The sequence below is a fragment of the Bos indicus genome, chromosome 2 (assembly GCF_029378745.1).
Source record: "Bos indicus isolate NIAB-ARS_2022 breed Sahiwal x Tharparkar chromosome 2, NIAB-ARS_B.indTharparkar_mat_pri_1.0, whole genome shotgun sequence".
In the NCBI taxonomy this organism is placed as follows: Eukaryota; Metazoa; Chordata; class Mammalia; order Artiodactyla; family Bovidae; genus Bos; species Bos indicus.
Window position 1 is genome coordinate 135334965 of NC_091761.1, and position 122342 is coordinate 135457306.

Here is a 122342-nt window from a genome sequence, read left to right on the forward strand (position 1 = left end):
GTTCCCCCTGGAAACCCTGTGTCTGAGACATGATCTCATCCCTCAAGGAAGTGAGAGAGTCAGGGAAGACAGCAGAGCAAAGAGACAAAATGATAGACACTTGATAAATACTTGCTGGATGGAGGAATGAAGAAGGCACACAAGCTGTGGAATCACATACACACATACTCACACTCACAGTTATTTCCAGCTGGGGAAGTGACCGAGGGCAGCCCTGACGTTCATCTGAGCTGAATGAGTGAATGTAGGGCGGGAGGACTGGGCAGAGAAGGAAGGGAAGGCCGCCAAGCTGGACAGGAACACAAGGGTGGAGGGGATGAGGTTTAAGAAGCGGTGATCACAGAGCATGGCAGAGATACAGACTGAAGTCACCCTGGAGATACTAGGCTTTGAGCAATGGGAGCCCCCTGAAACTTTGGGGCAGCTGCGGTCACTAGACCGACTCTGTATTCCAGGAAGAATACAGTAACGTATATATCTTCATTGCTATTAAGAAACTTCCTGAGGAATGATCAAACCATTGTACATCCCCACATTTACATATTTTGCAGCACTTAAAATGAGTACTATGCATACTGACAAGGAAAGGGCTCCAAGACAGCACACTTGATGTTGGTATTTAAAAAAAAAAAAAGTCTGGGACTCTCCTGGTGGTCCAGGAGTTGAGAATCCACCTGCCAAAGCAGGGGACGCAGGTTCGATCCCTGGTCTGGAACTAAGGTCCCACGCACTGCGGGGCAGGTAAGCCTGGGCGCCGCAACCACTGAAGCCCACACGACCTGGAGGCTGTGTTCTGCAAAAGAAAAACAGGAACAAAGAAGAAGCCACCGCGATGAGCAGCCCACGCACCGCGACTAGACGGTGGCCCCCCGCTCGCCACATCTGAGAGAGCGCATACACTGCAACGAAGACCGAGCCCAGGCAAAAATAAATACATAGGTATGTTTTTTCAAAGTCAAGCAAAGCCATGATTTCTGTAGAAACATAGATATGTATATACATGAAAGAAAAAGACATGGGAGCAATCCCATGAAACTGACGAGAGTAATCACTTCTGGGAGAAAGAAGTGTGGCAGACGGGATTCAAACTTGATCTATGCTGCTTGAAACTCTTACATACTGAGAATTTAACTACATAGGTGTTTTTAGATATTTCTAAAGCTGCCTAAAAGCCTTGGCATCTTGTTTGTGCTGAAATCTTCCCATCCTGACTAGTGATGTCTTCCCCTAATAATTCACAGCTTAACATTTTTCTGCCCCACAAGCTGGGCTTCCCACCACCGGTTTAAGACTGATGGCTCCTTACTGGTACTAATTCATTTACTCTCCTCCCTGTGAGGAGAGTAGTATTCTTACGTCCATTTTGCACAATAGGAAACGTCTGCACAGAGAGGTTAGGTAACCTGCTGAAGGTCACATAATGATGTCCGACACAACAGGAGCTGAATCTCCCAAAGGCCTTCACATGTAACCATGTCATCAGCTGCCTTCCTGCTTGTCTTGCTTTTTTTTTTTTTCTGGCCACATCGCACAGCATGTGGGCAGTTCCACCACCAGGGATCAAACCCATACTCCCTGCATTTGGAGCAGAGTCTTAACCACTGGACTACCAGGAATTCGCTCAACTTACTTTTAACATTCTGCATTCTTCTGATTTGATTTGCTTTCAGCAAGCCACAGCACACGCATATTCACCACTATCCCTTTTTTTGCGTTTCAATTACTTGGCGCTGTCTCTGTGCCATGTAAGGGGTGTTCAAAATTCAGATTCAGCTGGAAAGGGAGTTTTATCATATACCATGTTTAAAAAGCACACGCCCACACACATCCAGAGGATCAAGTTCACGGCTAATTTGAGAGTATGCAGGTGATGTGGCAGGCAGATGAGAGCGAGACTGAGGTAGCAGAGTAAAGGAGCTCTCATTGTGTGCCTGTGCGTGTGTGTGTGCGCCTGTGCGTGTGTGTGTGCGCCTGTGCACGCGCGCACGTGTGGTGCAGCAGGGCCCAGCAACGTGACAGTCCCCAGAAGCCCTCGGGCCACTTGCTAAGTCCAGCAGCTGAGCTGACTTCAGCTGTGCAAAACACAGCCCCATCTGGAGTGGCGATGGCTCGTGACTTTTGCTCCGGGAGGTCCATAGAGTCTGCTCATGAAACTGGAGAAGTCTGTAGCATATAATTGTCGCCATCCCACTCAGAGAGAATATTTTGAGAAGGCTAATTACACCGTGAGGGTTGAAGGGAAGAGGGCTGAGATGAGCCCTTTCTAAGGGCAGACTGGAAGGGGCTGGGCGTGGGGGCCGGGCGGGGGGGGCGAGGCGGGGGGCAGCCCTGGGCTGGTCTGTGTGACAGGAGCGCCCTCTGCAGGTCAATCAGAGGGCTGCAACCGCTGGGCTCCCGAGGGCCGTGGGGGCAAGTCCACAGCCCACCCAGCTCCCAACAGAAGATGCTCGCCTCCTAGCTGTATGACTCAGGGTGAGTTGGTGACCCTCTCTGGGATTCAGCTGCCTCGACTGTTTAGGACAAAAATTCCTACATCATGATCAAAGAGAGAGAACGCTCCTGACTGCTCTATAAAGGACCTGGGACGCAGCCAAGTCCTCTGCGGCAGCGACGGTCAGCGGCGGCGGCAGCAGCAGCCCCCTCATCGCCGTCCCTGGCATCCTGAGCCGCAGTGAGGATGACCCCTGAATGAGCTGGCGGAGGGGGAAGGGCTCCTCGGAGAGTAAGTGCAGGCAGGCAGGGGCAGGGGCTGGAGATTGGGGCCAGGTGGCCAACAGCATTTTTTTTTTTTTAATGTTAACCATCATTTGAGCCTTCAGTGAATCGTAATCCTTTCTAATTTTATTTTTAAATTTTTATTTGTCTACTTGTCTGCGTTGTCTCCGTTGCGGCACACGGGCTCTTGAGCTGCGGCGCGCAGGCTCAGCAGCTGCATCGCGCAGGCTTAGTTGCTCCGGGCGCATGGGATCTTAGTTCCCCAACAACAGATCGCACCGCACCCCCCGCATTGGAAGCAGGTCCTGAGCCGCTGGATCGCTGGGGAAGTGCCCCCGATAGCATTTGGTTTTCCCTACTATGTCTATTCCACTTCTGGGGGACGACTTTTGCCTCTTCTTCTCCTCAGAGCCCCACAGTGACAAATTAAGCTGCTTCCTGGAAGAAAAAAAGCCCAGGCAGAGCGCTGGGGTATATTTGGAGGAGCCCAGAGGTTTGCAAGTCTCAATGGTGGCAGGCCTGCTGGCCGGGCTCCAGGGGAGGGACCCCTTCCTCAGCTGAAGGGAACGGAGGCAACACTCTCCTACCGTCTCAGCCCCAGCCTCTCTGTAAGGCTGTCCCGCTGGCCCCGGGCACCCAACGGCTCCCTGTAGACGAGACAGCCGGACCAGCTGAAGGCCTGGGCTGTGATCACCACCACCACTTTCTGCCCCCGTTCCTGCCCACCCAGGCCCACTCCTTCCTTCACCCTGGTCCCTGAAAAAGCACCCAACAGCCTTGATGCCTCCTAAAAGTTCTCTGATGCTAACCGCAAGGAAACAAACAGGGGTCGGCAAGACTAAGACACGATGGAGAAGTTACTGAAAATAAGTCGAGAAAGAGTGGTCTCTGGTCTTCACCAGGGCAAAAAGGAACCAGGGTGAATTGCTCCCAGCTCCCTTGACTGACTCAGTTCACTGGTTTTTCTTGAAGAATGCTGTCTGTACTTAAAATGTTGATGTTTCAGTCATGACATTTTTGCATTTTTAATAGTGCATTAAAATATATCATAATGACTGAGTTGTTTTGGTTTTGTTTTTTCTTACCACCTTAAATGCCATGCACTCACTTTGCCCGAGTCCTGGCTCAGAGATGAAATCTGCCTGGGTCTCCAGGGGGCTCCTTCCTCCCCCGGCCACCCACCTCAACCCCAGCCTCCCTTTGCACCTTCTATGAAGAGCAGGGACAGCTCATCCTAAGTTTTTATTTACTCCTTCATTCAGCCAATACTGACTGCATATCTACTGTGTGCTAGGCCCCAAGCCAGGCACTTCAGAAACAAAGACAAATGTGTTCATTCACTGAATGCTCACTGGCCACCATGTGGGTACCAGCCACTGTGCCGGACTCTGGGGACATCACAGTGAACAAGAAAGACGTGGTTCCTGACCCCTGGCATAAGAAGCTGAGATGGTAAATATATTCAAAAGAATCAAAAACAAACTTGCAGATAGCAAGCAGTCCTACAAAGAAAATAAAGTGAATGGTCCAGGCCCTCAGGATGCCCACAGTTTGGGGAGACAGACATGTAAGTGGGTAATTGTGAAACCAGGAGTGATGTGCCTGGATGGCAGATGCAAGGGATGTTTTGACGGGGGTGGTCAAGAGGTGATTTCCTAGAAAGGAGACAGTTGAAGCTGAACATTAAATTGGCCACGTGGAAAAGGAAGAAAGATCTATCTGATCCCAGCATAGAGGTGAGCGAAGGCATGGAGGTGAGGGGCAAGGAAGGGACAGAGCTGGTTTTATCACAGGGATGAGGCAGGAGAGGACAGTCTTGGAGGCCACTGGACCCCAGGTGGAGATGTTTCGAAGATGGCTAGAAACGGGAAAGGGTCCGCCAGACAGACGGAAGACAAAGGCTGATTGGTCAAAGATAAAGAAAACCCTGAATTTTGGATGAGAAGGCCCCTGAGTCCCACCACACGGGTCTATTGGGATGAAGTGAGTTTCTCTCTGAGGCAGATAGATCTCCCAGGCGATAAAATCATCAGGCTTTTCCCCGCTAAATCCAACCTTCCTTAGCCTCTGCCTGGCGGGCTGGGCAGTCAGGTTGTCTGTCCTAAATCACAGGACACTCAAAATACAGTTGAGTATACAAATGACAATTGGTTCTAGGCTTCTTGGTTTAAATTTTTAATTTCCAACCCTTGGAGAAGAAAGAGGTCCTAAAGCAAGATTCACACCCAGGATTGCTCAAGCTTTTTCATTATCCAAAGACTAAAGTCTGTAAAATGGAGTTAGTCATGCCAACCCCAAAGGGTTGTTATGAGGAGTAAGGGAGACTGCTCATGTAAACATATTTGTGAGTGAGAAGATTCAGAATAAGCATAAAGCATCTAGCTGACTGGCAAAAAGCAACACTTCACTAGCTAGACAAGTGGAAACAGGCCAAGAAACTCTGGGTCTTATCACAAAGACACCTTGGGAAGATACGTCAGGAGCAGGCCATGAAAACCTCTCCTGCGGCTGTGCCTTCCTGGAATCCCAAAGTTCAGGGCGGAGGTACAGCTGCCCAGGAATTTATTTCTCCATAAATTTGAGCTCCCCAAATCCCTGTGAAGCCCAGGAATGACGTGACTGCAGGGCACGTGTGCCCACTGGCACCAAGAGCCCCTCCATAAATCAAGGTCTCACGGCCGCCGGCCTCAGACTGCTCTGTCCAAGGTGACCCGGGCAAAGTCAAAGGGTAGTCACTGACCTAGGCGTAGCATCTGCATTCGAGATGAGAGAACCTACAAATGCCTATGGGGTCAGTTCCCTGGAAACATATCCCTAGGAGGCAGAGGTAACTCTTCCTTCATCTCAGAAGGTAAGGCCGCCTGGAGGACTTCACGGGAAAGTGACAATGTTTCCACGATGTCATCCAATTTGCGCAGCCCCTTGGGGCAGACATGGAGGAGCTCTATTTCAATGCTGGGTCAGCCCCAGTGAAAAGCCAAGTGACCTCAGCCCTGTGACCTGCTACCCTGAGGCCAGCCCCTCAAAGCAGCCCTCGAGGCAGCCATGTGACTCACAGAATCCTAAATCAGCTTGCCCAACACGCTGATGGTACAGGCAAGGGAGGCCAGAGATGGGGTGGGAAGACTAGTCCAGGGTCACGCGGCCTCCGGTGGAAGAGTCAAGGTTAGACCAGTCCTGGTTATTCCTTGTGGCCCCACTACACGCCGCCTCTAATGAGGCCGTGTGGTAGTTCCAGCCTGAGCTGCTCTGCCAAGTGGCTTCACTTGTATCCGACTTTTTGCAACCCTCTGGACCACAGCCTGCCAGGCTCCTCTGTCCATGGGATTCTCCAGGCAAGAACAGTGGAATGGATTGCCGCGCCCTTCTCCAGGGGATCTTCCTGACCCAGGGACTGAACCCAGGTCTCTTACATCTCCTGTATTGGCAGGCGAGTTCTTTACCACCAGCACCGCCCGGGAAGCCCAGGACTCCACAAACTAAGCCTCATCCACCAATTCATTTGACCATCTTAATTTCTCCAGTAGCATTTAAATTATGTGAACGTGGAAGCCAAAGACTATAAAATGGTGCCTTTCACAAGGGTAGGGGATTAAGGGGTACAAACTACAAAGTAAAAAAAATAAGATACAAGGATGTGAGCACAACAGAGGGAATACACCCAGTGTTTTGTAATCACTACAAATGACACCTAGCCTTTAGATTTTGTGAATCACTATGTCATACACCCAAAACCTATATAATAAATTATAACTTCGATTTTTTTTTTTCTTTTGGCAGCACCATGCAGCTTGCAGGATCTCAGTTCCCTGACCAGGGGCTGAACCCCAGCCTCTGTGGTGAAAGTGCCAAATCCTGGCTCTAGGCCACCAGGGAACTCCCTCAGGGTTTTAAAAAGTGAAATGTGAAAGTTGTTCAGTCGTGTCCGACTCTTTGCTACCCCATGCACTCTACAGTCCATGGAATTCTCCAGGCCAGAATACTGGAGTGGGTAGCCTTTCCCTTCTCCAAGGGATCGAGCCCAGGTCTCCCGCATTGCAGGCAGATTCTTTACCAGTTGAGCCACAAGGGAAGCCCGTGTTTTAAAAAGGTGGCTTTCATGTGTCAAAAAACAAGTAGGCAGAGAAGGAAGGACATTATTCTGGGAAACACAGGTACCTGTAAAGTTAGCTACACACATAGACTGCCAGAGGTGACTGACGAGACCAAGTGACTTGGAGGACACGGGCCACACTTGGCCAAGGTAATCAAGCCACCAGAGTCGGTACCAACCAGGGTTCTCAGCTCCGTAATCAACAGAAATTGACAAGAGGCCAGACAAGAAATTCAGGCAAGGCTTTACTGAGGATCCTGCGGTAGCAGGCAGAGTGAGATCAAGTGACCCTTGCTCACTCCTGGGGGTGGGGGGAGGGTTAGGAGGGTGGGGGTTGCTGAGCTGCTTCCTTACCTGTGGAGAGGGTGGGGTGTGACCCGGGGTCAGCCTGGAGTGGGGGCTTAGGTGCTTTGCCCACCCTTTTGGCTGTGCTGTGTGCAGGGGGCATGCCTGGAACCCTGCTTTTGCTCCCAATACCCTGATTTTGCTCCTCAGGAGTGGCAGTTGGGTTTTTGGTCTTTTTGTATCATGTTGTCCATAATTTGCTCCAACTGCAGCATGCATGCAGTTATATTTAGTCCCTTATAGTCTCTTTGGGGCTTCCCTGGTAGCTCAGCTGGTAAACAATCTGCCTACAAGGCAGGAGACCCAGCTCCGGATCCCTGAGTCAGGAAGATCCCCTGGAGGAGGAAACAGCAATCCACTCCAGTATTCTTGCCCGGAGAATTCCTTGTATTCTATTGTTCCAGAAGCTATTTGTCTCCACGCAAACACTGCAGCAAAGGGTCCCAGGTCCCAGGTCTGAAGTGGGACAGGGGTCTGGAAAGGCAGCTGAGGCGACTGGAATGGAACTTAGAACACACTCGCACAGCCTATTGTACAGCACAGGGAACTCTGCTCAGTGCTCTGTGGGGACCTAGACAGGAAGGAGATCTGAAACAGTGAGCGCACATATACGTACAGCTGATACACGCTGCTGCACAGCAGAGACTAACAACGTCTGAAGCATCTACACGCCAGTAAAAAGGCTAAAACAAAAATAGATTAAGATGACGGATCACAGTGTATGGTACAGAGCAGGTGTTCAAAAAATGGTTGCTGACACTAGATGTCTAAACCGTGGAGAGCCAGTTTCCCTCTTGGCCCACTTTCACAGAGCAGAGCTGACTGTGCTGCAATTGTCCAGTTACTTGCCGGTTTGAGAGTGAATTCAGTGAGGGCACAACCTCACCTGGCTTGCTCACGCATTGTGGCATCCTAGCGCCTGGCACATAGTAGGCGCTCCATACATATTTTTAAACAAACGACGAAAAAATGAATAATGAGTGAATAAATTACACCTTTGCCCGCCGTCTTTTAAGTCCCCTTGGTTCATTCATCAGCTCTTCTGATTTGCCTGGGACTGCCCCCTGGAGGAGGAAATGGCACCCACTCCAGTGTTCTTGCCTGGAGAATCCCATGGACAGAGGAGCCTGGGGGGCTACAGTCCACAGGGTCGCAAAGAGTCAGACACGACTGAGTGACTTAGCAGGAACGAGGAGTTTCTCGGAACCCAGGAGTGCTGAAACCTGTAAAGTCTCAGGCAAACTGCATTGTGTCTCACAGAAATGACTCTGAGACTGAGTGATATGATTGGTAAATTTTACGGAAAAAAGAACCGCAGTGCTGGAGAAGATTCTTGAGAGTCCCTTGGGCTGCAAGATCCCACCAGTCCATCCTAAAGGAAATCAGTCCTGAATATTCATTGGAAGGACTGATGCTGAAGCTGAAATTCCAATACTTTGGCCACCTGATGCGAAGAACTGACTCATTTGCAAAGACCCTGATGCTGGGAAAGATTGAAAGCAGGAGAAGAAGGGGACAACAGAGGATGAGATGGTTGGATGGCATCACCGACTCGATGGACATGAATTTGAGTAAATTTCAGTTGGTGATGGACAGGGAGGCCTGGCGTGCTGCAGTCCGCGGGGTCGCAAAGAGTTGGACACGACTGAGTGACCGAACTGAAGTGAACAGAAAAAAGGGGTAAAAACCGGGACAGGACTTGGATCGGACGGCCCCGCCCCCTCGCGCACTTAGCCCCGCCCCCTCCTTCGGCCCACCCTCAAACCCCGCCCCCTTCCTCTGGGAAGGTCACCTTCCACCCTGGGAAGCCGAGTGGGCCTGCCCCGGCCCCTGCACTGCGCACGCTCACGTTGGTTCCCCCGCCTTCCCTCCGCCCCCTTGGGGACCGGAAGCCCCGCCCACTCGGCGGCGCCTGCGCCGCTAGCGGGGCCTCTAGGGGCCCTGGCGTGGCGCCGCGGTGCTCGGCGGGACGCCGGCGAAGCGCGACCTCGGGCTCGAGGGGTGGGGCTCGATGTCAGGCGCCAAGATGGCGGCAGTGGTCGCGCTCTCCTTGAGGCGCCGGTTCCCGGCCGCCGCCCTCGGCGGGGCCCGCCTGCAGGTGAGCCGCGGCGCGGGGCGCGGGGCGAGGGCTGGCGTGAAGGTCGCGGAGACGGCCTGCACGTGAGGGGGCGGCGGCGGACGTTGAGGGGCGGCGGGGCGGGTCCCGGAGAGGAGTGCGACCCGCTCCCGCCGCCCGGGGTCCTGAGGCCGGATCGTTACTGCTCCTCTCTGCCACCTGCGAGGTGGTCAGGGCGGAGGGGGACTTTTAGACACGGGGAGAAAAGGGAAGGGAGGGCGCTTGGACCGCCCGAGGTCACATGGCGAGCGGGTGACGACTGACTGGTGGAAGCGGAGCGCGAGTACTAGCGTTTGGACGCCAGGTCCCTGTTCCGCCCGCAAACTGTCACGCTTGGGACGGACAGACCCGCCGGGGCGTGAAGGGCAGGGCCTGGGAGGCGCCCCTGCAGGCGCACGGCTGGCAAGTCGGGCCAGACGGAAAGCACAGGAGAAGGGACTTAGCCCCCAAAACACCGTGGTCTCCCCAGTGTCGTAGAACCGACCTCACAGTTTGGACCCGGATCGGATCCGGAGGTTGGCGCCGCTCTTATTTATATCGTTCAGGGCGCGTTGGTAGTTTTTCTCCACGTCCCTTATATTGTCAGGAAAATGGGAACATGGAGAGGGGGAAGGGAAACTGTCATTGCAGTCTGTGTATATCAAAGACTAGGGTTTTACAAATCCCTTTCAAATCTTTTTCCTCTGGGAAAAAAAATCCCGTGATGTGGGTGAGCAGGAATTCTAACCTCATTTTAGAGATTTGAAAACTGCTGCTGCTGCTAAGTCGCTTCAGTCGTGTCCGACCCTGTGCGACCGCATAGACAGCAGCCCACCAGGCTCCTCTGTCCCTGGGATTCTCCAGGCAGGAACTCTGGAGTGGGTTGCCATTTTCTTCTCCCTTTGAAAACTGAGCCCCACCCCCCACGAAAAGGTTTTTTTTTCACTTGCTCAAAATATCACAGCCAAGAACCAGTTGATCTAGGACCTAAACTCACTGTTTTGAACATAATGTGTGAAAAACTCCATGTGATAGGTGTACAAAATATATTCGTCTCTCTTCTTGCAGTCATGTGAAAATACATCTGGTATTAAGTAATTGCTGTGGTTTTACGGCACAGTGCCTATGGCCCGTCTTCTAATGCTGATTCTTTCAAATATGCTGTCCGTGAACCTGGACAAGTCACTTTACAGTCATTCTGAAAAGCAGGGATGGGAGTGAAGCCTGCCTACCAGAGCCTCAAGCCGGTGCCCTCTGAGCATTAAATTGGTGATTGACGACCTTGTTTACCAGTTCCTTTTATAGTTGCTGAGCAAGCAATCAAGTTGTGACAGCCCCACCAATGAGAGTGAGTTCTAAAGCTCAGGTCCCTCTTCCAAGAATGAATTATAGAGAGGGCTGGTTTCAGAGGTCAGTGTTGTAATCCCCTGTGAGGCCATCCTAGGGCCCTGAGGGCAGAGAAAACAGAAGATTACACCTCCACGCTCACGTTTTCTAGGAATGTGCATTCATACCCTCAAAAGTGGCCTGAACAGTAATGAGCGTGGTGTATTACCTTGGGGCATATTGAGATTCTAGGAGCCTAGAACATGGTGGATTTCTCTTCTGAGCTGCTTTTCCGCTTTAGTTTGCACCAGCGAACCACAGCTCTGCCTGTATTTACTGCGTTGTCGCTTGTGACGTTGCTTCATTCTCTTGTCTAGACTGTATTCCTTGAGGGCAGTTAGCACCTGCTTTCACTTGTGTGTATCTTTGCTCCCAGCACTGGCAGGGTTAGGATATCTGTCTGCCAATCAGAATAATACAGGAACTGATACGGTTGCCAGTATTGAAAAGCAGAAATTATTTTCTGAACAATTCTAGGAGCTTGGCCCTCCACTGAATCCTCTAAGGTAGATGTTAATACCCCCGCCTTCTTACAAAAGAGGAACTAAAATCAGAAAGGTTATGTAATTTGCCAAAGAACGCTCAGCTCTCAGGCGGTGGAGCTTTGCAGCAGTGCCACGCACACGTTTCAGAAGTAAGCCTGGCCTTCTGTTCTCCCCAGGCTCACGCGGCCTCCCTGCCTTCCTCCTCTCCGTCTCTCACCTTTCTGTCCCACCTGCAAACCTGCCTCTCAGTGCAGTTCAGTCGCTCAGTCGTGTCCCACTCTTTGCGACCCCGTGAACTGCAGCACGCCAGGCCTCCCTGTCCATCACCAACTCCCAGAGTCCGCCCAAACCCATGTGCATCGAGTAGGTGATGCCATCCAGCCATCTCATCCTCTGTTGGCCCTTCTCCTCCTGCCCTCAGTCTTTCCCAGCATCAGGGTCAAACCTGTCTCCATCTAGCTCCAAACCTGCCCCTTAAGGCAGCTTTCCCAGAGAACAAACAGGCTGCCTTCGACATAATGGAGAATTCACCCTTCTTATCCTCAGTTCCTTTTCAGTCCAGTTGTTTGATCTCGCTTCTCCCCTTAAATTATAAACTGTGGATCTCATCTAAGATGTCCTACAAAGGTGCGCTCAGCCTTGAACAGTCTTTAGTTTTGTAGATTGAGGTAGAAATGCTTTTGAAGGACCCCTCCCCCCCCCCCCCACTCTTGGGTTTGGAGTATGAATTGCTAGGTAGGCTACCAAAAAAACCCTCAAATATTTGCCCACCTCTTCACATCTGCCCGTATATTGCGCTTTTCTGCCTGGTGCTGTGGAGAGATTGGCAACACTCCTCTGGCTGCCCTTCACTCATGCTCTTGTCCCATCGCTTATTGAAAGATAGCTTTCCAGAAATTGTCCTCACCCGCCCCGCCCCGCAATCAGGTTTTCGTTCTCTGTCAAAACAGCAGCAGCACACAAACGTGGTACAATTTTCCTCATCTCAGAAAAAGCCAGATCCAGCCACCACCCCAGTTCTCCACTCGTCTTTACAGAAGAATTTCCCGAGAGGTGTCTGAACTCACCACCCACAGTCACCTCTCCACATCTTCTCAGGAGCCTATTCCAGCCACACTTCTCACCCTTAGCACTTCACGGAAGACACCCGGGTCAGGGCCACCTGTGACTTCGGCTTTGTTAACCCCAGTGTCATTTGGTGCTTTGCTCCCTGAAGCGTACTGTCAGCGCCCTCCTCGAAACATGGTTTTGGCCTGCCTGCCGGGCTCCAGGTGTTCCTCCTCATGTGCTGGCAGTCCTTCCTTTCTCTCTCCCTTTGCTGATTTCTTCTCGTTGCCCCGAACTCCAGGGACTCTGTCCTTAGGCCTCGTCTTCATAGACACTCCTTCGGGCTTTAGATGCCTCCTAAATTCATGTCTCTAGCCGAGACATCACCCCAAGTCTTCAGACTCAGATGGCCACTCAACCATATTCTCAGAATTTCCACATGGGTATTTAATAAACTTTGCTGGCATAAAACCAAAATCCTGACACACACACACACCAGCCGTCTCCTCCCACCTCAGTTGATGGTAGCTCCATCCTTCACATTGCTTCAGTTCAGTCGCTCAGTCGTGTCCAACTCTTTGCGACCCCATAGACTGCAGCACGCCAGGCCTCCCTGTCCATCACCAACTCCCGGAGCTTACTCAAACTCATGTCCATCGAGTCAGTGATGCCATCCAGCCATCTCATCCTCTGTCGTCCCCTTCTCCTCCTGCCTTCAATCTTTCCCAGCATCAGGGTCTTTTACAGTGAGTTGCCTCTCCGCATCAGGTGGCCAAAGTACTGGAGTTTAAGCTTCAACATCAGTCCTTCCAATGAACACCCAGGACTGATCTCCATTAGGATGGACTGGTTTGATATCTTTGCTGTCCAAGGGACTCTCAAGAGTCTACTCCAACACCACAGTTCAAAAGCATCATTTCTTCGGTGCTCAGCTTTCTTTATAGTCCAACTCTCATATCCATACATGACTACTGAAAAACCATACCTTTGACTAGACGGACCTTTGTTGGCAAAATAATGTCTCTGCTTTTATTATTAATATGCTGTCTAGGTAGGACTTCCCTGTTGGCTCAGCCATTAAAGCATCTGCCTACAATGCGGGAGACCCGGGTTCAGTCCCTGGGTTGGGAAGATCCCCTGGAGAAGGAAGTGGCAAGCCACTCCAATACTTTTGCCTGGAAAATCCCATGGACGGAGAAACCTGGTGGGCTACAGTCCACGCGATCCCAAAGAGTTGGACACGACTGAGCGACTTCACTTTGACTTTTTCACTTTCAGGTTGGTCATAACTTTTCTTCCAAGGAACAAGCATCTTTTAATTTCATGGCTGCAGTCACCATCTGCAGTGATTTTGGAGCCCCCAAAAATAAAGTCTGTCACTGTTGCCACTGTTTCCCCATCTATTTGCCATGAAGTGATGGGACCGGATGCCATGGTCTTAGTTTTCTGAATGTTGAGTTTTAAGCCAACTTTTTCACTCTCTTACTCTTTTATCAAGAGGCTCTTTAGTTCCTCTTCACTTTCTGCCATAAGGGTGGTGTCATCTGCATATCTGAGGTGATTGATATTTCTCCCGGAAATCTTGATTCCAGCTTGTGCTTCTTCCAGCCCAGCGTTTCTCATGATGTACTCTGCATAGAAGTTAAATAAGCAGGGTGACAATATACAGCCTTGATGTACTCCTTACCCGATTTGGAACCAGTCTGTTGTTCCATGTCCAGTTCTAACTGTTGCTTCTTGACCTGCGTACAGATTTCTTGGGTTTTAAAACCAGGGAGTTACAGCTGACAACCGCAAAGTCCCAGGCTTTTTTTAAATTCCAAGGTTTACTAATGTTTTTGAATTTGTAGAAGTTAATTTTTTTAAGACCTTTTGTCCCTCTCCCCCTACTGCCTGACTCAGGCACAGCAGCTCCTACTTTGGAGCACAGTTTATTGAAAGTTAAACATTCTCCTGCCATCTGTTATTGTTGTTCAGTCGCCCAGTCACTTCTGACTCTTTGAGACCCCGTGGACTGCAGCACAGCAGGCCTCCCATCCCTCACCAGCTCCTGCAGTTTGCCCAGATTCATGGCCAGTGCATTGGTGATGCCATCCAACCATCTCATGCAGTGTTTCCCCCTTCTGCCCTCAGTCTTTGCCAGCATCAGCGTCTGTTCACATCAGGTGACCAAAATATTGGAGCTTCAGTTTCACCATTAGGCCTTACAGTGAGTATTCAGGGTTGATTTCCTTTAAAATTGACTGGTTTGATCTCCTTGCTGTCCAAAGGACTGTCAAGAGTCTTCTCCAGCACCACAGTTCGAAGGTATCGATTCTTCAGCGCTCAGCTTCTTTATGTTCCACCTCTGACAACTGCATGTGACCGCTGGGAAGACTGTAGCCTTCCCTGGATGGGCCTTGTTGGCAAGGTGATGTCTTTGCTTTTAATTACACTGTCTAGGTTTGTAGTAGCTTTCCTGCCAAAAAGTGATCGCCTTCTGGTTCCATGACTGCTTCAGTCACCACACTGATTTTAGAGCCCAAGGAAAAGAAATCTGCCACTGCTTCTACCTTTTCCCCCTTGATTTGCCAAGAGGTGATGGGACCAGATGCCATGATCTTAGTTTTTTAAATGTTGAGTTTTAAGCTGGCTTTTCACTCTCCTTCCTCACCCTCATCAAGTAGTTCTTGAGCTCCTCTTCACTTTCTGCCATTAGAGTGGTGTCATCCGTTTATCTGAGATTATTGATGTTTCTCCTGCCGACCTTGACACCGGCTCATAACTCGTCCTGCCCGGCATTTCTCATGATGTGCTCAGCATATAAGTTAAATAAACAGGGTGACAACAAACAGCCTTCTCATACTGCTTTCTGTGTCCTGAACCAGTCCATTGTTCCATGTCCAGTTCTAATTGTTGCTTCTTGACCTGCATACAGGTTTCTCAGGAGGCAGGTAAGGTGGTCTGGTATTCCCATCTCTTTAACAGTTTTCCACAGTTTGTTATGATTGACACAGTCAAAGGCTTTAACGTAGTCGATTAAACAGAGATAGATGTTTTTCTGGAATTCCCTTGCTTTCTGTATGATCCAGTGAATGTTGGCAAATTGATCTCTGGTTCCTCTGCGTTTTCTTAACCCAGCAGGTACACTCCTGGGCATTTACCCCTGAGAAATGGAGACTTAACGTTCACATAGAAATTTATCCACAACTGTTCATTTCAGCTTTATTCATAATGCCTCAAACGTGGAAACAGTCTTCTAGTGGTTGAATGGCTTAAGTGTGGTGCATCGGACCGGGGAACACTACTGGGCAATAAGAAGAAATTTGTTGAGGCGTCTAACGTGGCTGAGTCTCCAGAGAGTTACGCTGAATGAACCGCCCCCACCCCCACCCCCCCGCCAAGTTATAGAAGAGATGATTACATAATACAACTTTTGTTTAATGACAGGCTTATGGAAATGTAACAGGTCAGTGATTCATTGCCGGGGGGTGAAGGAGGGGGTGGCAGGCCTGCAGGGCCTGACTGGGACTGTAGAGAAGCAGGTCCTGTGATGATGGACGCGATGCTCTGCACTCTCGGCCGACCCTGCGGCCCCGTGGACTGCACAGTCCATGGGGTTCTGCAGGCCAGAATACTGGAGTGGGTAGCCGTTCCCTTCTCCAGGGGATCTTTCGAACCCAGGTCTCCCGCATTGCAGACAGATTCTTTACCAGCTGAGCCACAAGGCAAGCCATACCTTGACTATGTCGGGGTTAATATTAATGTACTGTTGTGCTGTAGTGTTGTACATTGGTACCACTGAGGGAAGTCAAGTAAAGGACAGGTGGGAGCTCAGTATTATTTTTATAAATGCGTGGGATTCTACAGTTATTTCCAAATGAAAGGTGTGAACTTAAAGAGCAGCAGTCTATGAGCATACGCAGCAACACGAATGAATCTCAGAAGCATTTTGTGGAGCAGGAGAAGCTAGGCCCACGATGTGTGGTCTCGTGGTATTTGTGTGGAGTCTGTCAGAGGCACATGTGCAGTGATAGAAAGCCAGTCAGTTGCTGGGGCTAGGGAGAGGGCGCTGACTACAGAGAAGCACTAGAGAACTTTCTTAATCAGTCAGTTGCTGGGGCTAGGGAGAGGGCGCTGACTGCAGAGAAGCACTCGAGAGCTTCCTTAATGGAAGTGTTCTGTTGTGACTGTGGTAGTGGTTATACAATTTTATCAAAACTCATCAAACTATACACTTAAAATTGGTGAATTTATTATAATGAATATACCTCATTAAATCTCACCAAAAAGAGTGAAGAAGTGAAGTGAAGTCGCTCAGTCGTGTCCGACTCTTTGCGACCCCATGAACTGTAACCTTCCAGGTTCCTCTGTCCAGGGGATTTTCCAGGCAAGGATACTGGAGTGGGTTGCCATGTCCTTCTCCAGGAGATCTTCCGGACCCAGAGATCGAACCCAGGTCTCCTGCATTGCAGGCTTTACCGTCTGAGCCACCAGGGCAGTCCCCAAAAAGGGTGGGGGTGGGTGTTAAGCAAGCAAAAGCTTGCTGGAGCTAATACCTGCAGCTGGGAATTCTCGGCAGTCTAGTGGTTAGGACGCCCCTTTTCACTGCTGAGGGCAGAGGTTCGGGGCTGCTGAGATCCTGCGCGCTGTCAGGACGACGCGGCCAAAAGTGTCTTCAAGAGTCTGTTCACCTCCTCTTAGTCACCACAAGGTGGCGTTAGCCAAGCATTCCTGACATTTCACAAAATGGAGTCTCTAGTTGGAAAGTGTTCATTTGCAGAAATGACTTTCCTTTTTTTAATGATCTTCACCAGCTTGGTGATTTGATAAAATACAGCTTTCATCTTCACCTTCACTTTCATTTTCTTCATACATTTTCTTCCTGTACTGAGGGTTGATATCTTCAGCTTTATTTAATTTGGGGTGGTTTTTGCCAGCCAGTAATAAACTCCAGGGCATTTCTTGTAATTACTGAGTGAACCTTAGGAGTTTTTGCTTTCTTTAGCAGTTTATGAGAGAATTAGCTGGCCTAGAATGTAGTTTGAATTTTGCCAAGTACTCTTTGGACTGGCGAGAGCCTTCCCCCTCCTCACAGCCACAGGAGAAGCTTGCAGGACTTGTGGTCTCTGCCTTGTTTTGTCTGCCTAAATGCAAAAGGGCTTCAAGGACTAGGGGGTGGCGGCGGCTTAGCATTCGTTGTAGGACAATGCCACAAACAGAGGGGTACTTTTATTTCTTAATGGCTCGATGTAGGTCGTCATGTTCAGCTTTTTAAGGTACATTCAAAATAAACCACATTTTTGCATTATTCTAATGCTCAGTTTTTGCTCTTTTCTTAAATCATTCCTAACCATGGATTGAATTGCTATATGCGGAGGCCTGGACCAGATATGCTGGGAGACGTAAAATATATGTAAAGTATAGGGTTCCATTCTGTTACATGTTCTGTATCAACTTGACTGGGCCCAGATACTTGGTCAAATGTTTTTCTGAGTGTTTCAGTGAGAGTGGTTTTGAATGAGTTTAGCATTTTAATTGATAGATTAACAGAGGAATACAATTATTATATGATATAATTTATATGTGGACTCTTAAAAATACACCAAAATACTGAACAAAAGAAAAAAAGAAGCAGAGTTACAGAGAACAAACATGGTTACGGGGGTCGGGGGGCAGGGGGCCATGGGGGGAGGGGCGGTGCAGGGGGAGGGGGAGGCGCAGTCTGCTGGGCGTAAGATGGGCTAAGGGAGGCAACACGGGGACTATAGCCAGTATTTTGTAATAACTGTAAATGCAAAGTAAGCCTTAAAATTGTATTCGAATATTTGAGGGGATTCTCTGGTGGCCCAGTGGTTAAGACTTAAGGCTTTCACTGCTGAGGACCTGGATTCAGCCCTTGGTTCGGGAACTAAGATCCAACAAGCTGCACAGTGTGGCCAGAAAATATAATTTTTTTTTAAATTGTTAAAAAATTTTTAATTATGTTTCAAAAAATAAGATAGACTGAGTAAAGCATATTGCGCTTTCTAACATGGGTGACCTTATCCCATCGATTGAAGATACGAATAGAACAAAAAACTGGCCCTCCTTCAAATAAGAGGAAGTCCCCCTCTCAGGCTGGGATATGGATTTCTTTTTCTTGCCTTTGGACTTGAAGTAACAACTCTTCCTGGGTCTCGAGCGCTGACATTGGAACTGGGGCTGCATCGGTGGCTCTCCAGCTTGCCAGTTGCGGACCTTGGGAGTTGTTATCCCCATAATCACACGAGCCAGTTCCCCATAGTCACGTGAGCCGATTCTGTGTACTAAATCCCTTTTCACACGTGTGTGTATGTAGGTACACACCGTTGGTTCTGTTTCTCTGGAGAGCCCTGACTAATACACATGCCCTTAAGGAGTTAGGATGTAAAGAGAAGAAAGCAGCACAGAGGAGAGGCCTGAGAAGATCCCCGAGTGAGCAGAATAGTGTTTGGAACGTGGGCCCTGGGCCAGACCTGGGTCCAGTCCTGGCTCCACTCACCAGCTCCTGATCATGGGCCCGTCACTTGATCGCTGAGCCTCATTTGTCTCATCTTTAAAAATGAAGGTCCAGTGGAGTCATTAATACAAAGCATTTAATACAGTGCCTGGCAGTAATAAATAGTGGCTTTGAAGATGAGTATAAATTTAAACAGAAAACTTTGTGAGCAAAGCACCCTTTTTGCAAATACGTTTTTGTGGGGCGGCTGCTCTGTTGGAAGGAGGGCGGGAAGCCGGCCCCCCTTACCATTGTCGTCTCCCAGCAGCCCCTGGCGGCGCTCCAGGGCCCCGTGGCTCGAGCGAGACCGACTGTCACAGACTGTAAGTGCCCGGGAGATGTGTTCAGAGCGCAGGTCTCTGCTGTTTGTTAGTGCCCAGATTTCACCTTGTTTTAAGATACAGTGTGCTTTCTCTTGTTTCCTACACTGCTGTACATAGCTGCCCTGCTGTGGATGGGTTGTTTGTGTTCCCCCAGAACTCATAGCAGAGGCCCTAATCCCCAGTGTGATGATACTTGAACTTGGGGCCTTTGAGAGGGAATTAGGGTTAGATTAGGTCATGAGGGCAGGGCCTGTGTGATGGGCTTCTGCCCTTATAGAGAGAAGGAAAGACCTGAGATCTCCTTGCAGCATGTGAAGGTAGAGCAGGATGCAGCTGTCTGTCCTCACTTAGACACCAAACCAGAGCTGCTGACACCTGGATCTTGGACTTCAGCCTCCAGAACCATGAGAAGTAAATGTTTGTTGTGTTAGCCGCCTAGTCTTTTTTTTTTTTTTTTTTTTTTTACAGTGGCTCAGACTAAAATGCGTGATCGACACCAGCGTCTCGCTTCGGCCACCACAGTCGCTTTCTAGCTGGTTTCCCTAGATGTCATCTGACGAGTCTTCCTTTGTAAGCCAGTGGTGGTCTTCTCAAAAATAAAATGTCATCCACCTGATGAATTTTTGTTAGCTTCTCATTGCTCTTAGGATAAGATCAAAACTTAGAAGTCTTTCTTGCCTCCCTGGAGCCTGCGCCGTCTCATCCCGTCTCAGGTCAGACCCGGCACAGTGGGCGTCTCTCGGTCCTCACAGAGCTCTGTGCTCTCCCACCCAGGCCTCTGCACATGTTCCTTCAGCTTATGATGCCCCTTCTCCTTGCCCTTCACTCCTAGTCATCAAGCCTCAGCTTAAGTTCCTTTATGGAGGCCTTCCTGGCCACTTAGACTAGTGTAAATCTCTGCTGCAGGCTCCCTCGCTGTGTTTTATTAGGAGTATTTCGTTTTTCTTCTTGCTCACTGCACGCTGGTTTCTATGAGGGCAAAGCCTGTGTGTGTTTATTCAGCGCCGTTGCACCAGCCCCCAGTGCCGTCGCTGGCCCATCATCGTTGCTAGTGCTGTGTGTTGGGTCTTGAGTGGCTGTGTTTCTCAGGAAGACTGTGTCAGTTATACACGAGTTTGTATCCAGTATTGCAATTTATAGTTCCAACTAAGTAGAATGATTTATCTTGCATTTTTAATGATTCTTTTTTTCCCCTTCTTGTGAACTTTTTAAATTTCAGGCCTGCCGTGGGGCTCAGACAGCTGCAGCCGCAGCACCCCGAATCAAGAAATTTGCCATCTATCGATGGGACCCGGACAAGACTGGAGACAAACCTCACATGCAAACTTATGAGATTGATTTGAATAAGTGAGTATCTCTGTGAAAGCTAGATATTTGATAAATGAAGGTGAGCTCTTGGTCTGATTCAGGGACACATTTTTCCCATTCTTGGAAGGTTTTAAAACTGAGCGTATCCAGTGGCTCTGGAATTTATCATCTGTTTTTAAAACAAGAATGACATAGATACCTGAATCAAAAAGATAGTACCAGGAGAGAGGCTCAAGAGGAAGGGGACATGTGTATACCCATGGTTAACCCATGCAGATGTAGGGCAGAAACCAACACAACATTGTAATTCTCCTTCAATCCAAATTAAATTAAAAAAAAATAATCTGGGGTTTTAGATTAAAAAACAATAATACCAAGAAGAACAGCTTTTATGAAATTCCTTTTCTTCTTCCAAATCAAAGTGTAACAGTTTCTAGAATACTTCCATCTCAAAGCATAACAGTAGAGATGGTTTTATGCATAGATCTGAAATCATTAACACATTAACAGTTTAAAAACCCTCAGTGTTTTTATGTTAACTTATGAATGTGGGCCTGTGTGTTCTACAGTAACGATGAACACCGTAAACTTGTCCAGAATGGTGGTGGGCCAAGATAGGTGTGGAGGTAAAGTATTAACAGTGATCCAGTCCCGTCTGTTAGCTTTCTGCTTCTGTAGTAATAATTGCTACAGACTTAGTGGCTTAAAACAACATATTTATTCTCTTGGAGTTCTGTAGGTTAGCAGTTCAGTAAAGGTCTCATGACTAATCTCAGGGTGTCCGCAGGCTGCATTCCTTCTGGAGACGAGAGCATCTTTTCTGTCCCTTCACGTTGTTGGCGGAAGCCAGCTGAGGGCCAGTCCCAGCGTTCAGAGGCCAGCGCAGCCCTTGGCTCACAGTCCACCTCTCCAGAGCAGCAGCAGCCGAGTCCCTCGAGTTACATCTCTGAACTGCTCTTCCGTCATCTTTAAAGGCGCTCTGCAGAGAGCCGAGAGGAAAGAGTCTAGCGAGCTGGGCTCTAGCTTCCCACTACCGGCTACCTCTGCCTCCCCAGTAACACCAGCCCTGCTCTGTTTTGTCATCTGTTTTATTTATAAATGAGTATTTCCTTTGAACAAAAGCTTCCATGGCACCAAAAAAAATGTTTGAAAACTACCAATATTCTAAATGCTTTTTTTAAATTCTGTCAACCCATAAACTCTTTTAATAGAGTTAATTGATATATGATCTTCTTAGACAAAATTATCAGATGTTTAGCAACTGAAAATTATTAATAAAATCCAAATAAAGGAAAATTGTATAGAGCACACTTTCTGACCGTAATACAATAAAACTAAAAATTCATATTAAGAGCAAAAAACCATAATTACTTGGAAATTAAAAAGCACTCTTTTAAATAACTACTTGATTAAGGAATAATAAAAATGTTACCACTTAAAAAATAAAAACTTTGCAAATTAAAACTGCAGAATGTGATTAAAACTGGAAGAGTTAAATTTATAACATTTTTAATGATAAAAAAATTTAAAGATCAATTGCATTTACTTCCAGTAATGGCAGAATAGCTTTCATTAGATTGAAAGTGAAATTGAAAGTCGCTCAGTCGTGTCCGACTCTTTGCAACTGCATAGACGTAGCCCGCCAGGCTCCTCTGTCCATGGGATTTTTCAGGCAAGAACACTAGAGTGGGTTGCCATTTCCTTCTCCAGGAGGTCTTTCTGACCCAGGTATCGAACCCGAGTCTCCTGCATTGCAGGCAGACTCTTTACCATCTGAGCGACCAGGGAAGCCCTAACCCTTCCACAAATCATAACTGTACACTCTGGTTTGTAGAATAAGAGGGAACGGGGCTTCCCTGGGGGTCTGCTGGTTAAGGATCTGCCTGCCGACACGGGGGGCACAGGTTTGATCCCTGGTTCAGGAGGAGCCTGCTTGCTGCAAGTGCTGACCCCGTGTGCCTGGAGCCCGTGCCCCACAGCCGGGGAGCCCCTGAGCGAGAAGCCATGCGCTGCAGCCAAGACCCAGCACAGGCAAGACACATAAATCTTCAAAAAAAGGCAGCAGCAGCAGTGACCAGAGGCGCAAGAGAGTAACCAAAGCAGGCAGACACAGAGAGAGTTGGCAGTTGGGGGTATAGAATGTTACTTGCAAAAATAAACTCTCTTTGCATGTTCTTTAACTGAGGGTAAGCCCCCATTGATGTGGGAGTACAAGGGCTAAAACTCAATTAAAAAAACCACAGTCTTACTGTGGTCAGTAGCTTACATAACCAGAGTATGCATTTGGAAGCCAGCACAGTAACCAGAAAATGAGGGGGAAATCCTAGAACGAGGTACAGAGGGGGAGTCCCAAATTCTGTTTATGAACTGCCCAGATCTTGAGATCGGTCACACTGATTGTTGCCTTAACAGCAACACTCACCGCTTTCTGAAGCACAGTGCAGTGCAGCGCTACTGCCTCGTGGTGTGCACACGGCCCAGCATACGAGCCAGAATCACCCACACACAGAAGCAGTGGTGTGCACACGGCCCAGCATACAAGCCAGAATTACCCACACACAGAAGCAGCGCAGCACGGGACACACTCGAGTGAAAAGACTCAACGGAGACCAGCCTTGAAGCAACCCGCTTGTGGGAACCAGCAGAAAGGAGTTTAAGCAATTGTAATTGTGTTCTTAGATAAAGGAAGATACACTCATAGTAGGATAGGAAGTCTCAGCAGAGAGTTTGAAACTTAAAGAACCAACAGAAAATCTGGAACTGAAAAGTACAGTATCGGAAGCGGAGAATTCACTGGGTGGGCTTAGTTTAAGAGCAGGTCGAAACTGACAGTGGGGAACGCTGGTGAACCTGGAAGTAACTAGAAATTTAAAAAAAAAACTAGAAATTGTCTGTTCTTAAGACAAAAAGGAAAGAGAGTTTTTAAAAAAACATTTCATTGATCCACAGAACAACAGTATTAGAAGCTCTAACACACATGTAATTGGAGTCCCAGAAGTGCAATGGAAAAATAGGCAAAAAATAATATTCGAAGAGGTAATGGCCAAGAATTACTCAAGCTTGTGAAAAGCATAATTTACATACTCAAGAATCTTAATGAATCCCAAGCAGGGTAATACATAGAAAACCACCAAGCACATCATGGTCAAGTTACTGAGGATAAAAATACAGAGAAAGTCTTGAAAGCCATGAGAAAACACACATTGCATGCAGAGATGTGAATGATTGTTTACTAATCAGAAATTACAGAAGCTGAAACACGATGGAATGACTTCTGGATTACTAAAAGGAAAGCTCTGTGAACTGGAATTCTGTATTCAGCAAAAAGATCCTTCAAGATGAAGATGAAATTAAGACATTTTCAGATAACAAAAAGGGAAAGAATAGCCAGAGACCTGTGCCACATGGAAGAGGAAGTTTTTCAAGCTGAAGAAAAATAATACCTTGTGGAATCTCACTTGTTAGGAAAATAATGAAAAGCACCAGATACGATAAATATAACTCCTTCTCCTCTTAACTGTTAAAGCAGATGATGGCTTAAAGCAGTCTAACGTGTCACCTGCAGTGTGACTCACACGTGTGCTGCGGGTGGTCGCTGGCGCCTCGTTTCTGGCGGCACGGGGTCTTCTGCAGCCACCGTGGGCAGTGGGCTTCTCATTCCAGTGGCTTCTCTTGCTGCAGAGCTCGGGCTCTGGGCGCACAGGCGTCAGTAGCTGTGGCTCCTGGGCCCTGTAGACAGGCTCTAGGGTTGTGGCACTCGGGCTCAGTGGTTCCACAGCAGGTGGGATCTTCCCAGACTGGGAACTGATCCCACATCCCCTGCACTGGCAGGCGGATTCTTAGCGCTAAACTACCAGGGAAGTCCTGAGAACTGACAACCATCGTAAGAGCTGAGAGCAAGCTCACCTATAAAGTTGCAAGGTGGTTACCTGAAGTGATACAGTATTAACTTTAAATCCATTGAGAAGTTAAGGACATATAATTCTAGAGTAACTGCTTCAAAGCTGAGAAAGGAGTATGACAAGGCTGTTTATTGTCACTCTGTTTATTTAACTTATATGCAGAGTACATCATGCAGAATGCCAGGCTTGGTGAATCACAAGTTGGAATCAAGATTGGCAGGAGAAATATCAACAACCTTAGATATGCAGGTGATACCACTCTAGTGGCAGAAAGTGAAGAAGAACTAAAGGGCCTTTTGATGAGGGTGAAAAAGTGAGGTGAAAGAGGAGAGTGGTAAAGCTGGCTGAAAACTCTGCATTCAGAAAACTAAGGTCATGGCATCTGGTCCCGTCACTTCAAGTAGAAGGGGGAAAAGTGGATGCAGTGACAGATTTTAATTTTCTTGGGCTCCAAAATCAATTCAGACGGTGACTGCAGCCACAAAATTAAAAGCGTATTAAAAAGCAGACTTTGCCGACAAAGGTCTGTATAGTCAAAGCTATGGCTTCCCAGGTGGCGCTAGTGGTAAAGAACCCGCCTGCCAGTGCAGGAGACCCAAGAGACCTGGGTTCGATCCCTGGGTTAGTAAGATCCCCTGGAGGAGGGCATGGCAACCCACTCCAGTATTCTTGCTTGGAGAATCCCATGGCCAGAGGAGCCTGGTGGGCTGTGGTCCATTGGATCCTAAAGAGCCGAACATGACTGAAGCTTCTTGGCACACACATGGTTTTTCCGGTAGTCATGGAGATGTGGGAGTTGGACCACGAAGAAGGCTGAGTGCCAAAGAATCGATGCTTTCAAATTGTGGTGCTGAAGAGGACTATTCAGAGTCCCTTGGATGGCATGAAGATCAAGCCTGTCAATTCTAAAGGAAATGAACCCTGATTATTCATTGGAAAGACTGATGCTGAAGCTCTAATACTTTGGCCACGTGATGCGAAGAGCCAGCTCACTAGAAAAGACCCTGATGCTGGGAAAGGTTGAAGGCAAAAGAAGAAGGGGGCGGCAGAGGATGAGATGGTTGGATAGCATCACCGACTCAATGGACGTAGATCAGAGTAAATTCCCGGAGGTGGTGGTGGAGAGGTAAGCGTGATATACTGCAGTCTAAGAGTCAGACACTGCTTGTTAACTGAACACACACACAGACAACTGTTCTTAATGCAAAGAGACATAGGTAAAATGGAGTTGGAATATATAAATTAAATATATATTAAAATGGAGTTTTTTGAATACTAATGTAAAAATAACTACTTGAAGGCAGAAAAGAGGGCTTCCCAGGTGGCGCTAGTGGTAAAGAACCCGCCTGCCGACACAGGAGACGGAAGGGACCCCGGTTCAGCCTCTGGGCCGGAGGATCCCCTGGAGGAGAGCCTGGCACCCCACTCCAGTAGTCTTGCCCGGAGAATCTCACGGACAGAGGGGCCTGGGGGTGCATCATGTCGCAAGAGTCAGACACGACTGAAATGACTCTGAATGCATGCACACACTTTGAAAATGTTAAGAAATAGAAGAAAACACAAAATATTCATCTGGCCTCAGGAAGGAGCATGGTCTTTTAGACTTAAAAGAGGACAGTATCATAAAAGGAAAAGTGGTCGACTTTTAACAGTGTGAACATTTAAGTTTTTTGCATGTTTTAAAATTTTGTCTTTCAAAATCAGAAGTCAGATAGCCAATTGCTGGTTGAGGGCGGAAGCAGGATTAGCATCAGATTTATTAGATGTGTGATATTGTGGTATATATTTGGTCTTGGGTTTGTGGCTTCTAAAATGCTTGTAATCCCAAAGAACTATAGGGCCATCTTTTGTGGTGATTTGTTTTCGTTCTCAGTTCCTCAGATAGCTTCAGATAAATAACAGAGGTGAAATGGTATCTTTTGTTACAACAAGCTCGTTTCAACCACACCTGGGTTTATATTAAGTGATTTCTTAACAGCCCCTAAATCTACTTGATTAGGGCTGGTTGCTAGGAGAATGTATGAGTTGAGGGCTGGAACTTCCAAGTTTCCCAGGAGGGGTGCGGGGCTAGAGGTTTAATCGCTTATCAGTGACCAGATGTAATCAGTCTTCCCTACATAGTTAAACCTCCATAAAAATCCTTGATTCCAGGGTTCAGAGAGTGTGAATCGATAAAGCCCAGGAGGCGCTAGGAGAGAGTGGCCTCCAGGAGAGAGTGTGAAAGCTCTTCTCCCTCCCCAAATACCTTTACCCGGTGCATCTGTCCATTCGACTGTTGCAGGACTGTATCCTTTTATAATAAACAGTATTCTAGTCAGTAAACTTTTCTCTTTTTAATTCTGTGAGCCACTCTAGCAAACTGGAGGAGGAGGTCTCCAGGACCTCGCGTTGATAGTGTCAGCGTTGAGTTCCACTGTGGGACACCCACTTGCTGTTGCAGAATCACTTGGCGTGGAAACAACACCCACACAGTTGGTGACCGGAAGTGAAGTCCTGGGAGTGAGGAGCACTGGACAAAAACAGAAGAGTTTCTCTTCTAGAAGATGGTAGTTCAGACCTTCAAAAAGAAAATTCCCCAGACTTCAGTAAACAACGAGGCAAGGAACATGGAGAGACTGAGTCCGTAAGATCAGTCCACTAGAGTGAATGCCGCCTGTGGGCAGGAGTTTGTATCTGCTTGGTCCCCTGGTGGATGTCTCACACCTAGAACAGAACCTGGCACAGAGTAGACTTTCGATAAATAATTGATGTGAGGAAAGGTCAGTGAATTTATCACAAATACTCAACCACTGTAGTATTCGAAGATCTCAAAACCGTGACAGTAATAACACGTCTCCATTCTCAGAATACCAGGTTTTTTTAAAAAGGTTACAGTTCGCAGTGTTCGCAGAGGTACAGTGGAAAGGGTATGACATATTGTTGGTAGAAATACATGCAGATAATGCAGCTGTGTTAACTAACCAGCCTTATCATGGCAGTCCTTTCACTATATATCAGATTATCATGTTACACACTTTAAGAAAGGGAAAAAGTGGAAGCTGACAGATTTTATTTTCTTGGACTCCAAAATCATTGCAAGTGGTAACTGCAGCCATGAAATTAAAAGACGCTAACTCCTTGGAAGGAAAGCTATGACAAACCTAGACAGGGTATTAAAAAGCAAAGACGTCACTGCCAACAAAGGTCCATCTACTCAAAGCTATGATTTTTCCAGTAGTCATGTTTGGATATAAGAGTTGAGCCATAGAGAAGGCTGAGCATTGAAGGATTGATGCTTTCAAATTGTCATGTTGGAGAAGACTCTTGAGAGTCCCCTGGACAACAAGGAAGTCAAACCAGTCAATCCTAAAGGAGATCAGTCCTGAATTTTCATTGAAAGGACTGATGCTGAAGCTCCAATAGTTTGGCCACCTGATGCAGAGAACTGACTCCTTGGAAAAGACCCTGATGCTGGGAAAAATGGAAGGCAGAGGAGAAGGGGACGACAGAGGATGAGATGGTCAGAAAGCATCACTGACTCGGTGGACATGAGTTTGTGCAAATTTGGGAGGTGGTGAAGGACAGGAAGCCTGATGTGCTGCAGTCCATGGGGTCGCAAAGAGTCGGACTCGGCTGAGCGACTGAACAGCAGCAGCAGCAGACCCTGAATTCAGTGTTTGTCGGGAGTCTCAGTTGGGTGGGGGAGAGAAGGAGATGGCAGGTAGAAAATTGGGAGGGGCATATTTTTTTAAACCTCACGCATAGAGAAATACTGAGAATAGGGTGGAGGAGTCACCCAGGAGGTCGATGTGCTAAGCGCGCGTCTGTGCCAGGCGCTCTGAAGATGACTTTTTGACGGCAGTGCTGAGTGCTGTGCGGTTGGTTCACAGCGCTGTGTTCGTGTCTGTGGAGCTAAGTGACTCAGTCGCGCTTACCATTTTCATTTCTTCTCCACTGTGCTTTATCACAGGATGTTGAATGTAGTTCAGTAGGACCTTGTTACTATATGTTTTTATTTAATCTTCATAATTTTATGTAAATATTAATTCCATTTTACAGATGAAGAAACTGAGGCTCTGAGAGAATAAGCCATTTTCACTGAATCAAAGTCTCTGCAGTCGTCGTTAGACTGAATGTGTGTGGCAGACACTGCTCTAAGTGTTCCGTTTTTCCTGTGTTGATTCACCTACAGCAGTTCTGTGTGATGTGGACACTGCTCTCTGTGCTTCAGAGCTGAGAAGCTGTTAACTAACCATTTAAAGCTATTTACTGTTTTCATCCAAAAAAATAAAACTGAAATTTTAAATTATTTGGGAAACTTTTCCGGGAGCTTTAGAAGAAGAAACGAGCTGCTAGCGTGTGGAAGTTGTTCCTTAAACACGTCTCCCTTTCTTTACGCTCCGTTTCCTAGACACGTACATGCAGTGTGGTCATCAGAGCAGAGCTCAGTGGTCCTTAACTGTGTAAGAGTGTGTGCACTCTACTCTGTGCACACAGTAAAACCTAGAAAAAGTCTGCAGGTGACCCGAGAGGCCAGATGGGTAAGCAGAGCAGCTAACCTGTGCCGCTGTCTCAGGTTACATCATGGTGACGTGCAGGGAGATCGAGCGTCAACATAAACACAACTGGGTCTGTTATTTCTGTAATTTTTTTTTTTTCCTCTTGGTCAGCTGTGGTCCTATGGTGCTGGATGCTCTAATCAAGATTAAGAATGAAATTGATTCCACCCTGACCTTCCGGAGATCATGCAGAGAAGGTGAGCCTCCGCCTCCCTGTCGCTGGGCTCGGACACTTTTGTCCTGGTTCCCAAAAGAGGCCTGGGCTGGCCAGAGCCGAGTCTGGGGCTACCTGGATGGTGGCTGTAGCGCTTCGCCAGGTAGCCCCGTCACGGGTCACACTTGCTTTTCCTGGGCAGAAGTGCTGGGAGTTTGAATCTGGATACAGGTCCGGGTTTCGGAGTTTATTTCCCTCAAGGAGCTTTCACTTGCGTGGTTACCGTGTCTGGCGGCCCCTGTGAGTGGCTGCACCCTTCAGGGACCGGCTCAGATCCTCTGCCTGAGGCCACAGAGCCCCTTCCCTCGGGGGGTGGTGGGGAATTTCTAGACACTCACCACTTGTCCAGCAGGGGAGTCGCGCATCCCCTGCCAGCTCCCAGCATCACACGTGCACAGAGCAGGTGGTCAGTGGGATGTTCTGGGTGGGAACAGCGATTGCTACATTGCGCTGCTGATTCCAGGCTGTGCTACCGCATTGTTCGCTTTCATAGCTACGTACTAGAAAAATATAATTACTCACAACAGTGGAAGGGTGATAGAAATGATTTTTTAAATAAGAATTTAAGTAAAAGGAGCTGATTTAAAGAAAACTCCTAAGTAATCATCCAGAGAGTTCTCCAGTGTGGGAAAAACCACAGGCGTGCTGTGCCAGCTGATGATCCTGCCGGCTGTGGCGCACAGAGTGTGCGCACTCCACGCTGGGCACTCCGCGCGAGACAGACAGGCGCTGCTGTCATTGACTCTTGGTGGAGGGTCCGGGCTTCCAGAAGGACCTGGAGGTGGTGAGTTGGGAGCCAGGACTCAGGCAGAGCTGTCAGATTCTAGAATTGTTCCCTCGGGCGGTACACGCGCTTAGCCTGGCTTGGAAGCCTGGGATAAACCAGAACAGGGCTGCTGGGGCCAAGACCACAAGCCGTGGCTGACTTTGTCCCTAAAATACCTTCCGTACAAGGAAGGGTCGTCAGGGCTGCTGGCCCACCGCGCTGCACACGTGTCCTGCTGTGGCTCAAGCGTTTAAAGTCCTGCTGCTGAGCCTCTGTTGTGGTTCAGCTAATCTTGCAGGGTTGGATTTAATGTAGCCCATGCTGCTGACACGTACGATAGTTTGGCTGAATCCTGCTGTTGAGGGAACATCCTCCTGTAATCAAACACCAACCTGACGGCACAGGAAATAAAGACGCTTTTCAGTAACCTTTCTGAGCCAAGAACACCAGGTGTGGCCATGTGAGCTAAAAATAAACAAGGCAGAGTGATATTAATTTTGGCTACTTCTGTTTCCCTTGTTTGTAAAGAGAATTTCCCCGCGAGCCCTTTTAAGGGAAGTTTCATTGTTTTTTTTTTTTTAGAGACGTGGTAGTGGTAGCGGGTTAGATCGAGTAGTCATTTGTAACCCTGAAATAACTAAGAAATTCCATACGCAGGAAATGAGTGCAAGCTAAGGAAATCTCATTTCACGGTGCTTGCTCAGCGCCTTCTTTTGCTTACTTTGGTTTGGTTTCACATTAGTTCATCCTCCTTGGGAAGTCGGTGCTAAGGCAACGCGTGTGGGTTTCATATCCACAGTGTAGGCACCAAGCTGCTTTGTGGAGACAGTAGAATCAGAGCAACCTCTGGGTCACCTGTGTCCAGGCCTCGACTTTAAGATGACCAAGACAGGGGTGATCTGATGGGGTCTTAACCTGTTGAGGGTTTGCGTCCGGTGAATTCCGAGGCAGTCCAGTGGTTGGGACTCTTGAGTTTTCGCTGCCAGGGGTCCAGGTTCAGCCCCTGCTTGAGGAACTAAGACCCCAGAAACCATGCAGCATGGCCAAAAAAAAAGTTCAGTAGGAACCAACATGGTGCTGTAAAGCAGTCCTTCAATTAAATAATTTTTTTAAAGTTTTTAAAAATAATTCAAGTAACAGTTACTTTAAAAAGAAACACACAGAAAAGGCTGTTTTTCCTCTCAGCAGACCTGGAGCGAGGAGCTAGGACCTGGGGGCCCTCGAGCGCCAGCAGTGCCCCTGGGCGGGCACCTTCCAGCCTCTGGGCTGCTCCTGGTTTCACAGCAGGGTTTGGGTCTCCAGCCTTCAGCGCCTCCGTTCTAGGAAGCAGGGGAGGGAAAGGCGGCGGGCGCCTCCGCACGGCACTCCAGCAGTGCCATCCTGGGCGGGCACCTTCCAGCCTCAGGGCTGCCCCTGGTTTCACAGCAGGGTTTGGGTCTCCAGCCTTCAGCGCCTCCGTTCTAGGAAGCAGGGGAGGGAAAGGCGGCGGGCGCCTCCGCACGGCTTGTGCGTGTTGGCGCCCCCGCTGCCGCGGGAGCCTGGCAGGGAGCCGACGCGGTGGGTCAGGGCGCCCCTGTTCCCTCTCCAGGCATCTGCGGCTCCTGTGCCATGAACATCAACGGAGGCAACACTCTGGCGTGCACCCGCAGGATCGACACCAACCTCAGCAAAGTTTCCAAAATCTACCCTCTGCCACACATGTATGTGATAAAGGACCTTGTTCCTGTGAGTTCTGTTTTTTAAGTGGGTTGGGAGGTGTGTGGGTTATGCTGTAGTTCTTCAAGGCAGGTTTCTTTCCTGTCATGAGTTTAATTAAGGAATGTGAATGGCAGAAGATAAAAGGCCTAGAAGATCCTCCAGCCACTCCTTTGGTGAGGATTGTTTGGGAGTAACAGGACACAGAATTTTAGACCTGGGAGTTTCAGAAATGAAGAATTTAGCCCTAACACCAAAGAATTCATGTGGAAAATCTCCATTGGGAAAGCTTTAATTTGCACCCCCCGATATCTGACTGCCTTTCCTGTCCCTCACTGGGTGCTTTCAGGGGCATCGGGAGAAAGTACTGCAGGGTGGGAAGGTTTCTCACGTGGCTAGAGGAGAGGTTTCCTGAGCACGCCTACATGCGACCACTTCTCCTTTCACGGATTTGCACGTGTCTGCCAGAGGAAGAGGCTGACTGCCGCCTGTCACGGGGTGGGAGCGCAGGCAGTGTCCAAGAAACGGGGTACATAAGGGCACCGAGCGTGGCGGTGGAATCTGACCCGTTTCTTCCTCTTCCTGTTAACAGGATTTGAGCAACTTCTATGCTCAGTACAAGTCCATCGAGCCTTACTTAAAGAAGAAGGATGAGTCCCAGGGAGGCAAGGAGCAGTATCTGCAGTCCATAGAAGACCGTGAGAAACTGGTCATTAGTCCCCGTTTATTGTCTGACTTGAGGATTTTGTGGCAGAGATGTTTACCCAGGGGGCTGCGGCGGGGGTGGGGAGGCTGGCGGCAGGGGCAGCAGGAGACGATGTGGACCGTTCCGCGTCTTCCGGAAAGGACCTTCAGAACTAACTGTCCAGGGTTGACGCCCAGCCTTTCAGGGCCCGGCGGGTAGTGAGGGCCTGCAGAGGACCGAGGGCTGGAGGGCCCAGCCTGGGGCGGCGCGGCGCTGCCTCGGTGCCAGGGCCTGCAGAGGACTGAGGGCTGCGTCCGTTGCTAACCGTGCAGGCGAATAAAGCCCGTGCTGGCCGTCTGCGGCCCGGCTGCCAGCTCTGGTCACAGACAGGAGTTAGGGGTGACGGCGGAACCAGGACTAGGACCCGCTGCCCCCGACACCACAGGCCTGGTGGCGCAGCGCGGGCTCGCTCCCTCTTGGAGGTCCCACACCTGGGGGCAGGCTGTGGAGTCTGAGAGTGAAGAGGCTATTATCAAGGCTTTAGTCTCTCTCTCTCGCACACTTTTACCTCCTTTAAGAAGTCTCTGGCTTGCACACTCCTCTGGAGAGGCAGAGGTGGGAAGGGGGACCAGAGGAAACAGGTGCCAACATTGCGTCTGCGTGAGGCAGGGACTCACGCTGCCTCGGCCACCGTCTCATTCATTTACGGGGCAGCCCGTCAGCAGGCCGAGTGTGCCTCGGCGGCGGGGCCGCTCCTTGCCCTTTGAGGGTCCCATGGCGTGAGCCGTCTTACTAGCAAATACAGTTGTGTGAGTGAATACATGAATTTTGCCTTTCTAGGTTCTAGGGAATATTTAGCGTGTACTCTCTTCCCTGTTGGAGAAGGAAATGGCAAACCTGCTCCATATTCTTGCCTGGGAAATCCCACCAACAGAGGAGCCTGACAGGCCGCAGTCCATGAGGTCGTGTAGAGTCAGACAGCTGAGCGCGCACTCATGCATACCTCTTCCCCATAAAACATTAAGAAAGGAAAGTCTTTGGGACTTCCCAGTGGTCTAGTGGCTAAGACTCCAAGCTCCCTGCGAGGGGCGTGGGTTCGATCCCTGGTCAGGAAACTGAATTCCATGTGCCACATGGTACAGCTCAAAAAGCAAGTAGAAAGTCATAGTAAGGATGCCCAGCTCTGTCGTCATGGGGATGTTGAGGGTCAGCATGGTGATGTTGCAAGTCAGAGCAAGCAGCCAACTTCTCTTTCAATACTTCCTTATTCTCAGGACGTAGCTCTACCCCTAATTTCTAACTCCAAGGAGTCTCTCATATCAAGGAGACTAAATAATATGACTATTACTAAGGCTTTGACCTTAATAAAAGGTTGTAAAAGCTGTGATCTTATGCCTTCTAGACAGTGGGGCCGGCTTGGACGCTCACCAGCTGAGAACACAGGTTTTGTTGGAGACCTGTGCTCACAGTGGTGACCATCAACTCTGCCATCTGCTTATGGCTGTCACTTCAGATGTCAGCATGCCCTTCTGTTTTGCCACTTGTAAGCAGTTTCTGTTGTTCCGAAAATCAAAGTCAGGTTTGTTAGAACCTGTTGGGCAGGTTGAGTCTGTGAGTGTGGCAGTGTTACAGAGGGATTCCAAAGCAGGCCGCTCCGCCCAGCCTCTGAGCCTCACCTGTAAGATGGGAATCTGATCACACCCCAGGGTCATTGTGCCCCTTAGATGAGGTCATAAGGCGCCCAGTGCTCGGTGTGGGCTGGCTCTTGGGGACAGTGTTCATGTTCCCCCTGGAAACCTTGAGACCCTGCTGCCCCAGGGCAGAGGCTGGTGTAGACTCTGGAGGCCTTGGCACTTGGGGGGGCGTTTAATTTCTGCTAGACTGCATTTGAGGCAGTAAGGTCTTCACCTGTGTGTGTGTGTGTGTGTGTGTGTTTTAAGATAAGTAAGGGATTATTTATTAAAGGATAAGTACATCTGGACTTAAGAACTTTGGGCTCTGATCCAGCACATGTCTGAAGATCAGTTCCAGGATCTTTTTTATGAACCTGGTAAATCTCTGCAAACCACTCCCAGGATTTTGCCAAGAAAACTCACGCAGAGCTCAGTGCACTTTGTCCGTGTGCTGACCCCACACGTCACGTTTAATCAGCTCAGGTCACGACTGTCTCTTGCGTGGTAGGCTCTGACCGCCTCTCTCCCCACGCAGGACGGGCTCTATGAGTGTATCCTCTGCGCCTGCTGCAGCACCAGTTGCCCGAGCTACTGGTGGAACGGAGACAAGTACCTGGGCCCCGCCGTGCTCATGCAGGTGAGGCGCCTTCGTTGTCAGGAGGGACGCTGAGGCTCGGGTTTCCAGGACTCCAGAAGGACAGTGTGCCGGAAACCAGCTGTTGTGAGGGGCGGTGTCCTTCCCGGCACCCGCTACGAACAGAGCAGTTGGTCACACCGCCTTCACTGGCTTCGATGAATCTGGGGCTTCACCTGCAGAAGGCCTCCGTGTAGTGTGGCAAGGGCCACGCCAGGAGCTGGTGGCTGCGGGTTGGCAGGCCGTGCCGTGCAGATGTTTCAGACGTTCTCCTGTGCAGCTGGCTCTTCGCTGCCCACTTGCCCGCTTTCCCTGACTCCATCTGTCAGGAAGCTCCCCACCGCCCTCTCAGGGATTTTCAACATGCAGGCAGGGCAGAGAGAAATTTCACTGAGGGGCAGTTACCTAGTGAAAGGTTGGAGGTTTCCCAGCTGATGAAAGCCTGCAGGGCTGGGTTGAGGGGTTGCTTAGAAAGAACCGCACGCTGCTTTTCATCACCTTTGACTGGGTGTGTAGTTCACAGCCGAGGTCACTGTCTTTGTTCCCAGAAAGCTCATACTTTTTAGATTTGTGGTCAGTGCTTTTCATAGAGCCTTAAGCAACTCGAAAAACAACTTCCTGATTCTCATTTTCCCACAAAAAGAGGAGTTCTGTGGTTCTGTGACCAGTTAGCAGTACTGATCCTGGCCAAGTTAAAGACTGAATAGTGAGGTGTGTCCACACTTGGCACTTAGGCCGGTGTCTGAGTTGGGACGTGCAGAGGGCCTCTCGGCTGCTGCCGGAGCAAGCCTGCTGCTCAGGAGCTGAGTCCGTGTTCAGCTGGCTGAGCTCGGGCTTCCTGGATGGCCACGCTCATTCAAAGAATCAAAAAGTAGATTAAACGTTAAGTCTGTTTACTCAGAGACAGTGAGTAGTGCTGGGAAGGCAGTTAGAGTCAAGCACAGCTTCCCTGCCTTTGCGCTTTCATGATCTAGGGAGGAGGGTAACGAGGGCATGAGATCAGTAGTTGACACGACGCCCCTGGTGCATAATGAGGCACCAGGGACCGGGTGCTGTGGCTCAGAGGTGCGTGGGGATCATTAGTCGAGGTGATCAGAAGATGTTATGAAAGGGTGGGAAGCCGTTCTCTGAAAGAGGACGAGAAGTAAAGGGTGTGGAGATGACCTCTAAGCTGGGTGAGCGCGGTGCTCTGCACGCCAGGAGCCTTCCTGTCAGTCAGAGGGCTGCTCCGGCCGGTCAGGGCACAGCTCGGCTCACCAGTGCCCACTCCCCCAGGCCTATCGCTGGATGATCGACTCCAGAGACGACTTCACGGAGGAGCGCCTGGCCAAGCTGCAGGACCCCTTCTCTCTCTACCGCTGCCACACCATCATGAACTGCACGCAGACCTGCCCCAAGGTACGGCCCGCGGCCCCCGCTGACCTGTGCCCCAGAGGCAGAACACGCGGTCACCTCGGTGTGGGCCCGGGGGTGTCGGCGCGAGGCAGGGTTCCTTCGGGCACGGACGTGGGTTCCTGCTCGGATCCGCTGGGCTCGCTCTGACTGCAGGAACCACGGGATGGAAGCATCTGAGCACAGGCGGCCATGGGGGCTGCGGGCCCGCCGGCCGAGGGCTCCGCCCGCCACTCTCTGCCCTGCGGCAGGCCTGTGCTCGCTGTGTCTGCTCTCGGCTCGGAGCTCTGCTTGCTCAGCTTTCACTCCCTCTTCCTGTTCCTGCTCCTGGGCTCGCCCTGCTGCAGCCTCAGCAGCTGCCTGTCTCCTCATTTCTCGGCTTACGTTCCCCAGAGGGAGGCTCGTGGCCCAGCTCAGCTCTCCTGGCACAGCCCACGTCAGAGCCGGCCAGCAGCTGTGGTCTGGCCCGTGGGCGGGGAGCTGCCAGGACCGCCCTCCGCGCGGGACTGTGGATGGAGCAATTTCGTTTTAGAGGACAGGCAGCAAGATGGAAGACTCACGCCCAGCCAGTTAGCGGCTTAAAAAAGAAAAGGCGGCATATCTCAGCAGACGTGAAATCCAGACTGGGCCACGCCACTGTTGGGACCCCTGGCTCCGGTCTGCCCGGCGGGTGTCGGCGCAGGGATCAGCAGGGTCTGCTGGGTGCTAATGGCCGCAGGCAGCGCTGCCTGCCCTTACCTGGGCTCTGCCCAGTGAGCCGTGCGGCCCGGAGGTGGCTCACGCCGCTGACCTTCTCAGGACAGGGCCTGGCACGGAGTGAGCGCTCAGCACTGAGGCGTTCTGTTATTTAGAACAAGATAGGTCCTGGACCCACTGGAGCCGGTCAGTCAGAAAACAGCCGCTCCAAGGCGGCCTGGCTCGTGTGCTCATGTCTCTCAAGAGTTCCACACAGCCTCCTGAGGCGCCTTCCTGGGCGAGAGCCTGTGCGTTGCAGAGGGCAGCAGACGGGCCAGCCAGGGGCCGACTTGCCATGTCCCGCCCGCCCCTTGGTGAAGAGGGGCGAGCACTGGGCTCTGAGGCTGCACACAGACCCAGGGTGATTGAGCTGGAAGGGGCCCTGAAAACCATCCAGTACACCCCCTTTTACACATGGGGAAGCTGAGCCCACGACGGGTCACGGTCGGGCGGGGGCAGGGCTAGAGGCCCGCCACGCGCCTCCCAGCCCAGGGCTACCCTCCTGCCAGGTCCGCGTCAGGCCCTCTTAACTGCCCGTCCGAGTCTCAACCGTTTCCTGAGCTGCAGCGGGCAGGCGGTGTACGCCGCTCAGTGGGTCAGAGCGGCAGGAGGTCCTCCCCCAGCCCTCCGGGAAGCCGTGCTGGAGCCAGCTTCCTGGGCGCCCTCGGCTGGCGGGGTGGGTGCACACGGCAATTGCGTGCCCTCTGTCAGCGTCTGCCTTGTCTCGTGTTGTGTACTGATAGTCCAGGGAACTTCCTTTTGAAGGATCAGTTCAAAGGGATACACTTCTGATCCCATAAGCTTTCAGGGACCAGTCTTTTGAAGACTGACTTCTCTTTCTCTCTCTCTCTCTGAAGATCTCTTTTTTCCTACACGCTTCAGTTTAAAAGTTAAGAGTTGTCCTAAAATGAGGAGACCGCCACTCGCCTCGGATGAGCGTCTGATTTTACCAAGCACTGGGCTGTCCCCTTGCTGTCTCGGGAGGCTGGCATTCGCTGGGTTTCATTACTGTGCCTCCTGCAGGACAGCTGTCACAGCTGTGGGCCAGGCTGCAGCTCGTCCCAGGGTCACTGCCACTTAACTCATGGAGCTCAGGAAGGGGTAACAGGGTCGTTCCTCCACGTAGTTCTGAGGGCTTATAAAGGCTGGTTTCTGGTGGTGGTGACTTAGTGATAATAGTATGATATGAAGCCTTTAAGAACCTGCCTGCTTCTGACAGTGTGGTCACAGGAGGAGGAGCTCTTCCTGGGCTCTGACCAGCCCCAGGGAGCCTCACTCGCAGGTGTGCAGTGAGACCGGCTCCTGCAGAGAGAGCGGCTGTCTCGGGAGTGGGGATGGGGGGCTCTCCACCCCAGCCAGCCCCGAGGAGTCAGAGGCCGGGGTCTGCAGTCACAGGGCTTGGACCCGGCACCACCAACGGCGGGAGTCTCGCCCAAGGTCATCGGGCTCTTCGTTCAGTTCCACTTAACGTTTCATATCGATGCTCTTCTCCTTTTTTCAAGGGGCTGAATCCTGGGAAAGCTATTGCTGAAATCAAGAAGATGATGGCAACCTATAAAGAGAAGCAGGCTTCTGCTTAACTGCCGTGCTCAGCCTGACTGGAGCCGGCTCAGAATGCAGTTCACCCCTGAGTTCCTTCAGAGGCCGTGACTTCCCACAAACACAGCGTGTACAATAAACACTCTAAGAAATAAGTCAACGTTATTCTAGTTTATTAACAGAAGCAGGCCTGCTCCTTCCACATGCTGCAGCGGGAGGTGCAGCTGCCGTGAGGAGGGGCCCGTCCTTGAAGGGGACCTGGCTCCAGAGCTGAGCCCCCGTGGGGAGTGCGTGGGCACAGGCGCAGAACCGGTGCTGCAGGGCCAGGGCTCGCTCCGGGCTCTGCTGCCCCGTGTGCCCGCCCTGGGGGGCGCCCCTTGGCCCCCAGAGCGCGGTGCCTCCCTCCCTGGGGTGCTCAGCGACCACTGGCCCATGGAGTGCAGCATCCTGGCTTCTGCAGCTCCCAGGATTAGAATTACTTAAAACCACGTCTCTGTCTCATGGAGACGGCGGTACAGAGTCCCCCGGCATAGCTGTGAGCTCCGGTTCCGCAGCGGCACGCCAGAGGCCTGGACCTCAGCGGGAAGCGTGGATTCCCGCCGCGGCCGCCCTGGCTCTGCTGCTGCCCCCAGAGTGGTAACGCTGAGACGACAGTGGCGGCTCGTCAAGTGAAAAACAAGCCCCTCCAGTCCCCAGCTTTCACACCCCTGCTGACCGTTCACGTCATTCCTCCAGAGCCTTGTCATCTCAGACGTGTGAAGTTCTTCATTCCCTTCAAAAATGAGGTACAAAATAGTAGCAAGTTTCTGTTGTTTTTCCTCCTCGTGGTAAAATGCACAAAACTTACCACCTCAGTCGTTTTTCAGTGGACGGATCAGTGGTTTAAGTACATGCGCATTATTGCACAGCCCTGTCTCCAGAACTATTTTCCTCTTGCAAAACTCAAACTCTGCCTGTTGAACACTTAAAACTTCTCCGTCCATAGCGCCTAGCCAGTCACTCTACTTTGTATTTCTGTGACTCCGACTACTGGACCTCACAGAAGTGGAATTAGACGGGATTTGTCTTTTTTGTAACACCTTTCAGTCAGCATAGAGTTCTGCAGGTCACTCCTGTTGCGGCGAGTGTCAGAATCCCCTTTTCCAGGGCTGAAGAACCCCACTGTACACAGCACGTTTTGTTTATCCGATAGTCTGTTACTGTACGCTTTGGTTGCTTCCACGTCTTAGCTACTGTGAGTAACAGCAGCTTTCTACTTTTACCCTTAGGGTATATAAGGTCCACAGTGCTACTAAAGATTTGTGCGTGTGTGAGTGTGTGTGTGTGTGAGAGTGAGATTTACCTTCAGCTTTAGCTTATTTACCCACTGGTTCTCTGCTCTTTGGCAAGGATGTAATTTATTTACCCGTTTCCAATGCACGTTCCAGTGCATTCACTCTGAGGGATACTCCAAGGCTGTTTTTCAAGTTGTAGCACTGAGATTATCCTGGAAACAAAGGCTTCTTGTATCAAGAGGCTAAGAAAAATGTCTGGCTCACTGGGAATGAACCTTAATGGGCATTTTCGGCTTTAATAGACAGTTCGGACTTCGCCGGTGGTCCACTGGTCAATAGTCGGCCAGCCGTGGAACGTCCCTGGTGGTCTGGTGGTTAAGACTCTGCACTCCAATGCAGGGGGCACGGGTTTGATCCCTGGTGAGAAGCTAAGATCCCGCATGTCATGCAAGAAATAAAAAGATCTGCCTGCAGGTGCTGAGAACAGTTTCGATCCCAGGTCCAGGAAGATCCCACAGACCGAGGGGCAGTCACGCTCAGACACCACAACTACTGAGCCTGTGCTCTAGAGCCCGCTCCCCGAGAGCCTGCGCCCCAACCAGGGACGTCACTGCAGGGAGCACCCCCCCCCAACCAGGGACGTCACCGCAGGGAGACCCCAGGCTATTGCAGCTGCCGAGCCCGCTCCCCGAGAGCCTGTGCCCCCAACCAGAGATGCCACCACAGGGAGACCCCAGGCTCCTGCTGCTAGAGGAAGCCTGTGTGCAGCGACGGAGACCAAGCCCGTAAATAAAGGGACAGTCCAAAGGCACTCGTCTGGTACTGCAAGAGGTGAGGGCAAGGCTTGTCCCCTCCTGCCTAGGAGCCAAGGTCACCAAGAAAAAAGGAACAAACATTAAATTACTAGAAATTTAGAAAACAGTCTTCGCCCTTCCATTTGCTGCTATTGTTGAGTCGCTTGTGCCCACATCTGCTCCCCCATGGACTGTGGCCCACCAGGCCCCTCTGTCCTGACTGTCTCCTGGAGCTCGCTCACACTCACGTCCACTGAGTCAGTGACACCATCCCACCACCTCATCCTCTGTCGCCCCGCCCTTACACTGTGTGTGTGTGAGTTGCACAGTCGTGCCCGACTGTGACCCCATGGACGAGTCTCCAGGCAAGAGTACTGGAGTGGGCGGCCATTTTCTTCTCCGGGGGATCTCGCCAACCCAGGGATCGAGCCCTGGTCTGCTGTACTGCAGGCAGATTCTTTACTGTCTGAGCCACCAGGGAAGCCCTAACATTAGCATCTCAGAATTGTTGACCACCTCAGTAAGAACACGCAGTACACAGTCTTCAGATGTTCGAGCTCCAGGTTTGGAAGTGAGAACTGGAAAGGCCTCAGACAGCCCTGCGCACCCCGGGCTGGGCGGCAATTGGGCAAACACCGCCTCGCAGGCCTGTTCACACATAACTGATCCCTGATGGCCTCGGGGGGAGGCCACATTCCTGGGCAATTTGATTTTGCTTCTAATCTCTAGACCTGTAGGGAAAGATGAGTTTTCTCGGGACTAATTTAATGGCTTTAAAGATGAGTTCTGCGCCAGCCAGCTACTGACAAGAAGCAGGGGAGTTGCCTCTTCAAATCAGCTTTGTCAGACGTCAGGTTTGCAACCATAGATCATTCTCTCACCCCATTTAAACTTGAGCTAAATTAGAGTACGTTATCGACTGGTCGTTTAATTTACTGCTTATTTAATCTTCAATTGGACTGCAGGCGAATGTTCTATTTTAAGTCACAAAGACTTTTCTAATAAAACTGCAGACTTGAACAGGGACGGTGTTTCGTCCTTCACGCCACTTCTGTGCCCTAATTGTGTCCAGTTGATGTGCTTCCACTCGCAAAAAGGCATCCTGTGGAATGCTTTGAGTTTCCCTAAGGGCTGAAGCCAGCCACCTCTTCTTACCCCGTCTTTGGGCAAGTTGAACCTCTGAGCCTCTATTTTCCTATCTGTAAAATGGGGATTAAGAGCATTTGCCTCTCAGAATTGTGGGTAAAGTCTCCATAAGAATAAATGGGGGGCTTCCCTGGTGGTCCAGTGGTTAAGAATCTGCTTTGCAATACAAAGGAGGCTGGTTCAGTCCCTGGTCCAGGAAGAGCCCACACGCTGCTGCAGGTCCCTGGGTGCCACGACCAGCCGCTGAGCCTGCGCTCTAGAGCGCATGAGCTGCGGTCACTGCACTGCCCTGGAGCCAGCGCTCCACAGCCAGAGATCCCACTGCAGGGGAAGCCGATGCACCTTAGAGAGCAGCCGCTACTCGCCACAGCCAGAGAAATCCTGGCCCAGCAACAAGACCCAGTACAGCCAAAAACAGATACATAAGCATTTTTTTAAAAAAAGAATATGAGTTGTTACCATCCCCCCAAAAAAGTTTGTGAGGTATGAATGTTAATTGAACTGATGAGGGGAAAACGCCTTCACAGTGTATATCAAACCATCACATCGTACACTTTCAATATCTCACAGTTTTCAGTTACGCTGAAAAAAACTTCAAAAATAAAAACACATATGAGTTTAAAAAACTAATAATGTAAAAAAAGCTTCTAGCTTGCACTTGAGCAGATGCTCTGTAAACGCAAGTAACTGGTTTGTCTCAAATACCTACTGTGTGGAAAACTGAATCACATCCCAAGGTGATCAATTCCCTGGGAACTCCTTGGTGGTTCAGTGGTTTGGACGCCTCTTTCACCGCAGAGGGCCCAGGTTAGATCCCTGGATTCGGGAACTGAGATCCTGCAAGATTTGGGCACCAGCCCTCAGGACTGTCACAACTGGTGTATTTCTAACGTGGCCAGAGTGGGAGGCCCCCTGTGCAGAGGGTGGGCTGTCTGTGCAACACTAATAACGCTCCCTTCTCATCGCCCACGTCGCTCTGACGGCTGGATGCCAGGAGGCTGTGCCGCTGACACCCGACAGTCAGGTGTTCTTCCCGCCTCCTCCCTGCCCAGGAAACTACCAGACTGACTGCTGAAACTCCACCTGATCTGTCTAGACAGCCATCATCTTGTCATGGGGTTTGTCACTAATGAGAAAATCCCTTTTCTTGCAAAGATGTAGTGAAACCAGGGAAACTGAGAAGTTTGGCAACGCTCTAGAGTAAACCAGTCCAAATTAGTGCATCGTCAGGCCTTCTGCCACTTGGCCTGCTACCCGATTAAATATAGATATATATGCCCCAAAGCAGCATCTCCCCAAATAGCAACACTAGGGGAGTTTTAAGCTAGGGGTGCACGCATATTCGTGAAGGGGCTTGGGCAGGCAACAGAGTCCAAGCTTTAGTTGATTGAAGTCACAAGAGTTGGAAAAGGTCGACATCAGGTTCCAGTTGATCTGGTGGTTGAGCGTTGACACAGAAGTTGACATTTACAACTGATGTGTTATCTTTGCAAGTGTTACTTCTCTTGCCTGATAACAATCCTTTATTCTCGTGTTCCCTTAAGATCACTAGTTACTGAGACCTGGTCTAGGGCAAGCATCATGGGCAGGCTTAGATCACAGAATGGCTTGGACCAAAATGGCTTCTGTTATGTCAAGAAAGCCATGCCTGACGTTCTTTCCCCAGGGCTCCCCTACCCTATTTGGTTACAGAACCAGGTATATTATGTCCTTCCTGTGGGTCCCCGAGGAAGCAGCAGCCGCAGCAGGGAACCTCCTCCCTGGGTCCCGGCCCGCAGACCGCCCGGTGACCACAGGGAGAGCCGCTTCCCCAAAGGTGACCCTGGGCAGATGCAGGGCCTCACATATCCTCTGTGGTTTGGAAGGAAGCCTCCTTTGGCCTCCTCCCGTAAAGACCGTGGACCACCTGGCAGCTGTGGCTCCTTCCCAGATGGCTCAGAGGTTGGAGTCTCTTAAATGCCAAGTGAAAATGAACGAGTTAGTGGCTCAGTCGTGTACGGCTCTTTGTGACTCCGTGGACTGTAGCTTGCCAGGCTCCTCTTTCAAGGAATTCTCCAGACGAGAATACTGGAGCGGGTGGCCATTCCTTTCTTCAGGGGATCTTCCCAACCCAGGGGTCATACCTGGGTCTCCTGCATTGCAGGTGGATTCTTTACCATCTGAGCCACCAGGGAAGCCCCAAAGAGCCATACAAAAAATAAGGGACAAATATTGAGATGCAGTCCCCAAGCCCCTGCTTTTAGGAAGCTTTTAGCCCAGCGCCAGGACCTCATGAAAGCTGGCTCCTGCCACCTCGTTTCAAGAGCTTTCATTTCACAGAGGAGGAGAGAGGCTCAGAGAGGGAAAGTGACTTTTTAAAGATCTCACAGTAGACACAGCTGATGCGCATCCAAACCCAGGTCTCCCCAGGGCCAGGCCCAGCCCCTGGCCACTGTACCACGCAGTCTCCTGGTAGGGACATCTGAAGAAGTCATTTATGCAGGAGTGTTGCAGGAACGGGGACCCCTTCCGGGGCCCGAAACTGGGCTCTTGTCTAACACTAGGAAATGAATCGTCCGAGGAGGCACGTGTGCTGACAAAGCAAGAGACTTTATTGGAAAGCGCACCCGGGTGGAGAGCAGGAGGGTAAGGGAACCCAGGAGAACTGCTCTGCCGCGTGGCTCGCAGTCTCGGGTTTATGGTGATGGGATTAGTTTCCGGGTGGTCTTTGGCCAATCATTCTAATTCAGAGTCTTTCCTGGTGGCGCACGCATCGCTCAGCCAAGATGGATGCTAGCGAGAGGGATTCTGGGAAGTGGACGGACACGCGGTGTCTCCTTTCGACCTTTCCCGAACTCTTCCTGTTGGTGGTGGCTTATTAGTTCCGTATTCCTTATCAGGATCTCCTGTCATAAAACAACTCATGCAAGTGGTTACTATGGTGCCTGGCCAGGGTGGGCCATTTCAATCAGTGTGCTTCCCTTAACAAAATCAGCCGTCCAGCCTGCCACCAAAATCAGGGTTCCCTGGTTAAGTGGTCTGCACTGGCACCGAGCTAAATTCTGAGGGAGGAAATGGGGGCTCAGAGGAGTAAGCTGCCCTCCCTGGGGCGTCAGCAGAAGAAACGGGTCTTCTCACCTGAACCGAGGGAAGCTGGCCCCACGCCCCGGCGTCAGCCTGCTCCCCCAGCCCCAGCTGAGCAAACGGCTCCACTGCCCCACCTGCTCAGAGCAAAACTCAGTGAGGAGAGGCACCTTTGATTCCATTCCTGCACCTCTACCTCCCATTCATCAGCAAGTCCTGCCAACACCCTCCCCTTTGTCAAACGGATGGACCGAGTCCCTGGTTTGTATCAGACACTGTCAAAGCCTTCCCTGCCCTTCCCTGGAGTCTCTCCCCACACTGGTACTCCTCATCACAGCTGTCTCCTTGCAGCCCTCTCCACTTTAGGTTACTCTGGAGTTTTCCTCTGCTTGCCCCCGGCTGCTGCCCCTGTCTGTCCACCCTTCTATTCCCAGCTCCGAGAGCCGCTCCCGGCTTTGCAGAAATGCGTAATGATGTGCTGGGCCCAGTTCCAGTCTCTATGTGATCCTTCCTGGTTTGCCCTGGAGCCCGGGGTCTCTAATCCTTTGGAGATCCTTAGTCCAGAAGCCGCTGACCCCCGGGTCAGGGGACACCATCTGTGCCTGTCACTATGGGACGACGTGCTAACGCCACATACAAGCCCGGGGTCCTGGTGCTTTTCGGGGGCCTCCTGTTCCCACCTGTGCGGGCTTGTCTGCAGTCATGCTGTGAGGCTTCTGAGACCCAGGTTATGCCTCTGCTGTTTCTTTATTTTTAAATTCTTACTTATTTATCTTTGGCTGTGCTGGGTCTCTGTGGCTGCGCCCAGGATTTCTCTGGTTGCAGTGAGCGGGGCGCAGGCCTCTCACTGCAGCGGCTCCTCTTGTTGCAGAGCACGGGCTCTAGGCACACGGGTTTCAGCAGTTGCAACATGTAGACTGAGGGGCTGTGTTGCGTGGGTTTAGTTGCTCCAACACATGTGGGATCTTCCTGGACCAGGATCACACCAGTGTCCCCTGCACTGCAAGGCAGATTCTTAACCGCTGGACAGCCAGGGAAGCCCCACCTCTGCCATTTCTCTGGCATTTTAGAAGCATTCTGTACATCACTGCAGAGCCTGCCCGTGGGCACACACACCTCTGTAGGGGTGTTTCTGAGACGGAGTCTCCGGGCAGGTGTGTCTTCTTCCTTTGACATTTATCCAGTGCTGCCAGGCATTGTCCCAAGGGCTTTACGTGCTTTTCTCTTGTAAGCCTCACAGCAGTGTCAAGCAGGTATTGCTCACGTCGTCATCCTCCTAAAGGTCAATAAATGATGCCCAGGGGGACTTCCGTGGAGGTCCAGCGGTTAAGACTTCACCTTTCAACTTGGAGGGGGGCGGCTGCGGGTGTTTCACCCCTGGTCGGGAAGCTAGGCAACATAAAACAGAAGCAATATTGTAGCAAATTCAATAAAGATTTTTAAAATAGTCCTCAACAAAAAAATAAATAAATAAAATGTAACTATGCTTTTAAAAGAAAAGAAACGAGACCCAGGCTCAGTGGCTTTCCGGGGTCACAGAGCCTAGAAGAGGGGGCGCAGCTTGAACCAGCGTGCCTTGTACCTAATGGGGGGCGGGCCGGGCTGGTCTTACCTGTGTGTCTCCTAAGGGTCAGGCTCCCAGGTGTGAGTGCCTTGTGTCTAAGCATCACCTCTCTGTGTGAATCCGAGCTGTGTCTGGGTCCTGGGAGTCCAGCCTGTGTGTGCGAACCCACGTGTGTGTCTGAGGTGGTTGTGTAACAAGGCGGTGCTGCTACCCCGGGGGCCCTGGTGTAGCTGGGGCACACCCCATACGCGAATCTGGGCGGGAGGGCAGGGCTGCGCACTCGCGCTTGCATCTGAGGACTAGATCTCTGAATGCGCCCGTGTTCATGCGTCTGAGGGTCGTCCTGTCGGGTCTCCGTCTTCCCCTCTCTGTGCGCCTCTGCCCCAGGGCTCCCGCTCCTGTCTCCGGGCGCCCAGGCCCGGCGCGCGGCGGGGCCAGCTCGGACTACAAGTCCCGGCGGCCCGCGGGGCGCGCGGACGCAGAGGGCGGGGCTTGGCCCGACGCAGAGGGCGGGGCTTGGCGGGCGCGGGGTGGGGCTCGGGGGGCGCAGACCCGACTGCGGCACCGTGGCTGCCGCTCCCTCCTCCCGGTCCTGCAGGTGCTGCGGGCGGCCTGGCTCTGCCGCGCCCCGCGCCCCCGGCCTTCCGCCTCGGCCCCTACCGCGGGGCCTCGCGACGCCCGTGCCGGCGATGAGCGCGAGGAGCCGCTATGAGCGCAGGTGAGCGCGCCGCCGGGGCAGACGGGACCCGGGCGCGATCCACTTGCCTTTGAGAGACCCCCACCGCGGGAGCGGCCCCCGGACATCCCCCCGCCCCCGACAACTCCGCGCCGGGCACCCTCCCGACTCCGGATCCCAGAGAGGCCGGGAGCCCGGGGTGGCTCCTTCCTAAAGACCCGGCGGCTTAGCGCCCGGCGCCGCCGTGCAGAGGGTTAACCAGGGCGCGGGCCTCCCGGTGCGGAGACCGGCGTCAGATGGGAGAGGCGTGGAGGTCGCCGCGTCCGGGCCTCCGAGCGGGTGTTCCTTTGGGCTGAATGAATGAATGGAGCTGGAGGAGCCAAGGGTTCCTGAATCTCAGGACTGGAGTGCCCTGGGGTACAAATGTCACTCCAGGCCTCCAGAGGAAGCCTCAGTGCCCTGGTCCAGGGACCACACCGTCCCTGTCACCTGTCTCAAGCCGTGTGTCTGGAGGCCACCTAATTTAAATCCCGTCTGTTGCGAAGGGGACCAGTAGACCTCCGGTGTTTAGAGAGGGCTCATTTCTCAGCCAAGGGCCACCAACAGCCGAGCATCCTCTCTGCAGCTTCAGACCCTTCAGGCCCCTCCCTTCTGTCTCCCACCTCACTTCCCCAAACCCGACTCTAGAATGCAGACCGGCTGAGGGACTGTGGCTCTTGGACTCCAGATCCATAGATCAGGGAGCTCCTGGCAGGTTGTCCCTGACTCAGCCTGGCCCCGGAGAGGAGCTCCTGGGCTGCAGGAGAAGCGCGGCAAGGGAGGAGGCTGCCCTGGGCCTCCGCCGGGTCATCAGCAGGAAACCGGCGCTTCCGCAGGAAACAAGAGGTTCCCAAACGGCTTTGACTCCAGTCCCTCGGCTCTGCGATACTCCTCTGCAGTGCTCTTGGCATTGCCCCGGGGCTGTGGAATCAGACTAGGTTCAAGTCTAGTCTTGACCACTCAGAGCTGTGTGACTTTGGACATGTTAATCAACCTCTCTGAGCCTCATTGAAATGGGGATCCTAATCCTTACTTTCTGAGAGGTGGCTGTGAGGGTGAACGGGAGGAATGTGTTCATTCAGACCCACTCATTTCCAGCTTCTCCCCTTTCAAGCTCTATGAGCCTGGGCAAGGGACCTTGAGGCTGTGTTCCTTAGCTTCCCCAACTGTAAAATGGGATAATAGTCCCTCCATCAGAGGGTTACCTGTGAAGATCGGCTGCTGTTATTGAGAAGAGCAATGCCGTCATTTGTGAAAGTCTTCTCAACTCAAGCAGCTAGCAGTCCTGAAGAGATCAGACACTGCCCTGACCTTCCTGTGCCATCCCTGGGGAGCCTTAGATGCGCGTAGATATAAACAAAGCCTTCTGAGTATTTTGACAGGTGTTCTGCAAAAGCAGGCCCTGAGCTTGACCTTGCTGGGAATCTAGAGTGTTCCATAGATGTCACTTCCTCCTTCAAGCTGCCTTCCTCCTTCCCCAGGTTGACTGGGAGAAGTGATGGGCGTGTGACAGACACAAAGAAGTTTCCAGAGGGAACACTGGTTAGACCCTGGGGGAAGCGAGATGGTGAGGGCAGTTCCAGGTGGGCTCTAGCGGGGCCCGTCAAGAAGAGGCTGGTCCCTCGGCACCTGCCAACTGGCCCAGGGCACAAGAGGGACTCAGTGACCCTTGCCCCGTTGCTTCCCTGCCCTGTTATGTCAGTGAGGCAGCCTTCCCTCACTCATTCGTTCATTCAGTAGGTTCCAGGCGCTGTGAGCAGGAGTGGGTGACGCCTGGGCAGGCCTGACATGCTGCTCTCAGCGGAGGTGGGAAGTGGGCAGAGAGGACTTGCAATAATGCCCTTTCCAGTTGTGAGACAAGTTGGTGGGTACCACGCTGCAGCCTGGTCCCCAGCACGGCCGCTGGCCTGGGGGCGTGGAGGCCAGGGAATGGCTGCTGAGCGCACAGCTGTGGGTTTTCAGATGGGGCGATGGGAGCGTGGAAGGGAGCCCAAGAAATGGGTCAGGGCGGAAGCCACACCTCCTTGGCAGAGGAGCCAGTGACGCCCTCCTGCACAGGCCACGCTTCAGGAACTTGCAGGCCACGCTTCAGGAACTTCAAACATCCCCTGGGCCAGCTGCCTCAGGGTTACGATCCTGGGGAGGGGCAAGCCGGAGAGGCTGAGGCCCTTGTGAAAGAACCAGGACCACGGTTACCGATGGGAACAGCAGCGATGGCAGGCATGGAGCTGCGGTTAAGAGCAGGGACCCTACGATCACACCCCCTGGATCACATCCCACCACACGCTGGCTGTGTGCCTTTGGGCGACTTACTCCACCTCTCCGGGCCTCAGTTTCTTAATCTGTAAAATGGGGATAAAAGCAGTCCCCGCTTGACGCTGGTGAGGAATGAGCGAATCCAAGCGTGTCAAACCCTTGAATGTGCCTGGCCTGTGTCAGCCCCCTTTGTGGTGGTGGTTTGGGGTTTTGTTTTTTTGACCTTGCAGCTTGCAGGGGATCTTAGTTCCCCGACCAGGGATCGAACCAGTGCCCTCTGCAGAGGAAGCACAGAGTTCTAACCCCTGGACAGCAGGGAATTCCCCCGTAAGGTGCTTTTCCCCTTAAAGCCGCGGTCAGCCCTAAAGGGGAGAGACCACCCACTCTGCCCCCTTAGGAGGCAGGTCTCTAGGGCTGGCGGGGGCTCTGGTAGGAAGGCCAGCGGGGACTGTGGTCTACGAAGCGAGAACAGGAAAAGGGCTGGGCCTGTCAGGGGCCCAGGCCGGATGGGTCCTGAGCGCCTGGTGTCCTGCCCCAAGGCGAGCTGCCTGCTCCCCACCTGCAGGCACAGACGCACACAGACCCACAGCAGAGAGGAGGGCCGCACACATGCAGAGAGCAGGGGGCTCAGGCCTTTGTCGTCGCGCTGCCATCAGGACGGGCAGGGAATGACGCCCCGACAAGCCTCCCTCAGAAGCCAGGCTGGGCCGGGGCCAGAAAGCAAAAGGGACCACCCCCAGGGGTCTCTGTGAGCCAGGGGAGGCTGACCAGGCCCAGGTGATTGAGAGCTGCAGGCTTCGTGCGTGTGTGTGTGTGTGTGTGTGTGTGAGAGATGATTGAGAGCTGCAGGCTTCGTGTGTGTGTGTGTGTGTGTGTGTGAGATGATTGAGAGCTGCAGGCTTCGTGTTTCTGCGTGTCTTTGTGTGTGTCTCTGTGTGTCTGTGTATATCTGTGTGTGTGTGTGTGTGAGATGATTGAGAGCTGCAGGCTTCGTGCGTGTGTGTGTGTGTGTGTGTGTGTGTGTGTGTGTGAGATGATTGAGAGCTGCAGGCTTCGTTTTTCTGCGTGTCTTTGTGTGTGTCTCTGTGTGTCTGTGTATATCTGTGTGTGTGTGTGTGTGAGATGATTGAGAGCTGCAGGCTTCGTGCGTGTGCGTGTGTGTGTGTGTGTGTGAGATGATTGAGAGCTGCAGGCTTCGTGTGTGTGTGTGTGTGTGTGTGTGTGTGTGTGAGATGATTGAGAGCTGCAGGCTTTGTGTCTCTGTGTGTCTTTGTGTGTGTGTCTGTGTGTCTCTGTGTGTCTGTGTATATCTGTGTGTGTGTGTGTGTGAGATGATTGAGAGCTGCAGGCTTCGTGCGTGTGTGTGTGTGTGTGTGTGTGTGTGTGTGTGAGATGATTGAGAGCTGCAGGCTTTGTGTTTCTGCGTGTCTTTGTGTGTGTGTGTCTCTGTGTGTCTGTGTATATCTGTGTGTGTCTGTGTGTGCGTGTGTGTGTGTGGCTCTCGCTCTCACACGCGCACGCGTGCGCGCGCGCGCTCTCTCTCTCTCTCTCTCTCTCTCTCTCTCTCTCTCTGTATTCCCCAGAGACTAGGCCCTTCCTGGAGCTGGTGGCTGCTCCGTAGCTTTCTGAGCCGCCCAGTGGCCGGGTGGCTTGGCCGTGGTGGAGCCTGGCTGTGTGTGGGTTTTGGGTCGTCTTGCTGAGAGAGGCTTCAGGCGGTCCAGGCGTGTGCCCTGCTCTCCGATGGTGCCCACTGGCCCCCAGAACACAGGATCTGGGCCGTGACTTCAGGGCTGCACCGTTCGCTTGGGGGCCTTTGTGACTCAGCCTCAGTTCCCCCATTCGTACGGACAGGAAAGATAAGAGCTCCTCCTCTTGTTGCTGGGGAATGAAAGGAGCCCATTCCTGTGGCAGGTGTGAGCCACTGTTGTCACCAGGAGGTGCTTAATGGACGTTGGCGGCTCTGGCTCTGATCGTTACCATAGTAATTATGATCACCGTCCGTAGGTGGAGGCGTGGGGGCTGGGACACACAGACAAGCAGACTGGTCTGATCTGATGGGCTTTAAAATCCTACCTAACCTCTCTGAGCCTGACTTTCTTCTGTAAAAAGGGGGTAGTTACTGTGCTCACGTGGCAGGGTCACTGTGTTACCCACATAAGAAGGACCGGGAGCAGAGCCCACACGTTGTGGGTCCTTGGGAAACGCTGACCCTCCTGGCTGCCTCGGGGGTTGGAGCAGCTGCAGGAACCCGAGTGTTTGGGGCCAGAGCCCCTGAGGGACTGGGGGTTGCTACAGGATCAGCTGCCTGGGACACCTTGGGTTTGTTGGGTGGGACCTTTGGCTCAGGCCTCTGCAGGGCTCTGTCTGGGGAGGCGGGGAAGGGAGCCCAGAAACTCAGCAGGTTGCTCCCCACCTACCTGGCTTCCCACCCCCTGCAGCGAGCTCTTCCTGGGAAACTTGCGGCTGCCCAGCACCACAGCCTTCGTGCCCGCAGGTCTGGGAGGGGCTCGGGCATTGTCATGTCTTAACAGCTTCTCCGAGATGTCTGGGGACCGCAGTTGGAAAAACCCTGGGAGAGGCTGGGAGCCGTGAGTCCTACCCGCTCCAGGGCCCCAGATCGCCCCCTGTCTGCCTGCTCTGCTAGGAATGTAGCTCTACAGGAGGGGAAGCAGGAGAAAAAGAATGAGTTCTGCAGTAGAAATGCCCACCGTGCTTCCATGAGCCTCAGTTTACCCATCTTTAAAATGGGCCCCTTCCTCACAGAAGGAAGCTGCCCGCTGTTCCTCTGGGCCCTGGCACGTGGTAGCGTCTCTCCTCCAGCCCTGGGGGCTTGCTCAGCTCATTCCCGCCTCCAGCCCACCCCCAGTGATGGGGTTCTTCCTTCTTCCCCCCTCACTTCACCTCCACAGTGAGGCTGCCCTTACGTTTTATTGGTCCGGATTCTCAGCGTCTCCTCACGGCCAGGCCTGTGCTGGGCAGGAAGGTTAATCAAGGATGAAGAGCCCTGTCCCTGCCCTTGGGGTGGAGACCAGGTGTAAAGTGGGGCACAGAGCTCCCAGGAAGGCAGCAGCTGGGTGTGTGGGTGCTGGCGAAGCCGGGCGGGCCCCGGGCCCCGACTCTGGGCCACAGCCAGTCAGAAATCACCAGGCGCTCAAGGAAACAAGGCGCTGTGAGCGAGAGCCAGCAGGACGTGGGAACAGGGCCAGGAGGACCCAGGAGGACCCAACTTGCCGGGTGCATTAGCTTCAGTCGTGTTTAAGGAAGGAGGCCAAGGGACTCCCCTGGTGGTCCAGTGGCTGAGACCCCTGTGCTCCCAAGGCAGGGGACTCAGGTTCGATCCCTGGTTGGGGAACTAAAATCCCACATGCCACAACTAAGACCCAGCACAGCCAAATAAATAACTAATAAAAAAAAAAAAAAAAAAAAAAAGGAAGGAGGCCAAGCCCTGACCACGGACGCTTCCCCTTCTGCCCACAGACAGCAGCCCGCTCGTGGGCAGCACGCCCGCCGGCTATGGGACCCTGACGATCGAGACATCTACAGATCCCCTCAGCTCCTCAGTTTCATCCGTGGTACGTGGGGGAGGGGCGGGGTGGGGAGGGTCCCGGGCGCAGTGGTTAAGAACCCGCCTGCCGACGCGGGAGACTCGGGAGGCATGGGTTCGATCTCTGGGTCGGGAAGATCCCCCGGAAAGGAACTGGCAGCCCGTCCCAGTGTTCTTGCCTGGGAAGTCCCACAGACAGAGGAGCCTGGTGGGCTGCAGTCGTGACCTGGGGGTTTCAGAGAGTCGGATGTGACTGAACACGCGTGCATGTGGACAGGGAGGGGCGGGTGAGCTCTGAGTGGGGGTGGACCAGCCCACCCAGCTGCCCTGGCCTTGTCCCGCGGTGTAGAGGCTCAGCGGTTACTGTGGCAGTCCATGGAGAGCCATCGGCTATCACGCCGTGGTCTGGATGCTGGCGGGGCTCCCTTTGCTGCTGTTCCGGTGGAAGCCCCTGTGGGGGGTGCGGCTGCGGCTCCGGCCCTGCACCCTGGCCCACGCGGAAACACTCGTCATCGAAACAAGAGACAGAGAGGTGAGCGGGTGGGGGCGGGGAGAGCCTGGAGTGGGAGCGGTGGCAGTGCATCGGGCTCGGGGGTGCAGGAGGCCTGGGTTCCCGGCCCAGCCTGGCTGCTGACATTCTGTGGGGCCTGACGGGCACGTCTCCTCCCCAGACCTCAGCCTTCCCATCTGAGCAGTGGGCAGACAGGGCGTGGCGGGTGGTTCCCGGGAGGTCCCCTGCATCCTTGATCCCTGCCTCCTCCAGCGGGGACCACCTGGCCATGGGGTGGGGCCGGGGAGGGGAAGGATCGCTTCTAGACCGAGTCCACACCTCCGTGTTCCAGGATAGCTCGTGGCAGCTCTGTACGGTCCAAGTGCAGACGGAGGCCATTGGCGCGGACGGGTGAGGCAGCCGTGTCCCCCTTCCCAGGAGCCCTGCTCCCGCTCTCCTCCCATGAAGACGCCGACCCGGGCCTCCTGTCCCAGGGAGCGCGGTGACTGGGGACAGGCGGGTGCTGGGCCGGCCCGGGGTCCACAGTAACCCCAGCCTCTCCGCAGCCTGCAGCCACCCCCACAGATGCGGGCAGAGGACGGCCGGAGCCGGGCGGCTGTGGGGGCAGAGCCGGAGGATGCCTGGAAGGACACCGCGCAGCTCCACAGGCCCGAAGAGCGGGTACGTGGACGGCTGGGCTCCGGACACGCCCTGCCCGTCCCGGGGCCGTTTCACACCCTCTGCGATTAGAGCTGGCCTCCACTGTGCTCCGGGCACCTCTGGTTCTCCTAGGAGGCCAGGATACTGGCTGATCACCTTTTTTATCTTGAATTAATTAGTTTATTTTTTATTCATTTTTAAAAATTAAGGCTGCGCTCGCCCTTAGTTGCAGCACGCAGGCTCTCTTCGTAGTTGCCTGACCAGGGATGGAATCCCACCTCCTGCGTTGAGGGCGAGGGGTCTCGGCCATTGGAGCCCCAGGGAGCCCCTGGTGGGTCACCTCTTTCATTCCCACCCCTCTCCCGGGGCCCCTGCCTGCCGCCTGCCCCCCAGGCACACGCCTCAGCCCGGGCCCCTGTCCGTCGCCCCCACGCGCACACCCTCCTGGGGCCGCCCCCAACGCGCACACCCCTCTCTGTGCCCCCTCCAGCGGAGGCTGCGCTACTATGTCTTCCGGGGCCAGCGCTACGTCTGGATGGAGACCCAGCAGGCCTTCCGCCAAGTCAGGTGGGCACCGCGGCGGCGCTGGGCTGGGCAGAGGGTGTGGCGGGGGGCAGCCCAGGGTGGACTCCGCTCTCAGCTCCGGGCCTCGGCCCCCTGTGACCCCGGGAAGGTCACGGGGCTTGTTAGGGCCTCATGGTTTCTGTTTGTAAATAAGTCGCCAAGGGGATCCTGGCCTCGAGTTCCAGAGTTTTTCTGAGGTTGTTTATTTAGGGCTGTGCTGCATCTTCGCCGCTGGGGGCGCTGTTTCTAGTTGGCGCGCACGGGCTCCTTAGGGCGGAGCCTTCTCTTATTGGCGAGCAGGGGCCTGGTTGCCCTGGGGCACGTGGGGTCTTCCCTGACCAGGGCTCGAACCTGTGCCCTCTGCGTCGACAGGAGGGCTCTCAACCGCTGGGTCACCAAGGAAGCCCCATCCTAGCGCTGTTTGGAATGTAAAGCACACGCTTGAGTGCAAGGCTTGGCCCAGCACCCGGCGGTGGTGGCAGCGCCGCTGTGAGCAGACTGCCCGCCCTGGACGCGGACCTCCTGGCACAGAGCGGGGTCTTTGTAGCTGCTCTGCCACCTATTAAGGGCTTGAGAAACATGACCTCTAACTAAACTTTATGTCTTAGTTTGAGCCCGGAGAAGCAGACCCCAAGACAGGATTCAGGTGCAGGGAAGCTGGAAGGTGACGCCAGGAGACACCGGGGTCGAGGCAGGGAGAAGGCAGCGGAGGGGCTCATCGTGGGCGCCCGGGGTGCAGGCCTTGGGGGCCCCTTTGAGCCAGTGACACACACAATCCCGGGGGTGCCCTCACCCAAGGAGCAAACCAGGGGGCCATACCGGTACTCTCTTGGCTGTTACTGGTCGCGGAGTCCGCTAACTCGGGCACGATTCCGGCCTTCCTGGGTCCTGGGCAGGGCGTGCTCACACAGCCAGGAGGAGCCCTAAAGCCACGACAGGTGGTTGGTAAAAGGCAGCGCCGCCCAGAGGTGAGCGCCCAGCGGGCGTGTGGATGCCCCAGGAGCCTCCGCTGCGAGAGGAGAATAGGAGTCACTGCAGTGTTCGTGGCTCAGTCTGTGCTAGGAGCCATCCAAACGCTGTGCAGAGCTTACCCCATTGACCCCACCCGCAGCCCTGGGAGGTGGTGCTGTCTCCAGCTCCATCCTGCATCTGAACATCTGAGGCCAGAGAGGCTAAGTGACCTATCTAAGGCGGCATCTTTTTTTAATGTAGTTGCTTTAACAAAACTTATGCCAACTTTATCTATATACATATGTATTTCAAAATCAGAGCGGCAGGCACACAACCTGTTAACGCGGGACTGGTAACGATGCTTAAAACGTCTTGTAGCGTGTTGTTTTCCACTCATTCTGGCATTGATGTCAGTAAATAAGCGCGGCACTAAACGTCACTGAACAATAGCAGCTGTTGTCCCTGCTAAGTATTCTCGTCACCTCTCATTGTTTTTCTTGGGTGACAGGGTTTGAGGCCCGATCAGAGGAACAAAAGGGGAAAGTTAGGGCTTCCGTAGTGGCTCAGACAGTAAAGAATCTGACTGCAATGCAAGACACCTGGGTTCGATCCCTGGATCGGGAAGATCCTCTGGAGGAGGGCATGGCAACCCACTCCAGTATTCTTGGACAGAGGAGCCTGGCAGACTGCCGTCCATGAGGTGGCAGAGTCGGACACGACTGAGCGACTGACACGTTCACTTCTTTCAGGCCCAGAGTTAGTGGGGGACGCGCTTTCTCCTGGGGGCTGGGGTGGCAGAGGTGGGCCGGGAGCGGGGACAGAACTCAGCCCCCACCGCCCGCTCCAGCCCCCCTCCGCTCCCACAGCCTGCTGGACCGCAGCCGCACCTGTGATGACCTCCGCCGTGCCAGCGCTGGCCTCGGCCTGCAGGACCACACTGTGAGGTAGGGGCTGCCTGAGGGCCGGGCCTCTGTCTTGCGCCCCAGGGTGTAGCCTGCTGCCAGTCTCCTGCCTTCCCTGGCCTCGGTCTCCCCGGCTGTGAAGTGGGGTGCTCCATCCCTGCTGGAGGGTCCAGCTGCCACTGCCCACCCCGCACCTGACGGCTCTGTCACTCTCTTACAGGAAGGCCGTCTACGGCCCCAACGTGATCAGCGTCCCGGTCAAGTCCTATCCCCAACTGCTGGTGGACGAGGTAGGGCTGTCCCGGCCTCGCCCCAGCTCTGGCCCTGTGTGACCTGGCCTGGGAACCTGCCCTCTCCGGGCCCCTTAGCAGAAGCAGGCCCTGCCTGTCGCCCTCTTCTCCGCAGTGGAGATGACTCAGATCCCGCCCTGGTCGGCTCAGCGAGAGGGATCAGAAGTTCTGGTCTGGGCTGGGCTGAGGCCGAGATACCCCACACGGCCGGGGCTCCCGCTTCACCGAGAGCTGGGCTCCAGCGCCTGGGTCCTTGTGTGCGTTGCCCGCCTTCCTGCTCCAGCAGCCTCGCGGCAGGGACGCGCTTCACATGCGAGGAGCCGGAGCTTCAAAGGGGGGAAGACACGGCCAGGGTCACATGGGGACAAAGGGAAGCCAGTGCCGGACACACTGAGAGTATGAGCTGACACAGCCCTTGAGCTGGGGCGGAAGCCGGAGAGACAGAGGGGAGGCCCGGAGCGCGGCCTGGTGCGGGCCATCAGCCGCACGGGGCGTGGGGCGTCAGGCAGAGACCCCGTGGCACGGTGGAGCTGGCGGCGGCAGCCTGCGGGGCTGCCCTCACCCTCATGTGACAGGCGGACGCTGTGCGTGGGGGGAGCCTGGCCTGCAGACCTGTTTTCCCCTTAGAGCAGAGAGCGGGGCCAAGGGACTCGGGGTGGGACCGACCAGGAGACGGGCCTGGCTTCCGTCCTTGGAGCCGTCGGCCCTCCGCTCCGGGGCTGGTCCCCCCCGGGGGCCCTGGGCCCTGGGCCCTGACGCTGCCTTCCCGCCCCCCCAGGCACTGAACCCCTACTATGGGTTCCAGGCCTTCAGCATCGTGCTGTGGCTGGCCGACCACTACTACTGGTACGCCCTGTGCATCCTGCTCGTCTCTGCAGTCTCCATCTGCCTGTCTGTCTACAGGACCAGAAAGGTGGGTGGGCGGGGCGGCGGGGACGGGGCGGGCGTCCCGGGACCTCCACCCACCCGTGCCCTGCTGTCCGCCTGCCCACAGCAAAGCCAGACCCTGAGGGACATGGTCCAGCTGTCTGTACGGGTGTGCGTCTGCAGGCCCGAGGGAGGTAAGAAGTGCGGGAGGAGGGCGGCCTGGAGAGGGGAGGAGGGCGGCCTGGAGAGGGGAGGAGGCTGGGGGAAGGGAGAGGCTGAGGTGGGGAGGAGCCGGCGGAGGGGAGGAGCCGGTGACCCCCGGCCCCGCCCTGGCCCCTGCTGACCCCCAGCTTGCCCGCAGAGGAGTGGGTGGACTCCAGCGAGCTGGTGCCCGGAGACTGCCTGGTGCTGCCCCAGGAGGGCGGCCTGATGCCCTGTGATGCGGCCCTGGTGGCCGGCGAGTGCGTGGTCAACGAGAGCTCCCTGACAGGTTAGCCCCTGCCCCTGGCGCTGCGCCCCCCCACCCGCTGCCAAGCTCCTCTGCCTTTCAGAACGGTCCTAGCTGGAGCTTTCTTTCCCCTTTGCTCTCAGGTAACCGTCCTGACCTCACCTCTTCCCGCCCCACAGACCCCAGGGGAGGCCGTGTTGCTCTTCACCAGCAGCCGGCTTGGGGCTGGAGTCAATCTCTTTGGTGGTTTGAGTTATAAAAGTAACACAGCTGGTTACAAGTAATCCCAGTGGACAGACAGCAGTGCCTTACCCCGACCCTGACCCCCCAACTTTTCCCGGCTCCCTGGAGAGACGGTTCCTGGACTGAGACCGCCTCACTGTGCCTGGGTCTTCTGCGCGCTCTGGGCCTCAGTGTATCTCTCTGTAAAATGGGGGCAGTGACTCCTTCACACGCAGTTAGAAGAGCTGAATGAGGCCCAGGACTTCCGTACCAGTTCTCTGCTTAGGGCTCGGTCTGGTCGGTGGGGGGGCTGCCTGGGCCTCACACCACGTACCCCCCAGGGGAGAGCATCCCAGTGCTGAAGACGGCCCTGCCCGAGGGCCCGGCGCCCTACCTCCCGGAGACCCACCGGCGGCACACGCTTTTCTGCGGGACCCTCGTCTTGCAGGCCCGGGCCTTTGTGGGGCCCCACGTCCTGGCGGTGGTGACACAGACAGGTGTGAGATGGAGAGCCAAACAGGGATGCCAGGGTCAGCAGCCGGAGGAGGACACAGAGGCGGGCGGGCCGGCTGGGCGCAGCGGGATGCCAGGGTCAGCAGCCGGAGGAGGACATAGAGGCGGGCGGGCCGGCTGGGCGCAGCGGGCGGGACCTTGGCGAGAAGGAAGGAGCCCCCTGAGGGAGGGCAGCCCTGTGCTCCCCAGGAGGCCCCTGCCGCGTGGGAAGGGGACCAGTGTCACCAGATTGGACTTCTTTTCAGCCAAAGCTGCAATCTAGATTTGAAGTAAACCACCCAGCTTGTAGCTGGTGTTACTTACTGATTCTGTGTTGAGTAAACCTGTCGGGCAGGAGCTGTGGGTCCCCAGCTGGGCGATCGCTGACCCCGGAGCTGTGGGTGGTGTGGGGGCAGGCCGCGTGACCCCTCCTGACCCCTGCTTCCCTTCCCAGGGTTCTGCACGGCCAAGGGGGGCCTGGTGAGCTCCATCCTGCACCCCCGGCCACTCAGCTTCAAGTTCTACAAGCACAGCATGAAGTTCGTGGCCGCCCTCTCTGTCGTGGGTGAGTGGCCCCTGCACCCTGCCCTTCGGGGGCACTGAGCCCCGGCCCAGCCCCGCTGAGCCTCTCCTGTCTCCCCAGCTCTGCTCGGCACCGTCTATAGCATCATTATCCTCCTCCACAACCAGGTAAGCCTGGGGGCTGGGGGGGGTTCTGGGGGGGCCCAGGGCCCACGCCGGCTGGCCCTTGGCCCTGACAGCGCCTCCTGCCAGGTGCCCCTGGGCGAGATTGTGATCCGGGCGCTGGACGTGGTGACGGTGGCCGTGCCGCCCGCCCTGCCGGCCGCCATGACCATGTGCGCGCTCTACGCCCAGAGCCGGCTGGAGAGCCAGGGCATCTTCTGCGTCCACCCAGCGCGCATCAACCTGGCAGGCAAGCTCCGGCTGGTGTGTTTCGACAAGGTAGGGGCTGCGGGGACGCCGACATCACAGCCAGGCCCCCCCGCACACACCCACACACCCCTCACCCTGCAGTGCTGACCGAGCGCCTGCTGTCCCCACTGCCAGCCCGTGGGCCCTTCTCTGAGCACCGGCAACCGCCTTGTGTCCTGGGATGGAGACACTCAGAGGTGCCCTCCACCTGTGTCGTGCTCACGGTCTGAAATGCAAAATGTCCGATATCACCTAATTTGTTTGAAGACCACTGAGGGCCTGCTGGGTACCAGTGTGCATGCTAGGTCGCTTCAGTCGTGTCCGACTCTGTGCGACCCCACGGACCGTAGCCTGCCAGGCTCCTCTGTCCGTGGGATTTTCCAGGCAAGAATACTGGAGTGGGTTACCATGCCCTCCTCCAAAGGATCTTCCCGACCCAGGGATTGAACCTGTGTCTCTTCTGGCTCCTGCACTGGCAGGTGGGTTCTTTACCACTAGCGCCACCTGGGAAGCCCCTGGGTACCACAGGGGATCCGGCAGTCAGCCCCTCAGAGATGTGCCCAGCACCAGGATGAGCGAACCAAGGACCTTGGAGAGCTGCAGCTGGCGATGGGCTCTAGGAGGGAAGGGATGGGGTACGTGGGAGGAGGCAGCGGGGGGACGCCCTTAGAGAGAGAGGGCAGTCAAGGCTCCTTGAGTCCCACATGATCTTTGAGGGGTGGCCCCCACCGCAGTGAGAGTGGGGCTGGCCCAGCGGAGGGGATAAGCCGTGTGGCTCCTGGCTCCTTGGAGGAACAGACTGTGGGAAACAGTGAAGAGACGAGACCCGCAGAGCCCTGACTGATCAAAGGCTGGCGGGCCCTGGTGAGCAGGCTGGACATTATCTGCGCAGTTGTTTTTTTGGCTGCGATGAGTCCTTGTGGCTGCGTGCTCTCTCTTGTTGCAGCGAGTGGGCTGCTCTCTCACTGCGGTGCCCAGGCTTCGTCGTGGGGCATTTCCTGCCGCATCGCACGCTCCTGGGCACACTGGCTTCAGTACTTATGCCACACGAGCTTAGCGGCCCACATCATGTAGGACCTTCCCGAGCCTGGGATCCTCGCGCTGGCAGGCGGGTTCTTATCGCTGCAACCCCCAGGGAAGCCCCGGGTGTTATTTAAACTGAAAGAGTGGAGCGTGGTCAGATCGCAGAGCTCCCAGGCCCGTGAAAGGGCCAGTGTGGAACTGAGCCGCTGAAACACGGTGCGGAAAATGCGGGAATCCTTTCACCCCATTCATCCATTCATTCATTCCTTCATCTCCCTGGGAGCCCGGCACAGCCAGGCCCTCTTGGTGCCACAGTGGACAAGTGGCGGGGTAGTATCCCTGGAGGGAATGATGCCAGACAGAGAAGCCCCAGGGCTTGGTGGGGCATCCTGGCTGAGGGGCCTGCTTGATCAAAGGTCTGGAAGCACAGAGACCTCTTCTGGCTCCAGCCCTGCCTCCTGGGGCTCCCAGGGGCCCCCCTCACTGGGGACACGGGCGCCCACCGCCACAGGACCAAGCTCACCTAGGACTTGCCACTGACCCGCCCTCTTGCCCCCTTGCAGACGGGTACCCTCACTGAGGACGGCTTAGACGTGATGGGGGTGGTGCCCCTGAAGGGGCAGGAGTTCCTGCCGCTGGTCTCGGAGCCCCGCCGCCTGCCCATGGGGCCCCTGCTCCGGGCACTGGCCACCTGCCACACCCTCAGCCGGCTGCAGGACACCCCAGTGGGCGACCCCATGGACCTCAAGATGGTGGAGTCGACTGGCTGGGTGAGGAGCCCAAGCAGGTTGTCCCCCTGCCTTTGGGCACCCGGGCCAGAGGGTGAGCCCACCTCGGCTGAGCCCCCTGATCTCCATTTTTGGGACTCCCAGGGCGTCTCTCTCTTACCCACCACCAAGAACAGCAGTGGCCACGGCCCGTGCCAACCCCATGCCAGCGCTCTGCTGCAGGGGCCTCATCTCGTAGTGGGGGCCTAAAAGCTGCCTCACCGGGAGGAAGCGGGGAGATCTGGAGTACCGTGTCCGAGGTCACCAGCCGGCTTGTCAGGGGCAAAGCCGGGGTTTGAACTCGGGTCCTCCCCACTCCAGAGCCCACGTTTGTGACGTCTGTTCCGTCCGGCCTCCCATCAAGGAAGTCCTCCATGCTTCTAACTCGAGTCTCTCCTACTGTCTCTTTCCCGGGGCCAAGGGTTGGCTGCCCCGCCCCTTGATCCCCGCATCCTCTGCCTGCCTCCCAGGTCCTGGAGGAGGGGCCAGTTACAGACTCGACATTTGGGACCCAGGTTTTGGCAGTGATGAAACCCCCGCTCCAGGAGCCCCACCTGCAGGGCATGGTGAGTCGCGGGGGCGCCCGCGGGGCGTGGGGTGTCGGGAGCCCACCGGTCAGCCCTCAGCTGCCCTCCGGTCCCGCAGGAGCCCCCGGCGCCCGTCAGCATCCTCGGCCGCTTCCCCTTCCTGTCGGCGCTGCAGCGCATGAGCGTGGTGGTGGCCTGGCCAGGCGCCGCCCAGCCCGAGGCCTGCGTCAAGGGCTCTCCCGAGCTGGTGGCCAGCCTCTGCGACCCCGCGACAGGTGAAGGGGCCCCCGGGTTCCGGTCGGAGGGCGCCCCCCCGGCCCCGCCCCCTGACCCACCCCTCCCCCGGCAGTGCCCGTGGACTTCGCCCTGAGGCTGCAGAGCTACACGGCCGCGGGTTACCGCGTGGTGGCCCTTGCCGGCAAGCCGCTGCCCGTCACGGCCAGCCTGGAAGCCGCTCAGCAACTGCCCAGGTGGGGACCGAGCGCCCGCCTCGCGCTCGCAGAGCCAGGCCCGGTGCCCTGCGGGGGCTGGGGAGGCGCGTGGCCCACGGCCTCTGACCCGGGCCTGCCCCCCAGGGACGCTGTGGAGCAGGAGCTGAGTCTCCTGGGGCTGCTGGTCATGAGGAACCTACTGAAGCCTCAGACGCCGGGCGTCATCCAGGCTCTGCGCAAGACCCACATCCGCACCGTCATGGTGACAGGTAGGTACTGCCGGCGGGGTGGCCCTGAGAGGGCAGGGTGCCCGGCATCCGCTCTGGGGCGTCTCTGCTGGGCTCCTGCTCCCGGTCTGGTCCTCTTCAGACATTTCAAGTATCGTCAACTCTAAGCAGTAGTTGTCACCCCAGCTGACAGAGGAGGGAGGTGAGGCTGGGCAGGAGTGACAGCCTGGGGCCCACCGGCTGGGTGAGCACCCCTGAGGGCGGAGGGGCAGGTCAGCCCCGAAGGCCTGTTTCACGGAGGAAGGAAGAAAGACTCCAGCCAGGGTGACACGGAAGGACGCAGTGGGTTTGTGTCCTCCCCTGGTCCTCCCAGCCCTACACACACACACACACGTATACACACCCACAAACATACACACACACACATGTGTACAGACATACACACAGAGACAGAAACAGATACACAGACACACATGTACACACACGTGTACACACACACATGTACACACAGAGACACACATGTACACACAGAGACACACACACACTCTCTTCCCAGCAGAGCCCCAGCATCACACGGTGCATGTGGGACTGACCCCGGGCCCCGCCTCTCCTCAGCCCACTTCTACACGTGAGCTGGCTCCCTTCCTGGCTGCGCGTTGTTTCCAGGTCTCGGGTTCAGGCTGTCGCTGGCTGCAGCGAGCAGGGCTGCTCTCTCTGCAGTGCGCGGGCTCCCGTGGCTTCTCTGAAGAGCACACGCTCTGGGTGCCCGAGCTTCAGTGGTGGCAGCGCTGGGCTCAGTGGTCGCAGCTGGCAGGCCCCAGAGCGCGGGCTTCTGTGGCCGTGGCTCGTGGGCTTAGTTGCCCCATGGCGTGTGCGACCTTCCCGGACAAAGGATCAAACCCGTGACCCTGCGTTGGGAGGCAGGTTCTTATCCACTGGACCACTGGGGAAGCCCTCTCCTAGGACCTTTGACACAGTCGTATAGATGAGGAGACCCAGGTTCAGAGACCTTGGTGCCCTGCCTGAGCTCGCTCAGCCGATCGTAGTGGACGGAGTCCGTCCAGCCTCAGTTTTCCCAGCTGTACACGTTAGGGTTAGGATGGCCCCCCAACGGCGGCCGGACCCTGACCCTGCCCCGCACCCCCAGGGGACAACCTGCAGACGGCGGTCACCGTGGCCCAGGGCTGCGGCATGGTGGGCCCCCGGGAGCGCCTGGTTATCGTCCACGCCGTGCCCCCAGAGCAGGGCCAGCGTGCCTCCCTTCAGCTCCAGCCAGTGGAGTCCTTCGCAGCCACGAACGGGGCCCAGGTGAGGCTGACCCCGAGTTCCAGCCACAGCCCCCCACGCCGCCACCCCCATGTCACCTGCCCCAGCCCTAGCTCTCAAGGGGAGCAGGGGGCGCTGAGCTGACCTTCCCGGGCCCCCAGGGTCCTGACCTGGCTGCCAGCTGCACCATGGAGCCAGACCCCCGGTCCAGCCACCTGGCCCTCAGCGGGTCCAGCTTCAGTGTCCTTGTGAAGCACTTCCCCAAGCTGCTGCCCAAGGTAGGCCCCCGGGGTCCCCCGGTCACCCCACCCCCGCCGTGCTCCGCTGCCTCCTCGGGGCCGCCTCAGCCCCTCCCTCCTCCCCGTGCCCCCAGGTGTTGGTCCAGGGCACCATCTTTGCCCGCATGGCGCCTGAGCAGAAGACAGAGCTGGTGTGTGAGCTGCAGAAGCTCCAGTGAGTGCCTGCGGGTAGGCCGAAGGGGGCGGCTGGCCCACGTGTCCCTGCTCCCACCCTGGGCGTTAGGGAGCCCTCAGCTTGGAGAACTCCGCGGGCACCCCTGGGTCTGTCCTGCTAACAGGCACCCCAGCCCTTGGTATCTGCAGAGGAGTGATTCTGAGAGTCCCTGCAGATACCGAAAGCCACAGGTGCTCAAGACCCGTATGTAAAGTGGCCAAGTGCTGTCCGCCCTCTGCGTGCGTGGATTCAGGCCCCACGGCCGTAACCGCACCTGTTCACTGAGCACACAGCGCGCCGTTTCCCGAGCATTTCCCAGGCACCCTGCGAGCAGGGGGTGCAGCCAGCCCCCTCTCTGCCTGCAAACTCCCGGGGTGGGGGGTGGTGTCCCAGCCACAGAGGCCCCTGTGGGCCCAGAGCCGGCGGGTGAGTCGGGCTGCCCACCCTCCCGTCCCCACCAGGTACTGTGTGGGCATGTGTGGGGACGGCGCCAATGACTGCGGGGCCCTGAAGGCGGCGGATGTGGGCATCTCACTCTCCCAGGCCGAGGCCTCAGTGGTCTCCCCCTTCACCTCCAGCGTGGCCAGCATCGAGTGTGTGCCCATGGTCATCAGGTAAGGCAGGCCGAGCGCCGGCGGGGGCTGGGAGGGGCTGGGCGGGGCCTGGACCCCGCACACCCATGCTCGCTCCCCAGGGAAGGCCGTTGTTCCCTGGACACGTCGTTCAGCGTCTTCAAGTACATGGCCCTGTACAGCCTGACCCAGTTCATCTCTGTGCTGATCCTCTACACGGTGAGCGTCTCCTGGGCCCTCAGCCGAGGGGCGAGGAGTCAGCAGGTTCTGGTAGTCGGCATGGCTGCAGATCCTGCTCCAGCCGCGTGGCGTGGGCACTGTGGGTCTCAGCAGCGAGGATTGTCTGAGATGGTGAAAGCGCTGAGCCCCTGGTGCACAGTAGGTCCTCAGAAACCAGAGTAGCTGTCCTGGGCTCGTGTTTTCCCCCCATCCCCTGGGAGACCGAGACAGAGCTCAGGCTGGGGTGAAGGAGGCGGTGGCCTCTCTCCCACGGAGCAACCTTTCCCCACGTGCCCTGACCCAGACCTCAGTTGTGCCCCCTGCATCCTGCCAGCGGGCATCACCCCCTCTCTGCTGGGAGCACACGCTGAACACCCCCTGGAAGCAGGTGACGCCGCGGGCGGCGGAGGCCTTGCGCTGGCTTCTGCCCTGTGTCCACCCGCAGCCTGGGGAGGGCGGAGGGCAGGAGCTGTGAGTCCTCTAGGACCGCCTTCAGGCTAGGCGCTCCCATCAGAATGAGGCCACCCAGGTCAGCGGGCATGCCTTCCCCAGACCCGTGAGGGGCTGCAGAGAGGCAGGGCAGTGTCCGCTCCATCAGACCAGCAGTTCCCAGAGCCGCGAGGGGCTGCGGAGAGGCGGGGCACCAGGACACCTCCCGCAGCAGGGCTTTTCAGGGCAGGGCGGGTCCTCCTGGCAGACTGGAAGCTGTCCTGCCCCCTCTCCGCCGGCAGGTCAACACCAACCTGGGCGACCTGCAGTTCCTGGCTGTGGACCTGGTCATCACCGCCACGGTGGCTGTGCTCATGAGCCGCACGGGGCCGGCACGGGTGCTGGGGCGGGCGCGGCCGCCCGGGTCCCTGCTGAGCGGGCCGGTGCTCGGCAGCCTGCTGCTGCAGGTGGCCCTGGTGGCCGGCGTGCAGCTGGGGGGCTACTTCATGATGGTGGCCCAGCCCTGGTGAGTAGCGGGAGCCGGTCCGCATCCCCCCATGTCCCGTCCCCTCCCCTGGTTCCCTGACCCTGGGCCCTGTGCCCCCAGGTTCGTGCCTCTGAACAGGACCGTGCCCGCACCGGACAACCTGCCCAACTACGAGAACACGGTGGTCTTCTCCCTGTCCAGCTTCCAGTACCTCATCCTGGCGGCCGCTGTGTCCAAGGGAGCGCCCTTCCGCCGGCCTCTGTACAGCAATGGTGATGCGCTGGGGGGATGCGCTGGGCGGGACGCGCAGGACGGCCGGCTGGGGGCTGGTGCCCTCAGGGCCCCTTTACCTGACGGGCTCCCCCCCACCAGTGCCCTTCCTGGTGGCCCTGGTGCTCTTGGGCTCCGTTCTGGTGGGCCTCGTCCTGGCCCCCGGGCCCCTGCAGGGGCCACTGACGCTGAAGAGCATCACCAGCACCCCGTTCAAGCTGCTGCTGCTGGGCTTGGTTGCCTTCAACGTCGTGGCGGCCTTCATGCTGGAGGTGGGGCCCGGCCCGGGCTGGGGTTGGGGGGGCTCTGGGGGGCCTCGGCCTCAGCTGCTCCCGCATCGCCCTGTCCCTGCAGAGCCTGCTGGACCAGTACCTCCCGGGTTGCCTGCGGCAGCTCCGGCCCAAACGGGCCTCCAAGAAGCGCTTCAAGCAGCTGGAACGGGAGCTGGCGGAGCAGCCGTGGCCGCCGCCCCCCGGGCCCGTGAGGTAGCGCCCCCTGCCGGGCCCGTGAAGTAGCGCCGCCAGCCGGGCCGTGAGGCAGCACCCCCTGCCGGGCCCGTGAGATAGCGCGAGATAGCGCCCCCTGGCCGCCACGTGAGGTAGCGCCGCCAGCCGGGCCGTGAGGTGCCGGCCCTGTGAGGCAGCGCCCCCTGCTGGCTCCATCAGGTAGCGCCGCCCGCCGGCCCGCGCCCTGCACACTGGACCTGCTGCCTCTGAGCCTCCGCTGGACCCCAGACCCCCTCCGCCACTCCCCCCGAGGCCGCACCTTCCCGCCTCCCCCCAGGGAGACGCTAGCCATCCACATCCCCCACTCCGGACATTCCATGTAGACGACAGCCACCGCCCCAGGCAGAGCTGCTGTCAATGTAGCAAATAAAGTCCTCCAGTTGTCCCGGCCGTGCCTGTCTCCTGCCTGACACCACAGACCTGGGTCCCCCCGCGTGTGTGCTCCTGGCATCCCCTGAATTTTTCAGATCACGGTGGACCGTGCCCCCTTCTGAGCTTCCGGGTCCTCTGACAGTCTGACAGTAATATTTCTAGGTCACGCGCGTGCCCAGTGCTCATTTAACCCTTACGGCTGGGGAGCACCGTTCCCCCCCTTCCTTCGGGTTTTAGTTTTGGTCATGCCACGCAGTTTGCAGGATTTTAGCTTCCCAAACAGGGATCAAACCCCGCGCCCACAGCAGTGAAAATACCAAGTCTTAATCGCTGGACCATCAGGGAACTCCCGGTCCCCCTTTTACAGACACGGAACCTGAGGCTTAAAGGCCGTGCAGCAGGGAGAGCCGGGACCAGGTCGCTTTGACCCCAGAGTTCACGCTGTTAACCTTCCTACTCTCCTGTGGAGGCAAGAGAGAACAGGGTGTCTCAGACGAGTGCCAGCACCTACGAGGCGTTAACTGGGGCAGCTCCCTGCTTTCCCAGCCGCAGCATCCTGGGCTGTGTTTGTGGTCCGGTCCCTCCCTCAGATGGACTCAGGCTCAGCTAGAACCACGTGCACCGTCCCCCAGGAGAGGGTGGGTGCTCCTGACGTCATCCCAGCGGCAGGCGAGGTGGGGCGCCCTGGCCAAGCCCCGCCCTAGAGATGTGGCCGGTCATCTGTGCTGGGCGGGGGCGACAGGAAAGAAAAGCCCCTCCCCAGCCTTATTACTGGAAGCCATTGTGCACCGCCCCCCCCACCCGCAGCTTGCCCTCGTGGGAGTTTAGTGAATGTTAACTCAAACCGAGAACCAGGGCACGGGGTGTGGAGAGACAACATGTGCCACCAGGGGCACCCACAGACCCTCCACTGGGCGCTGAGTCTCAGTGGCGGTTCAAGTGGCAGATGCTGCTCGGGGGCCAGAGGACACCGCCAGGCCTGGGTGTGAGTCCCTTCTGCCCCTAACTGGTTACTCCTGTGCCGGACAGTCACGTGTCAGGCACAGCGCCACAGTGGCGAACAAAAGACATGAGCTCTGCCTGGGTGCAGTTTATAAGACATGGCGTGAGAGGCGGGCAGGGAAGGGGCAGCTGTCCAAGGAAACGGGGACGAGAGTGCCCTGCCTGCTACCCCGCCCCGAGTGAGCTGCCAGCTGTGTTCGTGTCCTTAAGACAGAGGAGTGTGCAAGCAGTGGAGGGCCTGGGAGTCAAGATCTAGAGGCAGTAGCCTGGGGCTCAGTGTCCCCCTTTGTCAAGCCTGGTGGTGATTTAGTCACTATGTTGTGTCCGACTCTCGGGACCCCATGGACTGTAGCCCGCCAGGCTCCTCTGTCCATGGGATTCTCCAGGCAAGAACACTGCAGTGGGTTGCCACTTCCTTCTCCAGGGGATCTTCCCCACCCAAGGATTGAACCCGGGCCTCCTGCACTGCAGCAGGATTCTTCACCCGCTGAGCCACCAGCCAGAGGGTTCCTTCTACCCTAGTGGGATTGCACCTGGCAGCAGGGAGGGGCTTAGGGAGGGCAGGGAGGGGCTTAGGGAGGGCAGGGAGGGCTGCGCTGGCCGCTGGGCCAGGGACAAAAGTCCCCACTGCTCTGCCATCAGCGGGTGGGGGCACATAGTTATTCATCCATCATTCATTTGACAAACCAGCATCTTGGAACTAATAACCCCTGCAACGGGTTCACTCCCTGCCTGATAGGACTCAGAGTCTAAAGGACAAGCAGCCTAAGGAAAGGAAAGGCGGCCTGAGGACGTCTCGGTCCCCCTCCCAGCCAGGCCTAGACCCCTGTGACCAGGCAGGAGACCTCAACCCCCACACCTGGCTCGTCTCCCAGGAGAATCCACTGTGCATTCGTTTATTCATTCCACAGATGTTTACTGAACAGCTGCTCTGAGCCTGGCGCCGTGCCGAGTGAGCAAAACGGAGGATGAGCTGAAGCCGAGCTTGTCCCGGTCTCCATGCAGTGGACAGGCTCGGGGGGAGAGAGGCCACTGGGGCCACGGCTGGGAACAGGGAGAGGGGTGCCTCCGCTGAGGAAGTGGGGCTTTGACCTGTCATCTGAAGGGGGAGGGACTCATCGGTGTTGCAGGAGGGAGACACAGCTTGGGCAAAGGCCCTGTGGCAGGTAGAGGAAGGGGTTTGATGAGAAACAGCTAAAAAGCCATTGAGGCTATTGGGAGACCAGGCAGAGGGAGCCAGAAGGCAGAGCCGGGCTGTGGTGAAGGTCGGGTCCTTGGGGTCTCCAGGGGAGTTCAGACTTGTTCCCAGGTACCTCGGGACACCAGTGAAAGGCTTCAGGTAGAAGCCTCCCCTGGCCCACCCTGAGTGGGTGAGTGGGTGAGGGCCGTTTGGGAAGGCCTACTGCTGCTGCTTGGCCGCTCAGCCGTGTCCCACTCTCTGTGACCCCGTGGACTGCAGCCCGCCAGGCTCCTCTGTCCCTGGGATTCTCCAGGCAAGAATGCGGGAGTGGGTTGCCATTTCTTCCTCCAGGGGATCTTCCGGACCCAGGGATGGAACCAGCATCTAGGCGGGCAATGGCAACCCCACTCCAATACTCTTGCCTGGAAAATCCCATGGAAGGAGGAGCCTGGTAGGCTGCAGTCCATGGGGTCGCTCAGAGTCCGACACGACTGAGCGACTTCCCTTTCACTTCACTTTCTTTACCACTAGTGCCACGTGGGCAGGCCTAGATGGCAGGTATCCGGGACTCAGGATTAGAGGTGGGGGCTTGGCGGGCTGCGGGTGGGGAGTTAGCTGTGTGAGGGAAGGGTGGTGGGCTCACTCCCTGAAGGGAACACCTTCCGGGGCCGGGGCCGGGGAAGGTCAGGAGGCTGTGATTCTGGACTTAAATCCTCACTGAGTTTGGGGCCCTAGGGACATGGTGGGGCCAGGCCCGGTAGCCTGTGGCCGGTGGGTCCGCAGAAACGCTGGTTATGGAAGCCCGCTGCGGCCGCAAGCTGCCTGGGGAGACGCAGGAGGCCCGGGAGGGCGTCCTGGAAGCCGGGAGAAGCCGGAGCGGAGGGCAGGGCGCGCGGTCCCCTTCGGGAGGCTGGCTCGGTCCTGTGTCCGGCGGAGGCGGTACGCCCGCCTCACCGCGTTGACAGCGGGCCAGGCGGGATGGGGACAGGACGCGGGCGCATCCTGCACGGTGCGAACTTCTGAGAAGACGTGAGGCCGGCCCCGCGCCCCCCGGAGCACGGCGGCCCGGCGGCGCTCGCGTTAGGACCCAGCGGATCCGGGAGGGAGGGCGGCGCCCGCCCCGTCGGGGGCCCGGAGCGGGGCGCGGGGGGCGGAGGGGCGGCTCGGCGGCGCGCGGACTCGGAGCGGCGCGCAGGGACCCGCAGGTAGGCGCGGGCCGGGCAGGGGTGGGGGCCGGGGCTCCGAAGTCGGCAGGCCCCCAGGGGCTGAGGGGCCCGGGTCCGGGGGCCGTCTAAGCAGATGTAAGAGGGCGCCGGGAAGCCTGGGTCCTCTGGAGGGGCGGCTTTTGTCTTCCCGGAGGAGGGAGGTGGCGGCCGGCGGGGGTGTCCGCGGGGCGGCGGGGACGGAGACAAAGGGCAGGGCCGGCCGGGCCCCCGGGGTGCGTCCCCGGCCCGCTGGGCCGCCCCCTCGTCCCTCAGGGTCGGCCCCCCTCCCCGCCCGATCGCCCACCGTCTGGACGCGCTTGCAGACGCGTCTCCTGGAGGGGCCCCCTCTCCGCGCGGACTCTCCTCGGGACGGCCTGGCCAGGGGCCCCTTCTCCCAGCGAGCCTGGGCGCCCCATGCGGGGGCCTTCGAGGCTTAGGAGGTGCTCTGGGGACAGACAGAACCCCCACCAACCACCTCCCCAGCTGCGGCCTTCCAGTGGTGACAGCGCCAACCAGCCTGGGAGCCAGATGGGGGCAGGGAGGACTTGAGGGGCGCTCCAGGCCTTGGGTCCCCGCGCGAGGAGGAGGCCGAGAGTTTTCAGAGTGGACGCCTGGCCTGCGGGGCAGCTGGGTCAAAGGCCTCAGCTTCCCCACCCCTTCCTCACCCCTTCCTCACCCCTTCCCTCCTCAGTAAGGCTTGAGAGGGAGTGAGACGGGGAATGTGTGCGGTGACCGGGTCACAGAAGGAGAGGTACCAGGTCTCTGCCCCGTCCCCCCTCTCCCTTGAGTCCCCGCGGCCTGGAGAGGGCAGGGTTAGGCAGGCAGTTTTCCAGTTACCCGCCTGGAAGAACTCCTCATGTTGTGGGAGGGCGGGCCCCGGTGGGTGAGCTCAGGACTCCCTCCCAGCCCCCCGGCGGAAGGCGGGCAGTCTGGAGGCTGCCCCCCACTGCGCTGGGGCTGGCCGTGAGGACTTTTCGACTCTGCCAAGTCCACCTTGGGGCCAGACTGGAGACGGGACTCACCCAGAGCTTCAAGAGCCTGCCCCCTCCCCCCAAACTATGCTTGTGACACTCGTCACAGTCATACCGTCTCAGGCGGTCCAGAGCCCCTGGGCTGGGGGACTGTGGTCCTCTTGAGCGCTGCCCTCCAGGCTCGGGAGAGACGCTCTTCAGACCCCACCCTGAGTGCTTCCTGCCCAGCAGACAAATAGCCCTCAGTCTCGTGAGTGTGTGATGGAATCAGCCAGGTCCTGGGCGGCCTGGCAGGAGGCGTCTTCGAGGGGCGGGAGCCGGCGGGGCTCATGTGGTTTCCTGCTGAGCAGGATGCCTGGGCCCCCGGGCTAATTGGGAGCAGGTGTCGGTCTGGCTGACTGCTGGGTCTGGGCTGTGAAGTTAGTTGGGCAGGACTGGGGTCCCAAGGATGGGCCTGGGGTTGTGGTCTGGGCACTAGATTCCTGGTTAAGTGCTGAGCAGAGGGTGGGCATTGGTGTGGCGGGGAGAGCAGGGGCAGGGATTAGAAATGTCCGTGGAGTGTGGGCGAGCAGGGTAGGGTCCGTTGTCACAATCGGCTCTGGAGCCGGGGGGAGGCGAGTCCCTCAGGTCCTGAACGCCCAGTGGGCTCTCAGGGACAGATCCCTCCAAAGTGGTTGCTGCCCCCGAGGCCTGCCCTCTGTGACCCTCGTCTGCCTGGCCTCTGTTCTGGGCCCCCCTTCTCCAGGCTGAATTCTGGGAGCAGAAGCGGCCGTGCGGCCCTGGGGAGCAGCTCGCCCCTCCTCTTTCTCCAGCTGTCCCCAGACACCTGCCCAGCGTGCTCACTGAGCAGTCATGAGAGCTGCCTCCCTCTTCCTGCTCTTCCTGCCTGGTAAGTGGCACTGGGCTGGTGGGGCTCCCGCGTGGGTGCAGGCAAGGGGCTGGCCGCCAGCTCTTGTCCTGCGGCCGGAACTGTATCCCGAACCCCAGGGCCTGCTACCTCTTGGACCACAGACTGGACTGGCCAACCCCCCAGAGTCTGGAGGCATCTCCGGGTGCCTCCTCAACCCTCCGCAGCAGCAGGCTCGGCCCAGGCACCAGGAGCCATGCTTTTCCTCTCACTGCCTGGTCCTCCCGGGAGCCGATGTGCAGGAATGGAGGCCCCTAAAAGGGGGTCTGAAGGCCTGGGATTTGCACTCCCTTGGGGCCAGCTCAGCGACAGTCCTGACCTTGGAGAGGCCCCTGGTTGTCACATGAGAGTTGTTAGCGGGGATCACAAAGGGCCTGCCAGGCCTAACATTCGCTCATTTAACAGATACCTGTGGAGCGCCTACTCTGTGCCAGGCGCTGGGATAGGCCCTGGCGATGCAGTGACCAAGCGGCAAACGCCTGCCTTGCGTGCTGGTGCCCTGCCGGCCTAGAGAAGGGCGAGATGATAAACGTCAGGTTGTGCTGGGTGCTGTGATGGAAACAAACAGGAGGACGCGATGGTGCGGGTGGGCGGCCAGCGAAGGCCTCTCTTACTTTTCATATTAATTTCTTTGGCTCTGCTGGGTCTTACAGCACATGGGACCCTCAGGCCTCGTTGTAGCTCGTGGCATCTTTCACAGTGGCCTTAGTCGAGGCATGTGGGCTCCAGTTCCCTGACCAGGGATTGAACCCGGGCCCCGTGCTGGGAGCACAGAATCTCAGCCGCTGTACCGCCCGGGCAGTCCCAGGCGCTCGGTCACTGTCCTGTCCCACTCTTGGTGACCCCGTGGACCATAGCCCACCAGGTTCCTCTGTCCGTGGAATTTTCCAGTGCAAAACACGGGCGTGGGTGGTGTTCGTTTCCCACACCAGGGGATCTTCCCGACCCAGGGATTGAACCTCAGTCCCCGGCATTGAGCCACCTGGGAAGCCCCCAAGCAGAGCAGAAACTTCAGTAGAGACATGAAGGAGGAGAAGTTAACCAGGCTCTCAGGCCCAGGAAGAGTCCAGTGAAAGGCCCTGGGCAGGCAGGAGCGGCCAAGAGCCAGCAAGGGGGAGCTGGTCAGGGAGGCGGCCCAGGACCAGGGCGTGTCAGGCCTTTGTGGACAAGGAAGCCGTTTGCGTCCTGTGAGTCTGAGTCTGCTGGGATCTTACGGGCCCACCCGAGGGGCTTCTGCCGTCCTCAGGGGTCCTCAGGCCCCTGCTGCCCCTCCCTGCTGGCGCCCCCTCAGCTCTGTCTCCCCACAGCAGGCCTGCTGGCTCAGGGCCAGTATGATCTGGACCCCCTGCCTCCGTACCCAGACCACGTGCAGTATACCCACTACAGCGAGCAGATCGGTAAGCCCGCCGCCCACCCCCAGGCCCCCCCAGCCTGCTCCCCAGATCGGCGTGGCTTGGCCGAGGGTCAGGCGGGGCAGTGGGAGACGGGCTTTCAGGGCTGTGGGCCCTGGCTGCAGTGTGCGTGGGGGCTAGCCTGACCCCCGCCAATTCCACATCTTTATTTCCAGAGAATCCGGACTACTATGACTACCCAGGTAAAGGACTGAGCGTAGGGCAGCGCGGGCAGGCAGCAGGGTGGGGAGTCCGTTGAGGCCTACGGCGCCTACGGGAGGGAGCAGACCCCTTTACCGCCTTTCCCGGCAGAGATGACCCCTCGGCCGCCCGAGGAGCAGTTCCAGTTCCAGTCCCAGCAGCAAGTCCAGCAGGAAGTCATCCCTGCCCCCACCTTAGGTAGGCCACCAGCTCCAGCCAAGCCTGGGGGTGCGGAGGGCTGCCCGGGGCTGGAGGAGGCGACCCCACCCTGCCCAGGACCGTCCCAATGGTCTCTGCCTGCCTCTCCCCCAACTCTAGAACCGGGGACTGTGGAGACGGAGCCCACGGAGCCGGGACCTCTGGGTAAGAGAGACAGAGGGAGCCCCAGGAGTTAGGGGGTGGTGAGTTACAGGGTGATGGGGGTCCCAGGAGGTCAGAGACAGAGTGGGGCCCTGGAGTTAGGGGGCGGTGGGGGGCCCAGGAGGTCAAAGACAGAGGGGTCCCTGGGAGTTAGGGGGTGGTGGGAGTTACAGGGTGGTGGGGGTCCCAGGAGGTTGGAGACAGAGGGGGGCCCTGGAGTTAGGGGGTGGTGGGGGGCCCGGGAGGTCAGAGACAGAGGGGGCCCCGGGAGTTCGGAGGCACTGGGGGGCCCAGGAGGTCAGAGGTGGGCCCCGGGAGTTAGGGGGCACTGGGGGGCCCGGGAGGTCAGAGACAGAGGGGGCCCCGGGAGTTCGGGGGCACTGGGGGGCCCGGGAGGTCAGAGGTGGGCCCCGGGAGTTAGGGGGCACTGGGGGGCCCGGGAGGTCAGAGACAGGGGGGGCCCTGGAGTTAGGGGGTGGTGGGGGGCCCAGGAGGTCAGACGCAGCCAGGCCCCTCGCTCTTGCTGGGTAGGTGGTGGGCTGGGGGCCTTGCAGAGGTGCCCCTGCTTGACGTCAGCAGGGACCCTGGCAGCTCCGGAGACCCCTCTGCCCTGCACTGGGCAGGGGGCTGGACTGGCCGTGGCCTTGGGAGGAGCCTCTAGTCCCAGACACAGGGGAGTGGCTGGCAGGAAGCCCCCTAGCGAGTGGTGCTCTGGGGCTTCCCAGGCTCAGCGGGACTGTCCCAGCCAAGAGCCCGCCGGCCTGTGTGTGGGGGCCCCTGGGCCTGTGTGTGGCTGTAGGTTTGTTTGAACTTAAGTCTGTTTGGACATAGGTCTCTTGGTGCGGTTGTGAGTTTGCATGTGTATGAATGTATTGGATAAAACCGGCAGCCTGGGAAGGTCTGGCAGTGCTGTGTGCGTGCATTGGCGTGTGTGTCTTTGTGTGTGTGTTCGTGTGTCTAGGCTGGGCCTTAGGGTGCAGGGGTTCCTGGCCCCGAGAGCCAGTCTCTGTGGGGGTGCGGCTGGAGGCGGCCCCCGGCTGTGAGCCACGAGCTCAGCCCCCTGACCCCACCTGTCACCCAGACTGCCGCGAGGAGCAGTACCCGTGCACCCGCCTCTACTCCATACACAAGCCCTGCAAGCAGTGTCTCAACGAGGTCTGCTTCTACAGGTGAGGGGTGGGGCTCCAGCCAGCCCCGAGGGGCGGGGACAGACCCCCAGGCCGGGGGTGGGTGCGGGGTCCTCCCCCCGGGGCTGAGCCCTCCCGGCCTGTCCCCTCAGCCTCCGCCGCGTCTACGTCGTCAATAAGGAGATCTGCGTCCGGACGGTCTGCGCCCACGAGGAGCTCCTGCGGGGTAGGAAGCCCCCACCCCGCCCCTCCCGCTGCTTATCAAACGTGGGTCGGACGTGGGTCCTGTCTCATCCTCAGACGGCCCCTCACCAGGGCTGGGGCGCGCGGCAGTTCCCTCACCTGGCCGCGCGCTGACCCCAGCTCTTCCCCGCCCTCCCCACAGCTGACCTGTGCCGTGACAAGTTCTCCAAGTGCGGCGTGCTGGCCAGCAGTGGCCTGTGCCAGTCTGTGGCGGCCGCCTGTGCCAGGAGCTGTGGGGGCTGCTAGGGGGAGCTGGCCCCCCGCCAGCCCGGGGCCCCCAGGCTCTGCCTGACCTGGTGCTTTCCCCCCGTCCGACGTTCCTCTCGTCTTGTTAGAGGGCTGCGGGCCTGGGGCCACCCCCGGAGCCTCGAGGGGGCTCCCGAAGGGCTAGTCTCTGCCTCCGGGCGGGGGACGACCCGGGTGCTCTGTGGGACCTGGGCCCCTGCCATGCCTCCCTGTCCCCCTCCAGGACCGTCCCCACCCCCGAGGTAGGCTGTGACCCCCACCCCAGCTGGTCTGCTTGAATCTCCTACAGCCCCTGGGCGGAGACCACCTTTGTTTTATACAAAATTAAAAACAGGTTTTTACGAAAGACGCGGAGTCCCTTTTTCAGCGGGGAGTGCAGAGATGGCCGGGGCCTCCAACCCTGCCATCCTCCCCGAGGCTGCCCGGCCTCCTTGGGGAAGGGCCGGTTCTGGCGACCGTGGCCTTGGCAGTGCCAGCTCAGCTCTGCCCAGAAAGGTGGGCCCTGACAATCGCCCCACCCCGGGCTGTGTGTGTGTTGCCGGAGGCTGTATCAGAAACGGAAGGTTCAGGAACGTGGCCTCCTCACTTTCAGGGCTGTGTGTGGGGTCTGAGTCCCCCGTCACCGGGGAAGGGCCCCGGCAGGGTGGAGGCCGCCTGTGCAGGGGTCTGAGGGTGCTACAAGGTCGGGTCGGGGGGCTCTGGCGTCAAGGGCGTTTGCGGGGAGGGAGGCCCAGTGCATTTCAGGGGGCAGAAGCAGGCCGGCCGTTTGAACAGCGCCCTCTGACAAGCACAGGGAGACGAGGCTCCGTCTGAGGGCTGGCACACAGCCCTCTTTAAGCCTCTAACCAAGCCTGTGTGGCGGGCATGGGTGGCGTTCCCATCTTACAGAGGGGAGACCAAGCCTAGAGTCAGTACTGAACTCCCCACCCGCCGGGGTCCACGGCGGTCGGTCAGTGGCAGGGCAGACCCTGATGCCGCTGGGCTGCGTGGGCTGAGAGGCAGTTCTCCCAGAAAACACAGGCTAAGCACCTGCTGTGTGCTCCCGCATCACCGGCCTGGGAGGCAGTTTCCCACCTTACCGATGAGCACACTGAGGCTGACAGCTGAAGCAGCTGTGCCCAGGATCACCCAGCGGGGCCCGGCGGGATGCCAGGTCCGCCCCCAGGCCTGCCCTCCTTCACCGTGCCGCCTGGAAGGCCTGCTGGTGCTCGGGGGGTGCACCTGTCCTGAGGAGGAGCCAGAGGAAAGGGCGGAAAGCTTCAGTTGGCAAGAGCAGAGCTGGGCCCAGCCCCAAGCCTCGATGGCTCCGTCTGTTAAATGGGTGGATGGCCCAGGACCCTGGAGGCCTCCCCAGCCCGCCGTCCCGTGAGGTTGTTCCTTACCTTTCTGCAGGGGCCTTTCTAAAGTCTCCCCCACGTCCCTGCGCACCCCTCACTAGGGGACCCCAACCCTCTGGCCCCAGGGCCCTCCAGTCTCCCCATCTCCCAGGAGGCACGTTAACAGCAAGAGGACACATCTGTACAAAGCGTTCTTTAAAAAATGGGGTTGTTACAAAAACAACAATTCTGAACAGTTAACATCGTAAAAAGGTATAAAAATACAGCAACTCTGAACTCTGAGGAACCTACTGACAAACACTGAACTAAGATGGACAGACCTCTGAGCAGCCACAGTGCCTGCCCCAGGCCCAACTCTCACGGCCAGCACGCCTGCGCCCAGGCTCAGCCAGGGACGGGTCCCTCCAGCCCAGCCCTCAGGGGGCCCCCAAGGGGGTGGCTCTGACAGGCTGGAGCCCCGTCCTGGCCCTGGCACCCCGCCCCTCGCCCCTCACCCCCACGAGCTCCGGCCCAGGCCCCCTGGACTGCGCTGAGGGCGCCCCTCCCATCTGGCCCTCCCATCAGGGTCCCGTCGCTAGGATGCCAGCGGAGAGGTGCTCACTTCTCTGGGGGCCCGGAGGGCGAGGAGAAGGAGGCTGAGTGCCTTCGAAGCTCCTGCTGCAGCTGCCCCTTCAGCGTGGACACCTGGAAAAGAACAAGGAAAAAGGGCCCACCAGGCCCAGCCTGGGCTCAGAGCCAGGGAGAGGGCAGGGACCCCAGAGGGCCCAGGGAAAAGCCAGGTGTCCTAGCAGCCCAGGAATTCCCTCCCCTTCTTGTTCGGCTCCACAGAGCGGCTGGGCCTCTCTGGACTGCCCGGCCTCTCCTTGGGAGCCCCATCCCCTCTCACCACCAGGACAGGCCTGGTGCTAGCTGGACTCCAGGGCGGACCTGGGCCCCGGCCTGACCCACGGGGCAAGCCTTGCCCTGCAGACGTGATGGGGACGATGGTCACGGTGAGCCTGTGAGCTCAGCTCTCCCAGGAGGAGCGCCCTTCGGACTCCAGCTGTTGCTCTCAGGGAAAACGGCCCCTTGAGCCCCCGGGACTGTGAGTCGCTAGGTTATCCTGAGGCCAGCTGTGCCACTCTCAAGACAGCCTGCCCAGGCACAGAGCTATGGAGAGGGGACTGAGGTCCAGTGACCTCACTCGCGCCCCCGTGTCCAGCCATGGCTGACACCAGCCCAGGTCCACCCCGACCATCTCAGTTATGGACACCCCGGAGCACCTAAGCCCGAAAGGCGCAAGTGGCAGTGAGACCCGCCCTCTCCCGCTCCCGCCCCGCTCCTGGCTCAGCTTCCTGACGGAGAACCCGCGTACCTGCTCCTCCAGCCCCCGCACCCTCTGCCGGTGGGCGCGCTCCCGCGCCTCCAGCGCGCGCTCCGTCCGCACCTGGGCACCGCGCAGGCGCTCCACCTCCTGCTGCAGCTCCGCTGCCTCCAGCCCAGCTGGGCTGTGGTTCTGCTCCAGCGCCGCCACCTGGGCCTGCAGGAGGGGCCGCCGGTCAGGCCTGGGGCCGCAATGCGCACGCACATGTACGCGAGTATGAAGGGACAGGCCCTCTCTGGGTGGAAGCCCAGGGGTCCCTACGGGCAAAGCAGGGCTTGCAGGACCAGAGCTTTGTCTTACCCCACCCAGCCCTCCTGGCCTGCGAATCCTGAGTCAGGTTGCTGAGTGATCCACTCAGGAGCGCGCACGCATACACACACACACAGATGTTCAAATGCAGAGACAAGCCCGTATACATACAGTCATACAAGCAAGCATGTAACAACCTGTGTTCACATGAATGTGCGCATGTGTCCAAAAGCCCAATACTCTCATATACGCACCACACACACGCACGTCCAAGAAGACACCCAGGGCTCCCCGGGGGGCTCAGTAGTGAAGACTCCACCCACCAGGGCAGGAGCCACGGGTTTGATCCCTGGTCCTGGGGGATCCCACACGCCACAGACCAACTGAGCCCCTGCGTCACAACTGCTGAGCCTGGGCTCCAGAGCCCGCGTGCTGCAACTGCTGAGGCCCACACGCCCCAGACCCCGTGCGGCAACCAGGGAGGCCGCTTCAGTGAGAGGTAGGGCGTCACAAATAGAGGGGCCTCTGGACCCAGAGGAAGCCTGCAGCAATGAAGACCCGGCACAGCCACAAATCAAAGTATTCAAAACCGAAGACATCTGTACACAAAGATACACCATGCAGATAACATCCTATACCTAGACATGCCACATACACGCACAAGGTCCACGCTACACGCATGGGAGTCTGCTCGCGTACACTCGTAGCTCTCTTTGGCTACAAGGATGAGCACACGCCCACAAGTGTGAGCACACACCCACAAGTGTGAACACACACAAGCACGACCACACAAGTGTGAGCACACCCGCAAGTGTGAGCACACCCCCAAGCGTGAGCACACGTGCATGTGCGCTGACAGGCCTTTAGCATCTCCGTCTCTCTCCATTTTGGAGAGGACCCCCTCCCTCTGAGGCCTGGCTCTGGGCCACACCCTCAGGACTGTCTGGGCTTGCAGGTTGTAGGGACGGGGAGCTGGGTCCTGGGCTACAGAGGGGCAGAGGGCCAGGGTGTCCAGGGCGGGGTGGGCAGCGCCGAGACCTCCAGCAGCTGGATCTGCCTCTGGGCCTCAGCCAGCTCCAGCTCTGCCCCCGTGAGCGTGCGGTCCAAGCGGCCCTTCTCCACGTTCAGACGCACCGTGTCCTCGTGACTGCAGAGCTTCTCCCTTTCCACCTAGGAGGGGAGGGCAGGGGCATCAGGGTGCCAGGGGAGGAGGGAGGTCCTGGGCGGGGCATCAAAGTGCCCAGGGAAGGAGGGAGGTCCCAGGGAGGGCATCAGGGTGCCCAGGAAAGGAGGGAGGTCCCAGGGTTCTCAGGGAGGGGTGCTGAGTTAGAGGGGGCGGGGCCAGCGGGCAGCAGGGCTGGGACCCAGGGGCAGCCCAGGGAGGGCCCGAGGGGCACGGCCCACCTTGTCCAGCGTGCTCTTAAGGGCTGCCCGCTCCTTCTCCAGACGCAGGGCTGAGCGCTCCGCATCCCGCTTCTCAGCCTCCAGCTGGGCCAGGGCGCGCTGCAGGCTCCCCAGGCGCTCCTGCAGCTGCCGGCGCTCGTCCTGCACCTTCTGGGCCGTGTGCAGAGCCACAGCCTCAGCCTCCTGCCGCTGCCGCAGCGCCTACAGAAAAAGCCAGCAAGCCTCTGACCCCTGGGGCCTCGGGGTGGGCATCCAGAGCCCCATCATGCTGGGGGTGATGAGGCCAGCTGCCCGGCCAACTCACGAGATGAGGCTGTTATTAGGAGGCCCACAGCGGGGAACAGTCCCTGGGACCTCAGTCTGCACCTGAGTAATGGGGACACGGATGAAGGAGCCGCGGTGCCTCCTGGAGGCGCGGCCCAGCCGTGGGAGGAGGTGGAGCTGAGTGGGAAGGGCCCTGGCCCTCACCTCCTGCAGCTGCTGCCGCTGCCCCTCGGCCTCTGCCCGCCGCAGCTCCAGGTCGGCCAGCTCGCCCCGCAAGGTCTGCAGCTGCTCGCCCAGGGAGCTGCTCTGCTTCCGCGCCTCGGATGATGCCTGCCGCGCAGCCTCCAGCCGCTCCTGGGGGAAAGGGGGCGGTGCCAGGCTGCCTGGGGGCCCTGGGCAAAGGGCTCCCCGCTGCCCGGTACCTCCAGGCCAGGCTCAGAGCCCAAAACACGGGCAGTCCTCTCACCTGCATGGTAAGCCAGAGTGCAGGCCTGGCCACGGGCCCCCACAAGGCGGGGAGCCCCCAGACCCCAGCCCTGCTCCTGCGGGCCTGACCCGGGGCCCCACACCCCATCCTGGCCGTCGTGACCACCCCCACCCTCCTCTCACTGGCCAATCTGCGTACTGGGCCAGCACCCCCACAAAGGGCACACCCACAGATGGCTCCCAGGGGCCAGCTCTCCACCACGTCCCCCACAGCTGGGCCCTGGGGCCCCCATACTTGGAGCACTTGGCGGTCATGTTCACAGGCAGTCAAAGCCTTCTGCAGCTGAACGTTCTTGTCCTGGGTGCTGGCAAGGCTGGCACTGCTCTGGGTCAGGGCCTCCGTCAGACCCTGCACCTTGTCCCGCAGGAGGCCCTCACTCTCCTCCACCTTGGCCAGGGCTCCGCTCAGCCGCTCTACCGTCAGCTGCAGAGTGCTTGCCTTCCTCTCGCCGTCTGCCACCTGGGGGAGGACGGATCAGGCGGTCCAGGTGTGCCCAAGCCAAGCCCTGCCACCTCTCTCCAGGCCTTTGTCACAGACACTCCTGGTTCCCAGGCGCTCCCACAGGCTGTGCCAACAGCTGCCTGGCCCGAGGCGCACTGCCAGTTAAGTGCCCTCTTGCAGGGCACCGTCAACCCAGTTGTCCCAGAAGACGCACTGCCAGTTAAGTGCCCTCTTGCAGGGCACCACCAACCCAGTTGTCCCAGGCCCTGTGGTGGTCTCCGCACTGCTATGGAGGAGAAAGGGTAACCACCACCCCCTGACAGTTTGTGTGTTCTTGGCGTAGGCGGGTGATGGCGTAGGGCTAGAAGAGCTGCTGAACATTCCAGTTAGCGCTGAGCTTCCTGGCAGCCAAGGCAAAAACAGAAAAACCAAGCACCTCCCTGCTGGCCCAGAGGCTAAGGTGCCGCACTCCCGATGCAGGAGACGTGGGCTTGATCCCTGGTCAGGGAACTCGACCCCACCTGCTATGACTAAGACTTTGCATGCCACAACGAAACATCCTGCATGGCTCAACCAAGCCAGTGCAGCCAAAATGGATACATATTTAAAGAAAGAAAAGAAAATGAGTGAAGTCTCTGTCTCTCCATACACCTCCTTTCAGAGCAGACTCCATCATCAAACAGTCAAGTCTAGTTTTTGCCCTGCCCCTGCTTAGCTCCGTGATCGCGGGCAGAGACCTCAGGTCTGCGAGCCTCCATGTGCCCATCTGGGAAATGGGGTGATGACGATACACACGCTGCCTCGCAGGGCTGCTGGGAGAGCGGGGCCCCCATGACGCCCTGGCTCGGGGCAGGTCGGGGGGACCCACCTGCCTCTGCAGCAAGTCCGCCCGCTCCTGGAGGGCCTGCACCTGCACCTCCCGGTCGCTCAGGCCCAGGCGGCTGCGCTGCAGTTCCCCCTCGAGTGCGCGCCGCTGCAGCTCCAGCTTGACGCTGCGGCTCTCGGATGCGTCCAGCACCTCCTTCAGACGCCGCTTGTCGCTCTCCAGCTTCGCCTCGTTGGCCTTCATCTTGCTGAGCTTCTCCTGGGGGTGGGGCAGGGTGATGGCAGACCACCCATGCCCCCCACACCCTTCAGGGCCCGTGGAGAAAGCGGGGGGCGGCCTGGAAGGGGCTGGCCCAACCACTCACCATGGGATCAGGGGTCAGCCCCTGACTCTCCTGGGGCCTCAGTGCCCCCCTGTTCACGGGGTTACTCGGGGACCCCAGGGCACTTTCCAGCTCCGCCCAAATCTCACGGGCCATGAGGTCCAGGCTCAGCCTCCCTCCCTGCTCCCTATTGCACATCCAGGGAGCCCACACCTTGGGTGCTCACAGAGCGCTGGGGGGTGGGGTGTAAAAGTGCAGACTCCAGGGCCTCCCTGCTCTGCCCCATGGCGCTCTAGAGGGCAGCCCAGAGCTGCCTGGCGGGTAGGGGCCCAGGGTCCCCCTGGGTTGTAGGGGATGATGGTCCTTCCCACCCCAAGCAGGACGAGCCGGTGAGGGGGCCTGGGGATTGGGGACAGGGCAGGAAGACAGACCAGAGCCCCTTTCTCCTGTCACCATTCCAGAGCTGGGCAGGTCACGGGGCTGCTCTGACCACAGCCCCCCAGGCCTGGCCCCCCGTCCGTGGGCTCGAGCCCCAGCCCTGCCGTGTCTGGGCCCCGCTGCCCCACACTGGCTCCTGCCCAGCTTTGTTCCTGGCCACCTCCCGCGCCCCTGCGGCTGGGCCCACGGCCAGAGCTGGAGCCGCAGACACAACAAGCCAGCTCAAGCTCGGCCCGGAGCCAGAGGCTGGGGGCGGGCTGCGGGGGCAGGCAGGAGGGCCAGGGGAGAGGGGGGATCTGTGCCTGCAAGAAGAGCTCAAGGCTCCAGCAGCCTGACCGTCAGTACCAGGGCCCGTGTGCCTGCCCCAGACACACACACACACACAGGGACACACAGGCATCGCCCAGACACACATAAACCCCCAGAACAGCCCTGGTGTGACTACACAGAGACAAAGGAAACAGGCCCTGTGAGCACCGTCCGTGAGTTCCCAGTGTGCGTGCACGGCCTCCAGGAGAGAATTACTTGTCTCCCCCTTTCATAGATGAGAAAACTGAAAACCACAGGGCGAGGCAAGAACTCAAACCCATGTCTGTCAGCTGTAAGTGCCCAGAGTCTTTCTTCTATAGCCTAATGACCTCAGCGTGAAACCAGACAACAAAATCTGAACGTGCTTTTGGAGAAAGTCACAAGCCAATCACTTCAATGGGTGCTGAGAGACCCACGCAGACAGAACACAGACATGCACGGGAGCACTCACAGGCATCCACGCACAGGAGCACGCATGGGAGCACTCACTGACACACAGGCAGGGAGCACTCACTAACATCCATGCACTGGAATGCTCAGACACCCACGCACGGGAGCACTCAAGGGAGCACTCACAGGTATCCACACACGGGAGCACACAGACACCCATGCATGGGAGCACACAGACACCCACACATGGACATCCTTGTGTGGGAGCACTCACTGACACACAGGCAGGGAGCACTCACAGACACCCATGCACAGGAGCACTCACAGACACCCACACACGGGAGCACTCACAGGTATCCACACATGGGAGCACTCACAGACACACACACACGGGAGCACACAGACACCCATGCATAGGAGCACTCACAGACACCCACACACGGGAGCACTCACAGATATACATGCACAGGAGTAGTCACAGACATCCACTCATGGACAGGAGCACTACAGATACCCACACACGGGAGCACTCACAGGCATCCACTCACGGGAGCACTACAGACACCCCCGCAGGCATATCCAGGCCCCCACCCGCCGCCCTCCCCCTGCCTACCTGGCTGGCCTGGAGCTCGCTCTCGGTGGCCTGCAGGCTTCTCTCCAAGGTGGCCACGCGGTCCAGCACCGCCCGGCGCTCCCGCTCAGCCCGCCGCGCGTTCTCCTCCTGCTGCACCAGCTCGGCCTGCACCCCGCTCAGACGCCCATCCACGCTGCGCCGGGCTGCGGCCCCAACCTGGCCCGTCAGGCTTGGCCGAGACCTGAGCCCTTGGAGCCCTGGGGGTTGGGGGTCTGGACGCGAGGTCTCCCCACAGAAGGGTCCCCTGGAGGAGACCACCTCCCGCCTCCGTGGGAAGAGCCCAAGAGCGAGGTGAGGATGCTAGGGTAGACTCACCTTCCTCACTCTCGACCACGGCCTTCTCCAGCTGCCTGGCCCGCAAGGCCGCGCCGTCCCGTGAGGCCTCCGTCTCAGCCAGCTGCTGTCTCAGGGCGCTCGTCTGGATGCGAAATTCATCCTGCAGCCCGGGGGTCGGGCGGGGAGGAGACCGGGGAGGAGACCCAGCTCTGACTGCGGCTCCCTCCGCAGCCCCTCGCCCCTCACTCGCTAACCCTGGGCCCCCTCCGCAGCCCCTTGCCTCTCATCCGCTCTCTCTGGGCCCCCTCCGCAGCCCCTCGCCCCTCATCTGCTAACCCTGGGCCGCGGCTCCTATGCAGCCCCTTGCCCCTCACCCGCTCTCTCTGGGCGCCCCGCAGCTCCTGCACGAACTCTTGCAGGGCCCCCCGCACTGCTTCCGGGTCCAGGTCTGCAGGTGCTGGGGAGATGGCCGGTCCTGGGGAGGGCGGCTGGGACCCGGGGCTGCGTTCCATGGGGTCGGGGCTACTGAGCCCTTCCACGCTTCCTAGAGGAGGAGACACGCTGGGGGACACAGGAGCCACTGGCCTCTGCTGTCTGCGGGGTGTCTGCACCGTCCCAGCGCATCGTGCCTACTGTGCCCCGCCGCCCCTGTGAGCTCCCCGGGGCACCTGCTGGGTCCACTCAGCCTCTCGCTTCACCTTCGATCAGCACTCACAACCCTCAAAATCACACCCCTGTGCTGGCCACCCCCTGCTGCTTCCCTAGCATCAGTCTCTCTCCTCATAAGCTGGCCAGTTGATACCACCCACAGCCACCGTGCTCTACAACATTCCTCCCTACAAAGGCGCTGGGGTCTGTGCATGTGCTATTCCCTTCTCTCCCCAAGACTTCTCTGGCCCATTCCTTTAGGCCTCAATGTAAAGAACACTCCTCAGAGGCCTCCCTGACCCCAGCCTTGGGTGGGGGTGAGCTCCTTCCCACCTCCTGGGGGTCCAGTGTCTGCCCCCCACCCCCAGACCACAAGCACCATGAAGGCTGCATCCCCAGGGCCCAGTCTGTGGGCAGACACTCCCTCGCTTCATTACCTCCCTGTACTGATGGCTAAGGGCTTCCCTGGTGGCTCAGATGGTAAAGCATCTGCCTACAGTGCAGGAGACCCAGGTTCACTCCCTGGGTCAGGAATATCCCCTGGGGATGGGAATGGCAACCCACTCCAGTATTCATGCCTGGAGAAACCCATGGACAGAGGAGCCTGGAGGGCTACTGCCCATGGGGTCGCAGAGTCGGACATGACTGAGCGACTAACACGCGCTCTGAGAGCTCACAATGTGAGCATCTCCAGATGCTGGACCAGCGCTTTCCATACGCCACCTCTTTCCATCCTCACAGTAATTCCCTGAGAGGTAAGGCCCAATCTTCCCCCTTCACAGGCTGCACAGGCTCAGAGCAGATTCAGTCAGTTCAGTCGCTCAGTCGTGTCCGACTCTTTATGACCCCATGAACCGCAGCACACCAGGCCTTCCTGTCTATCACCAACTCCTGGAGCTTGCTCAAACTCATGTCCATCAAGTAGGTGATGCCATCCAACCATCTCATCCTCTGTCGTCCCCTTCTCCTCCTGCCTTCAATCTTTCCCAGCATCAGGGTCTTTTCCAAGGAGTCAGTTTTTCGCATCAGGTGGCCAAAGTATTGGAGTTTCAGCTTCAACATCAGTCCTTCCAATGAATATTCAGGACTGATTTCCTTTAGAATGGACTGGTTGGATCTCCTTGCAGTCCAAGGGGCTCTCAAGAGTCTTCTCCAACAGCACAGTTCAAAAGCATCAATTCTTCAGCGCTCAGCTTTCTTTGTGGTCCAACTCTCACATCCATACATGACTACTGGAAAAACCATAGCCTTGACTAGACAGACCTTTGTCGGCAAAATAACATCTCTGCTTTTCAATATGCTGTCTAGACTGGTCATAGCTTTTCTTCCAAGGAGTAAGCATCTTTTACTTTCATGGCTGCAGTCACCATCTGCAGTGATTTGGAGCCAAGAAAAGAAAGTCTGCCACTGTTCCCATTACTTCCCCATCTATTTGCCATGCAGTAATGGGACTGGATGCCATGATCTTAATTTTCTGAATGTTGAGTTTTGATCCAACTTTTTCAGTCTCCTCTTTCAGTTTCATCAAGAGGCTCTTCAGGCCCTCTTCGCTTTCTGCCATAAGGGTGCTGTCATCCGCGTATCTGAGGTTATTGATATTTCTCACTTCAATCTTGATTCCAGCTTGTGCTTCACCCAGCCCGGCATTTTGCATGGTGTACTCTGAACATAAGTTAAATAAACAGGGTGACAATATAGAGCCATGACGTACTCCTCTCCCAATATGGAACCAGCCCACTGTTCCATGTCTGGTTCTAACTGTTGTTTCTTGACCTGAATGCAGATTTCTCAGGAGGCAGGTCAGGTGGTCTGGTATTCCCATCTCTCAAAGAATTTTCCAATTTGTTGTGATCCACACAAAGTCTTTGGCATAGTCAATAAAGCAGAAGTAGATGATCTTCTGGAACTCTCTTGCTTTTTCTGATCCAACAGATGTTGGCAATTTGATCTCTGGTTCCTCTGCCTTTTCTAAATCCAGCTTGAACATCTAGAAGTTCACGTATTGCTGAAGCCTGGCTTGGAGAATTTTGAGCATTACTTTACTAGCGTGTGAAATGAAAGCAATTGTGTGGAAGTCTGAACATTCTTTGGCATTGCCTTTCTTTGGGATTGGAATGAAAACTGACCTTTTCCAGTCCTGTGGCCATTGCTGAGTTTCCCAAATTTGCTGGCATATTGAGTGCAACACTTTCACAGCATCATCTTTCAGGATTTGAAATAGCTCAACTGGAACTCCATCATCTCCACTAGCTTTGTTCGTAGTGATGCTTCCTAAGGCCCGCTTGACTTTGCATTCCAGGATGTCTGGCTCTAAGTGAATGATCACACCATCATGGTTATCTGAGTCATGAAGATCTTTTTTGCATAGTTCTGCGTATCCTTTCCACATTTTCTTAAGTGATTTGCCTGGCCTCAAAGCTTGGAAGATCCAGGGCTGAGACTGGAATCCAGGTGCCCCTATTTCCCTGCAGAAAAACAAACTCTGCTTGGGAGATGATGGGCAGTGAAAAGGGGGGGCAGGGCAGTCAGGACGGCAGGACGGCACCTAGAGGTCAACCTGGGAACTGCAGGACGAGGAGTCCGCCTGCCCTTAGCATCCTCTGCCCAGTGACACCCTAACGGCCTCGTAGCTCCGTGAGCACCCAAAGGACCCAGAGCAGGACATGGACTCACTGCCTCATCCGTCACAGTGAAGCCAGCACCTTGTGGGGGCCCGCAAGGTCTGCCTGAGCAGGTCCCGTGGCCGTCACTCCACCCCTCTCCACCTTGCCCACTGCATCCTGGCTGCCCGGTGGCCTCTGTGGGTCGCAGGGCGGGGGACCGCCACTCGGGACCCACCCACTCGCCCGCAGCCTCTTCTCCCTTCTTTCCCTACCGACCACCTCCTCAGTGAGGCTCTCCCTGCCCTCCCACACAAACCCCGAGCCCACAGCGCTGCCTTATCTTTAACAACAAGCATTTTCTTATTTCTTTTGCCACACTGCACAGTTTGCAGGATCTTCATCCCCTGGCCAGAGATCAAACCCCTGCCCCTAGGAGCACAGAGCACTAACCAGTGGGAAGCCAGGGAATTTCCCCAAACACTTTTATTGTGATAAGACAAATATAACGAAACAGGGCTCCCTGACCATCTTTAAGTGGCATTAGTCATATTCACACTGTTTATATGAGCATCACCATCATCTGTTTCTAAATCCTTTCCATCACCCTGTTATGAACTGCATTCCCTCAAAATCCGTATGTTGGAGTCCTAACCACCATGCCTTAGAATTGGACCTTATTTGTCATGAGTTAAGATGAGGAGTCGTGTCTGACTCTCTGCAACCCCATGGACTGTAGCCCACCAGGCTCCTCTGTCCATGGAATTCTCCAGGCAAGAATACTGGAGTGGGTTGCCACTCCCTTCTCCAGAGAATTTTCCAGACCCAGGGATGGAACCCGAATCTCCCACACAGCAGGCAGATTCTGTACTGCCTGAGCCACCAGGGAAGCCCCATACTGGAGAAGGATGGACCCTAATCCAATATGACTGGTATCCTAATAAAAGGGGACATTTGGGGGACTTCACTGGGAGGCCAGTGGCTAAGACTCCATGCTCCCAATTCAGAGGGCCTGGGTTAGATCCCTGGTCAGGGAACTAGATCCCACATGTTGCGACTGAGACCTGGCCCAGCCACAAAGCGGGGCCTGGACACACCCTCAAGGAGAGCTCCAGGTGAAGACGGGGCACGCTCCGCCGCCAAGAAACTCCCACAGGCTTCGAGCCTGGAGCCAACTCTTCCCTCACTCTGCAGAGGAAGGGCCTAGGACTTCTGGCCTCCAGACCCACGAGACACAAATTTCTCTTGTTTAAGCCACTCAGTTTGTGCTGCTGTGTTACAGCAGCCCCAGCAGACAAATACAACTGCAAACTCCATAACCAGTGAGCAGTAATCCTCCCTTCCCCACACCTCTGGCAACCTCTAAATTCTGTCTCCATGAATGTCTATTCTAAATGTTTTCTATAAGTGTAATTATACTATATTTGTCCCTTTTTTTTTCTTTTGGCCATGCCAAATGGCTTACGGGATCTTAGGTCACTCACCAGGGATCGAACACACACCTCCCCATGCAGTGGAAGTGCCGAGTCTTAACAACGGGATCCCAGGGAAGTCCTTATATTTGTCCTTTTGTGACCAGCTTACTTCACCTAATATAACCCTATTAAAGTTCATCCATGTCGCAGCACAGATCGAGATGACCCTCTTTCTTAAGGCTGAATAAACTCCGTTGTATTCAAACACTACCTTAGCAACTCACCTGCTCACGCACACTCTGAGACGGTGTACAATGTCTATCTATTCAAATACTACATTAGCAATTCACCTGCTCATGCACACTTTGAGGCGGTGTACAATGTCTATCTATTCAAACACTACATTAGCAACTCGCCTGCTCACGCGCACTCTGAGGCGGTGTACAACGTCCACCCAGTGCCTCTTTTCAATTCTCTTGCGGATATACCTAGGGGTGGAACTGTGGAGTCATATGGTAATTGGGCTCCAAAATCACCGCAGACAGTGACTGCAGCCACGAAATTAAAAGATGCTTGCTTCTTGGAAGGAAAACTATGACAAACCTAGACACCATTAAAAAGCAGAGACATCACTTTGCCAACAAAGGTCCGCATAGTCAAAGCTACGATTTTTCCAGTATCCATAAACAGATGTGAGAGTTGGACCATAAAGAAGGCTGAGCACTGAAAAATTAATGCTTTTGAATTGTGGTGTTGGAGAAGACTCTTGAGAGTCCCCTGGACTGAAAGAAGATCAAACCAGTCAATGCTAAAGGAAATCAACCCTGAATATTCATTGGAAGGACTGATGCTGAAACTCCAACACTTTGGCCACCTGATTCGAAGAGCTGACTTATTGGAAAAGACTCTCATGCTGGCAAGGATTGAAGGCGGGAGAAGACACCAGAGGATGAGATAGATAGCATCACGAACTCAGTGGACATGAATTTGAGCAAACTCTGGGAGATAATGGAGGACAGAGTCTGGCGTGCTGAAGTCCCCGGGGTCACCAAGAGTCGGACATGACTCAGCAACTGAGCAACAACAACAAAAAATAGTAATTCTAAATTTTAGTTGCTTGAGGAACTGCCAAACTATTCTTTCACAGTGGCTGCATTATTTTACATTCCAACCAACAATATCCCTTGACTTTTCCTTACCTACTTTCTAGCCCTGGAGTCAAGGTGAGCCTGGGGTTAGGCTGAGACAAGATGAGGGCTTCCTGAAAGGCCGCCTCTCCCAGAGTCACCCCCTGGGCCTTGGGAGCAGATGGCAGGTGGGAGGATCTCTTCTGAAGTTCCTGGAGGGCGGTTGGGCTGAGTGTGTATCTTTCTAGGGTAGACATAGTGGCCACAGGCCGGAACAGAGGAGTGGGCAGCCGTGATGGGAGAAGGAAGAGGATGAGGAGCTGATGGAGAGAGGGCAGGAGTCAATCACAGAGGACAGACAGACCCAGGGGAGGTAAGGACGTTAAGATGCAGCACTCTCAGCCACTATGAAAAATAGTATGGAAGGTCTTCAAAAAATTAAAAATAGAGTTGCCATACGATCCAGCAATCCCACTCCTGGGCATATACCCAGACAAAAACATAATTCAAAAAGATACATGCAGACTGTGTTCTCAGTGGCACTGTTTATGTTAAGACATGGAAGCAGCCTAAATGTCCATCAACAGAGGAGTGGATAAAGAAGACGCAGCACATATACACAATGAACTACTGCTCAGTCACAAAAGAGAATAAAATAATGCCATTGGGAGCAACATGGATGTACCTAGAGATTATCACGTTAAGTGAAGTAAGTCAGAAAGAGAAAGACAAATACCATTTGATTTCACTTATATATGCAATCTAAAATACAGCACAGGGACTTCCTTGATGGTCCAGTGGCTAAGACTCTGCACTCCCAATGCAGGGAGCCAGGGTTCAATGCCTGCTCAGGGAACTTGCCCAGTTACCTTAAAATCCAGCACGCCAAAAACGAAGACGGAAGATCCTGCGTGCCGCAACTAAGCCCAAGTACAGCCAAGTGAATAAATAAATATTTTTTTAAATATATGGCACAAATAAACTCTTATGAAACAGAAACAGGGCCACAAAAATGGATAACAAACCTGTGGATGTCAAGGGGGAGATGGTTAGGAGAGTGATGACCTGGGAGTTTGGCGTTATCAGATATGAGCTAGTTTATACAGAATGGATAAACAAGGAACTATATTCAATATTCTGTAATAAACCGTAACAAAAAAGAATATTTTAAAATATACATACATACATAAAGTGAAGTAGAAGTCTCTCAGTGGTGTCTGCCTCTTTGCGACCCCATGGACTATAGCGATCCACAGAGTTCTCCAGGCCAGAATGCTGGAGTGGGTAGCCTTTTCCTTCTCCAGGGATCTTCCCAACCCAGGGATCAATCCCAGGTCTCCCACATTGCAGGCAGATTCTTTACCAGCTGAGCCACCAGGGAAGCCCAAGAATACTGGAGTGGGTAGCCTATCCCTTTTCCAGGGGATCTTCCCAACCCGGGAATGGAACCCAGGTCTCCCGCACTACAGACGGATTCTTTACCAGGTGAGCCACCAGGGAAGCCCAAGAATACTGGAGTGGGTAGCCTTTCCCTTCTCCAGCGGACCTTCCCTACCCAGGAATCGAACTGCTATCTCTTGCATTGCAGATGGATTCTTTACCAACTGAGCCATAGGGGAAGCCCACTTACATAGATATAACTGTATCACGTTACTCTACAAATTTGCAATTTGACATTGCAAATCAACTATGGTTCAATTAAAAAAAAAAAAAAAAAAGGAGCACCTTCCACTTCCTTTAAAAAGCACGTGTGCCCGTTTGCCTCAGTGAGGGGGAGGGGCTGAGATGGGCTCGGGGGCGTGGCCCGGCTCAAGAGGGCGGGGCTGAGATGAGCTCAGGGGGCGTGGCCCCGGCTAAGGGGCCGGAAAGTGACTTGGGCCCCAGGTGGGCGGGCTCTGCGAAGCCACCAGAACCAGCCACAGGGCGGGGTCATCAGAGGAGGGGTGGCCCGGCACCCTGGGCCCAGGGTGCCTCGTGGCGGGACAGAGCTAGGCCTATGGGCGGACGAGGGGCGGAGGCCCCGCAAGGCCCGCCCGCCGACCCCCGCCTCCGTTCTCACCTCCTGCAGGCGTGCCCCGGGCTGGGGAGCCGGCCACCGGCCCCCCGAGCCCCAGGCCCCGGCGCAGGGCCGATCGCAGGCCGGCGAGCTGGGCCTCTGCCGCGCGCCGCTGCGCCTCCACGCGGGCCCGCTCAGCCTCCAGGCCCTGAGCCCGGCCCTCGGCTGCGCTGAGTCGCAGTCCCAGGTCCGCGGCCTCGGCCCGGGCGGCCTCCAGCTTGAGTCCCAGGCTGCGGGCATGGTCCAGCTGCTGGTTCCGGGCGCCGCGCGCCTCCTCCACGGAGCCCAGCAGGTCTCGCTCCCGGGCCCGGAACTCGCTTTCTTGCTCCTGCAGCTTCCGCTGGGCCCCCTGGAGCTGGAGCGGGGACAAAGCCCAGGAGTAGGGGTCAGCAAAGCCACCCCTCAACCGACATCCAGCCTCTCGGCCCACGGGCCCAAAAGTAGGGTACACAGCACCTGTGGTCTCCACCCAAGCAGGAAATGCGCGAACGTCGTGAGAGTACGGAAGGAAACAGCGTTTCTCTCTACCTTCTCTGTAGGTGTCTTGCAGTGTACACCATTTATAAGTAATAAACTAACAGCTAAGGCCTGCACAGATAGGACTTACTAGTGCCAGGCACTAAGTACTTCCCCCCCACCCAGAAAATCAAATCTAATTACCACTATGAATCATCTCCATTTTACAGATGAGGAAACTGAGACACAGGGCAGTTATGTACCGTGCCCAAGGCCACAATGCTAGAAAACTGAGAGCTAGGATTCAAAGTCAAGCACCCTGGCCCCAGAGCCTTTTCTCTTAACCACTAGACCGCAGTGCCTCTCGTGCACATAATTTATCAATGAATCAGAAAATGACAGGAAGCACTAAAAACTCCTTAGGAGCGACATGCCTGACGACACACACGCCTCTGGTTCTGAGAATGAGCCAACCCCTCACTCACTGCCTTAGTTTCACTGAACACCATCCACCCTGGATGCCGAGACCTGCTCAGGGCCTGGTATACACCCCCCATTCTATAACTGCTCTGAGGCACAGAGAGTTCGAGTGACTCAGTCAAGGTCACACAGTAGGTTCAGTGCCAGAAAAGAGTGGAAAGAGTGTCGGCTTTGGAGTCAGACAGACCTGGGTGGCTGTGTGACCTTGGGTAAGTTCCCTTGACCTCTCTGAGCCTCAATATCTGGTTCTCTCTCTAAAATGGGGCTAATTATACCTACCTCATGAGACTGCTGGGAGAATCAAACAACTTTCTGTCTACAAAGCTCTCCCCACCCCTGCTACACAGTTCTTGTCATTATTATTATTATTATACTTGGGGAAGAAAGGAGTGGGGATCAGGGACCAGTCCTAAGGAGTGATCTCTCAGAATGACTCCAGCGCGACTTCCCTGGTGGTCCAGTGTTAAGACTCTGTTTCCACTGCAGGGGTCATGGCTCAATTCCTGGTTGAGGAACTAAGATCCCACATGCCAAGCAGCACGGCCAAAAAGAAGACTCCACTATTGGAGTCCCCAGCCCCTTCTAACTGCCTGCGAGGACCCTCCCGTCCAGGCCGCCTGCCCACCATCTGGTTACCTCCTGCCGAATTGCCTCCAGGTTGGCCTCGCCCTGCAGCAACTTCTGTCGCAGGCCCAGGGCCTCCCGTCTGCCCTCCTTCTCTGCCCGCTCGCCCAGCGCCAGGCGGCCCTGCAGCTCCAGCAGCTCTCGGCCCAGCCTAGCATTCTCGCTGTCCAGCATCTTCATCTGGGAGAGAATGGGCACAGGCAGGACGGAGGACCCTTCTCAGCACCATGCTCCCTTTGAGTCCAGGGTGCCCGTGAGTGCCACAGGCTCCAATGGCAGTCCTTCAGCTCTGCCCCATGACCCTCCCAGTCCAAACCTGGCACTGAGGGAACTCAGGACCCGCTGCTCTGGAGACCACGACCACGTGTGCGTGCTTACTGTCCGACTCTTTGCAGCCCCATGGACTGTAGCCCACCAGGTTTCTCTGTCCATGGAATTATCTGGGCAAGAACACTGGAGTGGGCTGCCATTTTCTCCTCCAAGGGATCTTCCTGACTCAGGGATGGAACCCACATCTCTTACATCTCTTGCATTAGCAGGCAGATTCTTTACCACTGAGCCACCTAGGAAGCTCTAGGGATACATACATTGAACACAACCCTAATCCACTGGAAGCCCGTGCCTGATAACTGCAGCCAGGTCAGACACCTGGGCACCAGTGAGCTCAGTGCACCACCTAATCATAGCTACCTACCACGGAGAGTGGTAGGAGTTCTGCAGGGCAGGGACTCCGGGGCATCTTTCACCTCCACAGTGATGCCTAACTTGTATGGAGTGTCTATCACACGTCTGGGTCATCTTTCGCCTCCACAGTGATGCCTAACTTTTGTGGAGTGTCTATCACATGTCTGGGGCATCTTTCACCTCCACAGTGATGCCTAACTTTTGTGGAGTGTCTATCACATGTCTGGGGCATCTTTCACCTCCACAGTGATGCCTAACTTTTGTGGAGTATCTATCACACGTCTGGGGCATCTTTCGCCTCCACGGTGATGCCTAACTTTTGTGGAGTGTCTATCACACGTCTGGGGCATCTTTCACCTCCACAGTGATGCCTAACTTTTGTGGAGTGTCTATCACACATCTGGGGCATCTTTCACCTCCACAGTGATGCCTAACTTGTATGGAGTGTCTATCACATGCCTAGCCCTATTCTAAGTGCTTTGGTCATGTGAACTCATTAATACAGGATACGTACTGACATCATCCCTCTTTAACAGACAAAAAAATGAAAACTCAGAAAGGTGAAGTGACTTGCCCAGTCACACAGCCCACAAGCACCACACTGGGATTTGATCTCAGACAAATGGAATCAAAGGGATGTTTCTAGCCTCCTATTTCCCCAGGAGCAGGTGGGGCTGAGGCCTACCTACCCTGCAGCACCATAGCAAAGGGAACTTTAAAACGTGCTGTCTCACCCAAAACCCCAGCAAGAGCCTGGCACACGGGTGTGAGCTCCCTTCAGAGAGTCCTGTGGTTTCCCAGGACTTGAGCCTCACAGGAGGGGGCTTGGGTAGAGGGGTGCATTGGTGGAAGGTAGGGGGGATCTGTTATTCAGGCTGTAGTATCTCTGGGGGAGGCAGAGCCTGGGTGCCAAAGGGGGCTGTTTCCTGTCCTGCTGGTCTTCTGGAGTGGGGAAGCCTGAGTCTCAGTGACCAGGGCAGTGCCCAGTATACCGTGGGCACTTGTTAAATGCTTGCTGCTTTTGACGACCTTGGAGATCATCTAATTCAGAGCTCTGCAAACTGCAGGCCAAGATTCCACAGGCCAAATTCCACTAGTCACCTGTTTCTATAAGGGTTTGAGCTAAGGATGGTTTGTGTTTTTAAGTAGTTAGAAATGACTCATTTTTACATGGTTGAAAGAAAAGCAAAAGAAGAATATTTCTGACACGTGTAAAGTATATAAAATGCAAATTTCAATGTCCACAGGCAAAGTTTTAAGGGAACACACTCCACTCACGTAGGTACCATCCAGGCCTGCTTTCTCCCTATGATGGCAGAGTAGAGTAGTCGCGACAGAAACTGTAAGGCCCAGGAACCTGGAAATATTTACTATTGGGAGCTTTTCAAAAAAACGGTTTGCCAGCTCCTGACCTAGTTCATGGGATCTGCACCTCTGGTTGTTCACAGATTCCTTTGAGAACTGGCTAAGAGCTCCGGACCCAATCTTTGGAGATATGTGAACAAATGTGTACACGAAAGTACACACACACGCACAGTTTCATGGTTTGAGGACTCCTCAAAGACCACCCATTAATACCAAGGACAGGTAACAGGCCTTGTTACAGTTCAAGCCCTTGGTTTTGACTACGAGAGGGGCCGCGGCTCCAGGAAGGGGGTGCGGTGGACTTCAGGCGCACAGCGAGTGCTGGTGGGGGGACAGGTGAGGGGACGGGGGTGGGGTGGGTGGGGTACCTGCCGCCGGAGCTCCTGCAGCTCCCGCCGGGCCTCCAGCCGCGAGCGCTCCACCTCCTGCAGCCCGGCCCGCAGCTCCCCGGCCTCCTTGCCCACAGCCACCCGGGCCTCCTCCAAGAGCACCAGCTTCTGCTCCTTGTCCTCTTTGGCAAGCTTCAGGCTGGAGGGGGCAGAGGGCAGAGGGCAGAGGTGGCCCCCGGTACTGGGGAGGGTACCCTGAGTGACCCTGTACAGCAGCCCTTCCCCTGGTTTCTGGAGTGGCTCTGACAGCCTCCTGCCTGCAGGTGCCCATTGCCGCCTGCCAAGCATTCCTCCCCTGGGCCAGGCCCTCCAGGGACGGGGAGCAGACCCTCGGTGGGGAGAGGTGGACAAGAGGGCACACTGGCTTCCAGGGCGATGCCGGTAGGTGGGGCCAGGGTCTGAACAGCCCCCCAACCAGACCGGCCATCACCACTCCCCTTCCTGCAGGGAAGGAAAATCACCTCAAACCAGGCAAGTCTGAGCTTGCTCGGAGGGTAGAGACACCCCACCTGTGCGATTCCCCCAGAACCCTGGGGGTGCAGTTAGTCCCGGGGATGAGGTTCAGGGAAGTGAGGGGCGGAGCTTGGTGAAGGGGCGGGGCTCAGTAAAGGGCCCGCCGGCCGAGACCCCACCTGACCCGCTCGCTCTCTGCCGTCTTCAGGGCCGCGCGCAGCTCCTCGTTGGAGCGTCGCAGGGCCTCAATCTCCCTGACGCCCTCGCTCAGGCTGCGCCGCAGCTCGGCCACCTCCTGGCGCTGGGCCTCGCGGCTGTCCTGGCCCTCCCGCACCTTGCGCTGGGCCTCCAGCAGCTCCCGCCGCAGCCCGCTGCGTGCCTCTTCCAGCAGGCGCAGCTGGGTCCGAAGCTCTTCTGCCTGTGAGGACAGCGGGTGTCCACAGCCGGGGGCCGGGCCCCCTCGGGCTGGGTGCGAGCCTGCCCATTCCCGTCTCTGGGGCCACAGGGCGCCTGCCCCATCCCTCTGCCGCGACTGGGCCTGCAGGTGAGCAGGTTATGATTTGGGGCAAAGCATGCTGGAGTCAGCGGTGCTCTGGCCTGAAAGAATCATCAACCAGGGCTTCCCTGGTGGCTCAGACGGTGAAGAGTCCACCTGCAATGCGCGAGACCCGGTTCAATCCCTGCGTCAAGAAGAGCCCCTGGAGAGCAGAACGGCTACCCACTCCAGTATTCTTGCCTGGAGAATTCCATGGACAGAGGAGCCTGGTGGGCTACAGTCCCTGGGGTCGTGAAGTCAAACACAACTGAGCAACTGACACTACTGCCACCTAATCATCAGCCAAGAGCGCCCTGCAGGGATTCTCGTGGTGGTCCAGTGGTTAGGACTCCACACTTCCCCTGCAGAGGGCACGGGTGTGATCCCTGGCTGGAGAAGTTGCCACATGCTGTGCAACGCAGCCCCCCCAAAAGATCGGTCAACCTAAGGATCAACCTTAACACGTTATTGACCAGAGATGTATTAATACAACTTCTGTTACCTGAACGTGTTGACCAAAGACGTCTCAATATTCACTTACAAATTGCTGGCCACAGGCATCAGTTTCCGCAAAAATCCCTGGTCAATAACGAGTTAAGGCAGGGGCCCCGCCAACCTTTCTGTGAGAGCTCAAGCTCCACATGTACACAGAAGGCCCTTAATAAATGTTTGCTGCTTCCCTCCCTTCCTTCGTTCCCTTACTCTCAAGGGCACCTTCTGGGCCCCCAGCAGCCTCAGCTGTGCTGCGCAGAGGGGCGAGCAGGCAGGCGGGCGGGTGGGCGGCTCACCTCGCGCAGGCAGGACTCCCGCTGGCGGCCCAGGTCTCCGGCCTGCTCCCGCAGCCTCTTCACCTCCTGGGCATGAGCCGCAGCGGCCTCCTCCAGCTGGGCCCGCAGGTCCCGCAGCTCGGACGTCAGGGCGTTCACGGTGCTCTAGGATCGATGGCTCCTCAGACTTGGCGCTGTGGTGTCCGCCCCCGCCCTGCCCCCGCCAGCCCGCCCCTGACTGCTGCTGGGCTAGCAGGGCACTGTCCACTGTCGGCTCCCAGCACGGCCCCGCACGCCGGCCCGTCAGGCCCTCTGTGATCTCCTGACACCCAGCAAGTGCTCTGCACGCAGCTCGTCTTCCCCAGGCTAGGGGTTCACAGGGCCCAGCTGTATCCTCTGCCTCCAGTGGGGACCCCCAAGTAAGGCTGAAGCCTCCTGCACAGCCTGGAAGCTGCCGCAGTGCACAGCCACGCCTCCGTCCCCAAGCCCCGCCCCTGCCCGGGCCACGCCCACCCAGGGGCCACACCTCCGCCACGCCCTGGCCTATGCCCGCCCGCCCAGGCCACACCCCCACCCACCCCGACCCCGCCCGCCCTACCCTGTCCTGCTCCTGGCGGTTCTGGGCGTCCCGCTTCTGTCGCTCCATCTCCAGGGAGACGGCGGCCAGGCTGTGCCGCGTCCCCATCAGCTTCTCGGACAACGCCGTCTTCTCGGACTCCTTTAGGGACAGGGCCTGGGGAGAGGCGGGAGCAAAGGGCTCAGGGCCCTGGGAGGTCCTGGGGGATGCTTGGGCCTTTCCCCACCCTGCCCTGGGAACGGTGCCCCCGGGGGCTTGGGGCCCTGACCGGCCACCGCAGGTGGAGCCAGGGTCAAGGCGCAGCCCCAGGAAAGCGCTGGTGCACTGTTGTTACAACAGCAGTTACAACCTGGACACAGACACAACCTAAGAGATCGCACATCCTGAAGGGCCTTTCATTACTCCCATTTTACAGATGAGGCTACTGAGGCTCAAAGAGGTAAAGTGACCTGCCCTGGGTTACGTGGCGGGTAAGGAGAGATGGGCGAAGCCTGCCCTGTCTCCATTTCGTTACAGAAGGTCAGGAGTTAGTTCTTTCTGAGGAGGGTCAGCTGCTGCACGTGGGCTCCGTGGGGACAGCTCGTAGGCAGTCACGGGGACGCCACACCGGGCCCGGGGTGGAGGAAGGGTGAGCGGAGGGGGTTAGCTTTTCGGGAACAACACTCATGGTGTCAGGATTGTGGTGGTTATGCATTACGCTCCCGCCGTGTGCCAGGCCCACCCGCTGGACATGGGGATCTTGGTGACGCCTCACAAATGCCCCTTGAGTTCCCACTGTGAGGTGAGGAAACTAAGGCCCGGAAAGGACTCCTGGCTGCAAGCCTGGGTGGCGAGCAGGGCCTGGCCCCTCAGGCGGCCGCCGGAGCCCACGCACCTGCTGCTTCTCAGTCTCGGCCAGGAGCAGGCCCTCGTCACGCTCCTGCTGCAAGGCGGCCATCTCCTCACTCAGCTCTTCCTTCTCGGCCTCCAGCCGGGCCAGCAGCTCCTCCCGCTCCCGCTGGAGCTGACCCTGCAGGCGGGCCCGCTCTGCGCCCAGCTCCCGCCACGCCGCCTCCTGAGGGCCAGGCAGAGGTGTGCGTGACCCACGCGGCTGGGCGGGCAGCTGCTCTCCACCCTCGGGGCGGCCGGGCCTCGGGGCAGGTGGGGTAGGTGAGAGGAAGGGTTATGACGGGGACATGCCGGGGCTGTGCAAGCCCCAAGGAGCAGCAGCTAAGTGGGCTGAGAGGATGGGGGCTGAGTGGAGCGGGAGCAGAAAATGTTTCCTGGAGGAAACAAGCAGCAGTCAGTCAGGTAGAGAAAAAAGAAAAAGGACCCTGGGCCAGAGTACAGCCCCAGAGGCAGCTTGGAGGAAGGAGGAAGACGAACAGGGAAACCGTGATGTTTACGGTCCCTGGAGCTCGAATTACAAGGTGGACAGGGTGAAGGCCAGGGCCAGAGCCACACGGAGCAGTCAAGCCAGACCACGCCAGACCAGTGGGCGTTCGGGAGGAGTGATCTGATTCCTAGGGACAGGAGAGTCCTCAGGCAAGGGTGATGAGGGGCAATCTGAAGTTTAGAACAGTGGGTTGCTGTGGGCTTCCCTGGTGCTGCTAGTAGTCAAGAACCAACGTGCCAGTGCAGGAGACATAAGAGACTCGGGTTCGATCTCTGGGTCAGGAAGATCCCCTGGAGGAGGGCATGGCAACCCACCCTGGTCTTCTTGCCTGGAGAATCCCACGGACAGAGGAGCCTGGTGGGCTACAGTCCATGGGGTCGCAAAGAGTCGGGACACGACTGAGCGACTTAACACGCACACACGCAGAGCGTGGAAGAAGGCCTGGGACCAGGGGTCTGGGCAGAGTGTGCTGGGTTGGCAGTGAGGACTGAGGAGGCCTGGGTCTGGGAGCCACAGATCTGCTGACATTAAGAGGCCGAGTCTGGGGTTGCAGGGAGAGGGAGGGTGGGCACAGAGTCTGGCCCCCAGGACTAGGTGGGTGAGACCCACAGGCAGCACAGGCAGAGCCCACCCGGGGCCTGAGGGGGGCGCCTGGCCCCGCACACGTCCTAACAGCTGTGAGGACTCCCTGCATAAAACGCGGTGCCACCCCTGCTGGGGGAGGGGGGCTCCATCCATCCAAATCCAAGAAGACGGGGTGCGTGGGCCCCTGGTGGAGGGGGCCACAGTCCGAACCCTCTGTCAGAAGCAGCCCAGTCCAAGACAGGTGAGGCAGGGCCCTGCCCAGAGGCCAGCCCAGGGAGTGTTTCAGTGCAGTAACCACCACCAGCATCCAGAAAGCGCCTGCTCTGTGGGAAGCCGTTCGTATGGTTGGGCTGGCCAAAAAGTTCATTCAGGTCTGCCATTCCATGCCAAACAAGCTTTCTGGCCAGCCTCAAACTATCACCGTCCCCCACGGTTACGACGAGGAAGTGAAGGCACAGAGGCCTTTGGTAGCGAAACCAGCAGGCGGCCAAGGTCAGGTCTGAGCCGGGCTACACAGCTCCAGAGCCGGTGTGCTCAGACACCACTGCTCTGTTCTTTCAGTGACCCGGCCCCTCACTTTTCTATGTGATCTGGTCTCCAGAATTTACTTTCATATGCAAATAGCACTTCTTCACAAATTAAAGTGCTTTCCTGCTATACATTACATCAACATTTTCCAAACATGTCTGTGGACCTCCTGCCTCGGATCACCAGGGCTGAAACAGACTGGGGCCTGGGAATCTGCATGGTTGATAAGAAGGGGCCCCTGATGGATCCTCCCAGCTGCCCATAGGACCTCTGAAACACAGATGAAGTTCCATTTCACAGATTTGGAGACTGGGGCAGAGTGAGAGGGCTGACTTGCCTGAGGTCACAGAGGAGCTAAAGCCAGTGGTTCAGAGCCACCCCCCACGCAGCCCTCCCCAGTCTGCCCCAAGCCAGCAGCCCGAACCTTCTCTCGCTGGAGTCGCTGCAGATCCTCCTCGTGGGCTGCCCGCTGCTCCCGCAGAGAGGAAAGGGCCTCCCGCTCAGTCTGAAGCAGCTTCTGGGCCGTCAGCTCCTTGTCCAGAGCAGCCTTCTCCTCTGCAGCTGCCATCTGCTGTCGCAGGCCCGCCAGCTCCCCTGTACAGGAGAGATGGGATGGAGTCAGGTTTGGGGGGAACTCCCCAGTGGGCCAGCAGACACGGGCCAGAGGAGCCACAGGGGCAGAGTCCCAGAGGGAAAGGGTCCCTCTGGTATCAAGGCTGAGTTCCCTTGGAGAGCCTCCTTGCCCTCTCTGGGCCAGTTTCCCCATCGGCTGCATGGCCCAGTGGCCCTACCCACCTGGAACGCCATCGAAATGCTGAAGAAGGGGCCCCAAAACGGGGAGGACACAAACATACGGCAACCCCCGTCACTGAGCGCTTACTCGCCAGGCACCTGGCGGGCACGTCACAGCTTCACATCACGCCTAGGCGGCTTACCCCCACTCCCCAGATGAGGACAGGGAGGCTCAGGGGAGACATGGGACCTCCCAAGGCCTCACAGCTTTCCGCAAGACGTCACCTTTAGTGACTGACTGCAATAGTATGCTTGGGGGACTGTCAGCACTAATGAAGATGGCCGCGACGAGGGTGTGCCCCACTGTGGGCCAAATCTAGAAACCATCCTGGGGGCTGGAGGCCACCAGGCACTGTCGGCATTCCCCTTCTTGAGGTGCTCAGTAAATGCGGAGCGAGAGAAAACCCCGAGTTCAGAGACTGCGGGCAGTGAAAGCCATCATAAAAGCAGCTGATGGCGGCTCCACAGAGAGTTCAGGGCTCTCTAAGGGTCCTGATGACGATAAACAGCAGGCATCAGGCCAAGGCCACGCTTCCCTCACCTCATCCTGATGCAGCCTCAGGAGGCAGGGCTCCTCATCTCTGTCAGATGAGGAGCCCGCAGCCCACAAAGAGGAGGGGCTGGGAGCTGGGTCAGGCAGAGCCAAGGATCCCAACTTCAGGGAGAGCCCAAGACTCCACGGGGTACGGTCTGGGTGGAGCCCGGTGTTCCCCGCCCCTTGCCCCAGGCCTGCCTACCGGTCAGGGCCTCCTTGGCCAGCAGCAAGGCCCGCCCGTCTGCCTCTAGCTGTTCCCGCCGGGACTCAAGCTGCGCCAGCTGCCTCTGCACCTCAAACAGGCTGCTCTCCAGGGCTTCCTTCTCCGATCTGCAGCACAGGCCATATCTGAGGCATGGGACCCAGCCCCTCAGGCCCCAGTGGATTCCGGGGTGTGGCCAGGCAGGGCCAGGTGCCACCCTACCTGCCCAGCCAGGTCCAATGCGTGGGTGGGGCTAGTCACCGGGCAACCCTGGCCAATCCCCCCGAGGGGGGCCAGGCAGAGCCCAAGGCCTTACCGCAGGCGTGCAGCCTCCTCTGACAGGGCCCGGCCTTCACGCTCGGCAGCCGCCAGCTGCACTGCCAGGCCAGCCCTCTCCTTGGCCAGCGCCTCCTTCTCCCGAGTTGCCCGCTCCAGTGCCTCCGTCTGCCGCTGCGTCTCCTGTCGGGCCTGCTCCAGCTGCTGCTCCCGCTCACTCAGCTGCCGGGAGAGCTGGCCCCCACCAGGTGCCATGAGCACCACCCCTGGGGTCTCCCCTGCTTATCCTGAAGCATCCCAGCCCCGGGCCTGATCCAGCCCTGGCCTGGCAGGCAGGAGACCAGGCTCAAGCCCAGGTCTCCCCTGATGTGCTGTGTATACCCTGACAAATCGCAGCCTTCTCTGGGCCTGCAGTGCACAGGGTCCTCGCTCAGTCTGGGCAGTAACCGAACCCTTGCTGTCCCCCAGCACATCCAGGGAAGGCGGGTATATATAGCACAAACCACAGGAGAGCTGCCCTGCAGGCCACAGGGAGGGGCCTGGAGCCCGGCTCCCGCGCCACGTGGGCTGCTCGCTAGCAACCCCTCCCAGGAAGCCAGGCCCTCCGGGACAGGCACCCTAAGGTCCCTTCCAGCTATGGTTTCCCAGCACATCTGATTTCAGTTGTGAACTTCTCTACCGATTATCGTATCTTTGCAAAGTGGTGACTCATTTCTCCAAGTGTTTACACGGCGCACTCTTCAGAACAACCCTCTGGGAATAAGAACTACCATCCCTATGTTGCAGATGGGGCCACCAGGACATGGGGGCCTTGGGGAGCTTGCTCCAGGTCCCAGCTTGCAGAGGCGGGGCTGGATTTCAGCGGGGAATCAGGCTCCAGAGCCTGTGACTTCTGGCGTCTAGAAGCCCTCCAGAGCTGCCCCCTCACCCACCTGGGTGAGCTGCTCCTGCAGCCGGCAGCGCTCGCGGTGCAGCTCGGGGAGCTGGCGCTCCAGCGCCTCCCGGCCCCGCTCCGCCGCCCGCAGGGAGCCCTCCAGGCCCTGCCGCTCCACCTCCTGCTCCAGCCGCTCCTGCTGCAGCCGTTCCTGCTCCTCCCGAGACGCGGCAGCCGCCTGCTCCACCTGCTGCTGCCGGCCCAGCAAGGCCACCTTCTCCTCCTCCAGCTGCGGGTCAGGCGGGGCTGAGAGCAGGGGCAAGCCCAGCCCCCGTTCCAGAAAGGGGCCACCCGTCACCCACACCGGGCAGGAGGACAGGGGAGGTTCCTGAGGGCCAAGTGCGGGGCCGGAGGCCATCAGGCCATTGGGGAGGAGACACAGGGACCGCGGAGCTTCTTTTCCATCAGACCACGAGGAAGAAGACAGACAGAGTCCGAGACAGAGGGACAGAGGTATCCAGGGAGGGGTGGGCTGGGGCTGGGGACGCGGGGCGGGGGTAAGGCAGGAGGGTCCACAGGCCCACCACGTACCTGGGCGACGAGGTGGTTCAGAGCCAGCTTGTCCTGCGCCAGACCCTCATTCAGGGCACTCAGCTTGGACAAGGAGTCCCGCAAAGAGGCCTCCTCCGCCCTCAGCTTGGCCGTGGAGAGCTCGAGTGCCACGCGGCCGGCCTCCGCCTGCAGGGTCGGGACCAGCGGCCAGACAGTCAGGCGGAGAAAGCAGGGAAGAGATGCAAGGGACCCGGAGATGCGGAAGGATGAGGAGAAGGGTAGAGAGATGGGCGTAGAGAGAGGTATGGGGAGACAAGGCCCTCAGACAGGTTGGGGGACATGAGAAGGGAGACGCAACAGGAAACAGAAAGAATCCCTGCAGATGGCCTGCTGTCCACACAGAGCTGGACAAGGGCTGACAAGGCTGGCTCCTGCCACGGGGCACGGCCCGAGGTCAGAGGGTACTAGAGCGGGGTCGCGGGTGGGCCTGCTCAGGGCCTAGACCACAGGGAGTGGGACAGGCACCAACCAAGAACTGTGCCCCCAGCCCTCACAGACCCCAGGACCCGTGCCCAGAGATGGGGCTGGACGACTTGAGTCACAGGCCCTGCCCCAGAAGCATCTGGAAAAGCAGAGGTATGACCAGGCCTGGAGGGCAGTTCACTTACGGCTGTGATCAGAGGTCAGCCTGAGTCCAGGAGGAAGGGGTCAGTCTGTGGCCAGAGGGAGGAGGCCTGGGGCCAGGGCAGAGGTGGGCTTGTGGCAGGGTGGCAAACGGGGACCCACCTTGGCCAGCGCCTCGGCCACCTCAGCCTTCTCGGCCTGCAGCATGTCCCGCTGCAGCGTGGCACCACTCAGCGCCTCTCGCACCTCCACCAGCTCCTTCGCCAGCCCTGAGCGCTTCCCTTCCAGCTGCTCCAGTTGTCTGTGGCTGTGGGACAGAGGGCAGGGGGTGCTCCAGGTCACTCCCCTGAGTCTCCCACAGCCAGACATGCTGGAGCAGTGAGGGGCCAGGCACAAGGCAGGAGCCTCACCCGCAGGGGCAGCCAAGCCCATGGTGACTCTGAACCTCAGTTTTCACATCTGCAAAGTGGGTAACACCCACCTTGTGAAGTTGTTAAAAGGACGTGTGTCCTTATTGTAACCTGACATACCCCCCAAGGGCCTTCAGAAACAAGGATAATGTCCACTGCCACCACGTGCTGAACATCACTGTTACTTATGCCTCAGAGAAATAAATGAACAGCACAGGGGTTAAGAGGTTAACTCTGAAGGTTCATGGGGTCACAAAGAGTCAGACACGACTGAGCGACTGAAGTGAACTGAATGTTATATATAGCTTTGTGTTATAATATGAAGTTACATGTAACTATTATTTAATATTATATACGTTATCTTCCCTGGTGGCTCAGACGGTAAAGCGTCTGCCTGCCATGTGGGAGACCTGGGTTCGATTGCTGGGTCAGGAAGATCTCCTGGAGAAGGAAATGGCAACCCACTCCAGTAGTCTTGCCTGGAAAATCCCATGGACGGAGGAGTGTGGTAGCCTACAGTCCGTGGGTTGCAAAGAGTCGGATATGACTGAGCAACTTTGCTTGCTTTCGTATAAATGCTATGTATGTAATTACAGGGAAGTTATTATATATTATATATAACAACTACAGGGAAGCCTACCATGCTTCCATGTTGCCACACGTCCATGGGGTCACAGAGTCGGACACACCTTGGCCACCGAACAACAAAGTAACTCCTGTTATATTAGCTGTTATCATCCACACTCTACCTCCTACCAGCTCTCTGATCTCTGGGAAATGACTCCATCTGCCCAAGCCCCAGTTTCCTGTAGGTCTGGCTAGAAGACCCTGCAGCAGGGGGTGCGGTGAGGACTCCCTGAGACAGTAGGAGGCCCCAAGCACAGTCAGTGCTTCCCAAGCCCCCAGGGACAGCCAGGGCCCCAGAGCCAGCTGAGTGGCCCCGGCAGAGTGCCAGAAGCCACCCGCCTGCGCTCGAGCTCCCGGCGCGCCCGTGTGCGGTCCTGAGCCGCGTCCTCCCGCTCTTCCTCCAGCTGCTCCTGCTGGCGCCGCAGCTCCTCCTGGGCCGCCTGCAGCTTCTCCTGCTCCTGCCGCAGCTCCTCGACCTGCTGCTTGGCCACCTGCAGGCTGTGGGCCAGGTTGTCCTTCTCCCTGCAGGACGAGAGGAGGGGGCGCTGAAGGGGCTGCCAGGGCCCCTTCCACCGGGGAGGATGGCCACGTTACTGTCCTAGCCAGGAACCACAGACTGCCGTCTTCCGAGGCCTGTGCCTCCAGGAAGCCTTCCTCCCCCTGCACGTGGCCCACTCGTCTCCTCCACATCTCCCTGGAGCCGACTCTTTCCAGCAAAGAGAATCCAGATGTCCTTCTTCCTCATTCAGCCCACCTGGAGGCCCAGAAAAATGGGTGGAAGCCTTGCCATTGGGTGAAGAGGCCAGGCCAGGTTCCTGAGACATGTGGGCACCGTTACCGCCAGCTCTGCTGGCCCACCTCGCCGGGAAACGCCCCCTTATCACAGCCCGTGCCCTTCAATTCTGGGAGGCCCAACAGAGCAGGAGTGTCCAGATCCCAAGGTCTGCTGACCAGGCCAGCAGCACGTGGTAGCTAGGGCAAGGGAGGGAAGAGCCTCCTTCCAAGCCTGGAGTTTCTGGTTTAGGGTTGACAGCTGTCATATCCTCCAATGCCAACTCCCCTTCGCTCAAAATGGCAACCTGTAAATACACTAGGAACGAAGGCTGGCAGTAGGCAGAGGAAAGCATAACAGCGTGACATTAAGAAACACAGCAGAATGCAAAATGAGGCATTCACTAAGAATACAACTACAAAAAAGCACTCCTCCTTTGAAGGCATGGGAAGCACTGGTTTTGCTATCAGATGGACCAGAATCCCATCTCCTACCCCAGCAACATTGCTGTGACCTTGGGCAAGTCTCTCAACCTCAACAGTAACAGCGGTGAACTGCATGGGTTTGACAGGAAAACTGACTGAGACTATACATGCGAAGGACTTGGCAATGAGCCTGGCACACAAGAGGTGTACAGGGGACGTTTGCAAACTGTCAGGAAACACGATGGGAAGCAAAGCCAGGGCATTAACAGGGTCAGGAGGGGTGGGGGAGGGAGGGCTGTGAAGAGATTTCACCTTTTTATTTCCCTCCATTTTCAACCTTTTTATTATGTAGTTACGTTTAAAAAGAAAAAAAAAAAAAAACAATAAGAACAAAAAATCAAAAACATCAGGCAGCCAAGAATGGATACTTTCTTGTCTCTGAAATCCCCAAGAAACAGAGTCTAGAATAACACTGCCAATACGACTCTCGGGGCTGATGGAAATGTTTTATAGTCATAGGTGCACTTGAAATGAGGCTAATGCAACTGCGGGGCTGAATTTTTACTTTTGTAAATGTTGACTTATATTTGAATAGACACACGTGGCCAGTTACGACCATATTAGTGCAAATCGAGCACGCGCAGGCCGATTCATCCCTGGGGCTGGGAGCCCCACCTCTGGCCTCCGGCACCTGTTCAGGAGGTCGACAGCGCTGCGCAGGCGCTGGGCTTCCCGCTGCGCGTCCTCCTGGGCCTGGGCGGCCCCGTCGGCCTCGTCCCGCAGACGCTGCAGCTGCTCCTCCAGGGCACGGCGCTCACCCTCACTGTCACTAAGCTGCTTCCGCAGGGTGCCCAGCAAGTCCTGGCTGGCCTCATAGCGCCCCCGCATGTCCTGTGGCAGAATCACTAAGTCCAGGGAAGCCCCTGCTCTCGGCAGGATGTACACCAGCCTGCGCTGGGACCCAGACCTGTGACCATCTCTGGGCGGCAAAGTGGAGCGACTCGGTTTCCACTCCCCTACACGGTGCCCTCCCACCCTTCTGACACCTCTGCTAGGGCTCTGAACCTCCAGCTCCTGGGACCCCAGGCAGTTCCTACCCAAGTCTCCAAAACACCAAGCACACTCCTTTCCGCACCCTGCGTCTGACGGCCCCACCCAAGGCTCTCTGTCTTGGTCTATGTGGGTGCCTCGTCTCCCCCTCTGCACCAGGACTCTAGCTCCACCCCAGGCTCCGCCCACAGTGGCTCAAGCTCCTCCCATATTAGGACTCTAGCTCCGCCCAGGATCCACCCCAGTAGCTCAAGCCCCTCCCACACCAGGACTCTAGCTCCGCCCAGGCTCCGCCCCCAGCGGCTCAAGCCCTTCCCACACCAGGACTCTAGCTCCACCTCAGGTTCCGCCTCCAGCGGCTAAAGCTCCTCCCATACTAGGACTCTAGCTCCGCCCCCAGGAGCTCAAGCCCCTCCCACTCCAGACGGTCCCGACTCTCTGCCTTCTCCCGGGGCTCTGGCTCTCCCTAGGGTTCCCTCCCTAGGGTGCTCAGGCTCCACTCACGGAGGCCCCAGGCCCGCCCCCAGGCTGGAGCCCCAGCACAGGGTGCTCAAGCCCCGTCCCACCTGGACCTGTAGCTGGCGCTTGTGCAGAGCTGAGTGGATGAGGGCCAGAGTGGAGTCCGAGCAGGCAGGGGACGGGCCTCGGCGCGGGGAGCGGCCGCGGCCGGGCGAGGGCCGCCTCGATGGGGACGGGGTCCGGGCCCCCGAGAGCCCCCGCAGGCTGCCGTCTGAGGCGTCCGCTGTGCGCTCGGAGCCACTTAACTGGACGCCGCTGTCCGTGTCCGACAGGACGGCCTGGGGGCGGGTAAGAGAGAGGGGGAGGGGAGCTGCGCGGTTAGTGGTGCGCAACGTGGCCACCGGAGTCCTGGCCTCCAGCTTCACCACAGCCCCCGCAGTACACCGTAGGCCCCTCCCAAAAGAAGGCTTCTTGATAGCCCTCAGCCCACCAGGACGCCGTCCATTTACTGGGAAGACACCATAGAGCCTTTCTCAGACGGGCAGGGAACAGGCAGTGCCTCCTCTCGGGGCAGAGTTTGAGCTGAGCTACTTATTAATAGAAGGGGCATTAAACAGCAGGGAGGGCGCCAGGGCCCTCAACCGCTTGCAGCTCAGCTGAAGGCCACTAGGGGACGCAGTGGTCCAGGCCCGCCTGCCCTGGCCCTGCCCAGGCCCCCGCCAGTGCTGGCCTGGCTCCAACCTGTGCCATGCCCCTCAGGGTCTGCTGCAGCCCCTCTCCTTCCTCTGTCTCTAGGGCTGCCTGCTCCTGGAGCCGCAGGGATTCCTGGAGTGGTGTTGGGAAGACAAAGAAAGAGTGGTCAGGGTCTCTGCCCTAGTCAGAGACTCCACGGTCTCCCTACCAGGGCGCCTCGAAGGCCATGCCCAGAGGCCAGCGGCTTCGGAGACCCCACAGCGGCACCAGTGCCCTCACTGAACAGACCAGGCCCCCAAGAGGTACAGTGTGTGACCCAGGGCACACAGCTTATTGGAAGAGAGCTGGACGTGGAATCCAGGCCAGACCTCACACAGGATGACCAACCCAGGCAGTACCCATGAGGGGTGTCCCTCTGGTGGGGAGGCAGCTGAGTTCCAACAGAAAGAGCCCTGGGCCAGCAGGGCACAGGCATGAGTTCCAGTCCTGACGCACCAGCATCATGGCTCTCAGACTCTGGCCAAGTATTTTCTCTTGGGCCTCAGCTTCCTCATCTGTGTAATGGGGATCATGCTACAGAATGGCTAAGAGGATGAAATGCGATAAAGGAAGTGAGTGTGCTAACCATTACGGCTGGCACATACTAGGTGCTCACATTAAAGCTGGCACACATTAGGTGCTCAGTTAACGAGGGGTGATGCTGATTCTGAGTGGGCTGCCCAAGCATCCCAGCCCTCAGCCTATGTCCGGTCCCTCCCGTCCCACCCCGCGTCTCACCAGGGCCTCAAGCTTCTCGCTGAGGACTTTGTTGAGCTGGTCTTTCTCCAGATTCTGGTCCTGAAGGCGCTCCACTGTCAGGGCCAGCTCGGTCACTCTGGAGTTGGGAGAGTTACACAGGTGAATGGGAGGCCCACCCAGCTTCTCCTCAAACCCCCAGCTTCCCCAAACCTGAGGCAGGGATGCTAGGCTTTGCCTCTCCTGCTGTGTGACCTGGAGCAAGTCTGTCTCCTCTCTGGGCTGCAGACTTCTCATCTCTGAGTGCGAATGAGGTACCAGGCACTTTATCTCATGGGGAAGCACTCTGGGACCTGCCTAGATCTCAGGAGCAGAGTGCTGCTGCGTGCCAAGCCACTCAGTTGTGTCTGACTCTTTGTGACCCCATGGACTGTAACCTGCCAGGCTCCTCTGTCCATGGGATTCTCTAGGCAAGAAGATTGGAGTGGGTCGCCATGCCCTCCTCCAGGAGGAGGAGGGATTTTCCTGGTCAGGGGATCTTCCTGCCCAGCGATTGAATCTGCCTCTCTTACATCTCCTACACTGGCAGAGGGGTTCTTTACCACTGGGAGCAGAGGCTGGACTGCAAACATGAAATTCAACCTAGGGCAAGAGCCCTCTGAACCTCTGTCTTCCCCTCTGCCAAATGGAGGGCCTGGGGAGATGGCCAAGCGCCCGCAGGGGAAAGGCTGGTGAACAGACACCCCTCCGGCCCAGACCCCCGGCCGTGCACTCCAGCGAGGCCTGCCTCAAGCGGCGCCTCCGAGAACCCACCTGGCACTGAGGTTGGCCTTGTCCAGGTTGCTCTGCAGCTGCAGCCGGGCCAGCTCCTGCTCCTGCAGCTCCTTGCTCCGCAGCTGCTCCTCCAGCAGGGCCTGCTTCTCCAGGGCTGCCTCGGCCCGGCTCTCGGCCAGCCGCAGGCCCGCGCTCAGCCCCAGGCCCGCCTCCTGGACGGCTCTCGAGGTGCGGGCCAGCTCCCCTCCCAGCTGCAGCAGGTCCCTGGTGGAGGACACAGAACAGGGGTTGGATTGGGGGTTAGGCTTCCAGGTGTACATTATAATGACAATGGGGGCTTCCCTGGTGGCTCAGTGGTAAAGAATCCACTTCCAATGCAGGAGACACGGGTTCGATCCCTGATCCGGGAAGATCCCACATGCCGTGGAAGAACTAAGCCTGGGAGCCACAACTACTGAGCCCACGAGCTGCACCTACTGAAGCCTGAGCACCCAAGCGCCCGTGCTCTGCAACCAGAACAGAACCAGAACACGAGAAGCCCATGTGCCAAAACAAGGGAGCGGGCCCTGCCTGCTGCAGCCAGAGAAAAGCCCGCGCAGCCAAAAAGAAATAAATAAATATTGTTTTTTAAAAGAGCAGTGGAAGAGGCCAGGGGAGGGGGAACATGTACAGTCTGCTGTATTTGCTTCTATTAAACGTGCCTGAGTGTCTGGGTCAAAGGTGGGAGGGACGCTTCACAGTAAACCTTGTAAAATTTGAATCTTGTGCTTAGGTGAATTATTCAAAAGCAAGATGCTAAAATGTTAAATGCTAATTTAAAATAATACATATTTTAAATATATCAAATAGGTTAAATTCTTCCCTTTCCTGAATGAACTGTACCACTGGGTATCAGATGGTAAGAGGAGGAAGTGTCTTCTTGTAGAAAAATTCCAGCTAATACATGATGCAGTGACAGAGTGAGACCGTCACGATTCTGCAATCTCTGATGAATGTCTGGACCTTGGCATGGATTGTCAAGGGCTGCCAACACACAGAAAGAGAGGCTCCTGACGGCAGGGTACACAGCACCATGAAGAAGCTGTGTCAAAACACAACCACCCGAACCTCAATCTGATGAAGCCTTATATCCAACATCCAATTTACAAGAAGTACAGAGGACAAAGTTGTTAAGGCACACCACAGAATCCAGACTGTGGGCATCTCTGAGGACAACTGTCCCAGTTTCTGGAACAAATAAAATATTCGACTTAAAAGACAAATCAATGAATCACACCTTGTGAACATCTGTGGATCCTGATTCAAACAATTTTAAATGCAAAAACCAAAGCAAAACCATCTGTGATACTGATGAGTCAATTGGAAATCTGGATTCTGAGTGAATATGAGACATCTCACCAAAAGGTCGTTACTTATGCTTTAGGCACAAAAGGAGACAGACTGGCCTGCCTGCCTCTGGGCTCTCCCCACAGCCTCCCTTGCTCAAAGAGCAAGTGGGAAGGGACTTCCCCGGCGCTCCAGTTCCTAGGACTCCATGCTTCCAGTGCAGGGGCACAGGCTTGATCCCTGGTCGGGGAACTAAGATCCCACAAGCTGTGCGTGGCGGAGGTGGGCGGGGGCAGACACCAAGTCCCCTGTGGCAAGGGACCTGTGAGGCTCTTTTCCAACCTGACCTCCCGCTCACTTGCCTTTTGCTTCAGCCCCACTGGGTACCACTTTCTCCCACCTCCAAGCCTTTGCTCCTGCTGTTCCCTCTCCCTGGAGGGCCCTCAGCTCTGCCAGTTAAAACCCTACCTATCCTTTGGGGTCAGTGCAAATTCCATCTCCCCTATGAAGCATTTTTCCGGCCTCCCAACCCCTTCCCTTGGGGGCTTCCCTCATAGCTCAGTTGGTAAAGAATCCACCTGCAATGCAGGAGACCCCAGTTTGATTCCTGGGGTAAGGAAGATTCCCTGGAGAAGGGATAGGCTACACACTCCAGTATTCTTGGGCTTCCCTGGTGGCTCAGCTGGTAAAGAATCTACCTGCAATGCGGGAGACCTGGGTTCAATCCCTGGGTTGGGAAGATCCCCTGGAGAAGGGAAAGGCTTCCCACTCCAGTATTCTGGCCTGGAGAATTCCATGGACTGTACAGTCCATGGGGAGGCAAAGAGTCAGACACGACTGAGCGACTTTTACTTTCACAACCCCTTCCATCCTTCTGAGCATCTGGGGCATCCTTTCTGTTCCACTTTCATGCCACTGACCACTCATTTCCTCAGTCTAGAGACTGCAAGGTCCTTTGTTCTTATTTAAAAAATTTTTGGCCGCACACAGCTTGCGGGATCTTAGTTCCCTGACCAGGGATTGAACCTGGACCCTCAGCAGTGAAAACACAGAGCCCTAACCACTGGACTGCCAGGGAATTCCCTAGAGGTTGCAAGGTCCTTGGCAGTAGACACTGAATAGTCTAGTGGATTAAAAACAGGGGCGATAAATCCTGACTCAGCCTCTTTCCTACTGCTCTGTGATCTTTGGAAAGTCACTCTAACTCTCTGAGCTTCAATGTCCTCCCCTGAAAAGTGAGGACTATTACGGTTCCTATCTCAAAGGAACACTGGGGATATGAAATGAAATAAAAGGTACAAGGAGCCTAGCTAGAAGCAAATATCCAGTAGATGTTTACTAGTTGCTAGTAATGACTGTGCTGTGCTCAGTCACTCCGTCGTGTCTGACTCTTGCGACCCCACGGACTGCAGCCTGCCAGGCTCCTCTGTCCTTGGGGATTCTCCAGGCAAGAATACTGGAGTGGGTTGCCATGGCCTCCTCCAGGGTACTAGTAGTGACTAGGAAACAGTAAATTTAGTAAACACTAAAATTGTTTTTAGTTTAGTAAAATGTTTCTAAACTAAAAAAAAAATTTTACTAAAAATTATTAAAACTACAAAAAAAGTTTTTACTAAAAAAAATAAGTTTAGTAAAATATGACTATTTAGTCACAGTCAGTTTAGTAAATACATTAAGCAAATACGAAATGACTGCCCTGATCTGCTAAGAGTTAATTATTACTAGGTGCCTCTGCGTCTCCCAAGGCCGGCACACAGCAGGCGGGTCTGGTCGGACTGAAGCCCAGCTGGGCGGTGTCCCGCGGCCGCGCCTCCGCGAGCGACCCCTCCGCCGCCAGCCTCACCTCTCGGTGGCCGTCTTCACCTCGCTGACCAGCCGTCGGGCCCCCACGACCTGCCTCCAGACGAGGAGCAGGCGACTATGCTCGTGGCTGAAGTAGGCGTTGAAAGACTGGGGGGACGGAGGGGCTGAGTGAGGGGCCGGGGCGGCAGGCCCAGGTCCCACCCGCGCGGAACGTCCCGAGGGCCGCCGCGGGGGCGCGTGTCCCGTCACCAGCGCCGGCTTGCAAGGCTGGGTCGGAGCTGCCTCGCTCACCAGCCCCCACCTCCCCCTGGCCCAGGGAGCTGGGTGTCAAAGCCTCCACGGGGAAGGGCAGAAGATGCCTGAGACCTCGGTCTGCATCCCAGCTGCCTGCCGCACGACCGGGCAGCAGCTCAACCTCTCCTCAGGAGGACAGGAACACCGTCCATGTAAGTTAAGAGGATCAGAGGAGAAAACGCCCGCCTCTCACACAATACACACTAATCAGGGCTATTATTATGACAGCCATTTTCCTCCCTCATGGGGCTTCCCTGGTGGCTCAAATGGTAAAGAACTGCCTGCAGTGCAGGAGACCCGGGTTCCATCCTTGGGTCGGGAAGATGCCCTGGAGAAGGGCGTGACAACCCACGCCGGTGTTCTTGCTGCAGAATCAAAGGGCCCAGGTGGCGCGAGGCCCCTCCCCCGCCAACCCAGTGAGGCCGTGCCCTGGGGTCAGGCCGGACCCCCGGGCCCCGCGGCCCCGCGGCCCCCAGCCCCTCGTCCACCTCGCCCTCGCGCCTCCAGGTGGCCTCCCGCTGCTCCAGCTCCTGCCGGCCGCGCGCCCAGTCACTGGTCACCTTGCGGATATCATCCCGCAGGGCCTGGTTGGCCGAGCTCGCCTGGTCCAGCTGCTCCCTGAGCAGCGCGTTCACCTGGGCCAGGCTGGCGCTCCTGGGCGGGGCAGAGGAGAGCAGGTGGGTGCCTGGGCGGAGGGCGGCCGGCCCCCGCGCGCCCCCCGCGGGCCCACCTCTGCTGCTCCTCCTCCAGGCGGATGAGGGCGCTCTCCAGGTCCTGGCTGTGCCCTGCGTCCTGAGGGGTATGGAAGCAGGGGCGTCAGACTGGGCAGGGCAGGAAGGGTCAGCCCTGCCCCCCCGGCGCCCACCCGCAGCCGCAGCTGCTCCAGCTCTGTGCATCTCTCCAGCAGCTGCTGCTCCGTCTCCGAGCTCTTCTTCTTGCACTGGAGAATCTGGGGGTGGGCGGAGAGCGGGTCAGCCGCGGTGCTTGGGGTTGGGGGAGGAAAGGTGCGCGGGGGCGGGGCGGCGGCCCGACCTTGGCCTGCAGCCGCTGCACCAGCTGCGCCTGCCGCTGCTGGCCCTCCTGGTAAGCCTGCAGCTTGCGCCGGTAGGAGGCCTGCTCCTCCTGCAGCTGCCGCCGCAGCTCCACGCTCTGCAGGGCCAGCCCCCTGGGCTCCTGGGCTGCCGGCTCCCCGGACTCCCGCCGCACAGCCTGCTCCAGCTGCGGGGAAGGGCCCCGGGTGAGTCCTGCGCCTCCCCAGAAGGCAGGCTCAGGCCTCTGTAGGGGGCGCCAGGCTGGACCCCGACCCACGATGCCTTGCAGGCCCAGGTGGGCAAGCCCAGGACACAGTGCACTTGTGCACGGCCAAGCATAAACACAGAGGAGGCAAGCAGGGACACACAGACAGGGTGTGCAGGGACACAAGTAGGTGGGCCCACACACGTGTGCACACAAAACACAAGATGCCCCTGGGGCAAACCTTGAGGGCCCTGGGCATGCTCCAAATCACCCAGCGCCCTGCGTGGGCAACTGTTAGATCCACGCCATGCCACCCGAACTCTCAGGAAACCTGGATTTTGCTCAGAATAGCATGCTGATGATGTAACAGCACGAGCACATGCAATACACTGAGGCATCAGTACACATGCGCACATGCGAGCTCAGAGACATGCACACACACTACACACTCAGGTCGTCTCAAACACCCCAGACTGACACCGACGGACTCACCCGCCTCCCACTGCCCACGCACAGTACTCAGGTTTCTAAGAGGCGAGCACAAGTGTCCTGACACGTGGCGTGGCTTATGAACGGCCTCCCAGCCCAGCCTGGCCCCTAGCTCTCCGCTCCCCCTCACTGGGGGCCTCCAACCCACCCCGTCCCCCACGCCCAGGCAGCCTGAAGCCCCTTCATCACCCGACCCTGGGGTCAGCGGCAGGACGCCTGCCGGCTCTGACGGCCTCCACTAGCCCAAACCCCCTCACTCCTCCAGGGACCTGCTGGTCCCAGGGGGCCCCCATCCTCCTCCAGCCATCTAGAAAGGAGGAAGGAGGCAGCCAAGGATGGAAAGGCTCAGAGGAGGATGGCGCCCAGAGTGGACTGACAGCAGGGCCAAGCCCAGAGCCTGGCCTTCGAGAGGCGGGGCAGGGCATCCGTTCACACACCCACCCACGTCCGGTCCCAGGGAGGCCAACGTCGAGGACGACGACCGTCACCCATGCAGACCAGGGGCCCAGGCCAGGCCGGCCCTCCAGGCCGGGCTTAAGCAGTGTGCCAGAAGCTCAGGGAGCCAGCCAGCTGAGAACAGCCTCATCTCCACCCCCACCCCGGGCACTGTGCCCACGGAGGCTGTGTGGCAGCTGCAGCTCATGTTGGGGGAACCTGGTCTGAGGGTGCAGGAGCAGGCGATATGCAGGGGGTCTCTCTCCCTAGAGGGCGGGCAGCAAGCCCGTGGCCAGTATCTGCGTGGAGTCCACCCAAGCCAGGTGAAGGGCAGAGCGTCTGTGCTGGCCGTGGCACCGGGATGCTGTGTGTGTGTCAAGCATCAAGCAGGTGCTTCCTGGGCGTGGGGGGGTGTGTTTTGTCAATTGTCTCCATGTGTGACCCTGTGTGTCTGTGTCTGGGCCTTCATGGGGACCGAGGTGAGCTGGCATCTCTTGTCCAAGGTGTACGCTGTGGTGAAGCAGATGGGTACATCTGCGTGTGTGCCTACTGTCCATGCATTTGTACGCCTGTATGCACAGTTGTACAAGGGGGGTTCTGCGTGCATCTGTGCACACCTGTGTCTGGCTGTATGTGTCCAGCCAGCACTGGGCTGTCTGCCATGTGGGCACACCAGACACGCCACGGCGTGTGGCTGTGCGTGCAGGCTGGATGGCGTGTGTCTGGTGCAGCTTCTGTGAATCTGAGTGCATCCTCCTGGTGGGCTGTTGGTGTGTATATATAGAAGGGCTTCCCAGGTGGCGCTAATGGTAAAGAACCCACCTATCAATGCAGGAGACATAAGAGACCTGGGTTCGATCCCTGGGTTGGAAAGATCCCCTGGAGGAGGGCATGGTAACCCCCTCCACTATTCTTGCCTGGAGAATCCATGGACAGAGGAGCCTGGTGGCCTATGGTCCATGGGGTCACCAAGCATCAGACACGACTGAAGCGACTTGCACGCATGCACATGTACATGTAGAAAGGGTCTGACGGTGGCCGCGGTGTGTGTCTCACACAGCTGTGTGAACCAGGTGCTGTCCGTCTCTTGGGTTTAGAGGGGTCCCTGCTGCTGTGTGAACCAGGTGCTGTCCGTCTCTCGGGTTTAGAGGGGTCCCTGCCGCTGTGTGAACCAGGCGCTGTCCGTCTCTTGGGTTTAGAGGGGTCCCTGCCGCTGTGTGAACCAGGCACCGTCCGTCTCTGGGGTTTACAGGGGTCCCTGCCGCTGTGTGAACCAGGCGCTGTCCGTCTCTGGGGTTTACAGGGGTCCCTGCTGCTATGTGAACCAGGCGCTGTCCGTCTCTCGGGTTTAGAGGGGTCCCTGCCGTTGCTGGTGCTCCGCTGCTTCCCAGGGCTCACGGCCAGACCCCTGCCCCTCCGGCCACACCCCACCTCTTTCCACAAACTCTGCCTTTCAATTTCACTCATAAGTCAAAAGGGAAGCAGGCTGCTCCCAAGCCAAGGATGAAAGAAGTTTACTGTCTCCCCTAGCAACCCCCGCTCCACTGCCTGCTGCTCCGATCACCGGGTCCAGGTTACCATGGACACTGCGGGAGCGGGGCTGGCCCAACACCTGCTCCTCAGGGACAGGAGAGGGGGGGCCTCACAGGGACCCAAGGTCCGCCCTCTGACCCGGGGGGTCACCACTTCAGCCTCCCCACACGCAGCCTCTGGACACAGATCATGACCTCAGCTCCACCCCGCTAGGAGTTTAAGGGGTCCGAACAACCTCAAGCCAGGCCACATGCATTGCTGTGGCTGCAGGCCCCACCGCCCACAGCCCAGCGCCACGTGGGCAGCCGAGAGGGACGATGTCCCAGGGCTGCGGCGCCCAGGCCAGGGGCTCAGCCCAGCTCTACCAGTGGGCTTGGCCCCACGATGCCCTCCCTGGGCCTGTCTCCCCACCGCTGATGAGGCGATCTCCAGGCTCTGATGTTCCCTGGGGACCCACCCCCAGGACAGGCCTCAAGGTCATCCTCATCTAACCAGGGGGGCCCATGCACACCACCGCACACAGGGGACAGTCTCACGCCAGGCTCCCTCTGCATGCTATCCCAGCTTCCCCAGCCGCAGGAGGGAACTTCCTAGACTAACGCAGCCCCCCAGCCGCGTGCTCGCAGGAAAGGGAGCGGCCCCCTCCACCTCTTCTTCCCTTCCCCTCCCAGCCGGGGGGCTGTGCTGCCCCCACTGTTGGTTAGAAGCTGGCATTTAAGAGGCAGCCTCCCCCCGGGGCCTGACACTGTGCCAGGGGCCCCAGGATGACTGGCCTCAGCGGGAGGGGCTGGCTCAGGCACCACCAACAATGCACATTAGCCCAGCCTGCCCCTCATACTCCCTGCAAACTCTGGGAAAACGAGCTCTGCGCTGTGCCCAGTGCCGGGGGCCGCTTTAGGCCCCCCGCCCTGCTTCTCTGCAAGTCCCAACAAGCCGGGGGCTTATCCCGGCGGGCGGATGCCAGGACATGGGCATAGCCCACACCCACAGGGAGACACAGATCACTCCTCCCCCTCCCACCGCGGGGTCACAAGCCCTTGTGTAGACAGGCCCAGCTCAGTGAGTCCTGGGCAACCCTGGTTCTACCAGTCCCGCTCAGGGGACCCTGGGCCAGCTTCAGCTTTCCGCTTGCAGTATTAGGGGGTCATATCTGAGGTCCTTCCCGTTCTCCCAGGACCAGCTGCCCGCTGGGACACCCAGCCCAGTGGCCTCTTCCCAGCCCCAGGAAACAAAGCCACAGTGCTGAGCCCCGGGCTGTGTGACTCGGAGCACGGCGTGCTCCCGCTCTGAGCCTCAGTGAGCTCCTGTATTACACGGGCGTCGGAAGGGCCCCAACCTCTGTATCTTAAACGCCAAGCTCCCAGCACACACTCGGCACACAGCAGGGGCTCAATAACCCACAGACACTATTATGTGTTACTCCATTACCACCCACGCACCCCTCCCACGGGCACACACACTCCCTCCCGCATGCAGCTCTCTCACCAGCTTGCAGCCACCATCACCTCCCCAGGGCCGCCTGCCCCGAGCCTGGCGGCCTAAAGGAGACAACGCACTGAGAACGACCTGCACCCAGCACACCGACCTCCTGCCCCGGCCCCGCTACACAGGCCCCCGGACACAGACCCTGTCTGGACTTGGACGCAGGCCTGGCTACCCCTTCCTTCCTTGGTGGGGCCTCACCTGGGAGAGCGGGCCAGGTCTGTGCCCACCCCAGCCTTCTGGGTGGACCCCAAGGCCCAGGTACATGTGGGTACAAGGTGGTGCCCAGAGACTCAAGGGACGGCGGGGCACTCTTGGGGGTCTTGTTCTCTGTGCCCCACCCAACCCAGGACAGCCGGGGATGAAACACCCAGGCTCCTGGCACTTCATCCCCTCGTCCCATCGGTTCCTCGCAGTTCCGTGTCGTTACTGTCCCCACTGTGGACAGCAGGCGTGCAGAGTGGAGACACGTGTTCAAGGCCACTCGAGTGGGCAGAGTCGCAACTTGAACACAGGCTGCCTGGCTCTGGGGCCCACCTTTCCCCCAGGGCACGCTGCCCAGGCTGCCTCCCACCCCCAAGGCTGGGGAGCCCCGCGCCCTGCGCCCTGCAGCACCCACCCTCTCGCTGACCGCGCTGTACTTGATGGCCAGTTCGTCGCGCTCCGCCCGGCTCTGGGCCAGCAGGTCCTCCACGCGGGACAGCTCCTGCTGCAGCAGCTGGTTCTCCTCCTGCAGCGACAGCACAGAGGCCATCTCGGGGGCTGGGCCTGCAGGACAGCGGGCACAGGACTGGCCTCCACCTGTGTCCAGAGGGACCGCCTCCCCAAACGGGTGCCCCACCCATCCCTGGAGGCAGGAAAACAGACAGGGTCCCCGCGGGGAGCTGCAGCTGAGGGGGTCTTTCCCAGACTCTCAAAGCACATAGGAGGTTGTGGGGGCCGCCCTCCAGGGGCCTGGGGGCCCATGAGCCTTCCTGTCCAGGTGGAGAACGGGCACTGCCAACCCCAGGCCGTCTACAGAGCCCTGAGCTAAGCTGAGTTGCCTTCTCCCCATTGTCTTGGATTCACCCAGGTCAGCCCTTCCCTGGCAGAGAACGCTGTGTTTGGGGTTTAGTCTTCGCAGCAGGCTGCCTGCAAGCAAGGAGGGGATGCTCAGCCCCGCCTTCTCACAGCAGCACGTGGAGACAAGTCTAAGCAAAGGACACCTCAGAGCCTCCGTTTCCTCATCTGTAAAATGGGACCCTCCATCATGGGTCCGTGCCTGCCTCACAGTGAGGATTCAAGAAATGGAAGCTGCAGTCGTTACCGTCGTCATGACTGTGGAGAGGACTGGGAAACGGGACGCAGGAGTGTCTGGGGCAGGGCGGGCGCAGGGAGCGGTACCTGCGCTCTCAGGCTGGCAGAGGCTTCGGGTGACGATCTCCCTGATGCGGGCAGACAGGCCGGCGGGCCGCGAGTCCTGGGCCAGGCCCGACCCCAGGACGCTCCTCTGCAGAGTCTGCGGGGAAAGCGGGAGGATCTGCGGGGGGGCTGAGACCCGGGGCTCCCTGGCGTGGGTGGCAAGGAAACAGTGCTGCCACCCGAGACATGGGTGCCCAGGAGGCGCTCCAGAAACCCCGCCCGGAAGGGCGCTTGCGAGTCAGACTCGCACGAAGCCCAACCGGAGGACGCTCCGTGCGCCCCTGCCCTGGGAAGGAGGCCCGCGGGGGCCCGAGAAGCGAACCAAAGGCACGGCCCACTCACAGACCCAGCCCCGGGCAGGCGGCGTGCCGGGGGCTCCCGCCCAGGACGGGCGAGGACCCCACAGTGCTAGCAGGCGTCACCCCAACCCTAAAACCTGGAGGTGAGGACTCCCCTTCACTCGAGGAGCACTGGACAGAGCCCGGAACTGAACCCCAGAACCCTCCGCCCCAACCCAGGGCGAGAGTTGCAAGCGGGGGACCCCCGGCGCACCCACGCCCGCACCCTGAGACGCGCCGCCCCTCACCCTCTCCTGCGAGGCTCCGCGCCCCTGCCCTGCACGGGGCACAGCCCCGGGCCCACCTGGATAACCACCTCCAACGACTGCTCCAGCCCCAAGCTCATGGAGGGCGCCCGTGGGCACCCTCTGCAGGCCTCTGCCAGGGCCCAGGAGACCCACCCAGACTCCCCCACAGCCAGACCGCCGGCTGAGCGCCGGGCAGATTAGGCTTAAATCCGGCGGGCCCCACGTGATCACGGGGTGGGCGGGGCCGGGGAGGGGAAAGGAGGGTGGGGGAGGGGAGCCTGGTGGTGGAGGACTGAGGAGGAGGAGGAGACGTGAAGGGGCGAGGGGAGGGGCGAGGGGAGGGGCGGGGGGGGGAGGGGAAGGGGAGGAGTGGGAAACGGAGGGAAGGGTGGGGAGGAGGAGGGTGGGGAGGTGAAGACCCTCCCCAACACACACACACACACATCCAGGCGGCGGGAAAGGCCAGTCTTCAAGATCATCTTTACTGACCCAGAAAAGGGGTCACACGCTTTGCTGAAAATGTGTTTAGGCGCTCGGAGGACTTCACACATCAGGAGCGGGCTGCGGAACTGCCCAGTGCAGGCACGGAACCGAATCCCCCTTCCCCACCCAACTCCCGCCACGCCTCCCTCCGGGCAGCGTCCCAGGGGAAGCAGCTCCGCCTCTGTGAGCCTCAGTGTCCCTGCGCAGGGAGCAAACATTGGCACCCGTCTCAGGGCGGCATCTGGGGGCAAAGGGCGTGTGACTGAGCGCCGGGCTTAGAGTGAACGTGTGAGCCATACTGGTTTCGTTCATCCGAAAATCCAACCCGCACGGTCGCTGTACCCCGGCCCTGGGGCGCCGAGCTCCACCCCCAGCCTCCCACCGCTCCTCCCCTGGGGCAAGGAGGCTGTGCGGCGCCGCGGGTAGGCCGTCAGGTCCGGAATC

General features: G+C 57.3%; 4 protein-coding genes and 1 long non-coding RNA gene across 12 annotated transcripts; 3 read left to right on the plus strand and 2 right to left on the minus strand.

Annotated features, from left to right (window-relative positions):
- Nucleotides 1–9083: 9083 nt before the first annotated feature.
- On the plus strand, nt 9084–38224 carry SDHB (succinate dehydrogenase complex iron sulfur subunit B). Of its 2 annotated transcripts, none has more exons than XM_019982618.2 (8): nt 9084–9251; nt 20208–20335; nt 28848–28933; nt 31305–31441; nt 32004–32120; nt 34305–34406; nt 35679–35801; nt 38033–38224. In XM_019982618.2, the coding sequence occupies exons 1-8, from the start codon at nt 9165–9167 to the stop codon at nt 38108–38110; spliced, it is 858 nt and encodes a 285-aa protein (XP_019838177.1). In that variant the 5' UTR covers nt 9084–9164; the 3' UTR covers nt 38111–38224. The 2 variants fall into 2 exon arrangements, with proteins under 2 accessions (XP_019838177.1, XP_070634262.1); XM_070778161.1 differs by lacking the exon at nt 9084–9251 and adding an exon at nt 14544–14576.
- A 5629-nt stretch (nt 38225–43853) lies between these two features.
- On the minus strand, nt 43854–46348 carry LOC139178982 (uncharacterized). The gene is made up of 2 exons (XR_011563425.1): nt 45959–46348; nt 43854–45735 (listed from the first exon to the last, which is right to left on the minus strand). It is a non-coding gene; the product is annotated as an uncharacterized lncRNA (long non-coding RNA).
- A 119-nt stretch (nt 46349–46467) lies between these two features.
- ATP13A2 (ATPase cation transporting 13A2) lies at nt 46468–66811 on the plus strand. 3 transcript variants are annotated; one of them, XM_070778147.1, is made up of 30 exons: nt 46468–46628; nt 52359–52453; nt 52775–52957; nt 53268–53326; nt 53482–53596; nt 54066–54142; nt 55957–56034; nt 56213–56282; nt 57061–57195; nt 57277–57343; nt 57511–57639; nt 58161–58316; nt 58766–58876; nt 58955–59001; nt 59086–59274; nt 60831–61037; nt 61505–61600; nt 61680–61836; nt 61911–62031; nt 62137–62261; nt 63367–63527; nt 63647–63763; nt 63859–63938; nt 64400–64552; nt 64633–64729; nt 65461–65684; nt 65766–65917; nt 66018–66187; nt 66270–66426; nt 66478–66811. In XM_070778147.1, exons 1-29 carry the CDS (start codon nt 46619–46621, stop codon nt 66402–66404), a joined length of 3516 nt encoding a protein of 1171 aa, XP_070634248.1. In that variant the 5' UTR covers nt 46468–46618; the 3' UTR covers nt 66405–66426; nt 66478–66811. The 3 variants fall into 3 exon arrangements, with proteins under 3 accessions (XP_070634248.1, XP_070634243.1, XP_070634253.1); XM_070778142.1 differs by having other exon boundaries at nt 66270–66811; XM_070778152.1 differs by lacking the exon at nt 46468–46628 and adding an exon at nt 49500–49658 and having other exon boundaries at nt 66270–66811.
- Nucleotides 66812–70072: 3261 nt separating this feature from the next.
- On the plus strand, nt 70073–75972 carry MFAP2 (microfibril associated protein 2). Of its 2 annotated transcripts, none has more exons than XM_019982626.2 (9): nt 70073–70180; nt 71897–72040; nt 73366–73455; nt 73626–73652; nt 73762–73848; nt 73969–74013; nt 75092–75179; nt 75290–75363; nt 75523–75972. In XM_019982626.2, the coding sequence occupies exons 2-9, from the start codon at nt 72004–72006 to the stop codon at nt 75624–75626; spliced, it is 552 nt and encodes a 183-aa protein (XP_019838185.1). In that variant the 5' UTR covers nt 70073–70180; nt 71897–72003; the 3' UTR covers nt 75627–75972. The 2 variants fall into 2 exon arrangements, with proteins under 2 accessions (XP_019838185.1, XP_019838192.1); XM_019982633.2 differs by having other exon boundaries at nt 73369–73455.
- Nucleotides 75973–77141: 1169 nt separating this feature from the next.
- CROCC (ciliary rootlet coiled-coil, rootletin) lies at nt 77142–121602 on the minus strand. 4 transcript variants are annotated; one of them, XM_070778121.1, is made up of 37 exons: nt 121472–121602; nt 120812–120926; nt 120048–120196; nt 115286–115471; nt 115119–115202; nt 114984–115045; nt 114742–114907; nt 114000–114106; nt 110870–111094; nt 110099–110195; nt 109370–109453; nt 108736–108966; nt 107795–108010; nt 105936–106444; nt 105048–105192; nt 104301–104447; nt 103768–103998; nt 102876–103069; nt 102560–102687; nt 101455–101624; nt 99417–99596; nt 98564–98698; nt 97987–98130; nt 96843–97081; nt 96190–96349; nt 93785–93952; nt 92216–92567; nt 84741–84910; nt 84406–84526; nt 84070–84233; nt 82040–82255; nt 80965–81189; nt 80448–80597; nt 79980–80180; nt 79614–79745; nt 78318–78482; nt 77142–77647 (listed from the first exon to the last, which is right to left on the minus strand). In XM_070778121.1, exons 1-37 carry the CDS (start codon nt 121511–121513, stop codon nt 77561–77563), a joined length of 6297 nt encoding a protein of 2098 aa, XP_070634222.1. In that variant the 5' UTR covers nt 121514–121602; the 3' UTR covers nt 77142–77560. The 4 variants fall into 4 exon arrangements, with proteins under 4 accessions (XP_070634222.1, XP_070634232.1, XP_070634225.1 ...); XM_070778131.1 differs by having other exon boundaries at nt 106262–106444; nt 107811–108010; nt 121472–121601; XM_070778124.1 differs by lacking the exon at nt 115286–115471.
- Between the last annotated feature and the right edge of the window lie 740 nt (nt 121603–122342).

Bases quoted from the DNA above. Each gene is read 5' to 3' on its own strand.
- SDHB (XM_019982618.2), top strand. From the start codon at position 9,165: ATGTCAGGCGCCAAGATGGCGGCAGTGGTCGCGCTCTCCTTGAGGCGC. The intron at 20,336-28,847 runs GTGAGTATCTCT...CCTCTTGGTCAG, and splicing joins TATGAGATTGATTTGAATAA to CTGTGGTCCTATGGTGCTGG. The intron at 32,121-34,304 runs GTCATTAGTCCC...CTCCCCACGCAG, and splicing joins TAGAAGACCGTGAGAAACTG to GACGGGCTCTATGAGTGTAT.
- ATP13A2 (XM_070778142.1), top strand. The intron at 62,262-63,366 runs GTAGGTACTGCC...CCGCACCCCCAG, and splicing joins CCGCACCGTCATGGTGACAG to GGGACAACCTGCAGACGGCG. The intron at 65,918-66,017 runs GTGATGCGCTGG...CCCCCCCACCAG, and splicing joins CCGGCCTCTGTACAGCAATG to TGCCCTTCCTGGTGGCCCTG.
- MFAP2 (XM_019982626.2), top strand. From the start codon at position 72,004: ATGAGAGCTGCCTCCCTCTTCCTGCTCTTCCTGCCTG. The intron at 73,653-73,761 runs GTAAAGGACTGA...CTTTCCCGGCAG, and splicing joins GGACTACTATGACTACCCAG to AGATGACCCCTCGGCCGCCC. The intron at 73,849-73,968 runs GTAGGCCACCAG...CCCCAACTCTAG, and splicing joins CATCCCTGCCCCCACCTTAG to AACCGGGGACTGTGGAGACG.
- CROCC (XM_070778121.1), bottom strand. From the start codon at position 121,513: ATGAGCTTGGGGCTGGAGCAGTCGTTGGAGGTGGTTATCCAG. The intron at 104,448-105,047 runs GTGGGTCCCCGT...CCGACCCTGCAG, and splicing joins TGGCCGAGGCGCTGGCCAAG to GCGGAGGCCGGCCGCGTGGC. The intron at 84,234-84,405 runs GTGAGTCTACCC...TTGGGGCCGCAG, and splicing joins CGTGGTCGAGAGTGAGGAAG to CCCGGCGCAGCGTGGATGGG.